The sequence below is a fragment of the Eupeodes corollae genome, chromosome 3 (assembly GCF_945859685.1).
Source record: "Eupeodes corollae chromosome 3, idEupCoro1.1, whole genome shotgun sequence".
In the NCBI taxonomy this organism is placed as follows: Eukaryota; Metazoa; Arthropoda; class Insecta; order Diptera; family Syrphidae; genus Eupeodes; species Eupeodes corollae.
This window is the reverse complement of record NC_079149.1, coordinates 12,434,523-12,558,696: the sequence shown is the minus strand read 5'-3', so window position 1 is coordinate 12,558,696 and position 124,174 is coordinate 12,434,523. Positions and strand designations below refer to the sequence as shown.

At 34.6% G+C, this 124,174-nt stretch overlaps 12 protein-coding genes and 1 long non-coding RNA gene across 16 annotated transcripts; 6 read left to right on the top strand and 7 right to left on the bottom strand.

Annotated features, from left to right (window-relative positions):
• Nucleotides 1-3,831: 3,831 nt before the first annotated feature.
• Nucleotides 3,832-5,488, bottom strand: LOC129949112 (uncharacterized; the record flags this gene model as incomplete). Its single annotated transcript, XM_056060369.1, has 9 exons — nt 3,832-3,981; nt 4,046-4,287; nt 4,350-4,494; nt 4,554-4,702; nt 4,764-4,892; nt 4,955-5,049; nt 5,107-5,216; nt 5,263-5,352; nt 5,411-5,488. Coding segments are annotated over 9 exons (1,188 nt in total), but the record flags the coding sequence as incomplete, so codon positions are not given.
• A 5,361-nt stretch (nt 5,489-10,849) lies between these two features.
• Nucleotides 10,850-27,883, bottom strand: LOC129951000 (uncharacterized). Of its 4 annotated transcripts, none has more exons than XM_056062983.1 (3): nt 27,739-27,883; nt 27,580-27,673; nt 10,850-11,371 (listed from the first exon to the last, which is right to left on the bottom strand). In XM_056062983.1, exons 1-3 carry the CDS (start codon nt 27,796-27,798, stop codon nt 11,079-11,081), a joined length of 447 nt encoding a protein of 148 aa, XP_055918958.1. In that variant the 5' UTR covers nt 27,799-27,883; the 3' UTR covers nt 10,850-11,078. The 4 variants fall into 4 exon arrangements, with proteins under 4 accessions (XP_055918958.1, XP_055918960.1, XP_055918961.1 ...); XM_056062985.1 differs by lacking the exons at nt 27,580-27,673; nt 27,739-27,883 and adding exons at nt 25,826-25,892; nt 25,971-26,116; XM_056062986.1 differs by lacking the exons at nt 27,580-27,673; nt 27,739-27,883 and adding exons at nt 21,697-21,760; nt 21,833-22,001.
• Nucleotides 27,884-44,214: 16,331 nt separating this feature from the next.
• LOC129952214 (putative uncharacterized protein DDB_G0271606) lies at nt 44,215-72,198 on the top strand. Its single transcript, XM_056064699.1, has 4 exons — nt 44,215-44,533; nt 70,371-70,739; nt 70,821-71,154; nt 71,228-72,198. Exons 1-4 carry the CDS (start codon nt 44,529-44,531, stop codon nt 71,609-71,611), a joined length of 1,092 nt encoding a protein of 363 aa, XP_055920674.1. The 5' UTR covers nt 44,215-44,528; the 3' UTR covers nt 71,612-72,198.
• Nucleotides 72,199-75,733: 3,535 nt separating this feature from the next.
• Nucleotides 75,734-77,638, top strand: LOC129949914 (translation initiation factor eIF-2B subunit gamma). The gene is made up of 7 exons (XM_056061636.1): nt 75,734-76,000; nt 76,070-76,217; nt 76,298-76,658; nt 76,717-76,857; nt 76,925-77,101; nt 77,161-77,390; nt 77,453-77,638. The coding sequence occupies exons 1-7, from the start codon at nt 75,844-75,846 to the stop codon at nt 77,610-77,612; spliced, it is 1,374 nt and encodes a 457-aa protein (XP_055917611.1). The 5' UTR covers nt 75,734-75,843; the 3' UTR covers nt 77,613-77,638.
• Nucleotides 77,639-84,399: 6,761 nt separating this feature from the next.
• Nucleotides 84,400-85,913, bottom strand: LOC129949609 (uncharacterized). The gene is made up of 3 exons (XM_056061170.1): nt 85,248-85,913; nt 85,010-85,193; nt 84,400-84,952 (listed from the first exon to the last, which is right to left on the bottom strand). The coding sequence occupies exons 1-3, from the start codon at nt 85,794-85,796 to the stop codon at nt 84,597-84,599; spliced, it is 1,089 nt and encodes a 362-aa protein (XP_055917145.1). The 5' UTR covers nt 85,797-85,913; the 3' UTR covers nt 84,400-84,596.
• A 996-nt stretch (nt 85,914-86,909) lies between these two features.
• LOC129952162 (uncharacterized) lies at nt 86,910-88,691 on the top strand. Its single transcript, XM_056064620.1, has one exon. The coding sequence runs from the start codon at nt 87,050-87,052 to the stop codon at nt 88,610-88,612; it is 1,563 nt and encodes a 520-aa protein (XP_055920595.1). The 5' UTR covers nt 86,910-87,049; the 3' UTR covers nt 88,613-88,691.
• A 4,686-nt stretch (nt 88,692-93,377) lies between these two features.
• On the top strand, nt 93,378-94,715 carry LOC129951135 (mevalonate kinase). Its single transcript, XM_056063146.1, has one exon. It carries the CDS (start codon nt 93,519-93,521, stop codon nt 94,668-94,670), a length of 1,152 nt encoding a protein of 383 aa, XP_055919121.1. The 5' UTR covers nt 93,378-93,518; the 3' UTR covers nt 94,671-94,715.
• Nucleotides 94,716-94,719: 4 nt separating this feature from the next.
• On the bottom strand, nt 94,720-95,414 carry LOC129951136 (transcription elongation factor SPT4). Its single transcript, XM_056063147.1, has 3 exons — nt 95,208-95,414; nt 94,934-95,096; nt 94,720-94,865 (listed from the first exon to the last, which is right to left on the bottom strand). Exons 1-3 carry the CDS (start codon nt 95,274-95,276, stop codon nt 94,747-94,749), a joined length of 351 nt encoding a protein of 116 aa, XP_055919122.1. The 5' UTR covers nt 95,277-95,414; the 3' UTR covers nt 94,720-94,746.
• A 3,646-nt stretch (nt 95,415-99,060) lies between these two features.
• On the top strand, nt 99,061-101,989 carry LOC129952054 (probable nucleoporin Nup54). Its single transcript, XM_056064479.1, has 8 exons — nt 99,061-99,306; nt 99,765-99,890; nt 99,965-100,324; nt 100,383-100,594; nt 100,664-100,836; nt 100,894-101,455; nt 101,520-101,639; nt 101,703-101,989. Exons 1-8 carry the CDS (start codon nt 99,246-99,248, stop codon nt 101,922-101,924), a joined length of 1,836 nt encoding a protein of 611 aa, XP_055920454.1. The 5' UTR covers nt 99,061-99,245; the 3' UTR covers nt 101,925-101,989.
• LOC129952055 (uncharacterized) lies at nt 99,197-99,732 on the bottom strand. The gene is made up of 2 exons (XR_008782264.1): nt 99,538-99,732; nt 99,197-99,471 (listed from the first exon to the last, which is right to left on the bottom strand). It is a non-coding gene; the product is annotated as an uncharacterized LOC129952055 (long non-coding RNA).
• A 1,358-nt stretch (nt 101,990-103,347) lies between the features above and the next one.
• On the bottom strand, nt 103,348-105,368 carry LOC129951728 (uncharacterized). The gene is made up of 3 exons (XM_056064033.1): nt 104,526-105,368; nt 104,189-104,423; nt 103,348-104,108 (listed from the first exon to the last, which is right to left on the bottom strand). The coding sequence occupies exons 2-3, from the start codon at nt 104,204-104,206 to the stop codon at nt 103,389-103,391; spliced, it is 738 nt and encodes a 245-aa protein (XP_055920008.1). The 5' UTR covers nt 104,207-104,423; nt 104,526-105,368; the 3' UTR covers nt 103,348-103,388.
• Nucleotides 105,369-108,806: 3,438 nt separating this feature from the next.
• LOC129952327 (deoxyribose-phosphate aldolase) lies at nt 108,807-110,115 on the top strand. The gene is made up of 3 exons (XM_056064862.1): nt 108,807-108,984; nt 109,043-109,623; nt 109,700-110,115. Exons 1-3 carry the CDS (start codon nt 108,957-108,959, stop codon nt 110,051-110,053), a joined length of 963 nt encoding a protein of 320 aa, XP_055920837.1. The 5' UTR covers nt 108,807-108,956; the 3' UTR covers nt 110,054-110,115.
• Nucleotides 110,116-116,194: 6,079 nt separating this feature from the next.
• LOC129952104 (putative ATPase N2B) lies at nt 116,195-118,218 on the bottom strand. Its single transcript, XM_056064540.1, has 5 exons — nt 117,673-118,218; nt 117,173-117,603; nt 116,943-117,114; nt 116,616-116,882; nt 116,195-116,540 (listed from the first exon to the last, which is right to left on the bottom strand). The coding sequence occupies exons 1-5, from the start codon at nt 118,042-118,044 to the stop codon at nt 116,418-116,420; spliced, it is 1,365 nt and encodes a 454-aa protein (XP_055920515.1). The 5' UTR covers nt 118,045-118,218; the 3' UTR covers nt 116,195-116,417.
• Nucleotides 118,219-124,174: the final 5,956 nt, after the last annotated feature.

Here is a 124,174-nt window from a genome sequence, read left to right as displayed (position 1 = left end):
CAAAAAAATCATGTTCGAAAGATTTTCCTTATTGGGAGCACTCGATGCGGGTGGAATGAAATGTAAGTTATTTATATTAATTGTAGTTGCAAAAACCAAAATAACTTTATTGTTTGTATCTATATGTAAGGACCAAATCAATAAATGCAAATCAAAGCGATATGCTGCTAAACAAGATGCAGGGAAATCCTGAAATCGCAAGAGGTTTTGTCAACAAAAGTAAAGAAAAAATAAATGCATTTTAGAAGCAGATTACACTTGAGCTTAATAGCGCTGGGCCTCCAATCAAGACTGAGTTCGAATGGAAGAAGGTAAGGGTTCAATTTTATTCACATTGCTGAAGGCTGAACAAAAAAAACATTTTAATTAGGCTTGGACCGACCAAAAACGCTACGTGAGAATAAAGGCTGCTACAAACAAAATAACGGAAATAGGAACAGGAGGTGGACCTAATAGGACACTAAAATTCTCTCATCCTGAAGAAGCCATATTTTAGTTTGTTTGTTTCTTCAAAATCGTTTGGGTTAAATCTACCCAAAAAGAGAAATTTCGAAAATATGGAAAATGAAATTCAAATTGAAGAAAAAAAAGTATTTGCAAAATGAGTACCCAAGAAGTTGTTATGGAGGAACTTTAAACGCATAAAGAACTTTGTGACAAAGTGGGTGAAGCAATATCCATCATGAAAGATCATAACAAAATTATAAATTACTTCTTTTTATTAATCCTTGACGGTGTCAAAACATAAATACAATTCACTAGGGTTCGTTTTCTAGAAAGGAATACTCACATACCAAAAACCGAACAGGGAAGTAATGAATATCCACTTACGCAAATAGGTTTTTTAGTGGTGATAAATTGATTGGATCGGTCTTAAAAGTGTCTTGTCGTACGCAGTTTAATAGGAAATTGCGGACCTACATAAATTTCATTGCGTTTTTATGTTCAACAAGAAATATAGGTTCAGAATTCATTCTGTTTTAATCAGAGATGAGGAAATTTATTGCGAACTCCGTTCGCAACACGAACGGCAATTATTCAGTTCTGATTCGAAGTGAAATTCTATTCGGGTAAAACTCGCAATAGCTTTTAAAATTCCGGGAGAACAAAAAAAATTCGGGTGAATGATTTTCCGGGCGAAACTCACAATAAGGCTGAACGTGAAGCCTACAGGAACGGGGAACGAGAGCGACGGTGTTATGGTTTGGACCTGTATGTCCGCTGCAGAAGTTGGTAATATAGAATTTATCGATGGGATGAAACTCTGTTATTTAACGTTTTAAATAAAAATTTGATTCAAAGCGTGGGGAAGTTGGGAATAAGCAATTGTTTTTGATACTACCAAGGCAATGCAACGGTTGAAAGCACAAACCAGCTACTCACTATCGATGACAGAGTAAAGATTTGGTGGAGTAATTTTTCCTAAATGCCACCTGGAAGTCTGATTGGAAAGATAACCGAGTTTTTGTACGAGGAAGGAACTTCCGCTTTCGTAAGAATTTTGTTAAAAAGCACAACAAGTTGCAGCTTAAAACTTTGCGATGAATTCTTAAAAAAATCGTACGGTACACCATCTTCACCTGGGGCTTTATTATTTTTAGCTTTTCGTAAAACTGTTTCTATTTCAATCAAAGATATATCAGTATCTAATATATCATCGGTTATGAGAGGTTCAGCATAAGTAAACACTTAGTTAGAGTTTGTTTGAAGAGGTTTCGAGAAATGAGAAGAAATATTTGCGGCGGATATACCTGTGCCAATTATATGTTGAGTACCATTAATATTTTTTGCAAGTTTCCCAAATTCCTTTGTATTCTTTGTTTTGCCAAGTGATATTGCTTGTTCATTTTCAAAACCAAGTTTCTTTTCATAGCATAGACGTTTATACTGAAAATTCGAATGCATGTACCATTTACGTAATTCTTCATTGTCGAATCTCTTTAATACTTTTAAAAGAGCAAATGATTTTTGTCTTGCTCTCATACACTCTTTATCAAACCATTTTTGTTTAATCGCTTTCCTTACATTGTCGCTTGATTTGCTCACGGCATTTCTTATGCAATTTATAAGTTCAATTGATAGAGTATCTGAAGACTCGATGTCAGTTGGTATTCTTGAGAGACATGATGTCCAGTTTGTGACGAAAAGTTCCCGCTTCGTCTTCTCTCCATTTAAGTCGGGGTAATAGCTTTAGATTTGTTTGATGTGATATATGTATTATTTGGAAAATGGTCTTCCGTCACTGTTTATTTCAACCCTTAAACTGAATGTTGAATACATTGTAAGAATACTTAATATGGAGGAGCATAGGCCTCCGATAAAGGTAATGGAGTGTGCGATTCAAACAAAAAGGCTGGCTGTAAAAGATTGGAACCTGTTAGCTGCGGACGGCGGCTTGACCCTAAATTGGAGTATGAATGTGGTTCAATTGAAGAAGATACTTTACCAAGTAATATCCGTCTCTGATGAGAATGAAACGTATGCGCATATTGAAAAAGCTCGCTCATCAACGGAAAGGCAATATTATTCAAAGTGCGTGTTTAATCTCAACGATAGAAACTATTTCACCAGCCATATCCATATTTAAGGTAAGAGGAGAACTGATTACATTAAACTTTATGTCCCATCGTAACGAGGTTATCGATCTTTGCACACTTTGTAATCAGCATGAGAGAGAGGATGTATGACACTTCGTTGGCACTTGTCTAATGCTGGCGGAGATAAGGTGATGCACTTTGAAAAAAAGCTTCTTTCTGCAAGTTGAAGAGCTTATGAACTATCTGAATGGTGCGAACTGGATGCGCCTTTATGAATTTTACAAAGAAGCTATAAAATACAGGGCCCGAATCAACCTCCCAAATTTTGTTCTAATTTCGATTAAATTCATTGGAATTCAACAAAAGGAATTCAAAAAGTCCTAAAAATTTATTTTTACTAAACTAAAAGTTCCTAACTAATCTCAAAGCCCTTTTTCCATTACAATTTGTTTTGGCATTTGAAATGAAAATTGCAAAAAAAAGGAGTTGAAAGTAAGGTAAGTTCCTAGTATCTGATTGGCCAGCTGCCAAAAAATGACCTTCCAACCTTGTTGTTTCTTTATTTTATCATTTGAAAGGCTTGAGGAGTCATATGATTGACATTAAGTGGTGGTGGAAAATGCTGCCGTATTGGATCACTTTTTCACATCAACAACGACTTCTGATCGTCATCAAAACATCGGCGAGTTGTCCTTCTTCAGAATATTCATTGGATTCTAAAGGCTTGAAAGAGTTTGCTACTCCAAACAATGCGTTTCTTTGATTCCTCTTATGGAAGTTTCAAGGCCAATTAGTCATATAACACGTTATTCGATATTGTTAAAAGAATACATTTTATGGTCCGCTAAAAGCTGCTATAGCCTTGCAGTTATTTTCAAATCTTAACCATTTCCCCCCTTCTAATCTGTAAATACCTAAGAATTGAATTAAATTATAGAAAAGTTAAGACTAGAAGGTGGCCGTAACTATTTAATTCTTCTTCCGAAAAGAAATTCACTTCATTTTTAGGGATTTTCGAAAACCTGGGACAATTTCAGTCTTTTCTAAAGGCATTTCAAGTCCGTTATCAATAAAATTGAAGTAGCTTTTTTTTAAATATAAGCTTATTGTTTGAAAAGTATGCCATCTTAGATTTGTTGCCTATTTGTAGGGGAATATTATTTTTATTGAATTTTGCATTGCCTACTCTTGGGAGTTTTTATTATTAAAATGTTTTTTATTTCAATTTTTTTAACAAAGAGCAAAACATTTTTTAGTTAATGAAACATAAATTAAATTATTAAATTTATTACTTTTATTCGGCATCAGACAATATTTCATCATCATTATCCAACAATCTCGAACAATCACCTGCGTCTGACATTCTTGTTTGACATAGTAGCTTATAATCTCGACATAATTGACTGCACATAGCGGGTGGAGATATTGATGTTCTTACATGAACCTGCAAGTTACATAAATCATATTTTTAGCACATTTTGCTTCATATGTATATTTGATAACCAAACCTCTAAATATTCTTCATCCATTTCGTATGGAACTAAGTCAGTTAAAACAGAGATTATTGTTTTAAACTCTGTTACATTGAAAACAAATTTCATATCGCCAATATATTGTTTATACCATTTAGCATAAGTTTCCATTTTATCGCTTTGAAACATAAGAACTGTACGAATTGAGAGCAGCAAATGAGCCATGACTTCCTTTGATTCAGTTTCAGGAACAATTTTTAAGCGATCTTTAAGGAAACCTTAAAAAAATAGAGAATTGTTATTTATATGAAAAGTTGTTTTATGTTTATGGGTAACTCACGTTTAGTGTACGAATAGCATTCTATTGTGGAATTTTTTGTTACAAGACCTAAAAGAATCAAATAGTTTTTCCAACCTAAAAAGTTTTCCCCAGTTGAAATGGCGAGCAGACTTTTAACAACTTCTAAATCATTTCCAACAATAGCCTACAAAAATATGTTCAGTAAAATAATGGTAATGAAATCTTTAATAAAATTTGTAATACTTTTTTATAAAAATTGCTAAGGAGGATGCAATCGTCCAAGTCATTTTTCATCCAATCTGAGAAGCTTGCAAATGCAATTTTTGTAGATCGTTTGTGCATTGAGATGATGATTTTCAAATGACTCACTAAAAATTTTGAGTATAACTCTTCTAAAATTTGTTTAAATGTTTATAAGAGAATCAATGGACAAAGTGGTAAAAACAAACTCACTAGGTAGATAGTTATTTAAAGCGAACATATAATCGAAATTATTCAGTTTTGGGTCATTTTCTAGATCAGCTATAAGACGACGAATACTTTCGTCGATGTATTCGCTTATTTTTGAACCAACCATGAGGTCTAAAATGAAAATTCTACATCCGTTAGAAGGGTAACTATGGATATTTTATTTGATACTTTACCATAGTGAGCAGTTATAATTAAATTGGCCATTAAATTGAATTCAGTTTCTAGGAAGTCATTTAAGACAAGTTGAACGTGTTCATCGTCGGTTTGGCTTAAAAAATAAGTTTAAAATCGTTATTTTTAGTTGTTTTTTGTTTGTATGTTGTACTTTAATATATATTCCGAGGAAGTGAGTATTCGCAGTTGATTGAGACTTGCAAGGACTTTAACACTGGCCACATTCCATGGTAGCTTGCAGAAATAATTTGCAATGCATGCCTAAAGAGAAAGGTTAGTTTTTGGCAGTTTCTTTAATTAATGTTACCTTTTCCAAGTAGTTTAATGATTCTAATAGAAGTAATAGTTCAGAGTTAACTGAATATGGTCCCGCGGCTGCACATTCTCTATCGATTACCTGGGATTTAAACAATTAATGATATGAGAAGTTTTAGAACTGGTAACATCAAACTCACTTCGCATACGAACTTTAAACTATTTGGAATATAAAACAATCCTTTTTGTTTTGATTTTGAGACATCGTTGGTATTTTTGTTCATTAAAGTTATTAAATAGTTTACAAAAAAACTTATTTAAATTTGTTTTGTTTTCAAAATACAATACACAAACCGCCATAATCAAATCAAAATTCAAAACCAAAATTGACAGAACTTGAACTGTCACCAGACGTTCAGGGGTTCAGTTGGGCGCGTTTAAGGCACATTTAAATGACTGCGTTCAGTACTTGTGATTGTCTCGTGAGTTACATTTTAAGTTTTAAAGTTATAAAGGTGTATATAGTGATAGAGGCAGACAAATCATTTCAATGAGTTTTTATTATTAGTCCGGTATTACACAGCGCATGTATTTAATGCGCATTTATCGGCTATTTTGTTTTGAAGTGTCATTCGGTGTTGCGCGCGTAATTACACGAAGACTTTTCGGATTTTTAAGTCTGTGCATTATTTTTACAGATATCTTTTATCTCTACTTTCAGTGCTCGCTCGGTGTACCCAATTCACGTTTGCCATATTGGTCATTTGTGACCGAATTTGGTCAATATTTTTTGACTTGATCAAATGGTCAGTTTGTATTCCATTTGGTTATATTTTTCGAAAACGAAAAAAGATGTTCGGCAATTTGAGTATCGAAAATGTTCATTTAACATACTCACTTGGCTAAACAGGAGCAATCTTAAACTTATTTAAGCAACTTATTGTAAAAAATAAATTTATTAAAAATAGAAACTCTTCATCTGAGTTGGACTTAGGGAACAGAGAGAATTATCTACGCATTACACAAACAGTAAATAAAATCGAAACAGTTTACATTTTTATTTAGAGTTTTTAAAACAATTGCTATTAGTTATTTTAATTTGGCCTTACTAATAATGATTCAAGATACATGAGGCGCTCAGCGCCAAAACGGCCTAACCCTCATTTTACAAAAAACAAACTGGCTATGCAGATCGAACCGGAATCTTTTGAAATATTAACAAAAAAATCTCCCTGCGATATCGTATAAAACTAGGTGAATTTTTATGGGGAAAATTGTTTTTCGTCTCAAAAACGCATTCTATCTGATTTCATTTTTATTTTCAAATTTGGTCACAAACTTTTTTGCAAGTTGGCAACCGTGGGTATACCTTACGTCCACTTGAATTCACTTTCATTTCCCATATTATTGCCTTTTTACACCAAACCTAAAACCGAGACAAAAAGTTTTTGAAAACCCGAAAATCATTCAGACCGGATATTTACACGTTTTCATTTGACATTTAAATTCATTTAACACCGTCTATCAAATTTTGTAATGATGAACAAATTTGTGAGTAAAAAGTTTTGTTCTTCTAAAATTATTTGTGAAAATAAAATGAATTCTAACCAATTCAAATTGATTTTAACGTAACACTAGCTCTTCTGGAAGAGAGTTTCAACTGAAGTTCTGGGGACGGGTGGAATGGGCTCACGACATGAACCAACAAGAACTACAAGCTCGCTTGGCAGCAGCTATCCTCTTTGTTTACTTCAACTTGTCCACTAAGAATAAGCTAATTGTCTAGAAAATATATCATAGAATCAACAATATACAAAACTGTTACAATAAAAATTAATTTTATTTAAAACATTTTCTTCTTCTTTCACAACAAATTCAATCCAAAATACTGAAACTTATTGGCAGGGGTTGAGAAGATTCTGAACGGTTTCGTGTAGGTCCTTATGGCTGGAGCAGAAAAGGTCAATTCCTAGTTCCAGGTTTGTACAAAATCACACTCATCGAGAACGATTACTGAATCTTTGATGATGGGCTGCAATTTCTCTATCTCTTTGGTTTCTTCCTTTGACTTGTCCAAAGCACTGAGGATCTTCTGTCCATCTTTTCTTTCATACTTATTCTCCTCCACAAATGAACTTATCGCCTTTCTCGTATCTCCAATTAAACGGAGTTACCGGAAAGTCTTTCTCTAGGTAGTAAACGAGCGTCGATCATATTTGTGGTAACGGGTTCGTAGAAACATCCCTTGGAAACGTCATTACAAACTATGAGCAAGTCTTCCTCGTCCTTGGGGTCGTCACTCCAGTAGCCATAGTGAATTCCGATTTCTCGCTTAACAAAGAGCGTTTCAAACTCTGGAGGATCATAAAAGAACCGCTAGTGCCACAAATAGTCACCGGGGATTTTACTCTCGACGTTTTTATGTTGCCACGCAGCTCCCTCAAAGTTTCATTTTTTTCTCTTCCATATTCTGTAAATAAAAAACAAAAAGAAATAATTCTTATCTTGTAAGGAAATTGTATAAGTAATATTACTTACCACGACCAAATTTATTTCAAAATAAAATATTTGTTTTGACAGCAGCCATCAGCTGTTTTGTTTTCATTAATTTGAGCGCTGAATATTTCAAAAGGTTTGTTTGTTTAGTTTAGATTTTATATAAAACTTGTGGTTTACGAAAACTTGTGGTTTGCCAAAAATGTATGGGAAAACTTGAGTTTTCCATGTAGGTTTTCTGCTAAAACCGATAATTTTGAGAAAAGCGGGTTTGTTCTTGATGTGAAAAGCTTATAATGATGTATCTTTAATGGCTTGAGGATTGTATGCGTACCATATATGTACGTCAATTTGTTTTACCATTTAAAGTTATGAAATTGAACTTTGCAAACAAATTTATTTTGTTCAAAGTAAATTTGCAGAATTTGGAAGCGTTATTTTTTGGCGGTTAACTTTTAATGATATATTTGCAAGGCTAACTATAATGTCAACAACATTTGACATTTTCAACTGTAAAACCCTAAATAACAACATTAAAAATTTAAAATACAGAAAAAATCCCTATACAACGTTTTCGCCTGCAATAAACCCGAGGTTTATCCAAGTAAACGCACATCTGAGTTTCCATCTAATTCACAATGTTGACATCGAGTATTACATTTTAATAACAAAATCTTCTCCCCCATTTTTCCCCTTTTTAATAGTTAAAAAGATTTTGGCGCAACATTTTAAATGATTTAACAAAATGTTAAATCCATTTTAAGCAATTTACTAAGCTTAAAACATTATCTACATAATTTTGAACGATTTAACGTCTTACTATCTCTTAACAATTTGCCATAGTTAAAATCACGAAATCGCTACACTAACTTTTAGCAATTTAAAAAACCCATGTGACATCTGTACAATTATTCTTATAAGAGAAGTGGATGGAATGTTCCAGTCAATAGCTGGGAATTCTAATTAATAGGTCCTTTTAAGCTTTTATTTGTATTTTATTTTCAAGAACTGTCACTATTTAGATGACTACTTTTTAATAAAAGTCATTTATCAATTTTCTAGTTAGCAAAACGAAAAGAAAGGTTTAAAAATTTGGAGGCACTTAGTAAATTGATATATACTTAAAAAATTGCTGACTCATAAATTGTTAAACCCTAAACACTAGGTTGTTTAAAATTTTGCGTCGTTATTTTTAAATGAGTAAATCAAAATATCTAGCTTCAAAAAAGTCTAATATAAACGACATTAGATAGAAGAACATATGGGCTGCGTTCATTATGAGACAGATAGGGTATCCGTGTTTTACCTGTAAAATAACAGCTGATCAAAATCATCAGAGATGTCAAAAAAGAAATCCAAAGTATCGAAGAATTTCTGGGGTATGTACGTATCTGACAGAAGAGCTGATTCAACACATGGCTGAATTTTAAGAAACTTGAAAATTGATTTCAGCTTTTTGTATTTGTTGGTAAATTAAAAGGTACAAAATGTTAGTTAAAGGTGTATTTAAGGATGTTCTGTACATAATAGATAGGAGATTTAACATATATAACAGATTAAGGTTATTTCTTTTTTATTAAATTGTTACGCACCTATCAATTCGTCATCGTTCGACGAATTATCCATTAAACATATGTACAACAATTTTGACTTCGAAATACAAAAATTTCTCTGCTTTTTGACAGCTACATATTTCAATACAACTATCCAACTCATTCAACAAGGTATCACCAAAATTAATATTTCGACTAAATTGCATCGCAATCAAAAAGAAAGATAAAATTATGAGTTTCTCAACTTCATCCTAAAGCTCACGGTATCTTTCTACAAGACTGCTAGGTGTTACACTCCTGTCATGGCTCATAAATGTAACAAATGAAAGTGCAAGTCCATTAAATGCCATGGTCTGACTCAGTTTGACTAAACAAAACAAATTTCTTTCAAAATATATCCACATAAGTATTTTAACTGGGAAGCAAAACTTAATTTAATCAAATATTTATATAATCCCTCGGACCAAGTGGCGAGTCTCTACACTACACATACAAATTTTTGACGCCGCCACCACCGCTGATATGATTACTAATTAAATACTTAAAATTATCTAATAAATCTTCTTATACAGTATTTATAATCTTTTTTTAAATGAAAAAACAAAATATCAAGCTATTAGATGCAATGCTCTACTTGCAGCAGACAGGTGTGTCTTACATAATTATTTTATTTTTCGTCGAGTGAACGAGCCAATTTAATTTAGTTTCAGTTTAAACGCTTAAAGCTTTATGATAGTTAAGTATAAGATAGTTAAGTCAGCCCAACAAACCTTGTGTGTGATGGAATTCACCGGAAAGTCAATTAATTGTTTAATATAGGTTTACGCGTACAAAATAAGTGAAAGATACTTTGAAAGTTCAAGGTTGGAAATTCACATTCATTCATTGAAAAATATATGTGAAATGAAAAAGTGGTCATATCCGTTAACCGTTAAGTTTAAACTGGGCTGGTTGAATAATTGTTTTGTAATGGATATTTATTGCTTTAATGTCAGTCATAAAAAGTTTGTTTTTTTTCGGCAGTTTAAAAAACATTAACGACTTGAAATGTACTAAAAGCAAACAAGCAAACTGGTCCACTTTGGTTGATTAATAGGTTGTTTTTGTTTTCTAAAACCTTACAAAAATTGATTAATTGTCAGATATTTAGAGCAAGGAGTAACACAGTTGTATCCTCCCAAAAAACTACAATTAAACTTGGGTTGCAAGGTTTTCGATCTGATTACATATGTAGAAAATAATTATTTCTTATTGAACCACTTTTAAACCTTTTTGAACCATGTTTACACCTTATTGAACTGTTTTGATTCTTTGTTCAATTTTCTCTAAAATTCATAGGATTAATAGGTTCCGTGGCTCATCAAAAACAACTCGATGGTTTAATTGAGGCTCAACCGACGATTAGTAAATTAAATTGACTTTAAGTTCATGAATAACATGGTTGAACCAGCTGGTATAAACCAGTTAACATTTCTGACCCAGAGAACAAAAGTTTATCCATGACTATGCAACTGGTTCTCAGTTAGAATAATGAACCTAGCAGCTACATCCCATTGTGCTCAAGTAACTATAGCCTTTTGACACTCGTACTTTTAGATCAATTTCGTTTATTTAATGTCACTTAGAAACTACAAAGAATTTGCTTGTGTTTTAACAAAAGTTTTATTTTCCCTAAAAATTTAAATACCATACACTTCAATATATGCATTTTAAGAAAGAATTCAGCCTTCAATACTTAAAAAAACAATTTTTACACCAATCAATCTTAATCAGATTTTTCTTAGATTCAAATAAAATTCAAAAAGCAAATTATATTGATCTAAACTGGTAATCTGACAGGTGGGGATGTTGCTGGTGGTGGTGGTGGTTGAGATGTTTCAACTGTATGTATTGTTGTCGTTGTGATGGGTGCTTGTACAGCTGAGTCTATCACTTGTCTAGCCATTTCCATCCTCATGATATCTTCGTAGCTTGGCAAATCCTTGTCATCTTTTGTTGGCTCATTTGCTCTAGTATTTTGTGATGAGACGTTCCAGAAATAATCTGTAAAGTTGCTTGTCGTGTCATTACAACGAGGATCAGAACCTATAGTGTAGACTGGCACTTGTCGCACTGAAAACAAAACAACATAATTTTTTGTATTAAGTAATGGTTTTAATTTTGTAAGAAATATATTTCTAATAAGATTAAATAATTTAAAAAGTGTCTACAAAAGAATTCGCAAAACTTAAATAATTAAAGGAGTTAAAATAAATATTCCATAAAATACTAGTAACAACTAATCTGCCTTGTAAATTATAAAACTGCCTTTTGGTGAACTTCACGAACGTGGGAGTGTAGGTGTTTTTTATTGTTTAAGCTCTCAGAGCAGAGTTTGGAGAACTGTCAACATTTTTAGAATTTTCCATCCACATCTGTCATATTACCCCAAACAAACGTGAAGTTAGCTGCACTTAGGTTTTTACTCCATTAGCTCGGTCATTCTGAACATAACTTATAAAATTGATTTGTGTGGCAAACTCATTAGATTATTAATTGTGATGGAGTTTTTTTTTGGTAAAGTTTGTTTTGGCAAACCTGTCATATTTTGACAGGCTTATTATTATTATATCAATTTAAACTGGGCAGGTTCAGAAAATATAAATGACTTTATTAGCAGTCAACTGCGTTCTTTGAACGTAAATTTTGATTAAGGCATACATTTCAAATTTGGAACTTAACTGCGCTAACCTGTACTTTCATGGTACAAAAACTATCAAAACAATTATTATCTAGAAATGGCCTAATCCTTCCAGCGACATATCGGCTCACGTCAACTTTTTATGGGGCTATGTTAAGTCATTGGTCCATGTTGATGAAATGAAAACTCTTAAAACATTAGAGACAATAGACAAGCCAACATTGATGAAATACGTTAAGATTCATTGGAAATAGTAGTGAAAAGTTGCACTGTTCAAATAAACAATGCAACTCGTGTCAAACAAATGATAAAACTTACATAAAGTGAGTGTCATTAATATTCGGTTTTTATTCTTAAAAATACTTTTGTTTGTTTGTTCGTAGTAAAAGTTGAATTTAGGTTTATTATTTGGTTATTTTATAAATTAGTACATATAGGTATTATTCCCTAAATATTTCATTAAAAAAAAAATTGCAATCACTTAACTGCATTAAGATATACGATAAACAACATAAAAAGGACACATGTAAGCGATTCATTAATATTCGTTTTTTTGTTTTCTTTTCTGAGTTTGACATTTAATCCGATTAACAGTTTGTCTATTCAAGAGTAGCGTTAAAATAAAATGTTCACTTGACGTTTGCATACATTTTAAAAACAATTTAGTGTAAGATCGTTTGATTTTATTTAAAAAGAAAAAATGCAAGTCTTGAAAAAACCTTGAAACCTTGTTATTTTTAAAAAATATTTAAATATTTAACAATGAAAGAAGAACTGCTAATAGTAAGAAAAATTAAAGCAAATCCTAGTTTAAGTGCACCAAAAAATGTGCAAGAAGTGTTAATGAAATGCAAAAAGAAAATATCTGCATCAACGGTACGCCGAACCATAAAGACAATGGTCGTGTCGCCCGACCATGTTCGCATCAAATTTGCGAGGTAACACAAAAATAAGGATGCAACTTGGTGGGATGATATAATATTTACTGACGAGACTAAGTACAACCTCTTTGGATGGGATGCTATAATAGTGTGGCGCAAGCCAAATGAAGAGCTTAAAAGCAGGAACACAAAGCAAACAGTGAAGCATGGAGGCGGGCACATCATTGTTTGGGGGTGCATCTCAGCAAGAGGCATGGGAAATTTAGTATTCATCGACGGTATATTCAAAAAGGGATACTATTTAAAGATCCTAAAAGAAAATTTAACGCAAAGTGCTCAGAAATTTTAAGGAATTTTAAGGAATTCAAGTTTTACCAGGACAACGACCCGAAGCACAAGGCGTATGTTGTAAGGGAATGGCTTCTGTATAACTCTCCAAAAATTATCCCAATCGAGAATTTTTGGGATGAATTGGACCGTCGAGTTCGCGGTCTGTCTCTTCAATAAGTGCACTGAAGCAACGGCTTCAAGAAGAATGAAGCAAAATAGACATTGAATACCTTCGCAGTTTTATCCAATTGAGGGTATCCAAAAATCAATTGTAAGAATGATAATTTTTAAAAGTTAATATAAGTATGTAAAAAAAAAACAAATATTAATGAAGTTTTTTTTTTTAGTTGTCGTATTCTTCATTTATTTTATTTTGTTAATTTGCTATTTTAATTAAAAATGTATGTATATAGAAATTATTAAATACAAAATATTTTAAAGAAAAACTGTTTTTTTTTTTAAACTTTTTTAAGTTTAAGTGAAAAGTAAAGTGTTTTTTGGAAAGAAACAAAAAACCGAATATTAATGGCACTCACTGTACATCAAAAACTAAGTTTTCACATACATAATACGTAAGCTACAAGTTTTCGTAAACAACCAGTTTTATATAAAACATGCTAAAAACTAGTAGCAATTCAAAGATGAATGTTAAGTTCAAACCTTTCGAAGCATTTCATTTAATTTCTATTGAATGAAAATAAAACAGCTGATAGCTGTCAAAATCAATACTTGACTTTGATATTTTGAAATTTTGTTCAAAACAAGGTTTCAGTGTTGTTTGTGGAAGACACAAAACATTTCTTCAGCTTTCTTTTCATATATTAAAATCAATTTCAATTGATCAGAATGCATTTTATATTACAAATAATATTTGAGGCACTAAACTTTACTTAACTTACAAATCGATGACAGTCGATGTTGCAAAAATTGAAATGTCAAACAAAAACGTGTAAGTATTCAGTGTGAACGATTTTTTGGATTTTGAGAACTTGAAAGTATTTTAAATACATATTACACATGTAATTATAAGACAATTTTCTTTGCCATGATTTTGTATGATCTTTAGCCTCAATTCTGTCAACTTAATTGTGGTATGTGAACTTGACAGAACTTTTATCACTTGTACAACATCACAAAGAACTTCGTAGTGAAGGAACAGTACCATTTCATTTTGTAAACATGGCCGACAAAAATGTACCTTCTTTTCAGGAGAATAAAAATAGGCATTTTTCAATCCATTTTAAAGAACAACACCCGTGTTGTTTGGCATTCTATAAAAAGTATTGTTGAAAATTCCCAAAAAAAATTTAAAAATTGGTTCAACTGAAAGAAGATCTGTCAGACTAATAATAAAAAAAAAAAAAAAACAAATACAAGAAAGTTTTCTGAAAATCAAAAGTTAAAATAAACTTCATCAAAAAAAACTAACTAACTAATTAAATGAACAATTTTCAAGAAGAAATTGTAAGAAAACATCTGGAAATTGAGATTCTATAAAAAAAAGTTCATTTAACAATTTGGCGTTTTTCTTTTTTAGTTCAGAGCAGCAAAATAAGCCCAATTAGTCCATTTTCATTAACGAAACTAAATAATATCAACACTAACAGATTGATTTGTTCCCCAATGGAAAACACATGATTCCAAATGGACAACTACTCAACGAACACTGCCATCAAGTAACAAATGCAATATCAATCGTACCAACATTTGAGAATAGAAAAAGTACAATAACTTCCAACCGATTACGTTAAATTTTATTTTAAATATTATAGCAATACCCAATTAACTTTCTTCATTTTGTTTGCAACAATTGTGTCTCAATCCACAAGCTAACTGCAATTTATAATTATAACATTCTATATTCTCTCACTTTATATAAACTATATTTTGTTTATTTACTTTAAGTATGTTCACAACTAAAAATATTGTAATTGCAATCAGAGCACACGCAACAAAAAAGTCTTCACCCCAAAGCATTTTATTCTTATTCTTCCAAACAATAAGTTCTTACTAATCTGAATAATAAATTCTTATCGAGGCTTAGGTACACTTCTTTTCATATAAGGTATAAGTATTGGAACTGTCACTAAGTTTTGTAAGCCTTTGTGTGATAATTTTTTTCATATGTATCTGATAAGATAAATATTTTATTGAAGATGATAGCTAAATGAGTCAATAGTACAAATTTAAAAACAATAAAAAGGGGCTTTTAGGTGCTTTTAAAAATATCGACAGAGTTTGTAAGACATCGTTTTTTTTTTTTGTTTATTTGAAAAAATTTCATACCATTGGGTCCAAGATTGTTAACTGAAACTCTTCTTTCTTGAGTTCCATAACAGCACAAAGTTATTAACTAAAATTTAAAGTTTTATAAAATATATTTTTATTTTGAAAAACTAAAAGTTCTTTTACTTTTATGCACATGAAGAAAGTTGGAAAAACCAAAAATATAATAAAGAAAATTGTTATATAGGCACCAATGAAATCCATTTTATTTGTTTATTCTTTTGTTGTTTTCTTTTTGTTTAACCAATCTTCATTATCTGAAGAGAGTTTGGGCCTCTTGGGTTGAAGTCCTGATAATAACTAGTACCTTACCTACATATGTCTCATTTTCATTGATTAGTTAAAATTAATTTTGTTTTATGATTTTGCAAAAGTGTTTGTCGATATTGGTGGTGATTAGCGATTGTATATTGTTGTTATCAGTTAGTGTAACAAAAATTAAACAAAAGGAAATATAAATGCTGAATTCAGTTTTAGCTATAATTTGTTATTTCGATAAGATAAAATATATAGTAAAATACGTATTGATTGACGATTGTTAAAAGTCAGAGACTATGATAAAAAAAGCTTTTAATACTTTTGTTTTTTTTTGTTATTTTTGTTTTGTACATATCAAGACACTTGACCTTTTATTGTTCGACAAGGATGAGCTGTTGAAAGTTTGTAACTACAAATGGCTTCTTTTTAACATCCCATCGGAAGTTTATATTTCTGCAAGGACCGTTTTAAGATGAGCCTTGCTGGTAATGGCGATTTTTCGAATACGTTTATCCAACACTTCCCATAGATGTTCTATGGGATTCATGTCTGGAGACTGTGGTGGAGTCTTCAGAGTATGGGGAGTGGGAGTTGACAGCCATTGCTTTACTATATGGTCCGTATGCTTTTATATCATTGTCTTTTCATTTCCAGCAAGACCCAATTTATCTGCACTTTTGTGAAGGTTTTCCTTCAAAATCTTCAAAAAAACCATTTCATCCATAATTCCATTTATAACACTAACACTCACTTCAGACGCCACTGCCGCCATATATCCCCAGACCATGACTCCAACCCCAGACCATGACTCCACCACCTCCATGTTTAATTGTTGGAAGTAAGTTTTGTTTTTGCAGAGCAGTATTCCGCCATACTAGTTCTCGGCCATCATTCTGGAAAATATTAAATTTACTTTCATCTGAGAAGATTTAATGGTCCCAAAAGGCCAAAAGTCCGTTTCCTTATTAACGTAACGGTTTGCAAATTCTAAACGTTTAACTTTATTCACTTTGTTGATAAAGGGTTTAGGTCTTTGAATCTGAGATAAGTATCCAGCCTTGTGTATAATATTTCTAACAGTTTTAGTTGAGACAGTCTTACCAAATTGTTCACATATCCCTGCTGCAAGTTCTGAGGAAGTGGTTCTTGGATTTTGTTTGATAAAATTTACAACTGACGCTCTTCTCTTTTTGTGAACTTCTTATAAGCACCGCTTCTTCTGCAACCTGTTAAAGATTTTGAATCTTTAAATCGGTTTATTATGCTGCGAACCGTATAATCGCTTCTACTGACAATTTCTCCTATTTCAGATAATGATTTCCCTTTGGAATAAAGATCTAGAATTATTTTTCTATCAATTGTTGTAGTTTCTTTTCCTTTTCCAGCCATTTTTTGAAAATTGAATACAAACTTGAAACAACCTTTCTTCACCTATGACTCATTTGAAATGAGTTATCATCATAACGACTACTGTGAGAGTAAAACTTTGTTGATGCTACTAAAAAAACGGTAAATTTCCAGAGAAATTATAGGGTGTGTCAATGGTTTTTTCCTTGTGAAACTGAACTTTTTTTTAAACTATTAAAGTATTTTGTGTAAAACCTCATAAATGGAAAATAAAATAAAACAAAATTTATAAAAATAGTTCTTTGTTTTTATGTCATATTGATAAACATTTGGAAAAAGCTAGTATGCCGATACATTTCTCCATGTGTGTATGTTGACAGTCAAATTTAAAGCTGTCACAACAGAAATTTGGTAGTTTTTTTTTTCTTAAAAATATCTCGTTTCGGAATAGACCTACCAAAACAACATTTTTTTCAGTTACCTTTTTTAATTAAAAAAAAAAAAACATTTTTGTGACCGACAAAGCTTACGACATTTTAAAAAAAAACACAAGAAATATTAAGCCGCTTTAATACTTTTATTTTAGATACATATTTTATAGGAACCGTTTTAAAATTTCACCATAGCAACAATGAATTTTGACAGTTCTTATCTGAAATTGTTCATTGGAATTGAATTGACTTGATATATGTATCTTAACAGAGGGAAAACTCGGTGATAGCTGATTTGACTATCAAAAATATGAAAATCACTTATCACCTTAGCGGATTCCAACCCACGCTAATGAAATATAAAAACAATTCACTAATGTCTTTTCACCTATGTATAGCTATCAAGTAAGCTTTGCGATTCTTTAAATGCTGCGATGGAGAATTTTTGAGAAATTGAATCATACAAATTCTGACAGGAAAAGTTAGGAGTAAATAGGTCCGTTCGGGTTCTTTTTGCACTAAAATTGGTAAAAAAAGATATTTTAAATAGTGGGGTGAAATTTTCTCACAAAAAGACGAACCTACAAAAAAGTAAGCAAACGGGAAAACAACAAATTTTTCCCACAATTTGACTGCCAAAAAATATAAATTTTGAAACATCATCGTTTCATGTCATGTTTAGAATTTTTTTATTTTGTTTGTAAATGAATAAATTAAAACAACATGAACTTCAAGCAATATTATGCTGGTCCATTGTTTTTTTTTATGAAAAAACTTGATCAAAATGAAACTTGAAAATTAGAATCTTGTTGCTGTTTTTTGGAAAAGAATTTTTAATTTTATAAGTGACAGAAAAAGCGAGCAATTTATTTATTCTATTGAAGTTCTATCAAATTTGACACATTTTACAAATCAGCCCAAAGAAATTTCTTGGGCTAAAATTCGTAGGTTGGGGAAATATTTTACTCTTTCGTGAGCGCTCTCTTTTGTAAAAAACTACGAAATTTTTGAGAACGCGAACAGGATTTAGTTAAATTTCTAAATTTTTCGTAAAATTAGACTATGGTTTTTAGGGTGTGTTCACACCAAAGAAATATATCAGAAAACACTGTTTAAAAAATGTGGTTAGATGCACGCTTTAAGAAACATTTGTGAAATGTTTTTTTTTTGTTTCCCATTTAAGTGTCCAGTTTTGTGCGTGAAAATAAACTGTTAAAAAGTAGAACTCATAAACCCCTTGTTTTGTTGGAAAATTAATCAATAGTATGGTAGGATTTCATACGGATAAAACCAATATGTGCAGTATGAATTCTACCGAAAAAAGTTAAAGTAGAATATGGGTTTTTGACATTTATACGAGCCTCGAATAGATCTTATGCGATTTCGTTCTCAAATGTTGGTGCGATTGATATTGCATTTGTATTACGATGGCTGTGTTCATTGAGTAGTTGGAATTATGTGTTTTGCCTTAAGGAAAAAATCAATGTGTTGCTGTTGATATTATTAAGTTTTGTTAATGAAAATGGGCTAACTGGGCTTATTTTGCAAGAAAAAACTTATAGAAAAGATAATTAAGTTTTGCTACGTTTTCACCAAAGGTTTATCTCAGTTTAGATTAAAAAAGAGGCTGGGATGCGACCCACACTGATAACTTCCCATCCCGTCTGTCGATTTGTCTTGCTTAAAAGTTTGTCTATATGTATGTGCATATGTACTAGTATCAATTTTACCAAATTTGCTTACTATTTTTTATAGATTTTATTTTTTTATGAAAAAACGGACTGTTGGATTTTTATATAAAAATCACTGAATATCGAAAAAAATATTTTCTGTAAAATAAAATAAGTTTGAAGCCAAAATTTTCAATTTTTGAAAAGCTATTTGACTTTAAAGTAAATTTTTACCAAGTTTTAGTATTGTTTTTTTTAGAGTTTTATTTTTTGTAAAAAAACCGTCAATTCGATTTTCTTCAAAATTCTAACAATATTTTCTAAAAGATAAAATTAGTTTGAAGCCAATATTTTATAGTTTTGAAAAGATATTTGAGTCAAAAATCAATTTTTACCAACTTTTATAAATCTTTTTTTAAGGTTTTTATTTTTTGTAAAAAAAAACTGTCAATTCAATTTTTCTCAACATCTTTCAGAATGCTTAAAACAATATTTCTTATAAGATAAAATAAGTTTGAAGTCTAACTTTCAAGTTTTTGAAAAGATATTTGAATCCATATTCAATTTTTACCAACTTTTGTTAATTTTTGTTCTGTTTTTCAATTTTTTATAAAAAACTGTCAATTCGATTTTATTAAAAATTTTACTGAATGTTGACAACTATATTTTTTGAAAGATTAAAGTAAATTAAAGCCGATATCTCAAAGTTTTGAAAAGATATTTGAGTCGAAAATCAATTTTTACCAACTTTTATTAATTTTTTTTTGGTTTTTATTTTTTGTAAAAAAACTGTCAATTCGATTTTTCTCAAAATTTTATCAGATTTCAAAAACATTATTCTCCGTTGCTCAAAATTGTTTTGGAGATGAAATCATATGTTAGTCGTTAAATTTAGGAGGTGACAAATTTTTTTTTTCAGTTTTTTTGATTTAGAAAAAAAAAACCGTTAGATACATTTTTTTTCAAAAAATATACTTCTTTGAGACCACGTTACAGTTTATTATATAAAATTTAATTCAAGTCTCTAGCGTTTTTGGTTCGTAAGAGATTTAGGGTTAACCAAAATGTTCACCTTTTTTTTAAACTGCTATGGTAAAAAAAACCACCCACGCATTTTTCTTGAGAGCCCTTTCTGCATCTTTCTGCCTTATTATCTGTATAACAACATTTATGTGAAATCGATATCTCTTCTGGTTCTTGAGCTATGGACGACGAAAAAACGTCGCGAACGTACGAACGTACGTACACACGCAACCACAGGCATCTTTCTAAAAATCTTTTATTTCGAATCTAGGGACCTTGAAACGTCGAGAAATGTCAAAATTTTCAATTTGATAAATCGGACCCATTACAATAACTTCCTATGGGAAGTTAATAAATCTTTTTGGTGTTTCCACCGCACAAGAAGATTTAAAAATTATTAAGTTTGACAGTACTTCCTAAAATGCAACTGGTTTTTCGATGTTTTCGATGTGGGAAGTGCAAGTGAGATGAGTTTGATTCGTGTTTAACAATGAAGAACTAAATAGTTCAGCACCATATAAGAATATACTGTCTACTTCATATGCAATTTTTGTTTTAATTTGATTAAAACAAAACCATATTTTTTGTACACGAACATGCAAATAAACAGACCATAATGCAATTTCTGTAAAGCCAACATCCTCCACACAAGTTTTTCTTCACAAATTTTGACCCGACTCCGATCGCCGACCGGAATTGAGTCGAATGAAGCTCATTTCAACTCGATTCAGGTATATAAGGAATTGAGAGCTTCAAGCTCGCTTCAACTCCACATGTTAATGTAGTAGTCTACGAACAAACCCCTTTCTTGAAGTTTTTATTTTGTGTCAAATCTGTAATTAGTGAATGATCTTTTTTTAATAGAATATCAATTTCCAGATGTTTTATTACCATTTTTTCTTGAAAATTGGACAAGGTTGTGAAGAAATTTGAAGATACTGGATTGGTAACAGATATTGTAAGGTAGGATGTGTCGATTCCTAGTCGTTCTCAGGAATTAGGACAGTCTTACGGCACATTATGGCGTATTTTCATTTGGATCTACACCTACATCCATATAAAGTTCAGTTCACACAACAACTGAAGCCAGCTGACCATTGACGAGATCGTAGATACGTTGAATGGGTTCTTGAACTACAGGCGGTGGGCGTCGATTTTTCGAACAAAATTTTCTTCAGCGACGAAGCACATTTCTCACTCAGTGGGTATGGTAATTCTATCATTGAAGAATACAAATTTGATAATTTATTTATTTTCAACATGACGATGTCACATGCCACATAACCCGAGCGAATATGAAATTTCCTGGCCCCGTTATTTCTCTTCGTGCAATTAGACACCGCTGAACTTTTTTTGTGGGGTAACGCGAAAGACCGTGTTTATGCAGATAAACCTTTAACTCTTGAGCACTAAAATAAGAACTTTCGTCAAGTTATGGCTGAGATACTGTCCAATATGTGGCAAAAAGTGACAGTCATGTTAGGAAAATAAAATACTAACAAATAATTTATAATGTCAAAAAATAACATACCGTATTCACGTTGGGCATTTGTAGCTACGTTTACTTCAGGTTCAGTACAGCACATGTATTCTATCTTTGAAATGTTTAAATTTAAAAACAGTTACTATTTTGATTGTTGTCGAAATACGTTTTATATTATAGTTACCTTAATGCAAATTATCATAATTGTTACAATTACACATATGAGAAAGAAAAAACCATCCATTTTCCTTCACTTTTTCGGTCTTTTTGTGATCTATTCAAAATTCTAATATTTACATTCTCTCAAGCAAGTAGATTTCTTCAGGTTGAAACACTAAAAGCTACTGCTTTGATATTTTCTAGTTTAGATTATATTTGCCATTTTTTTATGATAACTGATATGAACTGATAATAATGTACATATATAGAAGTTTCTCTTCTCTCAAGCTTCAAATAAAACAATTATTTTGATACAGTTTATTTTTAAATTGCATACATTTTGTTTAGTCAAACTTGATTTATCTATAAAGAATTAGGCCATTTAATTTAAAGTCCTAGTAATACACTAAGTCTTTAATCTTCTCTTAATTGATTAATGAAAATTAATTTTCAGTATTTTGTTCGCAAGGTTTGTATCGTAATCAGTCAGAGTAATCAAAAATTAACAGAATTCTATTCCATTACTTTAATGTAGATTTGATAAGATTAAGTACATCGTAAAATACACATTTGATACTAAAAGCTGTTATTGAGAGAGCTTTTTACACGTTTCATGTGAACTTAATGGTTTAAACTGATTTTAAAGTTGCATACCGCGTTAACACAACCGGAAGAGATATGTAAATACCTTTGTAAGAACTAATGAATTGTTAAATGCGCTACGAGCAGTCAGTATTATTTATTTCGATAAGAACTTAGAACTCATATAGTCGTTCGAAAGACAATGGAAAGCTTTATAAAGTGTTCGATTGTTATCGAATGACAGTTCTTCTCTCAGAAAGTTAAATGTCAAATTCAATGTCAAACTCGATTTTGAAATGGTAGACAAGTGCATTCAAGAGGACACAAGCGTCTACAGGTTTTTCTCAAAGCCCACCTCTGTCTATCAACTCCTACTCTCACCTCCCGCGGTGAACATCGGGTGCCTAGTACCTCAACTGGAAATTGGGTTTTAACAGCAGTGGAAAGTAGTTGGAGTCAGCAAACGAGAAAGGGGGAGAGGTGTTTTCACTACTTAGTGAACACCTTATAGGGTTTCTTCGACATATTCGGAGCCCAGGACTGTAAGAAGCGGTTTATCCGGCTCCCCTTCCTTGGAGTTATACTAAGGATCTGGCCCTCCAGGTTGGGGGTTGTGCCGTCTGGTTGACTTCCTGTTGATAACCCACGAAACGAAATAAGGACAACGAACTTCGGATTTGTACGTGGAATGTTAGGTTTATTAACAGACCACGTGCAGCCGAACAATTAGCGGAAGCCCTTAACTTCTGCAAGGCAGATATTACCGCCATCCAAAAAGTGCGATGGGATGGACCGGGAAAACGCAAACTAAAAGACTGCGATATATACTACGGCGACTGCTACCAACAGCAAAGGCAGCGTCTATTTGGGCGTGGATTTGCTGTTGGAACTAGACTCAGGCAAAAAGTGTCGAGTTTTAACAGTGTGAGCGAGTGGCAGTGTTGCCTAGCAGTCTCTGAAGTGCTAGGTTTCACACAGCCACCACAGCGAAACCCCTGGTTTGACGACGAATGCCGGCAAGCGTACGCAGCAAAACAACAGGCATACACAACGGCGCGGAGCTGCAAAGGAGGACCAGAGCTGCTCGTGAGCTCTACGAGCAGAAGAGGAGAGAAAAACACGGGCTTCTTAGATGGAAAAAAAGAGAGCATGAGAAACTCGCGATTGATGAGATAGAGCGATTTGACAACAGGAATGAGGTTCGTAAATTTTACAAAAGGAAAGTAGACCCTCTAAACTGCGCCAACTACAGAGCCATCAGTCTCCTTCACATTGCATATAAGATCCTATCTGCCGTATTATGTGAACGTCTGAAAGTTCGTCAACAACCTGATAGTCCTTTCCAGTGTGGCTTCAGACCAGGAAAGTCCATTATGGACCAAATATTCTAACTACGGCAGATCTTGGAAAAAACCCAGGAAACTTCAAATCGACACCCTTATCTCTTTATCGATTTTAAAGCCGCTTACGACAGCATCTATAGGGAAGAGCTCTATAGAACAATGTCTAGTTTTGGCATCCCTGTCAAACTTATCCATGACGATGGAGAATGCACGCTCCTCTAATAAGGTCGGAAAAGATCTCACCGATGTATTTGAGGTCAAAAAAGGTTTTAGACAATCTTCCAAACGTCCGTCTAATTACTCGGATACGCAGATGATATTGACATAATTGGAAGAGCAAGGCGTGATTTCAGTGGAGCGTTTTTAAGCATTGCAACGGAAGCGAAGAAAATGGGTTTAGTGGTCAATGCGGGCAAGATCAAGTATATGCTGTCATCAAAAAAGGACACTGAACAACGACGTCTTGGACAAAACGTCACCATGGACAGCTATAACTTTGAGGTAGTTAAGGACTTTGTCTACCTAGGCACCGCTATGAACATAGACAACGACACCAGCGCTGAAATCAAACGAAGAATAACTCTTGCAAATCGCTGCTTCTTTGGACTTAGAAGGCAATTGAGAAGTAAAGTCCTCTCTCGAGTATCTAAAATCACCATCTATAAGACACTCATCATCCCGGTTCTCATTTATGGCGCTGAGGCCTGGACGCTGTCAAAAAATGATGAGAGCGTCTTAGGATGCTTCGATAGTAAAATTCTACGGGTGATTTCTGGTCACGTATGCATAGATGGAGAAGATATTACGACGAACTGTACAGGCTGTACAGCGACACTGACCTTGTTAGCAGAATTAAAGTCCAACGGCATAGATGGCTGGGTCATTAGAGCGAATAGACAACCAGCCCGGAAAGTCTTCGAATCCAATCCCGAGGGACGGCGGCAGAGCATTTAAGAACTAGGGCCTAGTGACATACGACTCTCAACCATTTCTGTGTGCGAGTTAAGTTGTCAAAAATGGAGGGGACCTACAGTTTTAAGCCGAATCCGAACAGCTTATTTAAGAAGGCACTTTTCAAGAACTGCTCTTTTTGAATTAAGGTGGCACAGGCAGTAATAGAACCTAAGATCTCTGCCGTGACAGCCCTACATATTAACCACCACGCCACGATTACTGTTCAGCTTTAAGTTGAATATAAAATTATGATTAGCTGTCATTTTGACATAAGTGGAATTCACTTGATAGTTAGTAATATTTTTCTTGACTAACATTCCAGTTAACTTTCCAATAAAGTTATCTTAATTGGAAACCAATTTTTTGGCATCTGTCCAATCAGATGCTAGAAACTTGTCTTACTTTCAACTTCTTATGTCGTCGTGACCTGCCCAACAATAAAAATAGTAATACTGACGTCAAATCCTCTTTAATTTGTTTTAACCATTTTTACAAAAAATTATATATGTCACCCTATTTACGAACTGTTTGATTTGAAATCACTTAAATATTTTTCTTTGAAAAACAAAAGTATAATTGGTGAATGATTTTTGCTATAAATGTGATTTTCTATTCTATTGGCGCAAACTTATTTTCCAGAACAGCTGATTCTAATTGGCTAGTTTATATTTGTCAGAGATCTTAGAAATGTTTGTATTCTTAGATATATAAACAAAATTTCTAGTACAAAATTTTCACTTTTGATGTCAAAAATCTGAGAAGTTTTATGTTTAATATTTCGTTTTCTCAAAACTCTATATTGGTCAATTTTTAAAGAAAATAAATAAATCGCAAATGCTTTATTCTTGAAAATCTAAGAAATATAAACTGGCCAAATATGTCAAAAAGTTATTGAAAGATTCCACTGATTTGTGTTTTTATTTTACTTAATGAGAAATGGTTTGGCCCTGGGATTGAATCAGAAAAATGTTTCCATGTTTCGATGATCGAAATCAATGACAACTACAAAACACATACAAAAAAAATATATTGTTTACTTGTTCTATTTAGACTAATATAACTTCCGAAAAAATTATCAATCAATTATATGTGATATAATTGATTGATAATTTTGATAAACAAATAATAAAATAACATACCTGTTTCCCGTGGGACATTGTTTGAATCGTTCGTTTTATCACAGGTACAACAACCTGGTCTTTTAACCTTCAAAATTAAGGTTTAAAATGTTCACAAAATTAAAATCCATTTTCAATATGCATATAAGACTTTTTATATATTTACCGTAAACTTTATTACCACTATTATAAAAATTAAAAGTATAAAAAAAGAAGCTACAATCATTTTTTTAATTTATTAACTCTTCAATTTTGTAATTTATTAACTCATAGATTTACACGTTCGAGCACATAAAAGCAACTAACTTGGAATCTCCATTCAAAAGTATTTTTTGCTATGATATGATTATCATATGTGATATCAATGGATAGTAAAAATGCCAAAATTTGTTATCTTTAATTTCGTAATTACGTTTTTACACATGGAACGATGATAAAAAAATGACTAGTCCGACAATCGAAAAAGAAACAATAATTTCACAATACTTCCTTGCTTTTGATTATATTTTTTGATGTGGTTAATCTATGCATATACGTAAATAAAATAGATAGATAGGGATCCTCAAACACTGTAAAAGGTTTTCCAATTGAAATTTGACAACTTCGAACTTCCAATATAAACGCACCCTAAAATCAATTTCCAACCTGTCAATGTCAAAAATTCAAGACTGTAAATATTGGATTCTTTTGAAGGAAAATTATAAAAAGAACCACATATGACTCAAGAACTGTCAACTGATAATTCAGATGTCAGTTTAACAAATCATAATAAACTTTATATTTGCATACGACTTTTACCACTCTTACTTTAGCCCCTACTATATTAGAATGCATCATACTATCTGAATTGGAATATGTACTAAAATTAGCAATCATTAAATTTAGCTACTCAACTACAGCTAACAAATTAGTTAGGAGTTAATATATTTTAACTTTAAATATTTGTAGTTCCGGTATGATTAATTTATTACACTCTAAATAAAAACTTTAAGTATTAAAAACTTTAATTGCTATTGTTTTTTTTAATTTATCTCACCTCTATATTTAGTACAATTAATAAGATTAAAAGATATCAGACACCTAATTTTATATACCTAACCAACCATTTTCATTTTCTGAAAGAATTGTCATTGATTCTTGATTTATTGTCTTTGATAAAATTCTGTTTTGCAAATACATATGAAGAACAAAGTGAGTTGGAAATGTTTTTGTTTGTATTTTTTTAAGATTCATTCTTCTAACCTACAAATTAATTCAACCAAAGAGAATTGTTTATATATTTCTTCCTACTTTTCAATTTCAATGTTAAACAAAACATTACTGTAAGGTACAAATTAACTTTTATGTGCATGGGAAACAAAGATAAAAGTTATTCTGCAAGAATAACAAAATATTGAGAATGTTCATGGTCATTAGAACAAAGTGTTTTCAACTTACATATTAGGTGCTTGAGAACTTTAAATAGTTATACAAGACAGAAGTATTGTTGAGATAAAATGATTCATGTTAAATAACAAAACCTCACCTTAGAGAATGTCAAACTTTCCCAACTGTCAAACCAAAGGCAACAACCATCGAAACTTCTTATGCAGCTAAAACAAACACCCTTTACATCTTTTTTTTGACTTCCTCTTTAAATGTATATAACGAACAAAATCCTACTTAAGATAAGTTGATAGAAATGACAGAAGTGACATTTCTGACTTTTGTTCACAAAACAAATATTTGACAAGACATTTAAGTATCAATAACAAAGCTTGTATTTATAAACATACCTCCATCAAACTCTGGCCTCCTCCTTTGTAATTCACTTGAAACTATTGTTCTCGAAAGAGGCATATATATACTGACACATGCTCTAATAGTCCACTTAAATAAAAACAAACTTTTTGAAACTAAACGTTTTTGAAAGATTTTGTTTAAATTTTACTCACAACAATAAATAAAGTTACAGCAATAACAAAAAATATTGATAAAATTATTCCTAATGACATTTTGTACAATTTGTTTTTGTTTGTTTTTCACCTCACAATAACAAGTAAATATAATGAGTCAGTTTGAAATTTGTTATACTCCTGTAAAGCAAATTCTAAACTTTGTAATTTGTTTACCAAATAAAAAATTATACTGATCAAAAGCTTTTTTAGATAAGGGGCTTATTCTTCAAATTGTGACTTTTCGTTTTGTTATCTATCAAAACTTGAAAAGCCCACCATTCTATTATTGAATTCTATTTCATTTCAAATACGATGGGCATTTTCATACACAAAGAATCAACTAAATAACTGACATTTATAATTATCGAGCATTTCTTTTCTTTTTTGTTTACATGAGTACAACTGGCAGAACGGTATAGAACGAGTTATTGACATTTATTTTCATTTGATAAAATGCACAAAAGAGGTTTGTTCGTTGAAAAATTAAAAATCCTGAACTCACCCAAAATTAGTTCAATGTTATCAAATGAGGTGAGTTTGAATTTAGAATAAAATGTCAATATAACATGTGAGTGATGCATTTATTTTCTTATGAAAGGTGAAATGTGCATCAATTTTAAATTTAAAAGGTATCTTCCCATCTGTTTAGCCTTTTTTTCAATAAGACAAATAAGAATTTATGGAATTTCGAAAAGAATGATATAAAAAGCTCTAAACTATTGTTGATGTATTCGGGACCTCAAACCAATTTAGTGGAACATTTTTGTACAAAACCACGTTGAAATGTCAGAATCTAAAGCCCACTATTTTATTATTGAATTTTATTATTCCAAATGCGATGTGCTATTTCTTTGCTTTTATTAACTTCCCATAGGAAGTTATTGTAATGGGTCCGATTTGTCAAATTGAAAATTTTGACATTTCTCGACGTTTCAAGGTCCCTAGAGTCGAAATAAAAGATTTTGAGAAAGATGTCTATGCGTGCGTGTGTACGTACGTCCGTACGTTCGCGACGTTTTTTTTGTCGTCCATAGCTCAAGAACCAGAAGAGATATTGACTTCAAATAAATTTTGTTATACAGATAATAAGGCAGAAAGATGCAGAAAGGGCTCCCAGGAAAATTGGGTGTGTGGTTTTTCTACCATAGCAGTTTGAAAAAAAGGTGAAAATTTTGGTTAACCTTAAATATCTTACGAACCAAAAACGCTAGAGACTTGAATTAAATTTTATGTAATATATTGTAACGTGATACCAAACAGGTATATTTTTTGAATAAAATCAATATAACGGTTTTTTTTTAAATCAATAAAACTGGAAAAAATTTGTCACCTCCAAAATTTTACGCCTGAAATATGATTTCATCTCTAAAACAATTTTGTGCTACAAAGAATTATGTTTTTGACATACGATAAAATTTTGAGAAAAATCTAATTGACAGTTTTTTTTATAAAAAATAAAAATCTAAAAAAAAACATTACTCAAAGTTCGTAAAAATTGAATATCGATTCGAATGTCTTTTCAAAAACTTGAAATTTAGGCTTCAAGCTTATTTTATCTTATAAGAAATATTGTTTTCAACATTTTGAAAAATGCTGAGAAAAATCGAATTGACAGTTTTTTTACAAAAAATAAAAACCTAAAAAAAAATGTTTAAAAGTTGGTAAAAATTGATTTTCGACTCAAATATCTTTTCAAAACTTTAAGATATTGGCTTTAATTTACTTTTATCTTTCAAAACATCTTGTTGTCAACATGCAGTTAAAGTTTGAAAAAAATCAAATTGATAGTTTTTTTTACAAAAAATAAAACTCTAAAAAAAACAATACTAAGACTTCGTAAAAATTTCAATTTACTTTCGACTCAAATAGCTTTTCTAAACTTAAAAATATTGATTTGAAACTTATTTTATTTCACAGAAAATATTGTTTTCGATATTCAGTAATTTTTATATAAAAATCCAACAGTCCGTTTTTTCATAAAAAATAAAATCTACAAGAAATAGTACGCAAATTTGGTAAAAATTGATACGAGTACATATAGACAAACTTTTAAGCAAGACAAATCGACAGACGGGATGGGAAGTTATCAGTGTGGGTCGCATCCCAGCCTCTTTTTTTTTGTTTTACAATTTGATCATGCCTTGTGACAAGTTATTACCTATTTAATTTTCAAATTAAAATTTTAAAAAGTGATGTGATCCACGTTAATAAATTACCTTTGGCGCCTTTTAAAATAATCATTTCAGTTCTTAATTTATTCAAAGAACTAAGTAAATTCAGATTTCCTTTAAAAATTGATTTTTGTGTTGCGCATGGAACACAATTGGATATGTTTTTTTGTTAGTCATTGCTATGGTAGACATGTCAAATTTTTAGCTTAACATTATTTAAAAATTGTATTAGTATTGATGCAAAGGGGGGTAAATCTGCAAATTTGATCTTAAATCAAAAATAATTCAATTTATTTTGCCAATTGGAATAAAAAAAGAGGGTAAATTAGTGTTTTGACAGATTTAGATTATGAATAATATGATTTATTTTGCAAATGGAAACCCCCATTTTTCTTAATTGAACAAAACCACCCATAAGGTTGACATACAGGAAAAAGCAGGTATGTACAGGTATGTAAGTAGGCCACTAGAGGCAAATTTCTCATTAAAATTTTAAATGAAAAAGAAAAGTTAAGGAAAGAGTTGCTAAAAGAGGCCACAGCTGAGTTCTTCAGCTACACGCCTAAAAGTGAGAAATTTAAGACGGTCCTTCTGAAGAGCATAAGTTCCTACACGGAACCGGAGGAGCTCTTAGACGAGCTCCGTCAAAAAGCCAATGACGATCACAATTTTATCGGGGTCAAGCCTTTCACTGCATGAAGTCCAGACGAGGGTGTTATAGGCTGCCAATGTTCCTCGTAACATTATCGCCCCAAAGCAGTTTTGATAGTGTGAAAAGAATCGAAACTTTCGACAATCAAGCTGTACACTGGGAGACATTAAAAAGGCACGACGACATTCTACAATTTACGAAGTGCCAGAGGTTTGGCCATGCCAATGCCAACTGCAATATGCAGTTGCGCTGTGTCAGGTGCTCAGAAACACACATCGAAGGCGAATGCAGGCTGGGGAATGAGCGGGTTGAGGATTGGACCCTGCTCAAGTGTGTCCTTTGTGAAAAATAAGGGCCCCGGATAATTATAGGGGTATGTATCTCTCTCACTCAAGGGAAGCGGATGCATATGATTGCGGCTTATGCGGCTGGAGCTGCGCAGGCTACCTATTTTGCTTCAGAACTCGAGATTCTTTTTAGGGAACTGAAACTGATCTGAGAAGAAAACTATTTCATCTTGGCCAGTGATTTGAACACAAAACATGAATATTGGGTAAATCAACATAGTAATCCCAGGGGTAACCGTCTTTTTAATTTGATGAATCTTTACAGCGTTGAATAAGGCGTTGACCTGCTGGCCACTGAAAAGCCATCGTATCCAAGAAATGGCTCCATCCTGGATCTTTTGCTGTACGACACCAGACTGACAGTAATAGACAAAGTGGGTAATCACCACTGCGGCTGGCTGCCGTAATACAAATTCCGAACGAACGCGTGGAGTTGGAGGAATACGTTGCAACGCACTCGAACAATTACAGTTAGACGCGCTGGCCTCGCTTCACCAACACCCTAGCGAGAGAACTTCGTTCGAGTGGCAAAGCCTCACCAAACAACAGAAACTTGACAAATACAAACATTTAGAACAGATGAACGAAACAATAAAACGAACGATGGAAAGGACAATACCAAAGTACAAAGAACGGGATCAAATGGACGCTTACAGAAACGCGACTATTGACGCACTGCGAAGGCACAAGAGTGGCTTACTGACAAGACTCAAAAACTTGTACAGACGACTTACAGACCCACACGACTTGGAGGTTAGGACACTGAAGTCGTCAATAAAAAATGTCAATCTGTTGATTAAGGAGAACTACAGGCTATCAATTAACAAGTACTGGGACCGCAAGATCCGGTCAGTTAATTCGAGTGACCCTAGTATGTTACCTAAAATCAACAAGATATTCAGGAAAAAGAACGACAGTGATGTTCCGAGTCTGAAACTCCAAAGAACCGAAGAGAACAGAGACGTACTCAGGACAAAGCAAATAGATCCAGAGGAAGTAGTCTTTGACGATGACTTTTACATAATTGAAGATCCGAAGGAAAAAGTGGAGGCGGTGGGAGCTGCTTTCCAGCAAGTGTACAAGGTGAATGTAAGCATTCGCCCCAACCACGACCTGGAAAACAGAGCCCTACTTAATCACTTTTACCTTCGAAATGATATGACACAATGGCGATCTGAGAACCGCGGTTTCATGCGGTTCAATGACGACTCCTTGGCAAATGCCATAATCGCCGAGCAACGGGACCAAGTCCCTTGTTAGTGACGAAGGTTAAGCTTCAGCTCATCTTCAATTCAATAAAAAATAAAAAGTTTGCAGGCGTCGATGGTATATCCAACGTTGTACTAAGACATTGTAAGACATGTACGATGGAGGCAATGGACATTTACACCACACTCTTCAATAATGCACTGGATAATGCATATTATTGAATTATGCATATTATGTCCAGAAGTCGAAGACAATTCTGTTCCGGACTCCGTTGGCTAGAGCCACGAGGGATATGTGCAAGAATTGGCGCAAGATGGTCATCGTTGATCTTCAAAGCCAGCCATTAGCGAGAAAAAGTGTAGTGAAGTACCTTGGTATCTGGTTAGATCAGTATTTATATTTCGACAGGCATATAAATGCTGCTCTGACCAGGACCAGAGAAGCCTTCGCTCTGACGAAATGGCTGTTTTACAGCAGTCGGCTTGACTCTAGAGTGAAGTTAATTTGCTACAATGTCCACATGCGGCCGGTGATCGTTTATGGTTGTTCTGTGTTGTACAACGTTAGCCCTTCCCAGATGGAGAAGTTTCGGGTGCTCGAGCGGCAGTGCCTACGATGCTTTACCGGCTTAAATCGAACAGCTGAATCTTCTAACTTGCATTATTATTCCAACGAGGTCTTATACAACGGGGCTCGAATCAACAGATCAACAGAATTGACAATTTCGTGATAAAACTCGTCCGAGGTCACATTGCAAGAGCTATGTCTTCGACCAACAATTTAATTTTCGGGGCGTTCTAACCGAACGACGAGTATTTAGAAAGTTCACACTTGAGGGGCTCATTCCACCAGAGGCAATCCTCTTTTTAGATATATGCGGTCTGATACAGGATAGATTCGTATTTCCAATAATCTACCACGTCAGACGACGAACCGTAAATAGGCGACTCCTGTACAATCGGGACGTTCTGGCACAAGGCGGAGCAGAGCTTCTTCGGTTCAGTAGGGCTGTATCCGAACGGGAACGAACTGATAGGGTGAAGCAGAAGAACTAGTTTTGGTGGCTTCAATCAGCACTTGATAGTCGGTAGTCGAGATGTGGTTTTGAGCCTTGGCCGGCTTACATACTTGTTTTATAGTTTTAGGGTTTAGTTTTAAGTAGAATAGGCAAAAAATGGAATTAAAAAAAAAACAGAAAAATATGAAAAACAAAAAAGGCTTAAGTTAGCTATTTAGATTTGCTGCTGTGGTTGTTCTAGTTTTAAGAAGTTTATAGGTAGAATAGGTAGTTTAAGTTAGTTTGAAGTTTTATTTATGGACCTAATTTTAAGTACTTTTTAAGGAAAAATAAAAAGGACACTGATATTAGTTTTTTTTTAAATTTTCTAATGAATACATAAATAAATAAAATTGAAGTTAAAATAGATCTTTAACTTAGAGTGTCCGTATGGGACCATTAAGTTAGTAGTAAGTTATGTATAATTAGGCTAGTTTAATGAATTTTTGTCTAGCTTTAAGATAGGTTTAAGATTGAATTAATAAAAATGAATTTGAAAAAAAAAAAACAAAAAAAAGGCGTTGGACCATTTGCGAGGAATTGACAAATCCTCGAAGAGTAATTCTTGTCATGAAAAAGTGCTTTCTTAAATTAGGATTCGGCCATGGTTCTTCATGGACTGTTGCGCCACCTAATTTATTTTATTTTTATAATATCAAGGTAAACATAATAATATACAGTTTTTTGTTCGTCAAATATTTTGTCACTTTTTTATTTACATATACAAAACTGTAAGTCGATATTGTTTTTAAGTTCCAACACCAATTTGGTCCGAATGCATAATGCATAATATGAAATTTGATTGAAGTTAGTGGGTTCTAATATGTAAACCAAATTGTTCATTTATTTTTAAATTTCTATATTAAAGTAAACATGATTTTTTTAAAGTCCTTTCTGTATCTCGATATTTCAGCTGGTTCTTGAGATATGGTCTACAAAATAATGTATCCTGCAAGTACGAACTTGAATACATTCTGTCGCAAACATCTCTAAAAAAACCATGGATTTTGATTTAAGGGAAAAAATGTCAAAATTTTGTTTTTGACAAATCGAACGGATTTCAATAATTCACCTTAGGAAGTATAAAATACACAAATTCTGTAAAAAAAATAAAAAGAATTCCAAAATTACTTATTTTCATACTAGAACGAGTTTTGTATTTTACTGGAAAACATCACATTTGTCAGATGTTTGGTATTTTTTCAAAACCGAAAGACACAGTTGTCTATGAAAATAAAAATTGTTAAATTCAAACGAACGGAGCTAAGGAATATTAATATAAAACAAAATGGCCGACACGTCATTATCAAAGTAATAATGTTCGTTACTATCGTTTACATGTAGCCATAGCACCATCGTCGTTAGCATATAAAATAAAGTCAAACTTTCCCCTTAAATATATTCGACACCTTCTTTAATATCAAGAAAATGTTCATGCCCTACAAACGATAAAATTGTTAGTCTTAAATTTTTCACTCATTCCATTAAAATGTACCTTTATTTTACAATTTGAATCTAACTTACGAGTACAATCTCTCGAGCAAAAACCTTGGCTATGAGTGGGATTGTATCTAGATTAAACACCACCAACGGCACCACTGCACCGTCGCACCCGCCGACCGGTGCGGTGGGTGATTCACTTTATAGAATCTATTTTGATCGCAATTGTTGGAAGGAATAAATATATATAGACAGCCATAGATTCTTTCCACTGCTGCATTCTGCAGAAATTGAAGTAATGTACTGCTGACTCAGCTATACTTTATGGTTGGTTTTGTATGGGCTACACTATGTTTATTTCAGATGTTTCTGAACCCACAAAACATGCCACAAATTCATAGTGTCTCAGCTTCAGCCTTTTGTTGAACGACTTCGTCTAAAGACAACAACGAAACCAATGTTGAACGGTCGGTGGTGTGGTGGCGTGTTGGTCGGTGTCGGTATGGCAGCAAAAACAAAAATACGTATATAGGTATTTTAACATAATTTAAGATTGTGTAATTTAAGACCAATTGTCTGTTTAAACCACGCGTCCATGCCTATTGTCTCCGATATCTAGATTTATGTAGCAAGGTTAAGCCTCAAGTTATCTTAATACAACCAAAAGAGTGTGTGAGCAAATATCTCTTACCTCAAAGAGTTGGACTTGAATAATGTTTTTATTTTTACCTACATACATAAACCTACTATCTAGGTAAAGTACCAACTATCGACCGACGGACGCGTCGACAAACGCTAGGTTTAGGTTTATTATTATTCAAGAAAGCACAAGAGTTATTGCTTTGGACCAAATTTTGTAATATTTCGACTACATTGTTGGAAATTTTACTTTCTTCGTCTTATTTAACTATTCTTTTATCTTTTAGTTCAAGAAGTGTCAAAGATTTATTTCTCAATAAAACACAAGTCACCTAAAATGGTGGAGGCAACTTTTTTCCACTAATTATAACTTATGGGTTAACAAACGCAATTTGTTGGCATATTTTCACTTCTTGCAGAAATGAGTGCGTGTACGAGTATAGGTCCAACCAATGGAATCAGACGCTGCTGGTCACTGCTGATGGGATGTAAGAGTGCGTGATCCATGTCCAATTGAACCTTATTCGCGCAACAAAGTGCATGGCGGTTTGGAGCGGCAGCGCGGCAGCGTGGCACGGCGACAACGCAGGCGGCGGAGATGTTTTGAATGCGTAATAGTTCCATGTATGTAGGTCTCTAAGAAAATAAGCGTTGCTGGTTAGGTTGGGCAGCATACGTTTCGATACGATGCCAATCCATGCCATATTGATTGTTAATTACTTAAGGAATGCAGACATGTGCCAGGCCAATGCATTTTATTTGATAACGGCGCGAGGTCTGGAAATTCATAGGATTTGATGGTTTTTCATATACCAGTTTGGAATAAAATTACTTCTTTAGGTATCGTGTTTGAATTAGTTACGAGCATAAACACACAAAAATTGTCTACCAGGTTATTTGGTCATTGGTTTTTTTTTCGAAAAATGGAGAGGAGGTTACATTTTTCCTTTAAAGGATAATGTGGGGATAATGTTGATACCCACTGAAATTATTATTCAATGATTTTCAAACTCGTAATATATCGGAGGAAAAAATTGAACCATACTTTCGGTGACTTGATTAAATTAAATAATAAATAAAGTTACTTTTTTAGCTTGAAGCTGAATTGATGGCACTTTTTTATAATTTCACAAAGTTGGTGATATTATAAAAGTTAACATAAGTACCCTTGTTTTTTTTGGCATTCTATCAATAGTATAGTAGAAAATTCTTAAGAAAACGCATTTGCAGTAGCCAGATTTTTGTATTTAAAAATTGGTACAACTGAAAGAAGATCTGTCAGAATAATAATTAAAAAACACACAAATTAAAGAAAGTTTTGTGAAAATCAAAAGTTCAAACTAACCTAGCAAAAAAACTAATTAAAACTAATAAAATGGATAATTTTCAAGAGGAAATTGTAAGAAAACATCTTGTAATTGAGATTCTATAAAAAAAAAGTTAATTTAACAACTTCTTCAAGGAGGGGGTTTGTTCGTAGACTGCTACATTAACATGTGGTTTTGAAGCGATCCTCAATTCTTTATATACCTGAATCGTGTTGAAATGAGTTTGATTCGAATTCCGTCAGGGATCGGAGTCGAGTCAAAATTTGTGAAGAAAAACCTATATGAAGGAGTTGGTTTTACAGATAATGCATTATGGTCTGTTCATTTGCATGTACAAAAAATATGCATAGTTTAGTTTTAATCAAATAACAAAAAAGAAATGGGCATGGTGCTGAACTATTCAGTTCTTCATTGTTTAACACAATCAAACTATCTTACTTACACTTCATAAGAAACATAAAAACACTATTTGCGTTTTAGAATGTACTGTCAAACTTAATCATTTTTAAATCTTCTTGTGCAGTGGAAACACCAAAAAGATCTATTTCATCTAAACTGAGATAAACCTTTGGTGGAATTATAGAAAAAAATAAGTCCAGTTAGATTATTTTCATTACGAAAACTCAATAATATCAACAGTAGCAGATTGATTTTTTTCACCAATCGAAAACACATGATTCCAAATGCACAACTACTCAACGAACACAGCCATCGAGATACAAATGCAATATCAATCGTACCAACATTTGAGAACGAAATCACATAAGATCAATTCGGGACTCGTATAAATGTCAAAAACCCATTTGCAGTAAGATTCTTCTTTAACTTTTATCGGTGGTATTCATACTGCTGATATTGTTTTTGTTATTCGTTTGAAATCTTAGTAGAAATCTTGATAGATTTTCCAACAAGAGTTGTACAGAATCTTACAGCAAGAGGTTACATTTTAATTAAAAAAACACATGTAATTTCAATAGGAATTCAACACCAGGAAATAATAGATTTAGATTTAGACAGGATATTGGTGACCAATTGCGATCACATCTTGGAGAAATAGCCACGTTTAGGAAACCATTCTTACAAAAGTCGGAACTGTGGCTCCAAACTTTCTAACATTTTCTAGTGATTTTTAACAATATGCCTGAGTTTTTGAAGCTTGAATGCTTCCATTTTTAGCGATGGTGTTACTTTTACTTGTGAAATGTCAAAAGTGACAGTTGAGTGACAAGAGGTGGACTATTCAAAATAAAATTTCTTTAACAAAAAAATAGGTGGGAACACAATATGGGCTGCGTTCAATCTCAGACAAAGACGGAAACAGCTGAGATGTCAAAAAAGGAATCCAAAGGTATCTAAGAATTTCTGGGCTATGTAGATATCTGACAGAACAGCTGATTCAACACATGGTTGACTTTCAAGAAACTTGAAAATTGATTTCAGCTTTGTCTATTTGTTGGTAAACAAAAAGATACAAAATGTTAGTAGAAGTTGTTTTGTTGTGGAGCTACAAGAAATAAGGTCGCTGAAAGGGAAAGGTAAGTTATTCTTTCACATGATTCAAAACCCCAAAGAAGAACCACTCTATTCCCTTTTTTTAAGTTTGGGAACATAAATCCATTCTTACCTTTTTGGAGGAGTGCAGAAAGAGAAAGGACCAGCTCTGAGACCAAAACCCCGGTGAAGAACAATTTTTCAAGAAACTCCAAACGTTTTTGAAAAACACGGGTCAATTTTTGATGAGAAGGAATTAAAAATATGAAAAGCGCTACAACATGTACAGCTGTTGTTGTTTTTATTTTTTGACAGCTATCTCAATACAGCAATCTAACTCGTTCAACAAGGTTTCTAAAAACCTATTTATTCAAGATACCCTATCCACCACGAGATTGAACGCAGTTATTAAGGGTGCAAACAAGTGAAATGTCATTTCAGGGCTTTGAATGTAAAATAAGGAATAAAATATAAATGTATCAACCTTTCTTACTGTCAAAAGCGTAAGTTGAAGTTTTGGTCAAAATATCTTAATATGGTTAGGTTACTTTTGACTTTTCATTTTCGGTCATTGACTTTTATTATTAATTATTCTTCATTTTCATATAGATTTATCATTTGATTGATGTATCCTTGAAATATTGGAATATAATGGAACATTTTTTAATATTTATGTGAAATACAAGCTACAATACTTTTTTTGGTATTTTTCTTCTTCACTTCCAACTATTCAAAACCACAGACCTTGTATTTTACCATATTTCTTAACATTAAGTACCCATAAAATAAAACATACATATGTATGTTTTAACAAGATGCCAAATTTAAAATTCTATCAAACTTTCCTTTGCATTAATTTTCGTTCCGCTTTTTAACCAAATAAAACATTCATACAATTGTTTGTTGTAACTTCACTTAAAACAAAGTGCCCTACTGAAGTTGTATGTCTCAGCTGATGAACTTGAACAATAAATTATATGAGACACAACTTGCGGCTTTGAGTGCTTCTTTCTGCAAATCTCCAAAACAACCAAAGTCCCCAAACAAAATTTCTATTCACTCTTGAAAATTCTCATTTATTGGAAAAAGTTGTACGTTAATTTTTAAAATAAAATGGTTTTTAAAAAGGCTGTTCATCGAAATTCAGGAATTTGCTAGCAGATTACTCCACAAATAAAAAAGAAAAAGACTTATTTAAGCTGAAAATGCAGTACAACAATAAATTCAGAAACTTTATTACGATTCACTTTCCAAAAGTGCAAAACATTAAACTGAAAATTTTAGTTTTATTTATTCATCTGTTTACTTAGTTTAGTTTTTAGTTCAATAAATTTAATTGAAAATATTGATCACTTTGACGTTTGAAGGACTGTTTGTAATTGACAACTCAGATGACATTGTCTATATTTAGTTCTTAATTCAATTCACTTAAAAGCGAACAAGAAAGCACAAATTTTAGATCTGTCACTTTTTTGACAACTGAAGATGATTTGGATGCGTTCATTGATTGCGTACTTTATAAAATACTCATTAAGACTTTTGTTTAAGTTTATTTTCAAAGTATGAGTTCAATTTTCTTTTGAATCCATGAATTCCTCCTTAAACCAGTCTTATCAAATCAGCGTAATATGAAGCGCATCATGTGAGATTCATCTACATTTCTACATGCTACAAGCATAAATCATGTACCGAATAGGTGGTAACATATGAATTCATAGAAATATCAAAAAATCAGAAAAAAAGAAGATAAAAACGCTTCAGTTCCCACCGCGAACGCCTCGTTGCGTCAAGGTAACTTCAACAAGATGACCGCAACAACAATAGAAAAATTTTAATACACCACCAACTCCAACTCAGATGACTTCGACATCACCGCCGCGCGCGCCGCGCCGCCGCCGCAGCCGCTATTACCACTATTGATATGGTGGTAACTTGGTTTTACTAGGATGGTTAGGTTAGCTGGTTTTTTGTTGATTAGTAATTAGTGGTGGTGTTGATCTGACGCTGGCACTGGATCTGTCTATCCAAACGAACCGAAGGGGTCAAAATCTGTAGAAAATACAATGCCACAGCCACTGTGCTCATGGCTAGACCATGATGATGATGATAGTAATACTTGTGTATATAGTTTAAACACGGCATGATCTCAGGAAAAACCCCTTTCCTTCGATTATTATTTTTCCACAGTCAAACTCAATATACATTTCTTTAATCCACTTTATCCATATTCTATGGATAGTTCCATAACCTGAAGGCATATCCGTATTTATTGTGTTTAAGGCCGGGTATAGTCTTGATTTGTTTTTGTTTTTTATTTAAAAAAATTGTGTCGTACTGTTTTTCTGGATGTGAGTGTTAGAACCACAGTTTTTGCTTGCGATCGACATATGGAAACTATTAATGGCAAGTTTTGTATTCTTAAATTATTTCAAAATTTACATTTTAATCAAACATTACATTAAGATAGTAGAAAAGTCAAAATCACTCAGTCCCCACTTTAATTGCCAAGGCCACTCCTTGTATTGAGTTTTAACTAGAAAACTGAGGTTTTAACTAGATTAAGGATATTTTTAACTTTTTTAAGGCCAAACTATCTAGTAGTCTCCATAACATTTGTTATTTAAAAATAAAGTATAATTTGTTTTAGGAAATTAAATGGCATTTAGATTTTTTACTACAATCAGGAATATTTTCCAATTTTGAAATAAACATAGTTTTTATTTTTGAAACAAACTCTTTGGATAAAGGAATAAGTTCGTGAATTTTGTAAAGCAAACGCTTCCTGAAGAATTTTTAAATCTTACTGAACATAATGGCTGAAACACAAACATGCTTTAGCTTCGGCTTTGTCTGAGTTACGATGGGCCTGCTTCGAGGTCGCTTATGACATTTCTTATATGGCATTTCTGTCATTAGCAGTTGTTATTTTTTCTCAAAAGTTTGTTTTAGTGCAGTAAAAAATATGAATTTTGAAATCGAAAGAGAGAATTAAATTTATCACGGAAGTAGCTAGTCACCAGCACCTCACCAAGTCTATGAGAAGTTCTTTGAAACTGATTTTCTGTTCTACAAAAATAAGACGTTTTATAGAAAAAATTTTTAAAGAAAAAATTGTATAGTTATTCTATGTAGGTCAAGACAAGGTGTGATGGTCATCTTCTGATGAGCCCAACCATTACATGGGGGCGAAACGCATATATGAAAAATTTTATGCTGGTTTGATTTTAAATCATATTTATTAAAACAAACGGTGTTCAGAAAAAACAATTTCACTGTTAACAGTCAAATATTTCTTCTTCAAATATATTTTGTATGTTGAAGTTTTTTCTACAGCTGCTGAGCTGTCAGACAAAGCAAATGTTCAGCAAATTTGAACTAGATCTTCCGTTTGGAGTCACATTACGCAACATTACGTTCTTTTCTTAACGATTGTCACACGAAACGTGTGGTCAAAGCTTCATTGTGATAGCATGCATTGAATTCCTATGGCTAAACTCGTAAACGTCAAGTGAAGCCGTAGCTGAAGCGTGTTTGTGTTTCAGCCATAAATGTCAAAGAAATTTGACATTTTTAACTATCAACCTGTCAACTTCTGATGCAGCTAAAGAAAACCTATAAACCAAAATTTTGTAAAGTATTAAACTACCTTTCCATTTTTTTTAATGCAGTAAAATAAGGTGTTGTTTTAAGAGAAATATAACTTTAAGTTGGCAACACTATTTTAACTGACAGCCATTTTGTCAGATATCAAGTCATTTACTTTTATTTTGGTATTTTAAAATGAATAACGCTTCTAAATTGTGGAAGTTTATTTTGAAAATTCGCTTCTTTTTCCAAAATCGAGTTTTGTAAATCTGCCGGATTTGGAGTGATAATAATCTTCCAGTGTTGTACCCGTGATGGTTAGTGCGTTGGACTGCTATGCTAGATGTTTTAGGTTCGATCCCTTCCTGTGTCTCCTAAAGCTTCATTCACAGGTACTGCCTCTTGCGAGGAATTGACTTCCAAGAGTAATTCTTGTCATGAAAAAGTGCTTTTTAAAATTAGCCATTTGGATTCGGCATATAAACTGTAGGTCCCCTCTATCCCTGCAATTACGCGCACAAAGGAATGGTTGAGAGTTGTAAGTCTTTTATAATCTTCCAGTACATGTTGAGAAACCGTTACATCAAAAACTAACTTTTTGGTGTGCTTTATGGGTTGGTGGAATAATTGGTCCGTACTTCTCGAAAAACGATCCTGGCCAGATCGTTACAGTCTATGGTGACCGCTTTAGAGCCCCGATTACTGACGTTTTCGTTATCAATTGAACAACATTGATTTCAACAAGACGAGATGGCGCGCGGCGCAACATGTCACTCATAATCGGCCACAATTGATTTTTTGAAAAATGTTTCATAAACGTATAATTAAGAGCCCTTGAATTGAACTCAAAGATCGTTCGATTTAACGCCATGGCTTGACTGTTTTCTGTAAGGCCTAATCTAAAGGTCCAATGAAATGCGCCACCTGAGTCGCGATCTTCCTCTACTGCGCCGTCGTCCCTCTTGATTGGATTCGAAGACCTTCCGGGCTGGAACGTTGATATCCATTCGCCCTAAGTCAGTGTCGCTGTAAAGCCCGTAAAGTTCGTCGTTATATCTTCTCCTCCATTCTCCATTTATGCATACGGGACCAAAAATCACCCGGAAATTTTTTCTTAAATCATCCTAAGACGTTCTCATCTTTCTTTAAAAGGTTCCAGGCCTCAGTGCCATAAATGAGAACCGGGATGATGAGTGTCTTATAGATGGTGATTTTAGATGCTCGAGAGAGGACTTTACTTCTAAGTCCAAAGAAGCAGCAATTTGCAAGAGTTATTCTTCGTTTGATTTCAGCGCTGTGTTTATAGTGGTGCCTGGGTAGACAAAGTGTTTAACTACCTCGAAGTTATAGCTGTCCATGGTGACGTTTTGTCCAAGACGTCGTTGTTCAGTCGCCTTTATGATGACAGCATATACTTGGTCTTGGCCTCATTGGCCACTAAACCCATCTTCTTCGCTTCCGTCGCAATGCTTAAAAACGTTCCACTGACATCAAGATTTGATCTTGAAATTATGTCAATATCATCTGCGTATCCGAGTAATTGGATGGACCTTTGGAAGATTGTGCCTCTAGTGTTGACGGTTGGGTTTTGCAGAATTCTTTCCTTGTCTAAAACCTTTTTTGACATCAAATGCATAGGTGAGATCTTTTCTGACCTTAATAGAGCAGCGTGCATTCTCCATCGTCATTCTGCACAAACGGATAAGTTTGACAGGGATGCCACAACTAGACATTGTTCTGTAGAACTTTTCCCTATAGCTGCTGTCATACGCGACTTTAAAATTGATAAAGAGATGTTGGGTATTGATTTGAAGCTCCTGGGTTTTTTCCAAGATCTGCCGTAGTGTGAATATTTGGTCGATAGTGGACTTTCCTGGTCTGAAGCGACACTGCTAAGGACCCATCAGATTGTTGACGAACGGCTTTAGACGTTTACATAATACGGCAGAAAGATGCCTCTGTAGTTGGCGCAGTTAAGAGGGTCTCCTTTTTTATGTGTCGGGCACACTATGCTGGGATTCCACTCATCGGGCATGTTTTCTTCCGACCATATTTTCCAGATGATTTGGTGCATGCTCCCTACCAAGTCATCGCCTGCTGCTTTAAATAACATCAATTCAATAAAATCACCTTTGTTTTATTCCATTTCAAAGTTCTGTACCTTTTAAAAACAACAACATCAAATCTTAACTTAAAATTTACGCCTTTTACTTAATTTGTAATCAAAACAAAAATGACTCCGCTACTGGTTGCAAGTTCACAGATTGTTACTCGTTACCACTCTACTATACAAAGTACCCACACTATACGTATGTAGGTAGGTATATGCTGGTGTCTGGAGGGGCTATAATATAGCATCACAACAAGCGCTGAGCGAATTTCTTCGCTTCCATGCACCTCTAACTTTTGCAGAGCATCGGCTCTAAGACCTCTGTACGTATGCTATGGTATACTACCTCTATACCTACCATCGTCGCCGTCGTCGTCGTCTTAGTCGTCATTGTGTGGATATTGTAGTCCCCCCAACTATAAAGCATAAAAGACCCAACTAAATCCATTCATTTTAGTATTTGATTCCGCGGTGGCAGACCGAACTGCATTCGATTGTGTTTTATTATTTTTGTCCGATTATTTTCTATATAAATTTTGTGTTAAAGTGGAATTTTTATTTTCGTGTGTTACGAAAAAGGCCCTCCCTCCCAAAAAATTGAAAAATTAAAAAGTTAAAATATAATCAAGGCTTAAAAAAGTGAATTTTATTTTATATCAACATCACTTATAAAGTGAACGTTCTAGAAATTTTGGATAAGAAGAAAGGATTTGTCTTTGAACTTTCGTGAAAAAGGATATTCGATAACATATTTCACAATGTTGTAAGTTTTTCGCAATTTTATTTTAAAGTCAAGACTCTTGATGGTTTCTTAAGTTTATCTTGAATGGTTTTCTTCTTCGTTTTTTTTTTTCTTAATTTTTCTTGTATTTATTTTTGTTTAAACATAAAATTTGTGTTGCATAATTATATAATCCAGCTTCAAGCAAGCAAGACTACAACTGGTATATGTGCTGCATAGTGTGCACTTTGCATGATGAGAAATTTTCGCGATAACTTCTCCAATTAATTTAAAAAGATTTTTATTTCTTTAATGCCATGTTGCATATATGTATGTTGCACCGATACGATGCGATGTGATTTGATGCTGCTGCTGTATGTTAGGTCGTCGTCGTCGTCTTAGGTTTTTGTTAGTAGCTTTGTACATATACTCAAATTTTATCTTGTGACTCACTATTATCGTAGCACAGGTTTTCTTTCGATTTTAAAAACAACTGAAGGTATACTCCTCCACTTCGACATCTCTAGTGTCATGATGCTCCTCTGCATTTTGTTTTTCATTGTTTGTCATTTGTTGCACTTCTCAATTGAAATATTATTATTAGTGCTTTATATGTAAGTGATTTCATCTATTGAACTGGAAACTTATGAAAAGAGTTTGCAAACGAGAAGAAGTGTTAGTTTTTTTAGTGAACGAACTCGAAAAACAAAGGTCTAAGCCGATATTAAAATTTTCACAAAAATAGAATCGAGAGAAGGAGGAGGAAAATGTGGGAGTTTTTTACTAGTTTTTATGTTTTGTATTTATTGTTTCAAGAATGATGTTGAAGACAATAATAGCTTGACAAGTGATATTTCGTATGGTATTATGCTAACTGTATATTAATAATGCAAATATAGGAGGAGGATGTTGTTGGATGTGAAAAGAGCGAAGAAAATTAGTATGCATTCAAAAATTATTGTGTATGAATAAAAGTTTCGCAATACGGTGTTGGTTTTTAATCACAAGAACTTTGATTTCTTTTGTTTAACTTTACAAATCAATGGTGATGATTGATTAACACGTAAACCTTGTTGACTTTTTTCCTTATAACTAAATGCATTTGAAGTTGGTTGAACCTCCTCTAAACTGGAAACAAAAGCAATTTAAATAATAGTAATATTTCATGATCATGAAATTAAAAAAGAAGTTTTTACTTCAGCTCTTTCGTTTCATAAAACTAATTCATATGTTGTAACCCGTCTCTATTTTTATAAAAAATGGTTAAAATCTTGGCAAAAGGAATGGTGTTCAGTTTAATTACTTTCATTAGTCAAACAATTTTTGAGTAATAACAGAATTAGCTTCATTTTGAAAATAAATTTAATGAAATTTAAAAGTAAAACTTTTTGAGAAAGTAAATATTTTGTAATTTAAATTACAAGTTAAAATAAAAGGCAAGAGACTAGCTGGGGAGACTATTGGCTCAGAAAATAAATAAAATTCACAAACTTACATATAAACAACAATTAAATATGTAATCAGAATTTATAAAAAAACATTGGCGAAAAATTTTAAACAACCTATCAAGAGTTTAATAGTTAGCAATTTTGTAAAATTTTAGCACTTTCCTAAGGGAGTCGAAAATTTGAAAGCTTCTTACTTTTCGTTTTCGTAAATAGTAAATAGATAATTGCCATTCCGTGATTTTAACGTTAGCAACTTGTTAAGAGATAGAAAGATGTTAAAATCGTTTAAAATTAGGTAAACCATCTTTTGAGCTTAGTAAATTTCTAAAAATGGTTTAAACACTTTACAAGATCGTTTGAAATTTTGCGCCATAAATTATTTATTTCTTGTTATACATTATAGTATCAATAAAAAAGAAACCCTTGTTTAGAAGATAGGGTTTGATTAAAAAAATGTTTGCAATCAAATTAATTAAAACTGATTTTGCTTTTGTCAATATTTAGAGCTCCACCATTTTTCCCAAATGCATTTCAGGCAGAATAAAAATGAAAAAGAAATCTGAGAAATAAAAAGTACTTAAATAAAAATGTTAAAAAAAAGTAGAGAAATAACAATGAGATTTAAAACGGTTAGTCTCCATAATAGCAAACCCTTCAATCCTTCAGTAATTTCGAACTACAAAACTTTTAACACAACGTTAATAACAAAATTATGTTTTGTTAATTTGAAAATTGCTTTAAGAGTACAAGACGTGAAATTGTCAAGAGATCTTATTTTAATCTCATCAAATTTAAAGGGATAGCATAATGTTAACTATTATTCTTTAATCACTTCACACTTATGAAACAAGATCTAAGATGAAAAACAATGTTCCTAACTCGTTTATAGGCGTTTTAAGTGGTGCACTCAGGCGTATACGTACTTTTTTTTTAAAGAATTTTCATCTGGTTTATCTTTACACTAAACAAGTGTATCTATATCTCTTGGGTAAGCTAATGCCTTTTAAAAGAAGGGGTTGGAATGTTAAGTCAAACTGTCATTGAAGCAACATGCGAAAAGCACCAAAAAGGTGTTTTTTCTTGTTATATTCGTGACGCATTTTAGTGTTTTTGTTTTTTTAAATTTTGTTAACTGAGTTTTTAACTGATTATTTTTAATTTTAACAAAAAGTGAATAAATTTTTCTTTCATGAAATGAGATTAAATTTAAAGTCAAAATGTTTATCCATTGTACCAATTCTTTGAAGTATTTTTTATTTTCATGTAAGAAAACCAACCACTGAATGTTTTGGTGCAGTGAAATAAAACCAACTTTAAGGAATTAACCTTATTGCACTTTAGAAAAGTAAGGTAGGTAGGTAGAAATGGCGATCTCAAGGCAACCTAGCCTGAGATCCAATTGGCGTTGTAGTGCGCCGTTTTGATACCAAAAACTCGTGTGACCTGTGATAGAAAGGGAAAGATTTATAGAGAAGCATGTTAGAGCCATTTTGTTGCATTGAGAAAAAAGATTAGGTCTCTAATCTTTGTCTCAGATAGCTCATGAAGTTTGTGAAAGAATGCTTTTCCAAAGTATTTCATTCTAGTGTTTGCCAAAGCAGGACATTTGCAGAGGAAATGGATTATCGTTTCACTTTCTCTTTGGTCACTACAACTATGGCAAAAGGTGTTGTAGGAGATATCCAACTTCCCCGCATGAACTCCTATAGGCCAATGTCCGGTACAAACTGCAACAATCCTGGCTATGCCTTGGCTTGGCCTGCATAGAAGATCGTTTGTACGGGTTTACTATAGGTGGGCCATATCTTTCTAGATATAATGCAGTTGGGTAAATTGCTCCACCTTCAGTTTGATTCAGTTTGGTTGATAGAAAAGATTTTACCATTCATAGCGGCAAGAGGAATGTTAACCATTTCCGCAAGTGAGCTATGAAAGGCCGATCATTGCCTGGCTAGCTCGTCAGCCCGTTCATTTCCCACGATACCACTATGGCCCGGAACCCAGATCAGGGTGACACCGAGGTTAATATTCAGGCTCGCAAGCTCATCGCGATATTGCTGGACCAATTTAGATGAGGATATGGCCGAGCTAATGGCTTTGACAGCTGCCTGACTGTCTGTAAAGATAGCCGCATTTCGGTTTTGGTTTGGGCTTTGTTAAAGTATGTTACATGCCTCCCTTATTGCCAGCAGTTCGGTCTAAAAAACGCTAGCAAAGTCAGGAAGCCTAAAGGATTTAGCTACATTTAGGGACTCAGAAAAGATCCCAGAACCAACTCCACACTCCATCTTTGAGCCGTCAGTAAAGATGGTTGTGTCGAAACCTATCGACACGATGTCATCCTCCCAATCTTCTCTTAATGGGAAAATAACCTTAAAACCCTTACTAAGGTTCAAAGTAGGAGTGCAGTAGTCAGTGTCTACCGAGATAATATCCGAGGGAATCAATTTCGTTGTGTTGCTGTGACCATAAGGTTTTGACAACCAGCTATTTGATTTTTTTAGCCTAATAGCGCTGCAAAAAACTATGTATTTAATAAAAATATCGATTGGTAGAAGATCCAAAATAACGTTTAAGGCGTCCGTTGGGCAAGTACGCATGGCGACTGTGATGCCCACGCAAGCTGTTCTCTGAACCTTCTTTAGCTTATCAATATTAAAGGCTTTGCTAAGAGCAGGCCACCACACAATCGACTCATATGTTAAGATTAGACGTACTACGGCTGTGTACGTCCATAAAATCATCTTCGACTGAAGTCCCCACTTTTTGCCGAAAGTGTTGCTGCAGGCGTAGAAGGCAACACAGGCCTTCTTAACCCGTACTTCAATATTTAGTTTCCAGTTTAGTTTAGGGTCGAGTATAGCTCCCAAATATTTTGGACTGGAAGACAATGATAGAATTTGACCGTTGAGTCAAGGTAGCGTGAAGGGCGGTACTTTAGTTTTGGTGGTAAAGAGCAACAGTTAAGTTTTACTTTGGTTAACTCCTAGTCCACAACTCCTGGCCCAGTTGCTACCTTTCTTCAAAGCTGACTCCGTGATTTCACTAATCACAGTGGTGTACTTTCCTGACACCAATAGCACCAAATCATCCGCATAGGCTACCGCCTTCACTCCACATCTTTTTAATTTAACGAGAATTGTATCCATGACCAGAAGCCTAGATGAGGCGAAAGGACACCACCCTGGGGTGTTCCCCTACTCACATGTTTTGTTGCGATTGTATTGCCTAGAGTGGCTCGAATCTTCCTACCACTGAGCATGGAAATAATCCATTCTCGAATGAAGTTTTCTACACCGAACTTAACGAGCGATTCTTCCATGGATTAGGTAAGGACGGAAGGTGGCAAGAGTAAATTCTTTATAATGGATTGTTTGTTCTACAGTACGCACTACCTCATGGAGGGCAGTTTCCGTAGATTTGCCCTTAAGATAAGCATACTGAGAGCTTTCAAGAGGTCGTCCAACTAGGATTTCTCTAATATGGTAATCAAGAATGCGCTTCAAGGTTTTAAGCAAAGATGTTAAGCTTATTGGTCTGAAATCCTTCGCGGATTCGTGACCTCGCCTACCCACTTTCGGATTAGAAAAGTAAAATAAAGTCAACTTTCAGCAGTTCGTCATATTGTACTTGGATGAAGTCAAATAAGACCAAATTATTTTAAGAAATAAGACCAACTTATTTTTACGATGAGGTGTGTAAAGGGGACGTACTGCCCATCTGCTTAGGCACACTATAGGGTTTGGAGTAGGCTTGAGGTTGAGTGTACGTATAGTTTCTTTTAATTTATGGTAAACCATACTGTTGAAAGTGAAATAAAACCAATTTGACTTTAGTTCACTTTGTTTCACTGTAATAAGACCATCTATTATAAATAGTCTTTGATATAATTTAAAGAAGTGAAATAAGTTCAATTCATGATATTTAACCTTGTTTTACTTGGCTTTATTTCATGCTAACGAATTTTTTATGAAAGTCTTTTCTTTAGTTTGTATCTGTAACACAACATTTATTTCAAGTCGATTTCTCTGCTGATTCTTGAGATATGGCCAGCGAACATATATTTCTTCGGGTGAAATTTTAACATTTTTAAACTTAAATATTGAAAAAAGGTACTAAACAAATTTGTACTTCCTAAATCTAAGTAAGGACAAAGTTCTCACTTAAAATTCATGTTGCGTGTAATTTCATATAAAAAACATCTATGTCCTCAAACAATTGAATACAATTAGTCGATTAGTTTATAATGACAATTCCTATTATTTGCCTAACTTTTTTTAAATCTTAAACAAAAAGTCGTTAGTTTTTAAGTTCCTCAAAGTTTTTCTTGGACATAAGTTGGAGCAACGTATTTATTTACTTCCTGTAACTATTTAATGTTTTAATTTCACATAACACTAAATATTTGTCTTTAAATCAAAAATGTTAATTAAGTTAACTTAATAATGCATCGTATAAAATCACAATGGCTATTTTATTGCTCCAATAAGAAAAACTAAATTTTTTTCTTATTTTTCTTTATTTTATCAATCAATCTTCTCTCTTTATTGTCTTCCGCATTGATACTTAGAGATTACGCCATGATTTCTTTTTTTTTCGTTGTAGTTTGAGTTTTGTTTTTTTATTTTATCGCTCCACTACGCACATCTTAATTGAGATTTCTACATCTCGGAAACCACAAGATATAGCGCAATACAAGAAGGGCAGAACATTAAAAATGTCGATGTAGACATACCATATAATAGAAGAGATAAAAGATGGTATAATGTACTGCTCCGAAGGTCTCAACAAAAGACAAACAAATAAAAATGGTAGTGACAAATCGTTTGAATTGTTTTGTCCGGTATGTAATTAAGAGCAATTAATATACCTTTGATTTTAAGATACTATTTTAACACGAAAGGGAAAAGGAAAATCAAATTTAAATATTTCAGAGCATTTAATTTTAATTTGGAATCATTCAGGTAAAGATTCATTCTTTAAACCATTCATAATTCAATAGCAACTCATTTGATGTAAAATAAAATAATTTAATGCGTTACACACATTTAATAAGCTGAAGGAGTTAAATACTTTCCCATAAATTTGAATTTTTCCCCATATAGCATAAACATGACTATTTTATTTATAATTATTGTCAAATTGCATGAGCATGAAAATTAACTGAGCCTATCCTATTTACCTAATACAAAAAAAAAAGAGTTTTTACCTCAACTCTTTCGTTTCAAAAATCCAATCCATGTTACTAACCGTCTCTATTTGTCACTTACTACAACTAAACAACATTTTCAATCTAATTAATGATTCATAAAGTGTGAAGAAAAAAAATACAGATACTAAATTAATTGAGAAAAATCTTCGCCTACACATTAACACCATTCACACGATACCATTACTAAAAAATGCCAACGGATTTGAAAATTTTGTTTTTTTCTTATAATGACTTTTACTTTCAGAAGATATGTCTGTATAATTAAAATGATAAATAAGCATTAAATCAATTAGTCTTCACATTAAAAATGAAATGTGATATTTACCAACCAAACCTACAAACGAACACATTCACTTTTTAAAATTTAAGTTTTGTATTATTGTTATTGGTGTTTTTCGTTTCTGTAATAAGCTGTGTAATAGTTGTGACTCAATATAAACAAGTTAAATATTTTTAACAATTTTTTAATCGCAATCAATTATAATCTGGACATGTTTCTTTGATGCCATGATTTTGCTATTTCTTATGACGACTAAAAAGCCTCAATCAGCAAGCTCCTTAAATGTGACACTTGAATCATCATCAATACCACGGATTTTCTGTAATTTCTTAAATAAATAATGTTCATGTTATTTTTTGAGATTAAGCGATGTGAAGTTAAGTTAAAAAGTTCTTTATGGTCAGTATGATATTGCTCTTCAATTTACCTCGTTAAAGTATTTGTTATTTTTGGAATTACGATTGTACTAAAGAGCTTGAATTATTGAAGTCTCAAAAGTGATTTATATTTAAAAAAATGACTAGAGTTTGGTTTCCTTTTTCGTTTTAATGAAGGTATTCACATTTTTACAACTTTTGAGGTGAGTTATTTTGCTGTCTCATCATTTTGTCTTTATCTTTGATGCTCAAAAAAAAGATAAGATATCAATACTAAATGAATGGGACCGTGATTAAACGATGATTAAAATGAGTTACATCAAAAGAGTCAGACACCATCAATAATTTATAAAGAATAAGAATACAAGGCTATCCATTTTGCGGTTTCAAAAGTTAGCGTAAACAAAACACATATTAAATATTTTTTTTCATAATATTTCTTTTTCATTTCCAAAATATGGAACGTTGACATTATGTGTGAAATACTACATCATTTAAATGACCACCACGCAAATTGCTTCAAGCATCAATTCTTTCGAGGTAATTTTCGTCATTTTTTAACATATATTGAATGGTATCTGAGCCATAACTTGTCGAATGTTGGTTCTTAAGTGCTAAAGAATTTAAGGTTTAACTGCATAAACACGGTCTTTCGAGTAGCTTCGCTCAAAAAAGTCCCGTGGGTTCAAATCGCATGGTCTTGGTAGCTAGTTGACATCGCCACGACGAGAAATTACGAGGCCAGGAAATTTCTCTTGCAATTAAACCATATTCTCTCGAGTTGTGGAAGCCGTACTCTTCACTAGGCAAAAATAAGTTGGTTTTCATAAGACCATAACGCTCCGAAGTGACAGTGACAGTCGTTTCATCATCTTTTTCGAAGAAGTGAGGTCCAATCACCAATTTGTGGATCTGATGGCCTCTCTTGAATTACTTAAGAATTCTCAGAACCTCGAAAAATACGACAATTTTATTTATTAACATACCCACCGAGTGAGAAATGTGCTTGGTCGCTGAAGAAAATTTTGTTCAAAAAATCGCCATCAAGAACCCATTCGACGCATCTACGACGACGTCGTGAATGTTCAGCTGTCTTCAGTTGTTATGTAAGCTGGACTTTATATGGATGTAGGTGTAGATCCAAATTCAAAATACGCCATAATGTGTCGTAAGACAGTCCTAATTCCTGAGAACAACGAGGAATCGACACATTGGGTCTTCGATAACACTTTCATTTACAGCAGTAGTAGGAGCGAAACGATGATGCACCTATCTTACAATATCTGTAATTGTATGCGTAGTTGGATGATTATGTAAATTATGAACTCCTCTTAAAGCACTATATGTAGCTGTGGCAGAATCACCATTTTTGTAGTAGGTTTTAACAATTTTTATGTGTAGCACTGTAGTTAAGCGATCTATTTTCGTAAATGTCAGAATTTCAACAGAACCAAAAAATTGCTTTTACCAATTGACAGTTTTACAGATGTCGAATTTCAATCCTATACATTGAAACCGCAAAATGGATGTATGTTTTCTGACTGCAAGTACAGCAGCGCTTTAACTCCTCCTGGAGCATAGGGCAGCAACAAGATCCTTCCTCCTATCCCGATTCACCGCAACTGACCTCAGCTGTGGCCATGATTGAATACCTTGAGACCGAGCCTCCTTCAAAACTGATGACCTCCAAGTTGTCTTTGGTCTTCCAACGCGTCTATTACCCTGGGAATTCCTTTAGACGGATTGTTTTGCTATATTTTTATTCGGTTTCCTCAGTGTATGGCCTATCCAACGCCATTTCCGTTACATGATGTCTACGTCCACGTTTACGCTCAACGTTAGAAATGGTTTACGTCCACCAGATCTTCAGAATAGAACCCAGACAACGGTTAACGAAAGCTTGTAGTCTGCTCGAGATGTTGGCAGAGCATTTCCATGTTTCATAAGCATATAACAGCACTAACTTAACGTTGGTTTCGAAGAGTTTCAACTTGGTGCGTAGCGATATTTTGCTAAAGTTCCACCCATGAGAAAGGATTCCAAATGCATTACGGGCGTTGTTTATTCTACTGTTAACATCCAGGTTCATTCCGCCATCGAGAGCTATAAAAATTCCCATATAATTAAACTGCTTTAGAATAACTTGTATGCTTTGGCTCGTGGTCATCACTTTGGTCTTATTTGTGTTAATCCTTAAGCCAGCCACCTCTCCATTTAATTGCAGTGAATGACACATCTGATTTAAGCCTGCCGTGTTGTTTGCCATGAGACATATATCCTCACCATAACCTATGTGGCTAAGCTTGTCAAACAGACTACATTAGATACCTTGTCTTTCATTTGTACCCACCGTTACAGTCATCACATCGTCAATCGCCAACAAAAACAGAATTGGTGACAAGACATCTCCTTGTCTCACTCCTTGACGCACATCGAATAAGTTGGAAAGCTGTCCATTGTGCAACACAAAACACCTTGCGTTGTTGTACGATTCAATAATAACAGCGACAATATTTTCTGGGATTCCTCCCTCAATAAGCGATCTCCAGACGCATTCACGATTGACCCAATGAAACGCCTTCTCAAAATCTACAAACATTAGGTACAGCGGTGATTGGTACTCAGATGATTGTTCGAGTATGATTAGCAAGGTGTTAATGTGGTCGACGCACGATCGCCTATTGAGGGTAGACTCGATCCTGGACTTAATCCTCTCGAGAATAATAGTTGCCATTAACTTCGGAAAAACGTACAGAATTGTGATACCGCACCAGTTGTTACAGTTTTTTTACAGTATACTCGTTTCGTAGAATCTATTTCCACTAAGCATCACTTTCTGAATTGATTCTAGTTTAAAGTATTCTTCCATATGTGATTTTCTCCCAGGTGTCTTGGGATATCCAGGAATCTCTAGCTCTCGTTTTTCTGGGTATAGATTCAGTTCCAGAAATGGATAACCCCATTTATTTGATAATGATCGCTGAGATCCTGTGATTAAGTCCTTAAGACTTCTTTTTACAGAACCAATTTAAATTATATGTCTACTCGAACAATTTGGTGAGAGTAGTTTAAAAGCCAAGGTTCATATTTGAAGGACAACGTTGAAAAACGGATCCAAAATGAGTGGTGGTTGCAAGTGGGCTATGACACCTTGAATTTCTTGTATAAACGTTTTGATTGTCCTTCAAATTAATAATAAGATTTTCGAAAGCTCTCGCAAATGATTTTCAATTTATTAAACACAAAAAGTTGTCTAATCCTTATTTGAAATCTCGATCTAAGAATAAATTCACTTTTCAATGCATCATAACCTTAAATTAAAACAACCCATGGGAAAAGATTTTACTCACAGATTTATAGAAGACCACACCTTTATAATTAGATTGATATTTTATTAGTCAGCGCTACTGTATAAAGTGATTCATGCATTTTTATACTGCACATCTGATTGAGTTTTATTTAAGTGTCTAAATAATAAATGTTTTGCCATCAAATCTAATCAAACTACTTAATTGATTCGATTCGAGTTCATGGCATAATATAAGACGGAAACTTGTTCAACTGAAAGAAACTATATTTATTCACATTAGATACAAGTGTCTTAGATTAACTTAAATCTTAAGTAACTCCAACTTAACTTGAGCTCAAATCAAATTAACTTTTTTTTCATAAAATGTATGTTCCAATAAAAGAAACTTTTATAAAGCCAACAGAATTATCTAAGTTTCGCTTTAATCAGTTCCTAAAAACAGTATGTAGCCTTTATAAATACCCTCACTTTCATTTTTGAGCTCTTGCATAAACATTGCGTTACAATCTCAAAACTGTATAAAATAAGTAAATTATTTTCTGTGAAAAGACCAAAAATTAGGGTAAGTCTATCATGAACAAAAGCCAATACATTTTAAAACCTAAAAATAACCACAGCCCGGATCTGTTAAAATCAAACCTATCGCTGAACCTCACCGCAATGACAGACACATAGTTTATACCTTTATACAACTATAAGAGTGACCAATTGAATGATTATTTTCGTTATTTACGTGATTCAAGCTCCAGTATTGACCACAGAAAAAAATATAATTCAAGGAACTCCATATAAGTGCCAATTATCCCAGATCAAAACAAAACTGCTTGACCCTGGCCCACGAAATCTTAGACTTATTTGTGTATCGTTCAAAACTTTAATCCAACATTAATTCGGCTTTGCTTCTGAAAAAGAGTCTCATTAAGGTCGAAAATTCGTTAATTTTATATTCCAAAGAAGAAAAGCAAACAACAACCCCCGCACTTTACCAAAGTGTGAAGCGATATTCAGACTACAGACTTCAGACAACGAGACAAGGTGTGGTACTTTACATAAACATATAACATCAGGGTGGAGTATGCTCTAGGGCTTCTCAAGTATAGACATTGAATAAATTAATAACGAATTTAAGAAACATTGCGCATGCAACAATTTTTGGCATCAATAACTACACTCACTTTATATAGTTCGTCGTAATTGAAAAGATTCCTATCCATCTATCGAGGGTGTTATGTAATATTTAGCCCCTTTAAAGCTGGTCTTGTGATAGTTACGTACGTTTCCGCGGCGTGAAAGTAAATTAAACACATTTTGGAAGGAGCCAAATTGTTTTGATTGAGACTTTACAGGAAAAAGCATCAATAGCCTTTAAGCAACAAAAATGGTGCGCACCACACATAGTTTATAAGACCCAGGTTTTTGATGTCTTATAAATTATCTAGTGCAGTGATTTCATAACAACAAGTTAAACAAGTCGTCTCTCTGGATAAGTCTGAATACTGAATGCGTTCAAATCCTCATCGTCGTCGTCGCGCAACACGTAAAAATAATAAAGTTTGTTTTATTTTTGAAAGTGCACTAAGTAAGGCCAACTAGAAGGACCACCGATGTCAAAAAAGAAAAAAGTTTTACAAAAAAGGAAAAAGTGGAATCCAATCAGGAAAAGTTTGCTCTCATTTTGATTTAAAGGCATTAGTAAAACATGTTTTAAAGCTTTGTCTTTATTGAATATTTTGTTTTTGCAAAGCAGGCACGCGCGATTGATTAAATGTTTGGTTGAACAACAAATAAGAAAAAAATATATAATTTAAACAATTGTTACACTTTTACTTTCGCTACTTTAATTTTGTAACCAATGGAGCTAAAAAATACACATAATTAAATGGGTAACAAAATAACCGGTAATGTTTTATAGGTACGCGATGAACATTAAATTCCATCGTTTTCATTTAAGTCTTTTAGACCTTTGTACATGAAAAACATATAAAGTAAAGTTTTGTTGTCCGAAGAGCTGAAAATAGTTTATGTCGTTATAAAATGTCATAAAAGGCGCATTACTATAGAACGAGTATGTGGCATCAAATGCACACGCAACGCGATATATTGCACCATGCAGCAGTATAGAAGCATCCGCAGCATGGTCAGATGGATATCGATGCAATGCGATGTCGTTTTGAGCAAATAAATGTGGATCTTGACGGTATTTTATGTCACAGATACATTATAGGATGAGTTTGTTTTGTTCAGCAGTTGAAAACATATGAACAAAACTTGGACATTTTTTTAAAGGGTACTACCACGGTTGCCAGTTTGGTCGTTTACGGAAAAACGTTGTCAGTATTTTCTCACTTTTAAGAATTTGAAGAAAAATAACTTGACTCTATTTCTTTCATATTCTCAAAAATAAAATGCATACCTAAAGTTCTTTTCATCTAATGTAAACGGTGCATAGGTTTATTTCATTGAACGCACCCCATAACATAACAAATGCTCGATCATTGAATGCACACACTGAACGCATTCATTTCACAATTTATTGACAGTTGGCTCAACATCTCCAAATCATCACATCTCAAAATCATAATCTTACGGATAAAATGGACATGTCAGAATGTTGGAAAAAGGTCAATTTCATATCATAAAAACGGTTCAAAAGAATATTGTTTTAAAAATTTAAGTTACTTCCCTTATAACTTGATGTTACTTCTTCACAGTTTAGCTGCTAAATTGGGTGGCGCAACAGTCCGTTTGAGAACTAGAGCTTAGTGACTGAAAACCGTCCGTACGGCTAATTTGAGAAAGCACTTTTTCATGACAAGAGTTACTCTTGGAGAATTTGTCAATTCCTCGCAAGAGGCAGTACCCGTGAAAAGACTAGATGACACAGGCAGGGCTTGAACCCAAGACCTCTGGCATGACAGTCCATCGCACTAAATATCATGCCACGGGTACTACAGTTTAGCTGCTAATAACTTTGATAAAAACGAAAACGGGTACTCACTGATAACTTTCAATCCCATCTGCAGATTTGCCCTGCTTAAAAGGTTTGTAGGCTTTCGTGACTTTCTAAAAAAGTTGTTAGTTGAATTATTCTAAAAACAAAAATGAGGAACAATATTTTGAGTATGATGAAATCGTTTGATTTCAAAATCTATTCTTGTTAACGAAATGGCTCAGATCCAATCGGCTTGGCCGTGTATGTACAGCCTTACGATTTAAATTACTATCGAAATTTCAGATGACAGTTATGTTTGACATTTAGGTTTGGTGTGCGTTCAATGTTCAGCATTATAGGATTGAACTGCGGTTCGAACCTACCCAATTTTATAAAGGAATAGTTCTGGTTCCAAGCTTCTTTAAAAAAGTTCCTCGCAGCTTTCGTGAAGTAGATTTATTTATTTGCATGTATTGATTTTAAAATCTATTCTTGTTAACGAGATTTTTAGTCAAAATCCAATTTTTACTTAATGTTGAAAAAATTGACTGTTGGATTTTTATGCAAAATTACGGAATGTCGGAAACAATATTTTCTGTGAGATATAATAAACTTAAAGCCAATATTTTCTTAGTTTTTGAAAAAATATATTGGAGCCGATAAAAATGTTTTCCAAGTTTTACTTTTGTTTATTTAAGTTTTTTTATTTTTTGTAAAAAATGTGAATTCGATTTTCTCATTTAACCAGATGTAAAAAACGTGTTTTTTCCCGCACGCAGAGACATCCCTCTAAAAATCTTTACTTAGACTCTGGAAACCTTAAAACGTCAAGAAATGTGAAAATGTTCAATTCAACAAATCGGACCGATTACAATAAATTTCTATAAGAAGTTAAAAACCATTACGGACACAAATTATTTTGGTACGTTTGGACTTTTTTAATGCAATTTTTTTTAAGTCCCAACCGTAGGTACAAGGCCTTAAGGCAAGACAAGTGCATTCACAATAGGTGGGATACGTCAAATTACTTGTTTTTAATCTGACTTTAAAAAAAGCGAACATATGTATCTCATTCAAAAAAAAAAATCAAATGGGGTGGCGCAACAGTCCGTTGTGAACCAGGGCCTAGTGACTTACAACTCTCAACCATTCCTGTGTGCGACTACTGTTGTCAGGAATGGAAGGGACCTACAATTTAAGGCCGAATCCGAACGGCTAATTTGAGAAAGCACTTTTTCATGACAAGAATTACTCTTGAAGGATTTGTCAATTCCTCGCAAGAGGCAGTACCCGCGAAAATTATTTTTTTAAATTAAGCTGGCACAGGCAGGGATTGAACCCAAGACCCCTTGCATGACAGTCCACCGCACTAACCATCATGCCACGGGTACTAATCGAGTTAAAAAAGATAACGATAACAAATTTTTAATTGATCTGTCACTCACAAATTTTTACTAACATTCCATATTCATTTTGTAATAACATAAATGCATACAATTATTTAAATGCAAAATATTTAGGCCGTTAATAATAAGTGTAACCATTTTTTGATTTCTGCCGTTGATCAAAATTGCTTCCAATTTTATTGACTGGTTTTAACCATGGCAACAATTAAATACATCGAGTGAGTTTTTACCAGCATTAAATGATTTCAAGAAAATTTAGCTGTCAGATTGTAACAAAATTCGTTATGGTTTATTCAGTCCGATTTGCCTACTGTCATAAAGAATTGTTTGACATTGATTTTATTGAAATTCATGGTATTTTTTGATTCGTAATACAGATGAAGAATCGCCAATCGCCAAACGCTTTAAACATATCTAATTTGTTCTGAAAATTGTGCTCATTTATATTAAAATTAAAATCCAGAAGTATTTTCTCTTCTGTCTATAAGATTAACTGTCACTTTGCAGAGTTCAGAAAGTTTTTACACAACTAATCGAGAACCCATTTATTACGCTGGCCATACACGATACAACCAAATAGAACCAAGCCGATTAAAAATCTACTGCATGTGAGGAAACTGAGCTGGATCGTTTTGGCTCTGTCGATTTATTTGGGTTTTCAGTAAATCACAACTCAAAGTACCCGAGCAAGCCAAGGTTTGGCGCTGACGTTTATTTGGAATAAACGAGACAAATTGTTTTGTTTGAGTACACAATCTTATCTCCTCGTTTAACAACTGTCTAATGGCCTTAGTCTATCTAAAACAATAATTTAAGGAAATGAATTCTTAATGTCTCTTTTCCTCTTTTTATTTTGTCTTGGTCATCTGTTAACTTTAATGTTATGAGCCTTGTTTTTCTGCTTACAAGCTTTCTAATTTTAAGATATTTTTTGGGACAAATGACTGGAAATTCTAAATTTATTTTATAAAAACCCTTTTTATGTTGATTGTTATCCCGCTACATATAAATTTGTGGTCGTAATGGCAAAATATATACAAAATAATCAATTTGTCAAAGTGGCTGGGACTTTGTCGTATATGTTAGGCAAATTTAGACCGTGTCCAATTGAACCCTGTCAAAATGGCTCAGATCCAATTGATTTGGCCGTGTATGTTCAGCCTTACGATTTGAATTTCCATCGAAATTTCAAATGACAGTTATGTTTGACATTTAGGTTTGGTGTGCGTTCAATGCTCAGCATTATTTGATTGAACTGCTGTTCGAACCTACTCAATTTTAGCTCGTTTTAAAAAAGTTCTGTTTCCTAACTTTTTTTTAAAAAATGTCTGTTTCCTAGCTTGTTTTAAAAAAGTTCTGTTTCCTAGCTTGTTTTTAAAAAGTTCCTCACAGCTTTCATCAGGGAGCTTTATTTATTTTTTCATGCATTATAAGATTTGTACATCAACAATTAAAAACTCTAATAATTATAATCTTTTAGCAAAAAGGGTATGATACAACTCGCTTCACTAAAAACTTAAAATCAGTTTTGTTTTCTTTTTTGCAGCTTTGTGTTTTGTTTTATTTTATTTAAGAGAATCACTAGCGCTGCTGTCGCATACGATCAAAATAGAATAAAGTAATAAATATAGTATTTTTGTACATATATCTGTTTTGATAATTTTATTCGTATGACCTTTTCGCTTGAGATCCTAGAGTTGTGCGCAAAGTGCAATTGCATATATGTATAGTTGCGCATCTTCACTATAACAAGAAGAGTGTACATGGGCAATCGTAATTAGTTATCCCCGCTGGCACTATCATGGCGCTGGTTGTCAATGCTAAACGAGGATGAATAACAAAACAAAGGAGAAGGAGGTTTCCATATCTTTACTAAAGATGTACATGTGTACAGCAATGTGTATATATTGTTATGATAGTATACGGTTTAAAGTTTAGAGGTGAAGTGTAATTGATGTGTTTTTTTATGGCTTAGAAAATTGTCCCACGTCATGAGTATGTGGAATTAAGTTGAAATCAAAGCGTGTGAATATTATTTTTGTTTGTTTTTGCTTTTGTTATATAAAGATGAATATGGATTACTTATTACATGATATTGTATATGAAGATGGTTGTAATATGGTGCATTATTATGTAAGTTATTGTAGAATTTGTTTGAGGCTTGTTTCGATACGCTTAGAGATTTTGAACTTATTTGTACAGAAAAGTTTCTCAAAACTTTTATTTTTATTCATCTATTGATGTTGTATCAATCCTAAGTTGGAGTGTTTTTCTCCTTGGATTGAAACGTTTCTCGATGAGTTGTTAAATATGAGAAGCGATGAATACTTCAAAATTTGTAAGTTTCAACTTAAAAAACGTTTTTAAAATCGTTTCTTGTTTTAAAATTCTTCAAATCGTGTTATAGAAATCAGCTAATAGCTAAAAGGTTAAGAAAGAGATGCATGAGAAGATTCAATGTTTGTTGTCTGTGGTTTGACAGTTTGAGAATTTCAAACAGTGTTGACATTTCTGATCATTAAGGTGAACCAATACATTATTAATTTTTAAACGTCAAAATAATGCTTTCAAATAGTTGAAATTCCTTTAAAAATAATAAATCTGTTCGCGAAGTTCATACAGTACTTCGTCCATTTTACGGTCAATAGAATCGGCGTGGTTTGGTGCGGTTTACAAGCGGCTGGCATCATCGTTCCTTAGGTCTTTTAATGGTGGAAGAAGCTGCTGTTATAGCGCATGTCAAGTTCTTTCAAGTCATACTGGCATCAATGGCGTTTTCCATGGCTAAATTCAAATTTCCTTCAAAAATTAATTTTTTTTTGTGGCGAATGGAACACAATCGGAATTGTCTTTTTTTGTCATTGTTTTAACATTCTGTAACTTTGTATACGTGTTAAAAAGTGCGGTAGTTTTTTAGAAAAATTTTAATATTGGTGCAAAAATTTGCAGAAAAATACAGATCTGCAGAATTGATCTAAAATCAAAAGTTAATCAATTTATTTCGACCTATGGAAAGCCAAAATAGTAAGAATATGTATTTTGACAGATCCCATAAGCTCCAAAAAGACGAAAAACATCAATTTATTGCCAAATAAATGTTGTGATAACTTTATTTACAGAAATTGTCTTGTTTTCAATTAAACTTCATTACTGAGACCTAACATACTTCCATTATTTTTACGGAGCTACCTTAAGTCAATCAGTTTTTCCGACCAAAAAGCAAATCTTGAAGTATTATAAACCAATACTTAAGCCACCATCTATGTCATACGGGCAAATTCATTAGAAAAAGTTGTGAAAATTAGACATAAATAAATAAATGTGCGAGTACTGTTGTCAGGAATGGAGGGTACCTAAAGTTTTCAAGCAGAATCCGAACGGCTAATTTAAGAAAGCACTTTCCATGACAAGAATTACTCTTGGAGGATTTGTCAATTCCTCGCAAGAGTCAGAACCCTTAAAAAAGCTTTTAAATGGCACAGACAGGGATTGAACTCAAGACCTCTGGCATGACAGACCAATGCACTAACAATTTTTTTTTCAAATTCATTTTTATTACTTCAATATTAAACCTATCTTAAAGCTAGACAAAAATTCATAAAACTAGCCTAATTATCCATAACTTACAACTAACTTAATAGTCCCATATGGACACTCTAAGTTAAACAATAGTACTTAATGCTGATGCCTTTTGTCCCTAAGATTCTCCTGCTTCACCCTATCAGTTCGGTCCCTTTTGGATACATCCCTACTGAACCGAAGGAGCTCTGCTCCGCCTTGCGCCATGACGTCCCGATTATACAGGAGTCTCCTATCCACGGTTCGTCGTCTGACGTGGTAGATTAGCGGAACTCCCAATCTATCCTGTATCATATCGCATCTACCTAAAAAGAGGAATGGCTCTGGTGGAATGAAGCCGCACAAGCGTGCACTTTCAAAATACTCGTCGTTCGGGTAGAACGCCCCGAAAATCAAATTGTTGGTCAAAGACATAGCTCTAGCAATGTGACCTCGGACGAGTTTTATCACGAAATTGTCAATTCTGTTGATTCGAGCTCCGTTTTATAGGACCTCATTGGAATAGTAGTGCACGTAAAAAGATTCCGCTATTCGATATAAGCCGGTACAGCGTCGTAAACACTGCCGCTCGAACACCCAAAACTTCTCCATCTTGGAAGGGGCAACGTTGAACCACACAGAACAACCATAAACGATCATCAGTCGTATGCGGGCCATGTAGCAAATTACCTTTACTCTCGGGTCAAGCCGACTGCTGTAAAACAGCCGTTTCGTCAGAGCGAAGGCTCCTCTGGCCCTGGTCAAAGCAGCATTTATATGTCTGTCAAAATATAAATACTGATCTAACCAGACACCGAGGTACTTCACTGCACTTTTGCTCGCTAATGGCTGCCCGTGAAGATCAACGATGACCATCTTGCGCCAATTCTTGCACGTATCCCTCGTGGCCCTAGCCAACGGAGTCCGGAACAGAATTGTCTCCGACATTTATTTTCAGTTTCCAGTTGTCGCAATATCGCTGAATCTTGTCGAAATAACGTTACAAGAGAATTCTAATAACCTCAACCTTTCGGGCCGTTCTGTACGCAATTAGATCGTCAGCCTACGCAATTGCCTTTGTAAGATTACGTATCAGATCGCTGGTGTAAATGCTGAAGAGAATCGGCGAATTTACGGCTTCCTGTTGAAGATCATTTTTAATAAAGATTGTTGTGGTAGAAGTTACATTGACACTTTTGACAACAAACTTTCTACCGTTAAGAATATCATAAAGAATATGCAACAATGGCTTGCTTATGCCAAGCCTGCTCAGTTTTATGCAAAGACCATCTAACCATACGGTGTCAAAGGCCTTTTTCAAATCAACTAGAACAGCACCTGTGCATTGTTGTTTTGATTTATTCCATTGGATATCAGAAACAAGTTTAGACGCAGCATGAATTGTGTCATGACCCGCCTTGAACCCGAACTGTTTATCCGGAATTATTTTCTTGTCCGCAGCCCACTTAGTCAGAGCCCTATTAATGATCTTTTCGAAAACTTTGCTGATGCTCGGAAGAAGACTTACCGACCGAAGATTTGACGGATTGGAGTTGTCCTTTCCCTTTTTCGAGAGAGGATGACCCACAGCGGTCTTCCAATGCACTGGATAATATGCATTATTCAGTGTATTATTGAGGAGTGTGGTGTAAATGTCAATTGCTTCCGTCGGTAAATGTCTTAGCACAACGTTGGATGTACCATCGACACCTGCTGACTTTTTGTTTTTTATTGAATTAAAGATGAGCTGAAGCTCAACCTCCGTCACTGACAAGGGACTTGGTCCCAGATCGCCAATGTGTGATATCATTACGGAGGTAAAAGTGATTAAGTAGGGCTCTGTTTTCCAGGTCGTGGTTGGGGCGAATGCTAACATTCACCTTGTACACTTGCTGGAAAGCAGCTCCCACCGCCTCCACTTTTTCCTTCGGATCTTCAATTATGTAAAAGTCATCGTCAAAGATGGCTTCTCCTGGATCTATTTGCGCTGTCATGAGTACGTCTCTATTCTCTTCAGTTCTTTGGAGTTTACGACACGGAAGGTCATTATCGTTTTTTTTCCTAAATATCTTGTTGATTTTGGGGAACCTACTAGGGTCACTCGAATTAACTGACCGGATCTTGCGGTCCCAGTACTTGTTAATTGATAGCCTGTAGTTCTCCAATCCAACGCACTAACCATCTTGCCACGGGTACTACTCCAATGATATAAATATTTTTTATTACAGTTTACAGGCGTTGTTCTGTTCTCATGTGAGAGAAGAGTTTTGAAAGAATTAAATTAGTTGTAATCTTTTGAGAGTTCGAGAATTTCTTGAATTCGATTGCATTCTTTTTCATTTGATTGCATTCGCCTGCATTTTTAAGCATCCTCCTTATTTTGTATTCCTAAGAGTACATCACATTTATTTTATTCGTTTGCAAAGTAAACAAAAATGTTAATAATTCAAAAAAGTTGAATTAGGCAAACGTTAGTAAAATTATTGCAATTTTAATGTTAACCGCGTGGTAATTGCTGAATCCACAGCCATAGTTGCTTCAAAGCGAGGTCAATGAAAGTAATCTCTTAATTGAGGCTATTAAATGTTTAATTATTGACAACTCTAGGTGGCGTTGGAACACATTACCTAAAGTACTGATGGTAAAAAGAAAAAAAATTGCGTCTACGCCCCATTGTACAATTATTGTTTATCTGTTCTTTTAGAGAATACACTGTACAAATTTACATCAACATTACTCTAGGTAATCATATTGATAATTACTTTCTAGAATGTATTAAAAAACCGAAAGTAATTAAGATACAAAGCTCTAAATCAAAAAGAATGTGTGTACTGACCATGTTGAACATTTTAGCACTCTATAAAAATCAAACACGGTTTCGAATTGAACAATTTCTTTCCGCTTCACTGATAGTTTCTTGACACCAACAATAAGTCAATAGTCAGTTAATTTTGTACATGAGCTTGATCAGTCAACCAATAACGTTTCAATTACAACTCATAGATACTTTTTTAAAGACATTGCATTCGATATTTTCCATTGTACTGTGCACAGATACTTTTAATTTTTCCTTTCTACAAAAAATCCACATGCATATAGATACAATATCTATATTATTACGTATGAGTATAATAGAAATAAAATATAAAAGATTTCTTTTTAGTTTTCAACAACAACTACTGAATGGGTTTTAAGATGGATTGTGTACGATTAAAGTTGAAATAGCGGGAAAAAAGTGAAATTTGAATAAATTTTCTTTTCATTTCATTTAATTTCTTTGCTCGCAAAGCGCAATGCATTTGTAAGCGAGTGAGCGACCGAGTCTTGGATTAATCATTTTGTATAACAAGCACACTTTAATATGATGAATTTGAATAAATTATTATTATTATTAAGAAATTTATTATGACATTTTATTGATGAGAGTCTATGTATACTCCTCGTACAGTGGTAACTTTAACTTGCGAAAACGTTTTGTTTTCTTTTTGTTGTTCGTGTGATGAATATATCCATCTACAAACTTAATAAATAAATTAATTGATATGTAGGCATTTTGCATTTTTGTTTTTTGTTAAATAAATGATTATAGACAATTTACACTTTTAAAAATGATGATGGAATATTTAAGGCAATGACCGGATTTTGGTTTAATTCAAGATGTATGTCATCTTTTGTTATAGATTATTGCAAAAAAACAATAATAGACTGGTTTGAATCAATTATGATTTAAATTTGATATTACGTTGCCCTTTTTATTGTCATATAGGCATAGATTTGATTTGGTAATTTGCAGTTAATGTTGTAATACGAATTCGCATCAAACGAAAGAGAAAACAATTAAAGCCCTTTTAACAAAAGAATATAATATCGAACGCTAAGGTGTGCGATATTGTATCATAGTGCTAAAAAAGCAAGAAAAAAATCGTTCGCTTTCTTAAAGCTACTGAGGAAATTCAACACATCTTTTTTCAAAATAGTGTATGCTGATGCCAATAAAAAATTTAAAACACTCTGTTTTGAAAAAAGAAAGAGTCTGGAGCATCAAAACATTGACGTTTTAAATACGACAAAGTCATCCGCAGAATTTCGGAAAGCAGCCAAATCTATTAACGGAAGAACCAATTTAATTGCTGCATCACTGAAAGCATCTGAACTCTGTATTTATTTCAAGAAATTACTCAACGCGCCGCAATTTGCACCGCTTCCAAAGTACGCAGCTCCGTATTTCAAAGATGAATTTCTTGATGTATGATTTTCAACTACTGGAGCTAAAAATTGTAATTGAAAATGCTAAAATTGGTAAGGCTCCGGGTGAAGACCGAATTTCAATAGAGTTTTTTTTTATGAACTATTCCATAGAATTTTTATCCGTATTGACAGAGGAGTTCAACAGAATTTTTGAGAGCGCAGACGTCCCTGAAAGCTTCAAGAGGTCAATAATATACCCCTTAAACAAAAAAAGGTCTTATGATGTGTAAATTCTTCCGTAAAAATTTTCAATACTCTAACTTTTAATACGCTTACGCATTGGACCGAAGAAAATAAAATTATTATTAATTTCAAGCGTTTGATTCAATCGCTATATAATAAGCTTTATAAGCTTGGAGTATCAAGTAAAGTCGTTACCCTTGTCAGAGCGATGCATGAATATAAAGTGGCGGGATGGGAAGTATATATCCGAAGAATTTTCAACAGAAATGGGAGTTAAACAAGTCTATGTGTTGAGGCACACTGCAAGGTGGTGTTCTATCCCCTCTCCTCTGGAACCTAGAGGTGAATGAAATCCTAACTAGTCTGGATGCGGAGGGTTTCAGAGTGATAGCCTATGCGGACGACGTTGCTATAGCAGTTTCAGGAAAGCATCTTAATATCCTAAAAGAACTCTTACAAAATGCCTTAGACTAATACTTTGGGCTGATCGGTGTGGACTGGGTGTTAACCCACACAAAACCGACCTGGTCTTATTTTCGAGGAGATACAAAATTCCATTTGTCAACCCTCCTTACATTAAAGGAATCCAATTAAAATTCTCAGACGAGGCTAAATACCTAGGTCTTGTCTTAGACAAAAAACTAAATTGGAAACGCAACGTACAGGAAAGAGTCAAAAAAGCTACTGTAGCTCTCTTTTCTTGCAAAAAAGCTATTGGTAATAAATGGGGTTTACAGCCCAGAATCACATCGGTAATCAGACCGATTTTAACGTACGGTGTGGCAGTATGGTGGACTGCTTTAGAGAAAGGTATAAACAGGGATAAGTTAAATAAATTCCAACGTTCAGCCTGCCTATGTATAAGCGTATCGCTTCGCACGACCCCGTCTGCGGCACTGGACACCTTGCTCTACCTTACACCTCTTGACATATTTAGCAAACAAATAGCTGCAAGCTCTGCTATTCGTCTCAATGCTTCGTCGCAGTGGACTAACAACAACATTGGCCACTCCGTAAGGTACTTAGAATCAATTCCAAAGCACACACACTACACCATCCCCCAACTACAATTCGACACAAACTTCCAGATTTCTATACCTACCAGATCTTTGTGGGAGGATAGGACATTCTTGGAGGATGAGTCAATCCATTTTTACACAGATGGCTCAAAAACCAAAGAAGGGGTTGGTGGAGGTGCGTACTCTGAACGACTGAAATTAAGTCTCTCATTCCGCCTTCCCAATCATTGTAGCGTGTTCCAGGCGGAACTTTTGGCGATTATAGAAGTCTTGTCTTCGCTCAAAGAAAACGTGATATCAACATTTGATATCCGTATTTTCTCTGACAGCCAGACCGCTATCAAATCTCTGGACTCTGTCTCTACAAACTCTATAACAGTCCATAACTGTCGATCATCTCTAATGGAGATGTCGCAACAGTTTAATATTCACCTTTGCTGGGCGCCGGGTCATAGAGACATTCCAGGTAACTGTAAGGCAGATGAACTCGCCAGGAACGGTACAGCACAGCCCATCCTACCACGTTTGGCAAGTACTGGCATACCAATCGCTACTTGTAAACTGTTGCTAATGCAAGACGCTGCGAGGAGGGCAGGCACCAGGTGGAACAACATCTCCACGTGTCAAGCCACAAAAAACATCTGGCCAACACTGGATATAAAACGTTCAAGGTGATTGCTCTCTCTAAGCAGATCGCATATAGCTCGATAATAGGTGTCATAACCGGACACTGTCTAAGGAAAGCACGCCACGCGACTAGGCGTATTTTCAAATGACTTTTGCAGAAGCTGTATGGACGAGGAAGAGGAAGAAACGGTTCTTCATCTTCTCTGCACATACCCTGCTCTAGCTCAAAAACGCAAGAATTACCTAGGAGAATTCTTCTTTAACGATCTAAACGATCTAAATCATATCAGTATAATCAGCCTCTCACGTTTCGTAAGGGACTCTAGCTGGTTCCATTGAGCTTAGGAGGAAGCTTCAAGATTCATGTGGTATCAAAATGGGCCATTAAATTGGCCTAAGTGTGTCCGTTTCCATCTTGGACAGCCACTATAACCTAACCTAACCTAAATTTTGACTACATTATCAAGGTGATGGAAATGTATGAAGAAAGATTGTCGAGACAAGTACTTAAAAAGATTTTGTCATCTAGGGGTAATCTAGTCAAAAAGTGGAAGGAGTTGGCTCTAAGCTTATGTGAAAGTATCGAATTTTTACCCGGTATAAGACTTTCAGATCTAAAAGACAATACAGAGAAGTTAAGCCATGTTGCGTATAGAAATTTTGAAGAGGGAACTCAATCTTCGCAACATAGAATGATTTACAGTCAACTAAATTTAGATCTTAAAGAACGAACATACCTCTTCAATTGTTTCCCCATAAATATGATCAATGTTTTATTTAAAGTTAGAGGCGAACTATTAAATTAAAATTATATTCCGCATCGCTCAGATCTGCCGATCCTATGCGACCTTTGCAATCTTAATGAGATAGAAGATGTACACCACTTCATTGCAAGATGTCCTGTTTTAAAAGAGTTTCATTTAAAATAATTTGGAGCAGCTGTGATGGGATTGGCCGAAACATTGGAAGTTCTGAATGGAAATGTTGGCTGGAAAATTTTATATAAATATATTACAACCGCATTGCGCTATAGACAACGTATCCGCAAAGGAGACTTTAAATTAAACAACTAGGTTAATTATACAACTAAACTTAAATACATTGTCAATCTGGTAATCGGCCACTGGCCAAACCATATTTGACTTGTGAAAAAAGTCTGATAATTGTTAATTCTAAAACCATTTTTCTAACTAACTTTTCTAAATAGTGCTAGAGAAAATTTTAATACTTGTAATATTTATATTTATATTTTTTTAATACAAATAATAACATCTTTCAGGTTAAGAAGTTGTCTCGTTCTTTCAACGACGTGTTTAATAGTCTCCGTGCTGTCCGACACTACAGCCAAACCTCAAGGTTTCTCAGCAAGATCTTTCGAGGAAGATGAACATTTGGATCCTCAAGAACAAACTCATCCAGCTTACAGATCCAGAGCTTATGATTATAGCAGCGAGGAAGAGCAAGAGCAAGAACCACCACGACAATTATATCAGAGTCGTAATCCCATCAAACCCAATACAAATTATTTGAAACCAGTTAAAAACAATCAGAAGATAGAAAGTGAAGAGGAGGAAGAGTTGGAGGAACCTGATCGTCTAACAACTTTGTTGGAAAAATCTCAATTCAACTGTAACAGCAAAACCACTGGGTACGTATCGATTTTAGATAAATTGCATTTCTTATAAGATTTTTACTAAGTTCCATAAATATCTCTTTAAAATGTTTATAGATACTATGCTGATGAATCATTAGCATGTGAAGTATTCCATTATTGTCAGGAAAATCAACGACACTCATGGATCTGTCCCGAAGGATTCACATTCCATCAAATACACCTTATTTGCATGCCACCATCAAATGATAACATTTGTGACCAATCCTCGAAGTACCACATTGTCAATGATTACCTCTATAAGCCAATTAACCTTCAGGAACACCAATCAAAACCCAATGTAACTCTTCGCTATTCCGATCGTTATTATCCTGAGAGCTTCTATGAAAACGAAAACCAAGAAGAGGAACGTGATACCAGACAGCGAGTTCACAATCCACAGAGACAACCTGTAAAATATAGCAAAATAGATTTTTTGGTTCACTGTGGCGTATGAGTACTAATTTTGTATATTAATTTTTCAGGTTCAAATCGGATTCAACTCTCAACAACGTCAGCATCACCAACAACCTACATATCAAGCACCAACATTTCCTATACAGCAACAACAACAACAACACCAGCCTCAGCCTCAGCAACAACAACAACAAGTTCAACCTCAAGTCCGAAAGGCCCCACCACCAGCACAACCTGTCCAATTAGTTCAACAAACTATTGCACCTTCTCCAACTCCTCAATCCCAGTACAGATACATTACGCAGCAACCCACTCAACAGTATCAACAACAAGTCTATCGTACACCTGAAGAGATCAATATTTCGCTTCAACAACGTCGCCCACAGCTCTTTGCGCCAACGTCAACGCCTAGATATTACGAGGAGGACTATTTGTATGAGAGGAGGAAGTAAGGCAGTAATGATGTTAGAGACTTTTGCTTTTTGAAGCTTTTATGAGTTGAGAGTATCTACTTGTTTTTTTGTTAAGTTAATATCAATGCGATGTGTATATTTTTTTATTTTTAGAAAAAAAATATTAAGACATTTTATACCTACATACCATTATATACATTTTATGTTTTCTTAACTTTTGTGTTTTAGTTGTTACGTGTCTGTAGAATATAATTTTAAGTTTTTAGTCCCAAAATAAACTATCTATGTAAATTATATAAAATACTTAATTGTTCGCCACTGAAATTAGTCTAAAAAAAGGCTCAAACTGAGGAATAATTTCATAAATTTTACACAGATAAATTATATTATTTTTCTTTTCAAAATTATAATGTTATAATATAAACTGTTAGAAGTTATAATTTAATAGTTTTACTTCAAAAAAAAAATTCAAGCTATAATTCTTTTAAGTTGATTATTCCGAAGTAAAACCTAAAAACAGTGGGCTTAATCATTTAAAAAATAAACGAATAAACTATGTATTTATTGTAATAAATTTTAACAACGAAATAAAATAAATGTATTTTTTATTAAAAAAAAAAACAAAAGTGTTTTTCTTTGCCAGCTTTCTTTTTTTACCAGCTTAAATTTAAATACAAAAATAATAAGTAAAAGATATGAAAATATATTTTTAAATTTTATTTTTAATAACATCCTATACTTGTAAACTGTTTTTAAGAAATTGCTTAGGGTTTTCCAGTCACACTCGTTTAGAAGTTGGATAGTTTCCTGCTTTGAATATTGGGCATATACTTATAATATGAAAGCAATCTTCTTTCGATAATAAGTTGCAAAGCGTACAGAATTGATTAAAGCTTTCATTAAAAGGATTACCATTTAAGGAAAGGAGCTCACACCTTGCTCTGAATATCACGGATATTTCATCATAGCTAACTGAGTCGTGAAAGAAGTTTTTCTTGTCCAGATTAAAATTAAGCTGACTGTATAAAATTCTACTTTCAGAATTCCGAGCCTTTGCATCTCGAAAAGAGTCTTCGTTTTTCTGAATAATGCGGTAGAGTTGAATTTGACAACTCTGAACTTTTAATGTGAATACACCCTTACACTAATAACCAAACTGTCAATCGGTGAAAACATAAGAGGAGATCGCATTCTCAAATATGTTTGAAAACGTGGTTTGAAAGTTGAAAATGTTAAACTCCTCAAAAGGATTGAAACAAAATTAAAATTTATTTAAATTTTACTGGTTTGACAAGCAAATTAGAGAATATTAATATAGACTTGTCAAATTTGAAGCAATTCAATTTTAAAGGAAGAGAAAAACTACTTTTATCGACAAAATGGTATGACAGGGCGATGTTTTGCCTTAATTTAAGTTTTGTTGTTTACTTGAAAAATGTAAATTTAAAAAAATATCTTCAACTTTCAAAATGTCATTGATATTCCGAAAAGGATTGCATAGGTAAAAAATCGAAAGCGTAATTATGTTTGACAACATTTTTGATGAATGTGCACGTCAAATATTCACTAAACCATATTTGTTACATATTTTTAGAATGTGAAAAACGTTTTCATCATATTGAAGAGTGTTTAAGAACAATACAATATATTTTTGGAAAATGATCCGAGTCTTACTTTAGAAAACTTTGGTTGATACGCAAAAATTATTGATATAGTACCCGTGTTTTGTTGGAAAATGTATCCATTGTATAGTAGGATTTTTAACGAATAACAAAAACAATATCCATAGTATGAATAACACCGATAAAATGTAGAGTAGAATCTTACTATGGATGGATTTTTGACATTTATACGAGTCTCGAATGGATCTTATGTGATTTCGTTCTCAAATGTTAGTACTATTGATATTTCATTTGTGTTTTGATGGCTGTGTTCATTGAGTAGTTGTGCATTATTGTGAATTATGTATGTGTTTTCCATTGCGGAAAAAATCAATCTGTTACTAATTATGTTAATTAGTTTTGTTAATGAAAATGCACTTACTGGGCTTATTTTGCAAGAGAAAACAATAGAAAAGATAATTAAGTTTTGCTATGTTTCCACCTAAGGTTTATCTCAATTTAGATTAAATAAATCTTTTTGGTGTTTCCAACGCACAAGAAGATTTAAAAACGATTAAGTAAGTTAGTAAGTTATTCATTTATTTACTTTTCAATATAAAAATAGAATACAAATTATGAACTTAAGAGCAATGGTTAAGTCGTCAAAACGTATTCTGTGAGTCGTGAAAGAAGTTTTTCGTGTTTAGATTTAAATTAAGCTGACTGTATAAAATTCTACTTTCAGAATTCCGAGCATTGGCATCTTGAAAAGAGTCTTCGTTTTTCTGAATAATGCGGTAGAGGTGGTCTTTTAATTTGCCTTTCATTGTTAACTCTTGAATATCATGCAAATACCATCATTTTTGACTTCTCTGTATTAATTGTTAGTCCCTATCTTTTGCAGTAACACGATAAGCGATTAATCATTAATTGCATATATTCTGGTGATTCAGAGAGTATGACAAGGCCATCTGCATATAACAACACATTAATGGTAGTATTTTCAATTCTTACTCCTCCGGGAAGATCATCTACTACGTCGTTTATAAACAGAGTAAACAACAATGCACTGCGGAGACAACCTTGTTTCACGCCAGTATTTGTCGCAAACCATTCTGAGAAGGATGATTAAGTATTACAGCACTTTCGACGAACAAATCCTCTCCTTGAAGGAATTGTTAAATGAACTTTTTTTTATAGAATCTCTATGTCTAGATGTTTTCTTACCTTTTTTCTTGAAAATTATTATTATTATTATTCTGACAGATTTTTTGTCAGTTGTGCCAATCTTTAAATACAAAAATCTGGCTACTGCGGATCGTTTTGTTGGGAATTTCTCACTGTACTATATATGGAATACTAAAAAAAACTCAAAAAGACGTGTTGATTTCAATACTGATGGTGTAGTTACACCTTTATTATTCCCTGTCGTTGCCCTGAGGCTACACCCGGTGGGTATTCTACAGTGAGTGTTGATTTCTAGCTCGTTTAACATCACAGTTACCTCCAATGAACATCGCTCAAGGGATAAGTTGCAACGTTGTTTATTTGTTTACATATGCTTTTTTAATTAGAAATGAGCAATTTCAAATTTAAAAGTACATCTTTTTGCTGTTCAAGGAAAAATTTACTTCATTGAGCAATTTTCATAGCGTGTCCTAAGAATATTGAAGGAGAGTTCCTGTTTCCATCGCACTATATTTAATAAATGATGATTACGTTCAGTAAATTGACCGCTCCAAACGAGCTTCTGGTGGACATTAGATGAACAACGTGAATTCTATACTTTCATGTTTTTCATCGTACATATCGGGCTTTTCTTAAGAGCTTGAGAACTCTAAATAATAAAACAAGACAGAATAATTGTGTTGGAAAGAATTGTTTACTATAATAACCTGAAATAACCATGGCAACTATTTTTGTAATCTTATTTCCGGTATACGCCCTCCGAGAAGTCCATTTTATCTGTGAAATTTTGTACTACCTTTTCCAATAAATCAGACAGCTCTTTTCTCCTTTCTCATGAAGAACGACTATCCCGGCAGCGTATAATCAGCACTAAACTGTCAATTTCAATGGATAAAATGTTTATTCTTAAAAGGCTTGAGGATTGTCTTTGCTCTATATACAGCAACTTTGCTATTATAATTATAGAAGCCATTTAACCAAGAAATGAGCTTCATGACTAAACAAAATACTTCTCTTTGAACTTCAAGAACAAATAAATTTTTTTCAAAGTAAATTTAATCAATTTGGAAGCTAAGTGGAGGTTGAACGATTCTTGATGAATTGACAAACTGTCCTGAGCAGAAACGTCAACATATATTAAAATGTTCAACTGTCAAAAATATCTTAATACAAATTCTGCTATAACTCAAATTAAACAAATTTTCAATTCCGATATTATATTAACCCAAAATATTACAAAACGGAAAACTTTCAAATACTGTACGTGCCCAACAAAGATACATTACACTACTTTTCTGGTATCTCATATTCGATTCTCTTTCGATACTCTACAAAATCTGACAGCAATGACAAATCCAACTGACAACCAAAACAACCAGTCGTTTCGTTGACGTAAAGTATTTGTGATTTGTCTACATTTCACAATTTCAAAGGCACATTTAGTTAGATTTATTTAAGAATCAAGTGAATTCCACAAAAATTATGGTTTCTCAAGAATTTCAAGCTGTAGTTCTAGCTGCTGGTCGAGGAACTCGATTGCCAGAACTTACCGGAGATTATCCAAAATGTCTATTACCCGTTGGACCATACCCACTTCTGTGGTATCCTTTGAATATGCTTCAACAACACAACTTTCAAGGTTAGTATCTTCTCAAAAATATGCCAACAAATCTTTAATTGAACCTTTGTGATGGTCTTTTATTTACAGAGGCCATTGTAATTGTTTTGGAACATCAAAAATTCGAAATCCAACAAGCTCTAGAAAAGACCCCATTGAAAATGAAACTTGACTTTGCAACAATTTCTGAGGACAATGATTTCGGAACTGCCGATAGTTTGAGACTTATTCATGACAAGTAAGTAGGTCCTTCCCCTTCCTTCCTTCATTTAGTTTTGGTGTCGATTTAATCTCTTTAAAATCTTAATTAAAATTCAGAATCAAATCGGATTTCATTGTAATCTCGTGCGATGTCATCACCAACGTTTGTCTATATCCACTCATAAATAAATTTCGCCAACACGACGCTTCTGTTGCGGCACTTTTGTTTAAGAGTGGTTTTGAAAACGATGTTGTCGTTCCTGGACCAAAAAACAAACACAAACCAGAGAGAGATTTAATTGGAATCCACCCGGACTGCAATCGTTTACTATTCTTAGCTTCCACTAGTGACTTCGAAGAAGTTATGGGCGTAAATGGACATTTGATGAGGAAATATGGAAAAATGACGGTTTTCACTAGGCTTGTTGATTCACATATTTATGTTATGAAACGATGGGTTCTCGACTTCTTAAAGAGGGTAACATCTTAAATTAGCTTTAGATAGTTTTTATGTAATAAACAACTTTTATTTCCAGAAAGAGAACTTCTCAACTCTGAAAGGTGAATTTCTTCCATACATTATTAAAAAGCAAATGTCCAGAACACAGCAATCCACTCCAATTGACGCACAATCAGAAGTCGGCCTTAGCATGAAACCTGAAGATGATATTTTCCATGTAAGTATATAGATAACATTTCTATAGGTAGATTCTTCCATTTCAATATTGTGTCTATCAATTTTAGTACGTTCCTTGCACCGATCTCGAGCAACAAATCATCAAGACATCATTGTTTAATGATTCCCGTCTAAAAGAACCCTATCAAGGTGATTTGATAAGATGTTTTGCTATTGAAGCACCCAAAGATACTATTGGCGTTCGAGTTAACACAACTCTTAGTTACTTTGCTATGAATCGAAAGGTAAACATATCTTTTAAAACATGGTTAGAGCCTCCATTAAGTTTATATCAATTTTTTAGCTTCCATCTGTTTGGCCACAACTCTTCAAGGACAACAATACCGTTTCACTTATCTCACCCACAGCTGTAGTCAATTCAACTCAAACAAAAGAAATCGCTGCTTCGGACAATGCAAAACTCTCAGAGAAAACTTCACTCAGTTCGAGTGTTTTTGGTCCAAATTGTTTGATTAATCCCAAAAATATTGTCACCAACTCGATTATCATGGCAAATGCTGTTGTTGAAGAAGGGTTAGTTTTTTTAGGGAAGCAGAATTGTAATTACATTCACTCATTTCTATTTTTCTTTTTAGATGTAACATTGATGGATCTATCATATGCAACAAAGCTATAATTAAGAAAGGGTCGGTTTTGAAGAACTGCATAATTGGACCGAATTTCATTGTTGAAGAAGGATCGAAGAAGGAGAAAGCACATTTAACAAATGCCGATGGATTTATGGAAATAGAATAAAATATCAAATATCTTGAAAGTGAAAATGCACCTTTGTTTTCTTTCTTGTGAGGAAATTTTTGTTGTCTGCAGTTTGAAATTTCTGATCAGTTGGAAATTCTTCTGTAATAGCCTAACGACAATTCAATGGGCAGGTTTAGGCCACATAAGATACTTCATTTGCAGTCAACTACTTTCTTTGAACGTACATTTTGATGAAGGCAAGTAGTTAGCTTTCCTAGTGTCATGAACTTCAAATTCAGATCTTTACTTCGCAAACCTTTACTTTAAGTTCATAGTACAAAAAGTACCGAACAAATTATTGTATATAAAACACTCCTCAGGCAAGTTACAAGTCCATAACGATTTGTATTTTGTATTGTTAAGAAATATTAGTTATTTCTTTTTCAAATTAAGGGAACCCTTTTACAGAAAGCAATAAATGAAGTTGTGCAGAAAATAAATAAATCATAAAGTAATAAAGTTCATTCAACTCAAAGAATGAAAAAAATGATCAACTGTCATTTTGACAGAAGTAGCTTTCCAGTCAAATTTCTATTGAAGTTGCCTAAATTGGAAAGCAATATTTTGGCAGCTGCCCAGTCAGATACTAGAAAGTTGCCTTACTTTTAAGTCCCTTATGTTGTCTGAATCTGCCCTATGCTTGCTAGTTACCTAAATTTACTTTGAAAGAAAATAAAAGGGTTTTTTGTACCCTTTTTACATCAAAGACAGTGCGAGCGGGAGGTGCATATTGGTTTTAAATTTAAAATTCCTGAACATTGCGCTGATTAGAAAATACAGTAAAGCATTCCGCATTCACTTAGTACGGCTGAAGAACAAGTCTCTATGTGTGTAACTGACAGTATGTCCGAAGATGGATGTGGTCGACGGTACTCATGAGAATTTCTGGAGGTTCATGTATTTCAGCTGTGAGGAGGAATGCGACAAGCTTTTCATCTAGAGCATAACCTTTTAAAATACATAACTGTTAAAATGGGTGAAACAAGAAACTTTGCAACACATAGTTTGTAAGCGAAATCATCAGTCCTTCTTTCTTTCGAAAGGTGAATTGCGAATGCTCTCGAGCAAGGCTGATTGATTTGTTATTTCAAAAATGTATCAGCTGAGCTTCGAAGATAATTGGTACCAACAAGAAGGCATAATTTGACTTTGCAGGGGGGTCATTCCGTAAAACGATTATCGTCAGAGGATATCGTTTCGACGATAGTCTCACTTCACGTAAGACGATAATCGTCAAAGTGATATCGTCAAAACGATAGCGTTTGCACGATAGCTAAGTAGGTATCGTCTGCTATTAATTTCCATTGACAACTAAGCAAATTGAAACAAAAAAAAACAATACAAAACATTAGTAATCTCTTTTAATTGTTGTTAAATAAATAAAACTTGTAGTTTAGCAAAAAAGAGGACTTTATAACGATATTATAAACAATAAATTTGCCAGACGATTGTAGTTCTACATACATAATGTATGTATATACATTCAATATTAAAATTTGTTGTAATGATTGGAATTTTGGGGCGCAGGAACATTGGCATATTCTACAGGCAACGATTTTTGTATCGCTCTTGGACAAAGCACTAATCCAAATTAGTTTTGGAAACATAAAATATTTTTCAAGCCAAGTTATGTACCCTGTGGATAAAATGAAGTCTTCACTTCCTTCAGTTGGACAAAATTGGGTTTATTACAGCAGCTGATTTACAAAAATATCAGACATTGGACAAACATTTTGATATTTAGCCGCGTTTTATTATCACTATGATCTGATCCGGATCTTGAATTTACATGCATTACAACAACAACACAAGATCCTGTTTTGTGTTTGGATCTCAATTTGAGATCCAAAATTTAATTCTTTTTTTCACAACAAGAAGCGCTCTATCTTTGTGATTTCACATGTAAATGTTGGTCTCATTGCAAACAAATTAAATAAAACCTGTATTGCCATATAAACATTTTAATTTGACTGAAATAAAATATTTTTTTAAATAAAAAGCGAGAAGCTTTATATTTATTTATTTGGTATATAATCCATGAAATAATTAGATATTTTAACAAAACTAATTAATTGGTGAAATTCAAATAATTAAGTCCAAACAAATGTATATTTGACATAATTTATGGGTAATATTTTGCCCAAAAAAAAGGAACAAAAAAAATCATTGAGCAAAATGTTCTATGGGCAACCCTGCTTTAAATGTCAAAAAACATAAATAAAATCGAGAAAGCTGCAGCAGAAAAAAATTTTGAAAATACTTTTACATGGGAATTTTTTGAAATCATTCTTAAAATTGAAAATGGTTGTAAGAAACACTTAGGTGACATAAATTAGAACTCAGAACCGTCTGAACCATCTCAATTAAGAGAGTAGTTTTGAAATGACGGTGGGTTGTATGTAACACTTTTAAGAATTTTGTATGATTTTCTCTCGAAATTTCAAAAAAATCCCATGTAAAAGTATTTTCAACATTTTTTGATTTTTGTGATTTGCACATTTTCAGAAGTTGTGGAGCTACAACTGGAACTTGAATCATCATCGATAAGGTTCAATAGGGATAAAATTGAATTGTTTGATTCTTCGCTTTCATCACTTTCAAATAAAAACTTTAAATTATAAAAGTTTTTAAAAGAGAAAAGAAATAAAAATTAAAATGAATACTTCGATCAACCACAGCAGCTTCCATTTTGGGTATTTGTTTATATTTTTTTTCCTTCGAAATGTCACTTTTGAAAGAACGAATTTGACACTGCTACCAAACTTTAAATAATAAAAAATATGATGATCCAATGCTGTTTTCTTATCATGATCTGATCCGGATCAGATCACGGTGATAATAAAACGCGGCTATTATTGTTTTATCTTCGGCGGCAACAAATTATAACAAAAAAAGTGAAGATAACAATAAACATCACAAAATAGGTGGCATGTTTATTAACAATACATTTGTTGCAAATTTTCAAAATTTCTCATAGAGAAAAAACAAGTTTAATAACATTTTCAAGCTATTGAACAAGCATTATCCTTCGTTGAGTTGATTTTGACATTTCAGTCATAGTATAATATACTCAACGAACTTATACTAAAAACGATTGAACGAGACGATAGTGATAAAGTTACGTGAAGCAAATTATTGACGATATCGTTAATGATAATCGTTTTGACGATTATCGTTTTGAAAATTACGGAATGACTACCCAGATTTATTGGAAGAAGTAGTGGATATTCGGCTGGTTGAATGAAATAATAAGTCATAAGTTGTTAGATTCCAGCTGTCTTGCATAAATCTTACAGAAAAGTCTACTTATGATTAAACGGCTTTCAACAGAAAGAAGCAAAACGGTTAAAAGAAGATCAATGTTTTGGAATACATGCGTACAGTGCTGTGCAAAACATTTGCAACTAGAACCTCCAACATTTTTCATTCAAAAAAATTGTTAAGAAAATCAAGCAGCAAAATTATTTTATTAGTTTTCTAAACTTTTTTGATATTACGTTTTAATGTTGGAAAAAAATTTAACACCCTTCGCTCAAACAAAAAAATAAATAACTACATACTTATTGTTATGAGTGACATACAAAATAAATAAGTTTTATCAATTTAAATAACTCAAAGCAGATTTATTAATTCAGAAAAAGGTAATTATTAAACAGTAGACAAAAGTATATCAAAATGAATGTTCGGCAAGGACGGAAGTTAAGAGTAGAATCAGACCAGCCAAATGAAGTACAGGGTTGTCTGATGTTGAGACATCTAGTTGTCGAATGATGTCTTTTCTCATTACTCCAACACTTATATAGTTGGTAAAACCTCACAACTAAATTTCAAACTATTTTCTTACCCTTTATTTTTTTATAACGGCTGTATATCTTCTTGGCATAGAAGCTACAAAGTTATTAATAACCGTTTTTGGAATGTCTTTCCACTGCCTCTAAATTCCAGCAAATAGGTAATTTTTTTGCTTAAAAAATATTGTTTCCAATTCTTCTCTTCACAATTTCCCACAGGTTCTTTATTGGGTTTAGGTCTTAGGATTGGGCTAACCATGGTAAAACCTCAAGTCTTTTTTTCTGTAATCCACTTTGTGGCCCATTTCGACTTGTGTTTGGGATCGTTGTCGTGTTGGAACGGTCATTTTCCATTGAGCATAAGGCAATATGGTGTTACAAAGTATGTCTACATAGTCTTTAGACTTCATTATGCCCTCCACTTGTCTAATTGGCCAGATTCCTTGGCCAGAGAAGCAGGCCAAACCTAAAATCCATGTTTGACCGTCCCTTTAGTGTATTTTGGATTTAGTCTCTCACATCTTGACCTTCTCACATGTTGTTTTTTACCCGATCTGTGCATATTGAACTTTGATTCGTCAGAAAACAAGACCGTTTTCCATTTTTGGAGCTATTACATTTTTTTTTAAATAAATGACGCTTTTGCTATCTGAAAACCACGCAATCCGGCCTGCAGTAAGCGGCTTTTGATAGTTGATGGGTCAATGGATAACTTAAGCTCAATTTTTACTTCCCTGGATGATGCCGTTGGGTTTCTTCGGATGAAATTTGTTATTTTTCAATCATCTTTTGATATCTTTCTTCGAGACTTTCCTCCTCTATGATGGATTAACATTTTTTCACTTTTGATTATTCCACAAATAGTTGATTTATGAATTTAATATTTCTTTGAAATATATTTTTGTGATGCTTTTAAAAATCACTGAAAATTCTTAATTTTACATCCGATGAATATTTATTCCCGCAATTAAAAAAAAAAAACAAAATCTTTTTTTTTTAATTTAAAAAGAATTTATCTTAAAAAACCGTCCGTTGAAAAAGCTCAGCGACACTCGTTGCTCTTGTCGAGCTGAAGCTACGAAAGCCTTAGTCAACGGCTATTCGAAAAAATTTAAGAAGCTCTAACCAGCATATCTTCCAATAAAGAGCAAAAAGACATCGTGAGGAATGAAGCAACGCACCTTCTAAATAAGATGAGTGGTCCCGAAAACGCTTTGTTTACAAATTTTGGAACGATGTCTTGGAGTGATTCAACGCTATAAACAAAATGTTGTAAGACCCAAAAATGAATTTGGAATCGGCAATCATTGAAATCGTTCATGGAATCCAAACGAAATGATTTTGATAAATACGAGGAAGCAGCCAAAAAATACCCCATACTGATGAATATGTACTATCAAGCACCCACACCAGAACGAGAAATGTAAGGTTGAAGCTCGATTACGGGAAAGCACAAGACGTAAATCTGTCACACAAGGAAAATACAAAGTATTCTTCTTCATCCCAGTGATTGGCCAAGATTGCATGCCTATGAAGCTGTACGTTCGAGATTTGGATTAACGAGAAGATGGAACAGAGGCATTGGTGAAAGGGTATGCGGATGATTTAGAGCCTAGTCTTGGATGAGTTGGTTCAATTTGTGTCTTTGATTGACTCATACAAAAAGGAAAAGGACTATGGAACAGATCAATCGCCGGAATTTTGTACTACCTAATTCTCCAAAAACAAAAAATTTCAGAGCTACATTCACAAACCTCGAATTGCATTGAGAATGTATTTGGTTTTGCACTGGAGAGCGCTCTTTTTCAAAAATGAAAATTATAAAAAATAGGCTTCGAATCACGATGGGACAAAACGGTCTATCGAAACTTTCTCTCCTGAGCATTGAAAGCGATTTATTGCAAGAACTGGATTTCAACGATATCATCAACGATTTTTCGGCAAAATGAGCTCGAAAGGTTCCGACCGTTAACACTAGAATTTAATTTTAGATAATTCTTTTTTCCGTTTATGTTTATATGTGTTTGTTCAAAACTAAAGGAATGTACTTGGTTTCACAATAAATTATTTATTGAAAAACTCGGGTGAAAAAAATTTGGGTCGAGGGGCCCTCCGCTTCTTTATGGACCTCTAAATTCGGGCTTGCGTAAGCCGAAGGTCAGATAATATAGCAAAAACTACTTTTTATAATTATCTCCGTTTCTATAGGTCTAATGATGTTAACACTTCTTAGTAAAATTACCAACTACATTTTGGCTGTAAAATACAAAAATTAGTTCTTAAGCTGTACTACAAGAATATGGAATGACCTATCACGTTTTGTTTTTCCCTGTCATTGCAATGTTTAAGAATTCAAAAGCAATTTACAGCGACGCTTCCTTCCTAGCCTCTCCCTTTTTGCCAAGAGCCCACACTGTGTATTTGACATATTAAAGCATACAAGATCCTTTGAAAGTGACCAGATATTATAAAAATCTATTTCTATCTCGGTTGAGCTTATAAAATAATTTAGTGGACAAAAGTTGTACAAAATATATGTTAGGGTTTCAAAAACATTTGATTTATGCATAAGAAACCAAAAAGACTGAGACTTTTAAGACAACATTAAGAACACCAAAAGAAAGGTTGAAAAGAGTTTCCAGCTTACCGATTCTCATTCAAAAGTCGTCCCCCTTTTTCCTCTTATTTAACGAGACTATAAATCTTTGTGTTTATAATAATAATTCCTTTTCACAAAATTTTACAATTCTCAATAATAACTTAATTGGTCTACCTCTTAAGAGCGTTATGCTTTCCAAATTCCCACACTATCATCAGGCTCCTTTCATATGAGTTCAGATGAATTCCGTCATTGCGTCGACAATTTCAAGTTCTTTTTAAGTTGTTACGTCATTTCGTTTGCTATTTCACCATTTTGATTTGTTTTAGTGATGAGGTTCATATTTTCTACGTATTCACTCCAATCCTTTCAGAAAAATCAATAAAAACACATATTTTTGTGAATAAATAGATAACTTTAATTTTGTCTTTTGTTTCTACAATCCAATTACATAATAATGTGAAAATATTTTGCTGTTAATTTCATCTACTTTTGACTTTATGCAAAACATAAATTTTAAAACATTTTATTGCAAGAAAATATCAATATCAACTTTACATAACCTTCCAAACATCTCACAACAACCAACAATCAAATTTCCTTCAAACCCATTGCTATTTTCATGCTATCGGCCCATGAAAGTTTGCCCAAAATCAAATTACCCTTCGATTCGATGAGCAATTTATTGCAATTGTCTTGTTCCTTGCTCATTCGGAAATGATTCTCATTTTCAACACAATCAGATAAATGCGACAGAGATTCGTCGAGAGTGAATTTCTTGGAATTCACTTCGATGTAGGAAGTTTCTTCAATTTGATCGGAGATATTAATAATGACATTATCGTCGGTTTTTGTGATGATTTTGTTGTCTCCGACGATTTCGGATAGTTGTACGTTGACGTTGCCACCACCATTGCAGTGGATTTGAATATTTCCATGAACTCCAGCTGGAAAAAAGTAAATTCTAAGATTTTTCAAGGAGACTTTACCAAGTTCATACTTACTCATGAATAAGTCTCCCATTTGATTCACACAAACTTCAGTGGTCTTGTGGATGTTTTTCAAGTCCAAGGTTCCATTGTCAGTTGTGAACTTGGAAGCCTCCACGTAGCAGGAGTTTGTTTTGATATTTCCATCGGTTGTTTGGCAATTTATTGAGTCGCCTTGAAGTTTATCTAGAAAAATTGACTACGCACACAATTTAGAAATCCCCACCAACATTAAATTGTAAAACTAACATACCCCATTTTCGTTGGTTTTTATATTGATTTTTTGTCCCAGAAGCAACCCATTGCATTGTATATTTCCATTTTTCGACAACAGATCAATTGTGGTGCTTCGGACGTTCTTCGTGTTTATGTCCTTGCTCGAGGTCACATTCAATTCCTCACAGTACATATCGGCGATGCTTACTTCTGAATCAGTATCGATTAGAATGTCAGCTCTGATGGGCACCTCTAAAAGACAGACAAGCTGTTCTGCATCCTTGCGGGTCGATGATGTCTTACTTGTAATTTCGACATCTTTGTCATGGATTTTAACGTCTAACTGGGCATCGTCAGATTTGCTATCTGCAGCACCTCGAATCGTAGCACGAAGTAGATTGGAGTCCTGACATTCATGGACATTGTATGGTCGGATTTTAACACTGATTTGAGAATTGATTTTTATTTTGGAATATGAGTCAACTTTTTCGACTTGTTGATTAAGGATATTCGGTTGAGTGAGGGCGATTTTGTGAAAGTTACGTGCGAAACTTGTCAGGATAGAAGGGTTTCGAAGGAGCAACATTTCGGGAAAATTTTATTTTTGTACTAATTTTCTTTGGATAGTTTGGGACAAAGTTTTTTTTTCGATTCGGTCTCGGGAATTTGGTGTACTACCAAAAAAACAAATTTTATTTGAAACGTCAAAAGTGAACAGTCAGGCGCAGGCACAGCTGATGTGGGATGCGTTCGAGAGTCGTGCTGTTGTATTTTCTTACAGTAGGAGTGAAAAGTATTTTCATTGTACAATTAAAGGGGCAACTACATTCCAATTTTGTTTACAATAAAACTAAACAAAATTTAATAATCAACTGGAATTAAATGGTTTAAAATAAGTATATTTTTGAGGCCAAATGAATTTGACTTTTTTGACGGTTTTATAACAGCAAGTAAAACTTGTAAGAGTTAATCTTTGAGAAGGTTCAGATAACAATAGAAACTTTGCAGTCAATAACATTCGTTTTACTTAAATTTTTACACTCTTGATGTCAAACTTTAAACTTTACTTGTTTAACCTGCATCTTAAATTTTTCGAACGCAAAATACTAAAACATTATTTTTTTAAAAGAAAAACTCATCTCACAAACTACAAATTTATTATGAGTTGTGTTTTGTGAGGTAGATTTTAAACAAATGAATACTGAACTAATCTCAAAATATATCAGTTCAGTTTTGAGTAAAATGAAAAACACATAGCCAGCTGACATTTTACTACGCTTGGATTGAAAGCAATCGAGATTTGTGTGACTAAGTTTTCTGTCAACTTTTCAATAATAGTAGTTCAGTGGCAATTTTTTGGCAACTGTCTAATCAAGACAGAAGTAGCAAATTTTTTGAAAAGTTCTTATCACATTCATATGCAAGGAAAATTTAACTGAAAAAATGGGCAACATAAGAAACTATCAAGTAAGGAAACAGAGCCATAACCCTATGTTTAAAAAGTGTTTTAAGCTTTTTTGTACAAAAAGTCAACATTCGCTAAAAAAAAATCTAGCTAAAGAGCTGTCAAACGAAATTTTCAAATTTCTTTTAAATATATGTTCACGAGCAGCCTCAACCCATGAGTTTTTCACATATTCTCATAGACATCCCTGATTTCTAAAGCGGAACTGCCTTCGCTTTGTTTATACCGGCCAAAATGTCATTTTAGCCATTTGACATTTTGACAACGAAAATTATAAAACTTTTTTGCTGAAGTTTTCTTTTTTAACAAAAAGAAATTACACAAACATCCAATTAAATAAATCCAATCCTGGATTATTAAATATCTTCAAGACAATGTCTGACCCACAAGAACCAAGTTTAGCAGCAGCAGAAGAATCAAACAACGGAGTAATCGGCGAAGCAGAACCAGAAAATTCCGAATCCAAACTACAAAATGAAACGACCACGGCAACTGACGCTGACGCCACCACAGTCACGACCACCGTCGGTCCAATTGTTGAAGAAGTAAATTCAAGTTTCAATCCCTCGGTCTCAGACGATGAGATCGAAAAAGAAGACTTGGAGAAAATAAAAGGAGACGCAATCGGCAACACTTTGTACAGCGAACGATTTGTCCTTTCAACGCTGCTGAAACTCACAAAAATCGAGAAGGACCTAAGCGAAGATGAGCCCTTCGAGAAGGATTTGTGCTCCCTGTGGAACATGACCATCGAGGCGGATGTCGTTAAGCTCCTTCTCGACCACAACGTTCCGGAAATATTCACAGACATCATCGAAAAGACCGAAGACAAACGTCTCACAGAGATTCTTGTTGGCATCATAGCGAATATGTGCAGTGTTCAACAGACCCGCAAAGATCTGTGCTGCAATTCACAGGTAATGTCCGTACTACTCAACCTCATCTCCTGCACCGACAGCTTGACACTCATCCAATTGATGAGATTCTTCTATGCAGTGGTCAGTTCCGAAATGAACTCAGGAGATGAGGTCTTATGGTTTCAACATTTCAAGGAATGTGATAGTTTCATAGAGAATTTTGCCTTCATTTTGAATAACTCTGCGAATTTAACTCTTCTCGTCAATGCTCTGTCGACGCTGGAAGCTTTGTGTGTAACATTCGCTTTGATTGAAATCCAGCCAGACACCAAGGATCTGTGTTTCAGTGATGTATTCGTCCAGCCCTGTTTGGTGGAGGGCATCATAGAAGCCTTCAAAACACTTCTGCCAGCCAGCAAGCTGGAACAGAACTCCAACGAAGAAGGTACCGCTTCGCCATCGAAGAACACCAAAAAGATTATGACCCTGTTCCTGGACATCAATGTCATCTTGTCTCCTTACGAGCAAATCTCACAGAAATGCTATGAACCCTATTTGGACGACCTCTTCCACTGCATCTCTCAGATCTTGTCTCCCCTATGCCAACCAATATATCTGCTTCCACTCACTTCCAACGAACAGGGCATTGTGGAGAATGTCAACGAACTATTCCAGGCATTCGGCGATCCCTTCCATGAGGTTTGTTTCGCCCAAATGATCTCGATCTGGCATCTCATCGATTCGGATCGTGAGGCCAAAGAGAACAACGAACAGCAGTGGGGTGATGAGGGCGAGGAGAACGACGAAGAAGTCAATTCTGAAGACATTTGCATGACGATTCTGGAGTTCCTCACTCGAACAGTGATGAACACACTCGAGGACGAACTGGAGAGCGCCCTCAAGATGCATGCACCCAACACAATACTTAAGCTGCTTAGTGCACTAAGTGCTGGGGACTCGGAGGAAGACATCAAAGAGTGTTGCAATAAAATCAAAACAGTCTTTGATAAGTTACAGAGTGAGATTAAAACGGAGGTGGCAAATGACGAATCGAACGTAGTAGTTGCAAATAGTTGCTAAGATGCAATTAATTGAAAATATTAAATTATGTTAATATCTTGATTTTTTAAAACATTTATTAAAGTAGTTAAGAAAGAATAAGCAATGGACTTTATTTAAATTGTTAGACAGAGAGAAAAAAAGGCGAACCTAATTAACAATAAATAAACAAATTCTGGTTGAATTTGAAATAAAACGATTCTGGTTTATGAAAATTATTAAGTCTTCTTCATTCTTCTGAAGATATTGCTGTGACGTAACGGTTAGTGCGTAAGCTTGTTCCACAAATTAGATTCCTAAAATAAATAATTTTTAGAAAATTAAAAATTGTTTTATCTCCTCTAGGCACATCTGACCATTGTGTCATATCAGCAAATTTCTCGTGTAAAAATCGAACCGTTTGGCAATACGAGAAAGCCAACTGGGACGGTCTTAATAATTATTTTAGAATCTTTAACAGGTCACTATGCTTCCTCGATAGTGACGTTGACGCCAGCGCTGATATGATCACAAGTTTCATTCTTCTGGGAATGAGAACTTTTTTACCCGAATAGGGTTAAGAGCATCAGACGTAAGGAAAATGCATGGTTTGATGCGAGCTGTGAAGAGGTTAATAGGGCCAAGAAGGTAAGTTTCCGTTACTATAAAGCCAACCGTACTGGGGAAAGCCGGAAAAAGTTCAAACAAGCCAGGAAAGCCTGCAATGTCCCAAATGCAGTAAAAATGTTTGGTCATTTGTAAAAAACATGAGGAATTTGTTCCTCTTCATCGGTTCCTACGCTCGTTGTCAATGACACTCCTTTTGTTAGTTCTTAAGAGAAAGCTAATCTCTTCTAGGCAGTTCGCCAACAATTCAACGCTGCTAGTGATCGTTATGACTCCGGCTGTACTTGAGCGAGTTAGCGATTCTATGGGGCAAATCTTTTTTCGCACTCGTACTGCAGCGAAAGTCCTAAAAGATCTTCTGTATCCCCGCTATTGTCCTGAAGAGGTGTTCTTCAACGCTGGCAAAACCACTGCGTAAGCTTTTTCATCTGTCTCACTCCTCAGGTCTCGTTCCGAGTGGATTTTACCAACCGATTGCACTTACGTCCCCTTTCTTTCCAAGGTCATGGAAACGCTGATTAATTATCAGCTCAACAAATATCTTGAAGATCGAAAGCTTCTTAATGACCGGCAGTTCGGCTTTCGAAGCAATAGTTCCACTGGTGATCTCATGGTTCATCTTACTGAACAGTTTTGGAGAAAGTAAGATTATTGCATTTGATATTTCAAAAGCATTTGATAGGGTTTGTCATTAGGCTCTCTTATCGAAAATGCGTGCTTTCGGTTTTCATGAATCTCTGCTTCATTGGATTAGTAATTACCTTTCGGATCGTTTAATACAAGTAGTATTGGATGGATTCAAGTCTGAAAACCATAAAATAAATGCTGGTGTACCCCCGGGCTCTGTTCTATCTCCAACACTCTTTCTCATTTGTATTAATGATCTCCTGTCTGCAACATATCAATGGGGATTAAAGACGCAATGCTGTCTTGTATCGTTAAAGTGAGATATATCCCCCTTTCCATTAACCATAGATGGCACTTGCATCAAGGACACTGAACATCTCGATATTCTCGGTATGTCACCAACCACCTTTTGTGGAACGATCACATATGCGATGTCCCCAAAAATCCCGCAAGATGTTCGGGTTTTCTAAGGCGATGCAAGAAGTTTTTCTCCCCCTCTGATCTAGCAGTTATCTACAAAGATTATATACGTCCAAAGCTTGAGTATAGCTCCCGTATCTGGGCTGCTGCTCCTGCAACTTACTTAAGCCTCTTGGATAGAATTGAACGTAGAGCATTTAGATTGATTGGTGATATTACCATCGTAAGATCATTTAGCCACCTGCATTCCTCCCCTTTAACTGCTCAACCGTAATACTCGCGCTTCTAGGAATGCTCATCAATATACATTCGAACCCAACTTCGGTCGTACTGTCAGGTACAGAGATTCGTTCTTCAGCCGTACGTAATGTGGAATGCCTTGCCACACTCTGCCTCTTTCCCTTTCCTAGTGCTCACACTGTGTCTACATAATAAGGGTAGTATAAGTCTTTTGAGTGTGCGCTTATTATAAAAAAATATGAAAATAGAAAAATCTCAAAAAAAAACTAAATCGCTTTTGCTTTCCGAAATCTAGAGCGATTTTGATCAATATCCTTCGTCATCACTTTTCAAACCTAAAAAATGTCGGAAACTTGAAGTTTCCTTATGTGAAATGGGAATCATCAAGCTGGCTCGAAGGAAATCTATGAGCAGTCAGAGCAAAGCTCTAAACAGATTATTTTCAAAGTTCTGAGGTCTAATCTTTTTCTAACTGTTGTTAACTATTGTCGCTCCTTAACGTTAAGATTGTTACGACTTGTAACAAAATGGCTTCATCACATCGTTCCTAAACTCATTGGTGAAGTGTCAAATAGTTAAGATTTGTAACAGTCAAAAGTGGGAAGATTCAGACCTTTCAGACGAAATAAGGGACTTAAAAGTAAGACGAGTTTCTAGTATTTTATTGGCTAACTGCCAAAAATGGGTTCCAATCAATTAAAGCAACTTTATTGGAAAATTGACTGAAAAGTTAGTTAAGAGATATGTCCTTGACTATTATTAAGTCAAGTCTACTTCTGTCAAAATGACAGTTGATCGTGTTTTTTCATTAATTTTCTGCACAGCTTCAATTAATGTTTTCTGTAAAATGGTTCCTTGTAAATTTGAAAAAGAAATAAGTAAAATTTCTTTACAATACAAAATACGAATCGTGATGGACTTAATGGCTTGCTTGAGGAGTGTTTTGTACACAATAATGTATTTGCATTTGAAGTTAATGATACTTGGCCAACCCACTAGTTGACTAGTTTTGCAGTACATAACGTAACATTGCATAAATTAGAACCTATAAAAAATGTTCCTATAAATTATAGTAATTCACTGCTTAGGTCTAAAAATGAACCAAAATGAGGGAATCTGTTTGTTAAGCTGTCTTTATAAAAAAGAAAAATATAAATTCGTCTTGTGATTGAATAATAATATAAGAAAAAATCGTAAATTAGGATTCCTCCGATAAAGTTATAAAGTATTTAATATCAACAGTACATGTTTTTGAAGATATATTAAATTAATTTAGGCATATTCTTAGATGTTTGCTAAACTCTTGCTAAGTTGTCCAGAGTTAAGGCTATTTATAAATAAATTTAAACCTAAGTTTAGGGCTTAATCTGTGGTTCAACTATAAAAATAGCAATTGCTGTGCCTAAGTTGTTATTATCACAGCCAAATGTCATATTTGATTTTTGTTTGTGAATTAAAAAGCTGAAAAAGTAAATTATATTAAATCAAAATATCGATTGATACCGCAATTGAACAATATAGGAAAAAAAGTAAAGAAAAATATACAAAACACGGTTCAATTAATTTGAATTCAGCGACAAGAATTTTTCGGAGAGATATCGTTTATATAAAGGAACAGTCACATTTTTTTAATATTATTATTATAATATTATTCATCCAATTTGAGGAATGGCAATACAAACTAACAAGTTTGAAAATATAACAGTTTTTCTATGTTTTATAATTGTAGTAGAATACAGCCTTAAACTGGGGTTTTACTAAACAATATGAATATGAATATGATGTGTGTTTATTTAATCAACAGGCCTTAAACTATAGATCAAGCCCCATTGATTTGTTTAAGTACAAAATATGCACTGCTAGTCGATTCAGAATCCCTTATAAAATCCTCCTTCAAAGTGATTCCCCCACCTTAGATATGATTGCCGTTGCTCTTGTTTCTAGGCCTCAACAAACTTACTTCTTCAAAGAAATTAAATACATCTATTATTATAAAATTTGACTAAAATAAACAAAATATAAAAATCAAGTCCCAAAAGTTTCTCTGTATTTCCACTGAACCCCAGAAAAGCTAGTAGCGTTTAGGTCTACAGTCAGATATACTCAATTTTAATCATTAAAATCATTTAAGAATGAAGAAAATTGTCTCCTCTTTTAATTTTAATTATGGGACAAAAATCTAAATGACATATCGTCATCATAGTTCTCTTAACTGTAGACTGTTTTGAAGTTTTTCCTTTAGATTTTATGCAATGTCGCAAAAATTTTATAAATAGTTAAATAATTAAATATATGTATTCCCTATAATGGGTTTTTAAATGAGGGCGGTATATGAAAAAAAAAAGTTATTTGGAAAAAAAAAAATAAAACAAAAAGTGTAAACAATCCCTTTAAAAGCCAAACTCTTTTGAACACATCCCGTTCCAAAAGTCACAGCAAATATCACAACATTCCATTTCTGTCAAAAATAGAATAACCCTCAAAAAGAAGAAAACGTGAAATTTTTGTTGTAAACAAAATCCAAATCCGAAGAAGCGACCAAAAAGACAAAAATAAAAACTACAAAATAATTAACAATAATCCCCACTTTTCTACCTCACACACAAGACCGAATAAAGCAGAAAACGACGACGAACAGAAAACAATTTTTCTAAAAATTAAAACAACCACACAAAAAGAAAGAAAACACACAAATAATGACAACCTACACACCTCAGTACTTGGAAGAGAAGTTAACCGAAAAACTCGGAGCAACATTCGTGAAAGCTATCGACGAATCGGACGGTTGTGGCGGAAAATTCAAGGTAATTGTTGTATCCGAGCAATTTGCAGGCAAAGGTCTCTTGCAACGACATCGTTTAGTCAATACCGCTCTGGCCGAAGAGCTTAAAGTCATTCACGCATTCTCCCAAACTAATTACACACCTGAACAGTGGGAGAAAGTTCAAAACGAACAGCAATAGCTATAGCTCTGCTAAAACTAAACTAATATAAAAATTAAAATCAAAGGAAGTCCAACATAAAGAGATATAAAATGTCCAACATAATAAAAGTTAAAATCTCATCCCCTGGTAAGGTCATTCTCCACGGGGAACATTCAGTTGTCTACAAGAAGCCAGCTCTAGCTGCAGTCGTTGGGGTTCGCACTCGTTTGGATCTTTTCGAAGTGTGTGACTCATCGGTTTGCGTGTTTCACTTGAATAGCTTACAGTGCTCTTTTGAAATTCAAATCAGCGAAATAAATACATTTGTTGAGTCATTCATTCAACAGCAAGGCGCTGCTGGGCTTGGCAAAGATCTATTGTTGAAGCGAACTCGAGAGGCAGTCGATGCTAAGTTCCCAGATCAGAGTTCAGTTCAGGTCAAGACCCTGCACGCTATTTATTATCTCCTCTGTGGATGTTTGATCACGTCAAAAAATTCTGCCCTCTCTTCTGGATCTGTACTCAAAATCTCGTCGGAGTTAAACATTGGCGCTGGGTTGGGTAGTTCAGCTTCATTTGGAGTCTGTCTGGCTACGGCATTTCTTATTCTGACCAAACAAATCTCCAGCCAGCAGTATGCATCAGAAGAATCCCTTTCCTTGGTTTCATCGTGGGCCTTTGAGTCGGAGAGAGTGATGCATGGAAATCCGTCCGGAGTGGACAATACCATTTGCACATACGGTGGTATCGTTCGCTTTACCAAAGGTGAACCTTTCTCTCAAATAGAAGTGCCAAAACCTCTGCATGTGCTCCTAGTGGACAGTAAAGTCTCTAGGAGTACTGCGAAGCTGGTGGAAAAAGTCGCAATTCTGAGAATCAAATTCCCGAAACTAATCGACCTACTTTGGGACTCAATGGAGGAGGTTGTGGAGGCAGCTACACCAATCTACCAAAATCTAGATGATAAAGAAAACTTCGGAAAATTGGAAGAACTCTTCCGCATCAATAACGACCTACTGAGTGCGATTGGGGTGTCCCATGAGAGTCTGGAGAAAATCTTTAGTATTGCAACGAGGAATAAATTCAGTAGCAAATTGACTGGCGCTGGTGGAGGTGGATATGCCATTATACTGCTTCCTTCGGATTACAAGGGCAGAGAAAACTATTCGGTGCTTTGCAAGGAACTTATTGCAGCTGGGTTCGGAATAACAGAAACCACAGTTGGTGGAAGAGGCCTTATTGTTGAAAAAGATGATTTTTGAGAAAACTTTATAATAAAAAACGTTTGAACTTCCTTTGTATTTTAATGTATTGTTTTATTTTATTATTGATGTCAGTTTAACGTTGGCTAGTATCACGTGGTCTGTATGGTATTCCTCGGTTCTTCATTTCTCTAATGGTTCCCGCTGGCAGACTTCCTGACACAGAAATAGCGTAGATTCCTTTTGTAAAGCGACCTTTGGAGCAACATAAAGAAAATTTGGAATTGAAAATAGTGGATATTGAAGGCTAAAGTAGATCTTACCTATTCTCTGCCACTTGGCAACCCAACTATCCTCGGGGCTCATCAAAGCAATAATTCCATCGAAATTGTTACTCGTGTGATCGTAGACGTTGTCTTTGTTGTTTTTCATGCGAAGGAATTCTTCGCAATTGTCACAGCCATCATATTCGAATTGATCAAAAGTCTAGAGGCAAATTAAAATCAAGTTTTAAAATATTTATTTGAACATTTTAGAAAATATTAAAAAGTTTAGTGAAGAGATATTTTGGTTTTCTTTTTGAATTTGATGGCTTACCTTTATTAGAGAACACACTAGACAAGCACGCAGTCCACGGAGGTCTTTTGGAATTGCATCGAAAGACATTTTGTTGATAGTTTTGGTGGATCTATATTTAAGTTAATATAAGTTGATGTTTAAATATTTATGTTAAAAAAGTTTCTTTTTATGATTTTTGTTTTATGAAATAGCGAAGATTATATGAAAACTGACATGAAATTGACAAGATTGTAGCATTGTTCCTGTCAAATGGTTTGGGGAGCACTGGAAATGCAAACAAATTGTATTAATGGGGTGTTAGCACTTGGATTATTACAAAAATTGGTTTCTCAGAAGCCACATGAATGTAGGTAATCGACAGCGAATTATTGACTTATTGATTTTTAATAACTAAAAGTTGTATTTAAGAAATGGTCACATTTCAAGGGCCGTTGTTGAATGTGAACCACACGTTTTTTGTTTGCATTTAATTTGAAATTTCTCATTTTCGGACTAACTAGTTAGGTTAGTTAGTTAGGCTTATTATGAAAATAGGAGTTCAATCAAAATGCATGTCGCGCACATCGTGATTTTCTTTTGGTCTATTGAATCGTCTAAATGTGTGTACAATCGGATATATCATGCAAAAATGTAAGCAAACTGGGTTTGTAAAAGATGTGAAAACAAAAGTACATGCTCGTACAACTCGTACTGCAGATTGGAATGGATTGAATATTGGTGTTCTTCACCAGAGTGTGGGTTAAGAGCCTTGTATCTCAACTCATCGTAGTGCCTTACAATTGCACCTCTCACTCTTGTCTTCGATGAACCAACCAATGCTCCCAGAACACACTCAGGCAAACAAAAGCCAAAACGGAGGCATACAGATTGTGGCAGCAAAGAAGGACACGATCTTCCCGCCAGCTCTACGTCGACAAGAGAAGGGATGAGAACCACTTGCTCAGAAGAAAGAAAAAAGCCTATGAGCAGAGTGAAGTCGAGGAAATCCAGGGATGTTTTAACAGGAAACAGGTGCGGAGCTTTTATAGAAGAGTCAAAAAGAAAACAACGGGATTCACTATCCACCTGGAGCCTGCAAAGATAAGGAGGGGAATACCGTAGTCGAAACGCAGTCAATGTTAAAAATCTGGAGAGATCATTTCAACCAGCTGCTTAATGGTGATGAAGTCAACGATTCCGCCAGCAAGCAGCCACGTCAAATCCACCGAAAAAGCACCAGAGGACTTCAACAAGGCGATGCGCTGTCATGTAGCTGCTTCAATATTGTTCTTGAAAGATTGGTGCGCAACACAAACGCCAAAACAAGTGGCACCATCTTTGAAAAATCCACGAAATATCTTGGATATGCAGATGACATCGACATTATGGGAAGAAGTAAACGAGCAGTGATGGGTGCTTTCTTTAATGTCGAGTCTCAGGCGAAGAAATGGGTCTTGACATTAACGAGGACAAAACGAAGTATTTACTGTCATCAAATAGAGTCGATTCACACCTAAGACTTGGTCAAAATGTGACAATTGACAGGTACAACTTTGAGGTGGTAAACGAACTTATTTATCTGGGCAATGATAATTCTGCAAATGACATCAGCGCGGAAATCAAACGCAGAATTACCCTTGCTAATCGCTGCTTCTTTGGCCTAAGTAAGCAGTTGAGGAATAAGGCCCTATCGCGAAGTACTAAAGAGACATTGTACAAAACTTTAATCATCCCAGTCTTGCTGTATGGTGCAGAAGCATGGACCCTCTCCCAGGCGGATTAAGGATCTCTTAATATCTTTGAGAGGAAGGTTTTGCCTACAGTCTATGGTCCGGTTTGTGTCGACAGGCAAAGCAACATCTGGGGGAGAAGATTTTATAAGGAGTTGTACGAGCTGTACAGCGACTTACCACTCGTACAACGCTTAAAATGGCTAGGGCATGTCGAGCGAATGAACATCGAAGCTCCAGCCCGTAAGGTATTCAACGGCAAGCCTGAGTGAACAAGAAGCAGAGACAGGCCTCATATCCAGTGGATGTGGAGTGATCAAGCTAGAGATCGAGTAAGCTGGCGAAAGTTATCACTTGAGGCCCAGGAGCGCAAGGCGCTGTAGCGGCAACTAAAATAAATTAAAGTAAATAATGCACTCACAGAGACTGTTTGGTAGGATTTATGGACTGGCGGCATCATCGGGCCAAATTGGAAGACATGGAGGTGGACGACATGTTGTTATTTCAATAGTTCGGTCTAACTTAGCTCTTTTGCTCTACAATGGCCATGTTATCTCACCAGCTAATGGATGTCAATTTTTGGGTGGAGGTAATGCGATTTGACACCGTTGGACAAGCCAGTAACAGTTACACAGCTAACGCATGATATAATTCAATACATTAACGACATAGAACAACAATAATGCCTTAGCCTCATCGACAAAATGTGGACCATTGGATGGAGTTATGTCATTTGGACGATATTTTGTTCCATACATAATTGAAATATACCAATGTTATCACAATAATAAGAAATTCCAGTAATTTGTTAAATGATTTGTATTTTATTTAAAATCAACATCGGCTTCAAAATTTTAACCACCCTTAAATTAACTATTTGATCCGAATTACACGTCGACGGCGCGTCATCAGTGCTTATTTCTTTCGAAATAAATAAAACTGTAACTTTCCCACACTTTTGTTTGACTTAACTCTTAACTATGCCAAGAAATATAATATAATATATTTAGCATTGAAAGACAATATGGTAGCCACCATAAAAAATAGTGAAAAATTAGACTGATCAAATGTACTATGTAACTTAGCTTTGGTGGACATTATGTTGGAAATTATATTTATAAATAAATGCCAAAAACATTGACCTACTAGATAAGAACTGATAGTAGGAAACTTCGCGTTTTTTCATCTATCCCTTAACGCTATTAGCCTTTCTGTAGGGTCATCGGAAACATGGAGAAAATTTTGAACTTGATTTTTAATTTTGAAGAAGAAAACTGAAAGTGAAACATGTATGTATAAGGCAACTTTTAGATGTCGTTTAAAAAATTCTATTTCTATTCTTTACTCGACCGAAGACCGAACCGGCACGATTCCAAAATTCAACTCCTACCAATTAAAACTCCAGAAACTCAGGTCCTTTTATTTCTTTTTCTTATTTTCGTTGAATTCTCGAGAGTTGCCAGATCACTAACACAAACTTGCATAACTTTCAAGTCCCTTATGTCGTCTTAGCCTGCCTATTCCTTTTAAACTTTGTTGAATAGGGTTATTCGTTTCGCGGAAGAGCTGTAATTTAACATCTGTCAAACTAAGCTGCCATTTAAAGTGTAGTTTATGGGCACATAGTACCCGTTGGGTGATGGTTAGTGCGTTGGACTGTCATGCGAGAGGTCTTGGGTTCGATCCCTGCCTATGCCATCTACAGTCTTTTTCACGGGTACTGCCTCTTGCGAGAAATTGACAAATTCTCCAAGAATAATTCTTGTCATGAAAAGTGCTTTCTCAAATTTGCCGTTCGGATTCGGCTTAAAACTGTACTCGTGCTCGTAAACAGCAATGGTTGAGAGTTGTCATTCACTAGGCCCTAGTTCTCAAACGGACTGTTGCGCCACCCAATTTATTTATAATTTTTTAGGATGTCGTTTGCAATAAATGCAAGAAGTTATCCACTCAGCTTATCTCAACTTTATTTTTATTCGACCATTTATTTCTTATACTAGGATTTTCTTGTGTAGGCGTGGTATTAATTTGCTAAGAAAAAATAATAATATAATCCGCAACCTACTTTTTGAACATACCCCATTCAAAAAGTACAATCCAAAATTCCATATCGTTTCACATTTCCAAAGTGTCAATGTCAACGCCGTCTGCTTTTCCTCTTCATTTTCTGAAAAGTCAAAAGCGGGAATGTAGCATTTGACACCACAAAAAAAAAATGTTTTAAATCTTATTTTTATACAAACTTTAAATTTTCAAAATTAAAAAAATAAGTTAACTCACAAACTATAAACAGAAAAGTGTAGAAAATTCCTTTAATTAATTTCAAGACTTGTGTACAATTTAAATCATGTCTTTCTCATTTGGTAACAATGCAACTGGACTTGGAGCAACAAGCACGCCGGCCAAACGTAATAATAATAAATTATTTACTTAATTTTTGTTGTTTTAGAATAAAAATTTTAAAAAATCATGCACTCTTTTGTAAGTAATTAAGTTTCGATGGTTTTTGAGGTGGGGAGAGGAGTATTTTGACATCGTTAATGTTTTTAAGTTCCAAACCTGCGAGACTTATCCTTGAAAAAAAAGAACGATTTAATTTTTCAAAAACTAACAATTTTCACACTTAAATTTTCACTTACTTCTTTAAAAAAAGAATCACTCCAATGTAAGACAAACAAAAGGCTAAGACCATCACGAACAACAATAGAATTCCCATTGTTGAGTTTCTTCCACTAACACGTTCCAAGACAAAGTGTTCTGTAAGACTGATAACGAGTTGTGTGTTTTTTGAGGAAACTATCTTTATCAGTGTTTTAAAACAAAAGAAGAATTGACCTTAGTGAACTTTCTTTTGTTGCCATTTCAGCGGCGGGGGGTTTGGGAAGCTTTTCATTTGGTGGAGCAACTGCTAATCCAGCTCCAGCATTTGGTGCAGCTCAACCAACAGGAGCAGCACCTGCATTCGGTGCTACCTCCACTTTTGGCACAACTGGTAGTTTTGAAAAAAAAAAACCCTATCAAAAGTGTGTTTTCTCTTTAATCTCATATCTTTTGTTTTTATAAAAGGTTTCGGTGCAACAACTTCCGCTCCAACCTTAGGGGGATTTGGAACATTTGGCGCCAACACAACCACCACAGCGGCTCCAACTTTGGGAGGTTTCGGGGCATTTGGAACTAACACAGCAACTTCTTCTGCTCCGAATATGTTTGGAAATACTTCAACAGGATTTGGTGGCTTTGGAGCAACCTCAACAACATCGACCGCTCCCACCTTCGGAGGGTTTGGTACTACAGCACAGACTTCAACGGCTTTTGGTGGTTTTGGAGCTTCAACGACTACAACTGCAGCTCCAGCTTTCGGTGGCTTTGGAACTGCTGCACCTCAACAAACCTCGACTTTTGGTGGATTTGGTTCCTTTGGATCAAGTAAGAAAATGAGTTTTCTTAATCGATGAAGAGTTTTAAAATAGATTTTTGTTTGAAGGTTTTGCAAAGCCCGCTACGAGTACTGCTCCAGCTTTTGGTGGATTTGGAACTAGTTTCAATTTGGGTCAAACACAACAACAGCAACAACAACAACAGCAAATGCAACAACAACAGATCAGTCCAGATGAGGCCTTCGCTCAATCAATCTTTAATGTGTCAATCTATGGAGACGAAAGAGATACCATAATTGCCAAATGGAACTATTTACAGGTACTTTTTGATGCTTGATTTAATTGAAATGGAATTGATTTCTTTAACGACATCTTAAATAATTTCAAGGCTATGTGGGGTGTTGGTAAGTCCTTTTACTCACAAACTGCAGCTCCAGTCGAAATAACCCCCCAGAATTACCTTTGTCGCTTTAAATCCATGGGCTACAGTCGTCTCCCAGGCAAAGACAACAAAATGGGTTTAGTTGCTTTGAATTTCAACAAACCGCTCTCAGATATCAAGTATGTACCATTATCCAACTTATTTCTTCCCCTTCTCAAATCCTAATCCTCATTTAGTGCCCAAAAACAACAAATCATAGCATCGCTGAATCAGGTCTTTGGAAATAAACCAAATCTTCTCATCAACATCGAATCAATGAAAGAACAAGACGACAAAAAATCCCAAATTGTAATTTACATTGAAGAGAAATCTCAAATGGCTCCGAATGAGACAAAGAGAGTTCTTGCCACAGATGCATCGAATTACCTGAATCAAGCCAACATCAAGCCTCAATTAGGCAATTTAGGCATAGAAGATGTACTAGCGCTAGTTCTTCCCGATGAGGACCAATTGAAGGAGTATTTGGAAAATCCCCCCAAAGGCATCGATCCTCGAATGTGGCGACAAGCTAAATTGGACAATCCTGATCCGAAAAAATTCATTCCGGTTCCAATGATTGGCTTCCATGATCTTAAATGGCGCATCAAGTGTCAAGAGAATGAAACCGAAACACATGCCTTGTATTTAAATAAGGTGGAGAGAGATTTGGCAGAGTTGAAACAACGACATGCGAGTACAACGGCAAAGATAATGGAACACAAAAGGAAGCTGGCAGAACTTAGTCATAAGATTTTAAAGGTGATTCAAAATGAGACTTCTCCACATGAGGTTTTATTTTAATTTTGTATATTTTCTGTCATAGATTGTTGTGAAACAGGAATGCACAAGAAAAGTTGGACTGGCTTTATCACCCGAAGAGGAGGCGTTACGTAGTAAGCTGGAAAATATGCAGGCATTAGTTTCAGCTCCAACACAATTCAAGGTATTTTTATCGTTCTTTTTTTTATTTTAAATATTTTAAAGAATTTGATCGATTTCGTTAAAGGGTCGACTTAGTGAACTTCTATCCCAGATGAGAATGCAAAGGAATCAATACGCTTTAACTGGAGGCAGCGAATATACGATAGACAAAGACTGTGAAGCCGAAATGAAATCATTCTTGGGAATGCAACAAAAAGCCATGGAAGTTCTTACGGAAACAGTAAATAAGGATCTTAAGGCTTTGCAGATTATAATCGATGGTATGCCCGAACTTGTGAGAGGTTAAAGAAAAATATCAAATTGTTAATTGAAGTCAGAATTAAAAAAATAAATAAAAACCGAAAAATAAAACTTTGGTAAGAAGTCGACTCAAGGAAGCACAGCGGAACATACCGAGTTGTAGAAGCTGAGTAAGGTCAATGATTTTCGCGAATTTTGTGCAGATGAGTCCTAAAACCACATGTCAATCGTCAACCTTCTTTCTCTTCAAAAACAGCTCAAAAATGTCACAATTGGTCTGGATCTAAGGCGTTATTAAGAGTCAATTCTAAATTTAGCGAGGGGACCAATAAAAAAACTAACTGAAAAGCGTCATCGGAGTATCTCCTGGATTTCTGGCGTTAAACTTGCCGAGTTGTAGAAGCTGAGTAAGGTCAATGATTTTCGCGAATTTTCTGCAGATGAGTCCTAAAACCAAATGTCAATCGCCGACCGTATCTATCTCCAAAAATGTCTCAATTGGTCTGGATCTAAGGTGTTAAATGATCAGTGACAATCCTAATCTTAGCTGAGGGCCCAATAAAAAAACTAGCTCAATTGTAAACAGAGCATCTCCTGGATTTCTGTCGGTAGGCTTGCCGAGTTGCGAAGCTGATTAGGGTCTATGATTCTCAAGATTTTCTCCAGATGAGTTCTGAAACCAAATGCCACTCTTCAACCTTGTAAATCTGTACAAAAATATCCAAACAAGTGTGGATCTAAGATTTTATATGATCAGTATCAATCCTAAGCTTGATTGAGTACCCAATCAAGGAACTAGCTCAATTGTTAACGGAGTATATTCAGATTTATGTCGTTGAACTGCCAAATTGTAGAAGCTTATTAGAATTAATGACTTAAGAAAGTTTTCTGCAGATGAGTCCTGAAAACAAACGATGGCGTGGCACTCGTTTACCTAATATCATCCTACACATGTCTTACTCTGGAAAATATAGCAATTGGGCCAAATCTAAGGTGATAAATGATCAGCGTCATTGCTAATAGCCTAATCAAAAAGCTAACAATCGTGAAGGGAGTGGATTTCTAAAGTTGAGCTCCAGATGAGTCCTGAAACCAAATGCTACTCTTCAACATTCTGTTCCTTAAGCTTAGCCAAGCTTTGCTGAGTCCCTAACTAGCTTAATCGTTAATAAAGTATCCCAATGAGCTTGTAAGAGAGTGTCTCATAGATTTCTGGCAACCCCTGGATTAACTAGCGCTATCTTTATTTACGGATCTTTGTGCCGACGTACTAACCATTCTCAGTTTTTCTTTTAATTTGCAGTTTATAGGATTGAGGCTTCCTCAAGATCGGTCTGAAAAATTACTGAAAAGCCATCTGCTTTTTCCCGTATTTTTGCTACCCACAACTAGAGTATGTGAAAATCGAGGAAAAAGAGAAGAAAATTAATTTTATTTGTAAATTTTCTTTGAATTTATTTTAACTGTCATAAATAATAATTCTTATTTTGTATGCCCTACGGTATTATATTTAATATATGATAGAAAACCTAGTCATTGGCATTCCCAATCTCATTCTTGCTTCACGCCTTGAACTCTGAGTTGCAAATAAATCCTCAGCCTTACGATTCCGTCTCGCATATAAAGGAGCAATAAATCCATGATCGGTACTCTGCTCCTGTGGCACATCATCTGGAACAGCAGCTTGTGAATCAACTCCAAAGAATGTATCATCAAAGATAATATTATGTTCGTTGCTATAACCACCACCATGATGATGTGGTCTTTCATGAGCAACGGCGGCGGCGTTGTTTAATTCTTCTCGTTCTGCTGTTTCGGCAATGACCTTAACATTGATTTGTTTGGCTGCATTTTTGAACTTCTTTGGTAGTTTCTTCTGCTTGATAACGTAAAAATTTGACTCCTGGTTATCCTCGGATGGTGGGACCATGAATTGCAACTGTCGGCTTTTAGCATCGAGTTTTTGTGGTGGATTCTTGTCATTCTGATAGATGGGCATGTAATAGCTTGCCTCTGGATCCCTGATATTTGTATTGTAATTTGCTTGAGCACTGATGTGTTCGGGTTCAACTACTTGAGCTGGGGATCGTAACATTTCAGTTGCCCTCTGGAGCATGGCTTCAAAGCGATCCAATGAAATCGGTTGAGGGTATCCCACTTCCAGCGAAGCCGTATCCGATGAACGATTTGGTACTCTTGCAGCGATGCATGCTGACATAACTGCCAAAATCTTTAAAACACAATAAAGTAATCCACATTATCTTGAAGTTGAAATTGATAATTCACCACATCGATTGATGTATTACTTACCGTTATTATTTGTTCCATTGTTGTCTTTTGGTCTTTGAGACGATATAGATGTCCTTAATGTTCAATGTCGCTCTGTTAAGTGCGGTGTTAGAAAATGCTTTGCAACGTTTTTATACGATTTGCCACATGACCGAAAAATAAAAATTATAACAACTGGTAAAACTATTACTTCCGTAGACAATTTCAAGTGTATGTACATTTTGTACAACGTACAACTTCAACTCTTCCAACATACCTATAATAAAAACGGAAGGAAACTCAGCTGTGCAAGAAATTCACAGAAAAATATAAAACTTGATGCTGCTGCATCAGGTTACCTATCAACATATCTACCTACCCATTCCATTCCATTTTGGTGGTGACTTGACTTGACTGGTGTGGTTTGTGGTGCACGTGACGTGACATAGTCACATCAATGGTTTTGCAATTTTTATGCCCACTTGTCGTTGCTAACGGTTTAATATGATGATGGAACTATGTCCAACAAGAGCTGATGGATTACAAAATAGGCAACCAATCTTGATGTAGTTTTCCCACCAAATTCTTTTTTTAGTGGTCATTTCTGCAAGCTAGCTACTCTAAGCGACCATCCGCAACCTACTTAGCAAAAGAGAGAAAAGTGAATTTGGGTGGAGGATTTGTACAGCAGAATGACAAGACAATGATATGATGCAAAAGTAAACAAGTGAGACTTCTTTCTTTCCGGAAAACTAGTTTCCACAACATAAAATCAAATCAAATAATTGAAAGTGAATTGCGTGTTGTACGTCTGTTTGTCTGTCTAAGTTTCAACGGACGACCGACGCGACGTACAATTCGACGACGACGAAGATAAAGTTCCGCTAATAAAACAAAACATTATAAAATAAAAGTGGATTGTTATAATAATAAGAAAATACTGATTAAGACGAGTTACCATAATAAATTGACAATGCTTTGGTTTGTGGTTGTTGGTGGTTAAAGTAATAAAAAAAAGAAAATAATAATAATACCGGCTTATAATTTTAATTTACAAAGTTCAACGTTAAGGCTACGGGCATGGGAACCAGTTTTTGTGCCGAGTAATGTTTTGTGTGTCCAGTTCATAACAAAGTTTAGATAACTACCTTAGTGAGTTGAAAGTTGATGAAGCGAGAGTAAAGGCAAAATTACCTCATTTGCTTTAAACGAGTAAATCCTAGTTAATTACTAAAGTGGAGGGTATGTGGTTGAATCCCAAAATGGTTGTAAATTATTAATAAATAGTAATTAGTTGTACATTGTTGTGAAATTAAAGTGAGCTTTAATTATTTGAAAAGTGATTCCTGCATAAGGTTTAGTTAAATGTGGCATTCTTTAAAAATGACAAACATAAATCGGTATACTTCTGTATCATCAAGTTTATTATAGAATGTCTTCTTCACGATATCAGGCGGTTGGATTTGAATCTGTCGTTAATTGCTTTCTAACGGTCGACAAGGTCTGTTCACTTTTTTGGTGGTCTTAATTATTATTAATTCAAGCCCGACTTCAAAGCGTTTTTGAGGTAGTTTTTAGTGAAAACAAATTTCCAAGTCTGTAATACCTGTCTTCATTATTCAGTTTTAATTTTTTAAGTACTTCATTGCACACTTTTTTATTAATCTTGAAGAACTGGTAGACATTTTTGGAAACGGTCTATTATGCTTTATCTAAACCCTTTATTCAAGATGGTCTTCAACAACAAAAAGGTAAAACAGATTGATGTTTTTATAACGGAGAATTCGTTGTGTAAGCGAGGATATGACATTAAATGTTTGAAGTATTTTTGAAATTTGAACGAGTTCGGATTCGAAATCGGTGCGTGAAATGATTGCCAAACCGGTATTTTTTCAAAACCATGAAAGCAAAGGTTCCTCAAAATATTATTTAGAGTCTTTTCAGAAACTAAAGATGATTAGTGTAGCTAAATCTATGATCAGTTAAATGAAAAGGATGGGAAATTTTGTAAGCACCTTCTTTTATCGCTAAGATGGATTTGCCTTTTACAACAGGGTGTTTCTTATGTTTAATCCTATTTTTCAAAAATGCTACAGTGTATTCCGTTTGCATTTTAGTACATCCTATTCCACGATTGAGTTTCTATTCCTAATCAGATTCATAGAATGCCTTCATTTTATTACCAGATAAAGTTAGAAAATAACTGGTTTCTGCAAAATGAACTCAAAGCGCATATCAAAAGCTTTTATTGACTTTGACTTTGAGACAGATTCTCTGAGGTATTTATCGCATCCTGATGACTCTTTGCAAATTTTTTCTTGGGATGCATAGAATATGTTATTAGAAATATTGAAGTTCTGAACATTAAACATTCAAATTTTCATACTGAAAATTAAAACTTTCTGGAATCTGTAAAACAAAAAGCTAAAATACTGGCCATTTTTTCTAAGTGAGCTTTATTGGTGTCATAAACAAAGGTCTTAACGTCTTTGTTTATTTATCTGTGTCTAATGTTATGATTCTAAATGGCCGTGAAATACTATTAACTTGTTCTCTTAGAATAACCATTGGGCAGGATTAGGCAACGTTAAAGACTTCATTTGCAGTCAACTCCATTCTTTGAACTTAAATTTTGACCAAGGCAAATGTTAGTTTTTTAGATTTCATGAATTTCAAATCCAAAACCTTACTTCACAAACCTCTACTCAATGGTCATAGTACAAAAACTACCAAAAACATTATTGTCTACAAAACACTCCTCAGGCAAGCTACAAGTCCAATACGATTTGTATTTTGTATTGGTAAAAAATATTACTTATTTCTTTTCCGAATTGACATGGAACCCTCTTACAGAAAATATTAAATTATTGTAAAGAAAATAAATAATCATATAGTAATAAAGTTCAGCTTTCAGTTAAATGAAAAAACATGATCAGCTGTCATTTTGATACAAGTATATTTGACTTGATAGAAAGGGAGATTTTTCTTGACTAACTTTCCAGTAAGCTTTCCATTAATGTTGCCTTAATTGCCTCCCTGACAACAGTACTCGCACACAGGAATGGTTGAAAGTTGTCAGTCACTAGGCCCTAGTTCTCAAACGGACTATTGCGCCACCCAATTTATTTATTTTTATAATTGGAAGGTAGTTTTTTGGCAGCTGGCCAATCAGATACTAGAAACTTACCTGACATTCAAGTCCCTTATGATGTCTAAACCGGCCCATTCTTTTTAAACTTTGCTGTATAGAGTTATTCGTTTCACGGAAGAGCTGTTATTAACATCTGTCAAACTTAGCTGTCATTTAAAGTGTAGTACATGGGCAGGTTCGGACAACATAAGTAACTTCATTTGCAGTCAACTGCATTCTTTATAGGTAATTTTGACCAAGACAAGTTAATTGTTCAAGTGCCATACATTTTAAACTCGGGACTTTAATTCACAAATATTTAATAACAGTTCATCGTACAAAAATTCAAAAACAATATTGTCTGCAAAACACAAGACATTTAATGGAATTGTGTAGAAAGTAAATAAATTACACAGCAATAAAGTTCAGCTTTCAATTAAATGAAAAAACATGATCAGCTGTCATTTTGACACAAGACGATTTGACTTAATAGTTAAGGAGATTTTTCTTGACTAACTCTCCAGTAAACGATCCACAAGAAACACAAACAACACCACAAATTATGGCTTTAGTTCATTTAATCTTTCTACCAACGTTCTCTTATTTTAAACTAAAAATCAAATCAAAACATAATTAATTTATTTTTGTTAATGAAACACAATGGAGGTGGGTGAAAGGCTGATTGAACAAAACAACGTTCTTAGCTGATTGTATTTAGATCTTTCTGATATAATTATGAAACAAACTTCGGCACCGAGCTGTCATTTTCTCTTAAAAGGCTCCACAAAAGTAAAATCCCATCCAACTTCTCTTCCGCAATCTCATCCGTAATGCAGTGGTTTTTTTTTTGACTGTGCATATTATGTCATGCCATGAGCAACTTCAAATGTCACATTTGACACAACGGCTAATCTGTTGTTTACTTTTTTGTTGATTTATTTGTGTCGGTAGTTGTTGTTTTTTTTACAAAATAATATTAAAATAAATTATTTAAAAAATACCTTTGAAATTTTAATTTCAAAAAGACTGCGAAAAATGGACGCTCATCACTACATACAACACAAACGTCAAATTTGATGACAGGATTTTGCGATGACCGGATCATGGACTGGATGTTGGATTGTTGGTCTCTATTGGATTATCTAATGACAGGCCGATAGTCCTGTCAACGGAAGTGTCAATGGAGACCCCAAGTAAACAAAGTAAGTTAAGTAGGCTTCCCTCAGCGATTTTTTCAATTTGCTCCCTATATAATTTCATCCTGAGTAAATGGATCAAAAAATAGATTTTTTGACAGTTCCGTGATCTACTCAGAACTAAAAAAAAGGTGCCGTTTGTTCAAAATTGTAAAACACAGATTTTGTTCAGATTTTCAATAGAAAAGTCATGATTGTTTTGACAAATCAAAATCAATTGAAAATTTGATTTATTTACCGCTGGATAGCCTACTTCTTGAGAAAGTGAACGACACTTTTTGATCACCACTGTAAGTAAAACCACGATCAAACTGGGTTAGCAGTGATTTTTGGAACTGTCAAGCTCTGTTATCTTTTACTTTTTCTCAGAAATTTTAATCGCATTCTAGCTCTGTTATCACTTTTCATTGCTCAAGGCTAAAGCTCACCCTTCTCATTAATTTATTTCTTATTATTCCATAAGAATATTGTAAACTTTTTAAAAATGAAACCTAACAAATCAATTCCCTTTGGTAAGTAAATGTAAGAGATCATAAGTCCATAATTATTATTATTTGATTCATCCAACAGACACAAGTCTCCTTGATGTATCCATAAATCTTCGCCAATTGGAAGAAATATCCAAACAAATATCCAGCCGTGGTCAAGTGAGTGGACAAAACGAAGTGATTTGGGCACTTAAAGCCCTCAATCTAACTGATCTCACAACTTTGGCTGGCGATGATACAGAATCGAATGTATCACGTCTTTGTGTGAGATCAGCAAATCCATTTCCACCTCACATCTTAGGCAGTCTAGAACCCCAACTTAGAGAGAATCTCCATACTGCAGCAGTTTGTGTTTATCCAAGTCGTGTAAAAGATGCATATACAACTTTGTGTAATCTTAAGAAACAAGATAAAATTAAAATTGCTGCTGTTGCTACTGGCTTCCCAAGTGGACAATATTCACTTGAAACTCGTCTAAAAGAGATTTACTTTGCAATTGAATCTGGAGCTTCAGAGATCGATATTGTCATCAATCGACAAATGGCTCTTTGTCAAAATTGGTTTGGTATTTACAATGAGATTTGTGAAATGCGAAAGGTTTGTTCGGATAGAGTTCATTTGAAGACCATTCTGGCTATTGGAGAACTTGGAACAATGGAAAATGTAAGAAGTCTTCACTATTCTTATATGTAACTGAATATTGATTGATTAGTTTTGTTTGTTGTTTCTTTTTTTGAAGGTATACAAGGCTTCAATGGTTGCAATGATGGCTGGAGCTGATTTTATCAAAACTTCAACTGGAAAGGAAGCAGTCAATGCAACAATACCAGTTGGATTGGTCATGATAAATGCTATTAAAGAGTTCGAAAGAACAAAATGTATAAGTGTTGGTTTGAAGCCCGCAGGTGGTGTTCGTACGGTTCGTGAAGCAATTACTTGGATGACATTGGTAAAGGAAACTCTAGGAATGCGTTGGTTACGTCCAGAGATGTTCCGTTTTGGAGCCTCAGGTTTGCTGGATGATATTGAGAAGGTTGTGCGCAAGGGATTGACTGGAGTTGAACAGTCTAATGGAGCAATTAGTGCTTACTGAATCTAATAACATTTAAAAATACGCTTTTTAAAGATCCTTATATATTATGACAAATAAAAATGATAATTATATACAAACAAGTAATAAATACAAGATTTAAATAAGTGGTCATCGATGTACCTATTTTTATATTCAAAGTTAAGACTTGCGAGTAAAAAGGAGGCAATACATGAAATGCGTACTCTTGATGGGGTCGAGCCAACAAGTTGTATAAAAAACTGCATAGAGCTGACTTTACTAACGGATGAATTAGAATGCTCCGTAAAATCGCAATAAGAATTAAATGGAACTCTAAGGTTTTTGAAACTATCAACGATGTATATTTCGAACTTTAGGATTACGTTTTTTAGAGAATTTCAATGCTTGAGATTAAATCAGGTTAAGATTTAGCCCATTCTTCTTACATCGAATAACAAAACTGTTAATATCCTCTTCGGTTAATAAACGATCATTTAGACATTTTATGTTTTAAAAGATTTTTATATCATATTCATAAAGTAGAATACCTACATTATAGATGTTGTAGAAAAAGAGTAGTGGTCCTAAATGACTACACAGGGAAACTCTTGGTTTGGCAATAAAAGGATTGAAGAAAGAGCTTCTCAATCTAACTAAATAATACTTTTTAAAGAACTAAGAAGAAATCTAAGTGACAAATTGAAGAACAGGCCCAATTGTATTCAGCTTAATGTGATTATATTATGAGAAGTTGGTCAAAAGCTTTAGAATAAATCAGTGTGATTACAGTCAAGCTCTTGATGAAGTTCTAGCATATTTGAAACTCCAAAGCTATGCGAAAATCCAAGTAAATTGAAAATCGTTGAACATTTTCGTATAAACTATGGCATTTTTTTTTAAAGTTTAAAGATTGGTCTCTCATTACTTATATCAGCCTCGTTTCAAATTTTTAAACGATGCAAAAGTAACAAACATCTGTCTAAATATAGAATCATTATTCAATCTTTAACAAATGCGGTTTTTTTAATAATTGGTAAATAAATACGTTATTCAAATGATAAGTGTAGAAATGTATTACAACACGAGTAGCGATAGTGATGATGATGAAGAAGGTGGAGTGCGAAGTTTTGAAAAAGCGCAATTAATTATAAAAGGAAAGCAGATAAGACAAACATCAAATCCATTTGATTTGCCTGATTCGAAGTCTGCATCTGCATCTGTAGCCTAAGTTCGTATTGATGTATGTCCGGATGTAGTCGTCAAAGTATTTGGAAGTAAATTGGGCTGGGATACACCAATTGGATTTCCGTTTGGGTTTAGAAATGGCGATCTCAAAGCAACATAGCCTGAGATCCAATTAGCGCTGTAGTGCGCCGTTTTGATTGTTTGGGTTTAACTTCTGTTTGTATTTAATCAAATTTGCTACAGCATCTTTCAGCGGAGATAAAATTTGCAATTGGTTTGGACCTCCTGCAGTTGCTTTTATTTCTTTTGAATTGTTTATTATTTTAAAGTCGGCCCAAACCTGATTTAAACAAACATTAAAATATTTTTTACATTAATGAAATAAGCGATTCAAACCTTTTGCCAACCATCTCCATCTCTTAATGGAGGACCCTTGCTGTTCAGCTGCTCAGCTATGGAATACCATTCCCTTTTTATGTCAGTTTTGTTGAGTCCCTTCAAAAATTACGTAGCCAACTGCTCGTTGATCTCTATCAGCTCGACGAAGGCCTGGAACTGATTCTGATTTGTTAATTTCAACTGCAAATGTGAACAAATATATTGTTTTATTAATAAAGTACTAATAAATTATATAAAATAAATTATTCAAGAAGGAAACATTCATTTTTGCGATTTCTTCGTCGTGAGAAAATTTTCAAACGAGATATACCGTTGTTTATTTTCACTGTCGTCGTTTCCTTTCGTCTTACAGAAAGCTGAATGAAAGCGTTTAACACACTTGACGTTTACTCACTACAAAAAAACGAGTGACAAAAGTTAAAAACGACTTATGGAATGCAGATTGTGTCGTTTCGTATATTTTGCTGTCGTTTACGACATAGGAGTGTATATCTAGCGATTCCGTCCGTCTATATGTTTGTCTATCTTTTATCGCCAGGGCTATAAAAGAATGCAATCTTTTATGTCGTAAATAAAGGGTAATATTTTTTGGCTACACTAGTTTAAACAGCTGACGCACGGTTCGTGTTTTGTTTCACTGTCAAACATCTTCAATTAGGTCTAATTTAACCATGAATAGTCTTACAAACGAACACCGCTTGAAAATTATTTAATTTTATTATCAAAGTGCGTGCTCTGTTGAGAAAGTTCATGTCGCATTTCTACCAGCGAGCGACGAAGCTCATTTTGGCTCAATGGGTACGTAAATAGCAGAATTGTCGATTTTGGAGTGAATATCAGCCAGAAGCATTGGAAGAGCTACCAATGCATCCAAAAAAGTCACAGTTTGATGCAATCGTAACGTTATCTACTGTGAATGGTGACCGCTACCGTGAGATGATATCCAACTTTTTTTTTGCTAAAAATGCAAGAGCTTGACTTGCATGACAAGTGGTTTCAACAAGACGGTGTCACATGCCACATAGCATGCGCAACAATGGACTTATTGATCCTAGATCGTGCGATTTACCGCTTTTAGACTATTTTTTGTGGGGCTATGTTAAAGCTCATGTCTATACTGACAAGCCCTTTTCAATTGACGCTTTGGAAGACAACATTGAAGCATTGGGCAGTTTCAGACAACATAAGGGGCTTCATTTGCAGTCACCTTCATTCTTTGGACGTAAATATTGACCAAGGCAACTAGTTGGTTGTTAAAGTGTCATAAATTTCAAATTCAGAACTTTACTTCACAAACCTCTTCTTCAAGTTCATATAGTACAAAAATTATTATTGCCTACAAAACACTCCTCAGACAAGCTACAAGTCCACAACGATTTGTATTTTGTATTGTAAGGAAATATTACTTATTTCTTTTCCAAATTTACAAGGAAGCTTTTTACAGAAAGCATTAAACGAACTTGTGCAGAAAATAAATAAATCATACAAAAATAAAGTTTAGCATTCGGTTGAATATGTTTCTCATTTGATCAATTGTCATTTTGACATAAGTTGACTTGACTTGAAAGTTAGGGAGATTTTTCTTGACTAACTTTACAGTCAAATTTCCAATAAAGTTGCCTTAATTGGAAGGCAATTTTTTGACAGCTGGCCAATCAGATTCTAGAAACTTGCCTTACTTTCAAGTCCCTTATGTCGCCTAAACCTGCCCATTTATTCGTGAGATACCGGCCGAAATGTTGGAAATAAAATGCCAAAATTAGACTAAGTGGATGGACCGTTTGAGGCGCAGTCAAGGTCAACATTTGCATGAAATAATCTTCAAACATTAAATTATATGGACCGTACTATCGATTCAAATAAAGATTTCATGCATTTTTCTAAATTGTATGTGTTTTTTTGAAAAACTTTCTTATACCTTTTAAAATATCACCCTGTATAAAATCTTTCGTTGAATTCATCTAAAGATTGGAAATTAAAATCTTGCAATCAACAATCATTGGGTAGGTTTAGACCACAACAGGGACTTCATTTGCACTCAACTTCATCCTTTGAACGTACATTTTGACCAAGGCAACTAATTAGAATTTCAAGTGTCAAGAATTTCAAATTCAGAACTTTACTTCGCACCAAAAAACATTATTGTCTACAAAACAGTCCTAAGGCAAACGTTTAAGCGTTTCTTTAAGATTTATCTGAGACAGTTGAAGTCCAACAACTTAAAATATTGTAAATATTTAAAGTGAATATTGCACTTCCTAAGCCTTATCGATCTTGTTTAATAGAAAGGCTCCTGTTGAGATGAAGATGAGCTCAATGATATTTTTTTAATAATAAACAGGGACTCAGGGGTTATTAATAGCCTTAATATGTTTAAAGTTAAAACACAGTGCGAGCTTTAGGAAAATAGGGTATTTTGATTTGATAGGAGATAACGATGCACATTGGTCTTAAAGTTTTGAATATAAATATGATAGGGAAAAACAGAGCTGATTAAAACATTCCACATTCTCAATGTGCGGTTAAAAAAGAATCTCTACACAGTACATCCGAAATTGAGCTCAAGGTTAAACTGATGTGCATTCCTAGAAGTACGAGTATTATAGCTGAATTGTTTGAGGGGTGGAATGCAACTGGCTATTTCGACAGAACACTGTTTATAAAAATATCGGTAGAACAACGAAAGGCATGAAACATAGCGGCGGTGTTCAAGTGACGTAATTGTTTCGGTTATAGTTCTATCGCCTAGGTATAATTTTCAAAGCTCTTTTTTAGATTCTGTCCAAAATACTTAAACTTGTTTAAGGGGAATCTGCCCAAATATGCGAGTTATATTCAAGTTTTGGACGAATGAAGGCTTTGTAAATTACAGTTAGTTCAGAAGGGGTGCAAAATTTCTTGCACCTTAGCAGACATCCTTAGCACCTAGCAAAACTTTTGGCAATATCGAATATGTGACCATTCCATAAGAGGTGATCTGTGATATACGTACCTAGTACTGAAATATGATTAGTTTCCTGGATGCAAGTGTCGCTCATGGATAGCGGCATCGTGGGTGGGTTACTCTTTAACGACAGGAGACAGCATTGAGTTTTCGAAGCATTAAATTCTACGCGGTTTTTGATTCCCCATTGTACAATGCACGAGATCAGAATTGAATGAGCTTATCATACGCTGCCGTTGAAGTTCCACATCCGAAGGACAAGGATGAGAATCTAAAAACGAATATGAAAAGCTGAGGGTACTGTGATCCGCGAAACAATTTCGTGGGTTAGAAGTTTTAGACAAAAGATCAGTTATAAAAATAAGGAAGAGCTTCGGGGACAAAACGGATCCCTGGGGCACACCAGCGTTTATTTTGTGAATATCAGATTTGAACACGTCCAATACTACTTGAATTGAACGGTCCGAAAGGTAATTTCTAACGAAGAAGGGATTCATCAATACCAAATGCATGTAAAGATTTGTTCCACTGTTCGGTGAGATAAACCATGAGATCACCAGTGGACCTATTGCAACGAAAGCCATACTGTCGGTCATTAAGAAGCTTTTGTTCTTCGAGATATTTCTTGGGCTGATAATTAATCAGCGTTTCCATGACCTTGGAACAAGGTACGTGAGTGCTATTGGACGATAGTTAGAGGGGGAGGATTATTCGCCTTTTTTAGGGACAGGCTGTATAAATGCTGTTTTTCATCCGCTCGGAAAGAGACCTGTGGAGTACGATATATGGAAAAGCTTACTCAGTGGTTTTGCCAGCGTTGAAGAACACCTCTTCAGAACAATAGGGGGAATACTATCTGGGCCAGCAGATTTGTGTATGTCAAGGTCTTTACTCTTGGAACCGCACGAGTGCGAAAGAAGATTTCTCCCATAAATTCGCAACGCTCTCAAGAGCAGGAGGACTCAAGACACTCTCTGGTACCTTCGAATTAACAGCAAACTGTGCTGCAAGCAAATTGGCTTTATCAAAACAAATACATCTTTTGTCAAGTTGTCAGCTTAATTGGGAATGTAATGCGAAAGGTACTTCTAATTCCTACTGACGATCTTTCCTAAAAATTAAGAAGCCTAGATTAAAATATTATGTTTAAGGTTTCAGTTGGAAGCGAATAGATCGTATAAAAAAGCTTGAGAATTAATAAAAATCGTCTTCCTTTACCAAAGCTTTTGGGGGCCATTTTTTATTGCAAATACTTACTTAGGGCCTCACCCAACAAACTTCTCCATCTAGCTCGGCCGCTAGTTTGATGTCTCCAGTTTCACGCTCCAAGTTGGGTGAGGTCACTTTCCACTAGTGCGCGCCACCTTATTCGCAGTCTTCCTCTACTGCGCTGTCCTGTGGGTGTGGATTCCAAGACTTTCCGGGCCAGAGCATTGGTTTCCGTGCGCTCTACGTGACCCAGCCAGTCGTTGGATTTTTACCCTTCTGGCTAAGTCTACGTCGCCAGGTCCCCTTCTATGCATACGGGACCGTAGATCGCACGAAGAACTTTTCTCTCAAAACGACCAAAGGTGCTTTCATCCGCTTTTGCCATAGTCCATGCTTCTGCACCATATAGCAGCACGGTGGTGGTTTTTATTACAAATAGCCTTGAATAAAGTATGAGCTGCGTTTATCTTGAACTATTCTATTGTTTATTCCAAACAAGAATAGAAAAATAAAATTTAAACAGTTTTACAAATAAAATTGAAAAAAATAACTGTTCTTTAAAGAGGTATTTCTTGAGCTAATCACAGCATGAAAAAAATTAAAATGAATACAAAATTGGTTCCCTGTAACCAATGCTAAGTACATAAACCGATTAACTGATAATAAAATCTAACGATGCTTCTCCCATTGTGACCAATAGTCCTGTGTTTGCATTTCAAATAATCTCGATATAGTTCGATCGAATGCAAAAATCTCCTCTTCGCCGGTAAACACACTCGTTTTTGCATCGGACTAAAATTAAAAAAAAAAAAAAAAAGAAATTCAAAATTAATATCATTCATTTCATGAGAGGTAGCAAAGTCTTACCGATCCATGTTCAATCTTTAAATCATCCATCAATACACGATTTTCATCCATCACCTCAGGGTTTGGGCTGTGTTGCAAGTTGAAGAGGTTATCCAAGGGCACATCGGCTGAGATAACGACACGAACTCTGTTATCATAGAGGGTGTCAATGAGCGTGATGAATCGTCTAGTCTGTGACTTTAAGAGCATATGAAGCTGCGGTACGTCTCTAATCAGAACTGTGTGGAAAAATTGTGCAATCTGCAGATAGTCACTTCCAGCTAGAGGCTATGGACATAAGAAGTAGATCATGTTTCTTTAGAGACGTCAAAAACGTTAATTACAAACCCTATCACATAGTTCATTGAAGGTGCTGTCTAGAACTTGTCCACAAGTCTTGGCAAAAGTCAAATTACGGCCAAAATGAGTGATGGTACGTGGGCGAATAATGTCATTCTCCTGGCTACACAGGATCTTAAAAACGGTGTCAACCTGTGCGTTGGCATCTGTTGAAGTTTTTCTAGAAAAAGAAAATAAACAGTTAGTCATTTTTCATTCATAACCTGTATGAAACCTACACATAATAATGTCCATCACCCTTTTGACTCAATCTCCTATAATCAATGCCACTGTCCAGTCGTATGACGTCACATTTCTTCTTCAACAAATCAATAAATGGCAAGAAATTACTCCGCTGGAGTCCGTTTTTATACAAATCATCAGGCTGACGATTACTCGTCGCCACCATAATAACCCCCTCATCAAAAAGATGAGTGAATAGACGTTTTAAAATCATAGCGTCAGCAATGTCGGTGACCTGGAATTCGTCGAAACAAATCAACCAAGACTCTGCAACTATCATATCAGCCACTGGCCGAGTAGGATCAAATGACATTGGTTTTTTGGTATTGAAGGCTCGATCGAATTGCATACTCTCCTTGACTTCGTGGATTCTTGAATGAACGTTATTCATGAATGAATTGAAATGGACTCGTTTCTTCTTTTTCACCTGCAACCAACAAAAACAAATAAATAGAAAATCATAAAATAGGATTCCCACAAATGAAAAACTACGCACAGTAGTACAACAATCGAAGAACATATCCATCAGGGTTGTTTTGCCGCCGCCAACGCTTCCGTAAATATACAAGCCATTGGGTGTATTTTTAGCATCAGCCTCGGACTTGTCAGTTGAAAAGAAATCTAGAAATTTGCTGTCACTCGTGTTGGGAGTTGGTTTGTACCTTTGCACCTGGTTGTAAAGATTCTCGAGAGCTTCAGCAGCCCGTTTTTGATGCTCATCTGCCAGCAGCTCACCCTTTTCGATTCGGGATTTTAGTGATGACAATGGTGTCATCACAGATGAGTACAACCGACCTCCACCAACAGATGGAATAAAGATTTTATCGAAAATTACTATCGACCGTCGTCCAAGTCTTAAACTATACATTGCTTCGGATTTTTTAAAAATAAGAACACACGATGGCAAATACTCTTTTTTTAGGATGATATTAATTTATTGTCAACTTATCTCTGAAGACTTTACGTAAAACTAAATTAACAAAAATAATTTGGGTGGTGGTGAAATTTTCCTCCCCAATGTTTTTATTTAACCAAACTAAACGTCAGCAGTCAGCTGATTGTGACATTTTTCAAGTTCGTCGTGTGACAGTTGGAAGATTTTGTGGATGGTAAATTTCCAATTGGAATGTTGGGTGTGTTCGGTTACGAAGTTGTGATTTTATTAGACATTCTCCAGACATTTTTCACAAACTTACTATTTCTATCTACGGCATTAAGTTATTTCGACTTTGCAACGTCTCTTATACTGAAAGCTTGTTTATAAGGATAAATATGTGAGTTTTAGATGAGAATAAGCTAAAAATGGTTCATAGAAGATTTGAAGCAGGAATAAGACGGTTTTTGTATCTAAATGTCATTTTGACATTTCTTACACCATCTGCTATTCATCATAATTCAATATAAACCTTTAGTAGCAATCAGCATCAGCGTAGTTCAAAATATTTTTATATTTATAAAGTTAATTCTTTTAATTTTTGAAAGGATATTTGAGTCGAAAATCAATTTTTACCAACTTTTATTAAAAAAGTTTTAAGGTTTTTAATTTTTTTTTCAACTTTTATTAAAAAAGTTTTAAAATTTTTAATTTTTTTTTTCAAAATTTTACCAGATGTCAAAAACGTTAATTTTCATTGCACAAAATTGTTTTGGAGATAAAATCATTTTTTGTTCGTAAAATTTTGGAGGTGACAAATATTTTGTTCGGTTATCCAAAATGTTCACCTTTTTTTTATACTGCATCTTTCTGCATTATTAACTTAAAAAAAAAATTATTTGAAGTCGATATCGCTACTGGTTCTTGAGCTATGGACGACGATAAAAACGTCGCGAACGTACGTACTCACGCACACAGACATCTTTCTAAAAATCTTTTATTTCTACTCTAAGGACCTTGATTCCTACAGGAATTAAAAAATGTTTCCAACAACATTTCTTTATCTTATTTTGACATTAGTTTGAAAGTTAGGCTTTTCGGAAGATTGTTGCGTTCGGTCTTCAGCCAGGTCGGTCCCTAGCTAGCTGTCTCTAGTTTCGTTCGCTAAGTTGGTTGTGGTCTTCACCCACCTGCGTGCACCACCCGAGTCGTGGTGTTCCTCTACTGCGCCGCCGTCCCTCGGGATTGGATTCGAAGATCTTCCAGCCTGGAACGTTGATGTCCATTTGCTCTACATGACCTAGCCATCTTAGCCATTAGACTTTAATTCTGTTAACTAGGTCAGTGTCGCTGTACAGCCCGTACAGTTCGTCGTTATATCTTCTCCTCCATTCTCCGTCTATGCAAACAGGACCAAAAATCACACGAAGAATTTTTCTCTTGAAACATCCTAAGACGCTCTCATCTTTCTTTGACAGGGTCCAGGACCGACTTCTCAATTGCCTTCTAAGTCCAAAGAAGCAGCGATTTGCAAGGTAGACAAAGTCCTTAACTACCTCGAAGTTATAGCTGTCCATGGTGACGTTTTGTCCAACACATCGTTGTTCAATGTCCTTTTTTGATGACAGCATATAATTGGTCTTGCCCTCATTGACCACTAAACCCATTTTCTTAGTTTCCGTCGCAATGCTCAAAAACGCTATACTGACATCACGCTTTGATCTTCCAATTATGTCAATACCATCTGCGTATCCGAGTAATTGGATGGCCTCTAGTGTTGACGGTTGAGTTTTGCAGATTTCTTTCCTTGTCTTGTGAGATCTTTTCCGACCTTAATAGAGCAGCGTGCAATCTCCATCGTCATTCTGCACAAACGAATAACTTTGACAGGGATGCCAAAACTAGACTTTGCTCTCTAGAGCTCTTCGCTATGGATGCCATACGCGGCTTTAAAATTGATAAAGAGATGGTGGGTATCGATTTGAAGTCCTGGGTTTTTTCCAAGATCTGGCATAGTGTGAATATTTAGTCGATAATGGACTTTCCTGGTCTGAAGCCACACTGATAAGGACCAATCAGGTTGTTGACGAATGGCTTCAGACGTTCACATAATACGGCAGAGAGGATCTTATACGCAATGTTAAGGAGACTGATGCCTCTGTAGTTGGCGCAATTTAGAAGGTCTCCTTTCTTATGTATCGGGCACACTATGCTGAGATTCCACTCATCGGGCAAGTTTTCTTCAGAATTCGGTTCGTCATCGCCGTTATATAATTTGGAGAAGCGGTCTTTGCATATTTTCAACTTAGACTGCGGTTCTACTACGATGTTCCCCTGATCGTCTTTACGGGCTTCGGTTCGTGGCTGGTACCCTTAGGATTTGTTTTTACTTTTTGTTAAAATTTACAAACCTCATTCCTGTTGTGAAATCCCTCTATCTCCTCGATCGCACGCTTCTCATGCTCTCTTTTTTAACGTCTAAGAAGCCTGTGTGCCTCTCTCCTCTTCTGCTCGTAGAGCTCGCGAGCAGCTCTAGTCCTTTTGTGCATTTTTTTTGGCAATCGTCGTCAAACCAGGGGTTTCGCTATGGTGGCCGTGTGAAACCTAGCACTTCAGAGGCGGCATCTCTGATGGCTGCAAGGCAATGTTGCCACTGGTTTTCAATGCCTAATGCAGGCAGCATAGGACTCCTTAAGAGGTTACTAGAGACTCGATCGGAAAAGGACATGGCAGTCTTTTGCGATTGTAGCCATCTAGCGTCGAAACTTCTCACAGTACTTCCTTGTTTTAGCTTGGATCGGGATATCCGTAGCCGTACCTTGGCTACAACGAGGTAGTGGTCTAAGTCAATGTTGGCCCCTCGGAAAGTTCGGACATCCTGATTACTGGAGACTTGTCGTGCATCGACCGCAATGTGTTCAATCTGGTTGAAAGTTGATTGATCAGGAGATTTCCATGTCCCCTTGTGGATATTACGATGTGTGAACTGCGTACTAGCTTACATAACGTCTCGATCAGCCTGAATCCGTTGTCGGAGGTGGTGTCTGCAGGTTGTATCTCCTGATTGTGCCACCAAAGATGTCTTCTCTTCCTAGCTTGGCGTTTTAATCTCCTAAGATAATTTTAATGTCATAGCCAGGGCACTGCTCATAAGTCTTGTCCCAGGGCTCGTAGAATATGTCTTTGGCGTCTTCATCTTTCACCGCTATTGTAGCATTTGACACTTCTTCGTCTTATTTCAGCCACACAAGTTTTTTATTATAATTTCAAAATTTTAATGTATAGGAGATACAAATATCAGACTGTAAATAAGTCGTCTCAAAAAGAAAACCGCCAACAAATTAAATCTCGTACTGTTGCTATAGCGCATCCTATAGTTTTAAGAAGTCGATGTAAATCAATTTTTTTTTAAAGAATGGGATGGGTCCCTATCTAACTTCCTAACTTCCCATTTATTGTAACAATCCTTATGTCAATTAAAAATTAAAGTCTAATTTGATTTGATTGACGATGTTCGAGACGTTTAACTTGTATTTTTGTTCTTTTTTGACATAACGAAAACGTCATTCTTCATATAGACTATTTTTTTTTCACTTTTTAAGTATTTATTATTGCAAAGGACGTAAATATGCCAACAAATCAATTTATTTTACCACATGGAATGCGAAAAGAGGGGTAATTTGTGTTTTGACAGTTCAAGATCAAAAACAAATTGATTTATTTTACAAATGAAAAACCCCATACAATTATGATATTAGATTCTAAGAACTTCGAAGCGTCGAGAAAAGTCAAAATTTTCAATTCGACAAATCTGACAGATTACAGTAAAATTCCTGTGGGTAGTTAATAAAAAAAACGAAAGTTGTAGTTTTATAGTCACTGCAGACGCAAAATCTTCTTTCCGTGTATAAACTTGAGATGATCATATATTTTATTTTGAGCGGCTTTTCTGCCTGAAATGACCATCGATTAACCAACTAACCAGTCCGATTGGAGTTCTATTCCCGAAGGTTTAAAACTTAAGGAAGTCTCAGTGAACCTTATTTGGGAAATTTGTAGATTTTAATCAATAAATATAACAAGACATCTTAAGTTCTTTTCATGGCTTCAAATGTCATTGAAAAAGAAGTCGAAATACCAAATCTCGCAATATTCTCTCCGACTCATTTTACAGACATTATAAACTTGTTAAACTCGTAAGACCTTCCTCCTCCGCATGACACTATTCATCATATCGTGTTATAATGTCCTTCTTTGTCTGCAAGAAAAATCTAATCGATAAAGTCTCAACATCCAGCACATCTGATTACTTATTAAAAAAATATATGAGAAGATGCTCTTTTAAAAATGCACCCTCTGTCCCTGATGTGCAACATTGCTTACAAGCTTAACTAAACTTACTCCCATACTCGACGAACCTACGACGACGTCGACGGAACTCACCATAAAAATTGACCTATATTCCTACATACTGCACTATCGTGACTCTTACCGCAAAATAAAAAGATAATCTTGTCGTGGTCATCTTGTAAGTATCAAGTACCACCACCGACCGCATCACCTCACACAGCATCTTAAGCACTCACAGTTGGAGTTCAATCTCGCATAACAAAACAAACCTCTCATTATTCCAAATCCCAAACGTCACCACCAGCTCCCAGTACCAGCTCCAGCACCAACAACCATCAAGACCAGGCCAATGCAAGACGAGAAGAAAGAGAAACCCACCAAACCGAACCCAAACCCAACTATTCCACGAGTTGAACAACCGCGAGTGGTTTCCTCAGTGATTTTACCTCGCCAGCCAGCATCGGCATCGCCCACCATCCATCGCCCGCCACCACACCGTTAGTTCCAGTGTCGTTGCTGCTTCCTCTTCTCTGCACTGCGCTGCACCTTCCTTGACTTGATTCAATGTTCAAATTGTTATTGCCCTGGTGTTTCAAATAACGAAGCCAAGCGGCAGACGGGAGAATGACTAGCGTTAATGCTATGCTACGCTATTCACCGCTTTGGTGCCCCACTGTACAAAAACCACCATGTTCAATTCAACATCAGGGTGATGGAGCTCCTCTTAACATCCTCTCCAAAGTCCCAAGCCGGTCTACGTCGTCGTCTTCGTCGGTATGGCAACAGATTGCGTAATGAATTGTAGGGTAATCTTATTTTGAAAACAAAACGACGACGACCGATGGCATAAAGTTGCGAGGAATCCATTTCGGATTCGCCGGAGTGGGTCGCTTCTTGTCCCTCAAGATACTCCACTATACTCTACGTCATCCGATGGACGAACAACGAACACTCTTGATGTTTATAGCGTTCGAGTAGCTATGGGTTGCGCTTGCGGTGACTTTTGAGATGTGAAATGGGTATAAATCGTTTGCCTGGTTATTACTTTCAGTTTTTAAGCTTAAAAGTGATCGTATGTCATTTGGATGCAGTCACTGGAGCTGGCCTTATGCTGGTTAACTGCGTCTTCCTTTCCTCCATCCACAGATTGACCTACTCTTGGTCGGCTTGGCGATAAGATGACGCTTCCATGCTGCCTCTATTATGTATGTCGTTGGGTTTTTATTTGATAAGCTGAAGCATCTTTAACTTACAGAGCGACTTCTCGCTGTCACCTTGTTTTAAAGCTGTAGCCATCTTGTCTTGGGGCTTGAATTCGATGTTTTTTAGTTGTTTTGTTGGTTTTAGCCTTAAGGCTTTAATGATCGTTTTACAACAACAACTGTTGAGTCGGTTCGAGAATTAAGGAGTAGGTTAGGTTAAAATGTTTACCTGATGTTTAAAAAAGTTTTTTGAGTATGGTGTGTCTGTCCCCTAAAGTGGTTGGAATAATTGATTTGATGGTGTTCCATTGCAGAGTGGATGTTGTGTAATAAGTGCAATGTGTGGTGCGTCGTCGTTGTCGGTTCGTTGGAAATACAATTGAACCGGTGGCATTTGGGTTGGGAGTGGTGCAACAGCAGCGTGAAGGTACAAAGCGCAATAAATATACTTTTTGTGTGTTAAATTGTGTGGCATGTTCAAGAGAAGATGCTTCAGGGAGTTACAATCAATCATGAAACTAGGTAGCAGTATTAAAAAAATATTTGGCTTGGTAAAAGTTGAGCGAACTTAA

Excerpts from the sequence above, each read along its gene's own strand:
- LOC129951000 (XM_056062983.1), bottom strand. The coding sequence starts at position 27,798 with ATGTCATTAGGAATAATTTTATCAATATTTTTTGTTATTGCTGTAACT. Across the intron at positions 27,674-27,738 it reads CTGTAACTTTATTTATTGTT|TGGACTATTAGAGCATGTGT; the intron begins GTGAGTAAAATT and ends TTTTTATTTAAG. Across the intron at positions 11,372-27,579 it reads GAGGCCAGAGTTTGATGGAG|TGCGACAAGTGCCAGTCTAC; the intron begins GTATGTTTATAA and ends TTTTGTTTTCAG.
- LOC129952214 (XM_056064699.1), top strand. Across the intron at positions 70,740-70,820 it reads TGTAACAGCAAAACCACTGG|ATACTATGCTGATGAATCAT; the intron begins GTACGTATCGAT and ends AAATGTTTATAG. Across the intron at positions 71,155-71,227 it reads ACAATCCACAGAGACAACCT|GTTCAAATCGGATTCAACTC; the intron begins GTAAAATATAGC and ends TTAATTTTTCAG.
- LOC129949914 (XM_056061636.1), top strand. The coding sequence starts at position 75,844 with ATGGTTTCTCAAGAATTTCAAGCTGTAGTTCTAGCTGCTGGTCGAGGA. Across the intron at positions 76,659-76,716 it reads TTCTCGACTTCTTAAAGAGG|AAAGAGAACTTCTCAACTCT; the intron begins GTAACATCTTAA and ends TTTTATTTCCAG. Across the intron at positions 77,102-77,160 it reads ACTTTGCTATGAATCGAAAG|CTTCCATCTGTTTGGCCACA; the intron begins GTAAACATATCT and ends TCAATTTTTTAG.
- LOC129949609 (XM_056061170.1), bottom strand. The coding sequence starts at position 85,796 with ATGTTGCTCCTTCGAAACCCTTCTATCCTGACAAGTTTCGCACGTAAC. Across the intron at positions 85,194-85,247 it reads TAAAAACCAACGAAAATGGG|TCAATTTTTCTAGATAAACT; the intron begins GTATGTTAGTTT and ends TTGTGTGCGTAG. Across the intron at positions 84,953-85,009 it reads AATGGGAGACTTATTCATGA|CTGGAGTTCATGGAAATATT; the intron begins GTAAGTATGAAC and ends ACTTTTTTCCAG.
- LOC129952162 (XM_056064620.1), top strand. The coding sequence starts at position 87,050 with ATGTCTGACCCACAAGAACCAAGTTTAGCAGCAGCAGAAGAATCAAAC.
- LOC129951135 (XM_056063146.1), top strand. The coding sequence starts at position 93,519 with ATGTCCAACATAATAAAAGTTAAAATCTCATCCCCTGGTAAGGTCATT.
- LOC129951136 (XM_056063147.1), bottom strand. The coding sequence starts at position 95,276 with ATGTCTTTCGATGCAATTCCAAAAGACCTCCGTGGACTGCGTGCTTGT. Across the intron at positions 95,097-95,207 it reads TAGTGTGTTCTCTAATAAAG|ACTTTTGATCAATTCGAATA; the intron begins GTAAGCCATCAA and ends ATTTGCCTCTAG. Across the intron at positions 94,866-94,933 it reads TGCCAAGTGGCAGAGAATAG|GTCGCTTTACAAAAGGAATC; the intron begins GTAAGATCTACT and ends GTTGCTCCAAAG.
- LOC129952054 (XM_056064479.1), top strand. The coding sequence starts at position 99,246 with ATGTCTTTCTCATTTGGTAACAATGCAACTGGACTTGGAGCAACAAGC. Across the intron at positions 100,595-100,663 it reads CCAAATGGAACTATTTACAG|GCTATGTGGGGTGTTGGTAA; the intron begins GTACTTTTTGAT and ends AATAATTTCAAG. Across the intron at positions 101,456-101,519 it reads TTAGTCATAAGATTTTAAAG|ATTGTTGTGAAACAGGAATG; the intron begins GTGATTCAAAAT and ends TTTCTGTCATAG.
- LOC129952327 (XM_056064862.1), top strand. The coding sequence starts at position 108,957 with ATGAAACCTAACAAATCAATTCCCTTTG. Across the intron at positions 108,985-109,042 it reads TAACAAATCAATTCCCTTTG|ACACAAGTCTCCTTGATGTA; the intron begins GTAAGTAAATGT and ends TTCATCCAACAG. Across the intron at positions 109,624-109,699 it reads AACTTGGAACAATGGAAAAT|GTATACAAGGCTTCAATGGT; the intron begins GTAAGAAGTCTT and ends CTTTTTTTGAAG.
- LOC129952104 (XM_056064540.1), bottom strand. The coding sequence starts at position 118,044 with ATGTATAGTTTAAGACTTGGACGACGGTCGATAGTAATTTTCGATAAA. Across the intron at positions 117,115-117,172 it reads GGTGATGGACATTATTATGT|AAAAACTTCAACAGATGCCA; the intron begins GTAGGTTTCATA and ends TTCTTTTTCTAG. Across the intron at positions 116,883-116,942 it reads TCAATGAACTATGTGATAGG|CCTCTAGCTGGAAGTGACTA; the intron begins GTTTGTAATTAA and ends TTATGTCCATAG.